Source organism: Passer domesticus, chromosome 2, assembly GCF_036417665.1.
Source record: "Passer domesticus isolate bPasDom1 chromosome 2, bPasDom1.hap1, whole genome shotgun sequence".
In the NCBI taxonomy this organism is placed as follows: domain Eukaryota; kingdom Metazoa; phylum Chordata; class Aves; order Passeriformes; family Passeridae; genus Passer; species Passer domesticus.
In genome coordinates this window covers 2637829-2748279 of record NC_087475.1, presented here as the reverse complement: position 1 = coordinate 2748279, position 110451 = coordinate 2637829, and the positions used below count along the sequence as shown (strand labels likewise).

The 110451-nt window shown below is 43.3% G+C and overlaps 2 protein-coding genes and 2 long non-coding RNA genes across 15 annotated transcripts; 2 read left to right on the top strand and 2 right to left on the bottom strand.

Moving 5' to 3' along the window:
• Window positions 1-3477: 3477 nt before the first annotated feature.
• LOC135291491 (uncharacterized) lies at window positions 3478-15741 on the bottom strand. 11 transcript variants are annotated; one of them, XR_010354279.1, is made up of 8 exons: window positions 14776-14807; window positions 12698-12726; window positions 11895-12610; window positions 10443-10665; window positions 9637-9730; window positions 8225-8413; window positions 6193-6260; window positions 3478-3726 (listed from the first exon to the last, which is right to left on the bottom strand). It is a non-coding gene; the product is annotated as an uncharacterized LOC135291491 (long non-coding RNA). The 11 variants fall into 11 exon arrangements; XR_010354282.1 differs by lacking the exons at window positions 12698-12726; window positions 14776-14807 and having other exon boundaries at window positions 11895-12060; window positions 12450-12684; XR_010354311.1 differs by lacking the exons at window positions 12698-12726; window positions 14776-14807 and having other exon boundaries at window positions 11895-11954; window positions 12450-12684.
• A 91-nt stretch (window positions 15742-15832) lies between these two features.
• LOC135291486 (uncharacterized) lies at window positions 15833-28870 on the top strand. Its single transcript, XM_064405733.1, has 12 exons — window positions 15833-16242; window positions 18075-18329; window positions 18776-18888; window positions 19197-19416; window positions 19591-19743; window positions 20024-20122; window positions 20868-21110; window positions 22757-22840; window positions 23612-23724; window positions 25769-25961; window positions 26479-26616; window positions 26853-28870. The coding sequence occupies exons 1-12, from the start codon at window positions 16107-16109 to the stop codon at window positions 26879-26881; spliced, it is 1776 nt and encodes a 591-aa protein (XP_064261803.1). The 5' UTR covers window positions 15833-16106; the 3' UTR covers window positions 26882-28870.
• A 15200-nt stretch (window positions 28871-44070) lies between these two features.
• LOC135291482 (uncharacterized) lies at window positions 44071-50466 on the bottom strand. The gene is made up of 2 exons (XR_010354271.1): window positions 50330-50466; window positions 44071-44883 (listed from the first exon to the last, which is right to left on the bottom strand). It is a non-coding gene; the product is annotated as an uncharacterized LOC135291482 (long non-coding RNA).
• On the top strand, window positions 49882-104278 carry ABCG1 (ATP binding cassette subfamily G member 1). Of its 2 annotated transcripts, none has more exons than XM_064405707.1 (15): window positions 49882-50021; window positions 52933-53176; window positions 83198-83315; window positions 84049-84181; window positions 85573-85623; window positions 87651-87796; window positions 88436-88559; window positions 89854-89968; window positions 90747-90895; window positions 91064-91165; window positions 92276-92444; window positions 93219-93319; window positions 94248-94406; window positions 95890-96008; window positions 97349-104278. In XM_064405707.1, the coding sequence occupies exons 1-15, from the start codon at window positions 49980-49982 to the stop codon at window positions 97575-97577; spliced, it is 2001 nt and encodes a 666-aa protein (XP_064261777.1). In that variant the 5' UTR covers window positions 49882-49979; the 3' UTR covers window positions 97578-104278. The 2 variants fall into 2 exon arrangements, with proteins under 2 accessions (XP_064261777.1, XP_064261783.1); XM_064405713.1 differs by lacking the exon at window positions 49882-50021 and adding an exon at window positions 50450-50597.
• The last annotated feature ends 6173 nt before the right edge of the window (window positions 104279-110451 follow it).

Here is a 110451-nt window from a genome sequence, read left to right as displayed (position 1 = left end):
CCTGGGTACACTCTCAGGAGATGTTCCAGCCCATCTGTCCATGATCTCTCTGGAAGGCATCCCATGGCCTAAAGAGGATTTGAGACCTGATGGATGTGGGCAATGTTTTAACTCTTCCAACTACTGCATTCACAGAGCTGGATGAGCTCACATGTTGTACACTCCCATATTTATACACAATGACAAATTATTTACAACTGATCCTCAGAGATGACGTAATTACTCTTTTTATAGTCCCGGTGTCTGTTGATAAGCATCAGGTGAAGCTGTTGACTCTCTGCTCACATTGCTGCAGGGAATTTCCCCAGGCTAGGGGAACCAGCCAAGGACAGCCAGAAGTGAGGTGTGGCATTGTTTCTGTCCTTCCCCTCCTCATTTTTTCCCCAGTTTTGACCAGCTAGAAGGTGAACAGAAACTTTCTTAATTAAAAGTGCACTATAGGTGTGCCTTTTTGAGGTATCTTGCTGTGTGACTGCATCACTCCTGAAAACTGCTTTTTCATTTCTGCTCCTTCAAAACTCCTCTGTCCTCCTCTTTCCCCCTTTCACCTGGGGTAGACAGAGTCCTTTCCCTCTGCAGCCAACAACAGTTTGGCTGGAAATACTTGGAAAAACTCTAAAACTGAATTATTCACTGAAAGGCTGGAGTGTGTCTGGTAAATTCACCACACCAGCAAGGTTAACCTACTCATGGTGTCAAGAAACCAGAGTTTGGGTGGTAAATCTCAACAAAACCAGAAACCTCCTTGGTATTATTCCTTTATACACAGAAAAGCAAAGATATTGTTTACTTGGAAAAAGGAGGGAAAGCTTTGGGGTATTAAGGGAGTTTGGAGAGCCAACTACAATGAATCAAATCTCAGGCTTCATGGGATAAGAGTGGATCCTTTCTGGAATCCTGCAAGAATATCTTTGGATGAATCACTCAGTATAAAGAAGACGAGCCTAGGATAGAAAATATGTTTTTCCAGTGAGATAATGAACCTCTCAGTGCTCCTCCCTCCACCCCCTCTATTTCTGTACTGGCAGCAATAACAATAACTATTAATTTCAAGTGGCATGAATTTGGGAAAGTGTTGCTTTCCAGTGCAATAATGCAGGAAATAAGCAAAACCACAAACCTGCCTGTGATATAGACAGATAATGAGGCTCTTTTGTGACCCCTGGAGAACTGCTGGGCTGTGTACTTCAGCCTGGAGATTGTTTTGTCCTGCTTACCAGGAGATCTGCCACTGCTGGGAGCTGCTCTGGTTCCCTGTCCCCAGGTGACCCAAAGCTGCACAAGCAGCAGTGAGGGCAGGGCTTTTACAAAACCACATTTGGGACAGGGGAAGGATGCTTGGAACTGTCTGCACATCACAGTACAAAGCAAAGTGTTTATAACATGACTGAGAGCTAAGACAGACCTTAGCACATCACCTGAACACACCAGTGGGGTGTGCTCTGTTTCTGGGATCTACCTTTTTGTGTTTGGAGGAGCTGGGCTGTGGCCAAACCATGCTTTTTTCCCAAACATCCTCTCAGGCAGTGCAGTGCTGGTCCCTCCTTCATCCCTCACATTTACCTTACCCCAGTGCACTCAGCCACAACATAATGGACAATGGGAAAAGCCCTCAACAATCCTGCTCTCAGGCTGGGCCATGAGGCACTTACAGCCAGGAACAAGGAGAAAAGAATGTGCTGAAGCAAAAGCAAACACAGAGCTGCAGTGATAAGATCAGAAATGGCAATGGAGATTTTTGTTCTTCTCAACTGAACACAGGTTCTGACCTTTGTGGGTTAATTTTAGAGACGTGACTTCAACTTTCAGGTAGTGTTGCTTGTTTGGACAGCACCTGCAGTGTAAATTGGAGTCAGATTTATGAAAATACTTTAACTCAGCCAATAAATCCCACAGTTAAATAAGAAATCTATAGGGAAATATATTTCAAGAGTACTTGAATTACTGCTTTTCTTTAAATATCCGGGGTGTGCGCTTTTCCTTTACATTTGCACATGAATCTTTCCCCATAAATTTTATTCACCTGCTGTTTGAGTAACCCGCGTTAGAAGGCAGTTTTCACCTGGCTATTAACATTGCAAAGTGATGTGTGGATTCAGGATTGCTCAATAAAGGAGGGGCTCCTTCCTTGTCTTGTTTCCCCCTTCCCTCTTACGTAGCAGAGCTGAACAGAAAGTTGTCACAGAATCAGAGAACCACTGGATGGTTTGAGTTGGAAGGGACCTTTAAAATCATCCAGTTCCAACCCCTGCCATGGTCAGGGACATCTTCCACTGTCCCAAGTGGCTCTGAGACCCTCATCCCACCTGGCCTTGGACACTTCCAGGGATGGGGCAGCCCCAGCTTCTCTGGGCACCCTGTGCCACCACCCTCAAAATAAAGAAGCTATTATTTTAAATATCTAATCTAAACCTACCCTCCTCCAACTTGAAGCCATTCCCCCTTCTCCTGCCACCTCTGCCTTCATAAATAGTCTCTCTCCATCTTTCTTGTAAGCTGAATTTTCAGCTTAGCCTTACAAGACTAATTCAGAATTTGTAGCCAGTTTTCACTTCTTGAGACTGAGTTCACAGCTCCTTTTGTGTCTTCAGCAGTAACTGGAAGACAAAGGCAGTAGAAATGCCAAGCAAGAGGGTTTAATAATTTGTGTCACACTAGAGCAGGGGGGCAGATTGGCAGTGCAGCCACTGTGCTTTGTGCTGGCATTCCCTTTCCCAAGGAGATCACAGTGAAATAAGTGACAGCGGAAGAAATAAGCTCTATGCAAAATACCCAGCCACTGAGCTAAGAAATATTTATGTTTTTTTTTTTTTTATGCCAAGCACTAACACATCTCCCATGCAGTAATATATGTCACATCACAGAAAAGGAGATTACTTACCAACAGCCTGTGTGATTTATATTTCATATGTGCATATATTGATATATTTTCTCTATCTGTAAGGACATATATGTCATGAGGACCTCAGCACTGAGGCTTTTTCATGTCAGTGACTTGTGCACCCACCTCCCCTTAGGTTCCCCACAAAGGGGCACTTACCACCCTCCACAGCCATTCTATTCTGCACACTGGTGTCCATTCACCCTCAGAAATTTATTGATCAGAGAGACACATGGTGGAGAATGAGCAAGAAATGTGCACATTTTAAATAATTAAGATATTAATAATATATATTATTAATTATGTATCATGCAGATTATTATTTATGTGTTATGTATATTATAGACATATTACGTATTATATGTATTATTAATTATACACCATTAATAATGTATAAACCCATTAAGGTTAATAATTTTAATAATGTTCAATGTACCTCAAAATACTTCACTTAGCAGTAGGTAACCATGCCTTCCTTTCTTGAGGAAATACATTTACAGTCCTAAAGCTTCTCTCTTTCTATGTCTCTTACATTGCTTTCATGAAAGTAAATAACTAAAAATAAATAAATAAATAAATAAATAAATATCCTCATGTTGTTCAATCACTTGCATTTATTCGGGGTTTAAGCTTTCTTCAGGGAAATAGAAAGTTTTCCAAGTGCTTTAGATTTCCACACAGCAGTTCTTCACCTCTTGTGGTACCAACTGATCTGTTGCACTGATTCATCTGAAATCTCCCCGTGCCAGATCTGGGCACATTTTTAGTCTTTAAGGAGTGGTATCTATAGTCTTCAGGAATCTTTGTGGAAGTACTTCAGCCAGATATGTAACCACTGAATTTCTCTGTTAATAAAACAAGGGAAATCCACCTCAGCGAAACCCTTGGGGCTGATGAAGTATGAAATGTGGCTAAATCGTGTTTCCAGAATGTTCTGCAAATCTCAAATGGCAGCTGCAGCAGAATTACAAACTTTAAGGTTGTTTCATAATCCTTAGGCACTGAAATAAATGACTGCCAACATCAATACAATCTTGGAGGACTTGAATGGATATTTTAAATTGTTTTTTAATATAGTTTTATTTCCTAATGATCACAGATCCTCTTGTTATCCTATGCACTCTGCACTTGAAATACAGAATCACAGAATATCCTGATTTGAAAGGGATCCACAAGGATCAGAGTCCAACCCCTGGTGGCACAGACACCCCAACAATCTCACCTTCTGCCTGAGAAACTCCTGGAGTTGGAAAGTTGTCCAAACTCCTGGAGCTCTGGCAGCCTTGGGGCTGTGCCCATTCTCTGGGCAGCCTCTTCAGTGCCCAACCACCCTCTGGAGGAAGAATCTTCTCCTAAAATCCAACCCAAACCTCTCCTACACCACTTCATGCCATTCCCTCAAGCCCTGGCACGGTTCACGGGGAGCAGAGATTGGTGCTGCCCCTCCACTGCTCACACACATTTCCTTTGCAGGGCTCACACAGGAATTTGAAGGATTGTTTTGTGGCGATTCATTTAAAGAACTGGTGCTTTAGAGAAGGATCCTTAGCTTAATTGCTTGCCATAAGATCCCTTTGTTTCTGAGATAAATGTGCCAGCTGCTCACGTGTTTGTTTTGAAAGCAGGGACAGATCAGGCTGGTGGAGGAGAAAGTCTCCAACGCCAGAGTCTAGCCTAGAAAATTATTGAATTAATACCCCTCAGGAGAGCCAAGCAGACCAGATTAAAGTGAGGAAAGAAAAGAGCATTCTAAGGAGCTGAGACAAAGAAATAACAGCAGAGGACAAGTCTTAGTCATTGATCTCCTGCTGGAGCCCTTGAAGGAAGACGGTAACAGGGAAACAGAGCCTTCCATTATGTTTAGTCCTGAAAAGAAACAAAACAAGATTATGGGTCCCATCCTCCTCCCATTAATGCTGGCAGGCCCCAGAAGAATAATTTGCATTCCAGCTAAGCCCTTGTTGTTTTCATATCTGACTTGCAAAGTGATTTCTCAGAAATCAGCTGGAACAGGCACGGGGAGCTGAGCCACCTGGCACTTGGATTAACCCAGAAAGGAGCTTGATGCCTTTGAGCTGCCCCAGAGCAACATCACAGGAAAATTCAACATCATCTTAGGCTGAAACATCTTTCAGAAATGTATAAGGTGGTTGCAAACAAGGCTGTTTAAACTCCTTGTACCCTGTTCACAAATGTCACCAAATTCTTGTTCCCACACCTGTGTTGTGTAGGGACATTTTTTGTGAGGCTTTGGAGCACAAAAAAGGATTGTGATACCATGCCTGGTATACTGAGCACATATTACAGGTAATTAATTCTTTTTTTTTTTCCAAAGTGCACAAAGGTTGAAGCTGTTTTTCATTGTGAGACAAAAAAGCAGCTAGAATCATTCAATAACCCACATACTCATGGAATTAACTCTGCCACTGATTGTAATAATTGGCACTGACATTCTGTTGTGGTGTTGAGGACAGGCAGAGAGTGGGAGAGTCAGGCTGGGGATTTTTAGGGATGGAAATTCCTGTAACTTTATATCCAGGCTGGATGGGGCTCTGAGCAACCTTGTACTGGGAGGTGTCCTGCCCATGGCAGGGGGCTGGAAGGAGATGATTTTTAAGGTCCCTCCCAAAACAAATCATCCTGTGACTCTGTGTTGTGCACACCTTCAGGGTGATGTGTGTTGTAATGGATACAATATTTATATTTGTATAATAGCATGACTCACCTATTAATCTCATTTTCATATTTGCTCACTGCTTTGAAGATGTTCATCATATTGTCATTTACCTGATTCATACCTTCATTTATTTACTGTTTTTAATGATAAATACCAGGGTTTAAGGTGTTTGAGGATAAATCCCAGATTTTTGCTGGGATGATTCTACAGAAGGCATACCTGTCTAGAAAAAAAAGGTTGTAACTGCCTTGCTGCTACAGAGCAAAATCTTAATTCTTTGGGAAAGAAAAATTGACCTAGTGGAAGAAAATTTGAACTAACTGTTCAATTTAATTGAACAAATCAATTGGGATTTGTCCGTGTGTTCCTCTGCAGGCTGAGCTAGAATTCCAGTGTCAGCCCCTCTGCCTGGATGTTTAGCAGGGAGCAGCTCCATTGCCCTTGTGCTATTTGTGCATAGGGATCCAACCCAGACTGGATTCCAAAGTTGTTCAAGCATTGAATATTTGGCTACTGCACACAGCTGTTTAACTCAAACATATAGAGTGAATTTTTGGAAGGAAATCACTCATTTAACACAACAACCAATTAATGAGCAGTGAAGAAAAAATCAAAAAGAGATTCCCTGACATACCCTTAGCACATTTTCTTTATGATGGTCTCATCTTCTAATTCTGGTTCTGAATATTTTAGATCTTGCACCTGCCATTGAGACAATGAAAAATGTATGGTTGGAGCCTTTCCTTGCAAAGGAAAAAAAAAAAAACCCACCAAAAAACAGAGAAAAGCTACCACAAATGCTTTCTCTGAATAAAAAGAGGTGACACATTCTCCCAGTGACATCTGTGCTTCTGAAAAAGTGTGGGCCAGGGAGAGAGCTGATGCACTGAACCTCTGTTCTCTCACAGTGCTTAACTCTTAACTCGCCACCACAGACCTGCTTTAGAGGGATGAGCTCTAAGCAGTGTCATTTTAGCCAACTTTTGGCTCTGGCCTTGGGGCCCAGGAGCAGTCCATAACTCCTACTTAGTGATATTTGTGTTGAGGGTGAGATTTTGGCACCTCCTTTTCTTTTTAACTTCCCATTTCTACAAAAAAACCCTTTTTTTTTTCTTTTTTTTTTCTTTTTTTTTTAAACCTTAACAATTTGAAAAAGGTGGTGGAAGTCTGGAATCCTGATCCTGGCTGTGGTGACATTTTTTGCATTGAGTTGGAGCAAATGTAATGATTTACTACGAAAAGGGTGGAGGTATGAAATAAGGCAGCCTAAGATGGAGCAAGGTTTTCTTGCACAGTCATTACCAAAAACATATCAATGAAAATGATCAACATAGAGGAGTCAGTGGCAAAAAAAAAGAACACCAAAAAAACTTCAGTGAAAGGTCTTTAAATATGTTTTTTTCCCCCTGAGAGAACAGACTATTGAAAAATAAAACCTGTTTATATGAAAAGAAAATCTCCCTGAGAAGTAGACTATATAATTCCAGTTTTCACTGGAATTATAATGGAAAACTTCTCACAACACTTCTTCCCAAAATACTGTCAAATAAGTTTTACTTTGCCTTTATAATTGTATATTTTGGATAACATTGCCATTTCACAGAGTTGGGAAATCAAAGTGTTTAAATTCAGATAAGAGTCAAAACCAAACTGTTCAGCCTTAATGCAACCAAAACTTTCCTTCAGACTGAAAATCCATTTTTCACAGCACCTTGCAGCTCTTTGGAGAGTGGTGACATTTTGAGTCTTGAGGTTAAGGTTCAGAGTTTTGAACCAGTACAGAGTTTCCAGTGGCTCTCACATCTACTGCTACTTTTATTAATGCTGAGCCCAAATAATTTTCAAAATTTTGTGGCTCCCTTCTGTGAATTAAAGCTGGGAAAAAGTGATTTATAAAATACCCTCCTTAAAAACGTCCTGAAACACTTGTGGCAAAAAGGTGCTCATTGGATGAATTCTTTGTTCCAATATCTGTAGGTGAAACAAAATTATTGATCACAAGGGTGGATACAGAGCATCAGAGTTGTGGTTATTGAAGTTATACTCCTACTGTTGGCAACAATCTCTGGCTCAGTGCTCTTGAATTCTACCCTGGAATTACCACAGGTAATTTCTTTATTGTCACCTGTGATCTGTGATTAATGTGGTATTTGTTCTCTGACAGTGGGGTATTTTAATGTGCTCCTGCAGCAGATGTTGTGTTGGGGATGCTGCTTCGTGGAGAGCTGGAATTTCTTCTCTGCAGTAATTTTCTCTTCATTGTCCTGCCCAGAATTATGGGGACTACACAGCTTTAGTCCCTGGTAGAGCAAACGAAAGCAAATGCACAGCCCAGAAGAAAGAAGTAAAGAAATGCAGTCACAGAAACAGCATGGTGCCATTAGCACAGATGAAGATTGTCAGAGTTTTTCTGATTCTGCCTCTGGAGCCACCTCGGCTGCTCCTGTCTGAGCTGTGTGAGGCAGCAGCAGCATCCTCTGATGGTGCTGTGCTTTTGGTTTTGCAGAACTTCCTTCCCCCCCTTCCAAACTCTTCTCCTGCACAGAAATTCTCCCTATTTTTGCAGAGCATTTTGACAAATCCATGTTTTGGAAGCTTCAGGGATTCCAAGCTAAGCTGTGACCCGTGGGCATTGATTTGTTTCAGCTGCATCTCTGATTCTTTACCTGTGCTGTTTGTCCTGGTGTTTTGAACTTGATTCCTCTTCCATTTGCTCTTTTCAGGATATTCCAATGCAAGGCTGGGAAGGAAAATGTGGGTTTCATTTAGGCAGAGCTAGTGAGAGCCCACTCATCACCTTTGTGGCTCAGCACCACGCCTTGTCAGTCCTCCACAAAAGAATTCCGCTTTGCCAACTGCAAACAGCAATAGTTTATAAAGCATTAAAAATATCTCAACATGAACTCCAAATTCTGTAAATCTAGGAGGCAAATAGATTACCTCTCACTTTTGTCTCTTGTTTCTTTCCATTTCCCTATTTCTTTTTTTCAAGAAAAAAAAAAATCATGACTTTCTTCAGCCTGGTTGGGCTGAGCTTTGGATTTTGCTTTAAGAAGGTTTTCAGTGTGGTTGATGTGGGAGAAGGGACACTATTGGAACATGTTGTGTTGTTAAATTGCCAAGGCAATTTATACTCTTTGAATACCCAGTGCCTATATAATCTAATCTCCTTATATCTGATTAAATTTTAATGCTTCTCAGAATTTTTTTTTTTTACCCTGTAACATTTAAACCCTCATCAGCTGTAAGTTTTGAGTGCACATTTAAAGCCAAACACTTTGAATGTTTTGGGGCTTTTGGGGTTTATCATATCTGTGCTGTTTGAAAGCACACCAAATTAGAAATGCAAAAATCAGTTGAAAATAAGGGAGTTGTTGGAAATAACCACCCACATTCTCTCTGGCACTGAAATTACAAAAGGTAGCTTTTCTGGAAGCAGTTTGAGACATGGGAGAATCTCGTGATTTATGATTGATGAGACAGTAAACATAAAATAAAAACCTACAATTCTGAGTTCATATGTAATAGGCTGATACAGAAACAAACCCAGTGGTTTCCTCTGAATAATGCAGCTCAGGGGGGCTGAGCCCTCTGAAATCACAATCACACACTAAGGAATTGAGGAGAAAATTCAGTGGTAGGGCACTTCTTACACAAGTGTGGTTATAAATAATGCAGAATGGCAGCTGGAAATGTCACTGCCCCACAGCTAGTATTGAAATTGTAACATCAATAATAATAATAATGATAATAATAATGAAAATTAAGAAAATTACAACAACAATAACAGTAATAATAATCTTGAGTGATTGTAGAAGGCAGGAGGGTTTGAATGTCTGAAACCCATATTGTGACCTCACTTTGTGACAGTGCAGGCACATCCTGCTTCTAAGGCTGTTTCATTCACCAGCATTTCCTTATGGGAGCAGGTTGGCTACAGAGCCCTGTTTGTGCTATTCTAACACAAATAATACATTTTTGGTTTTGTTTATAATAATAAAACACATTTTGAATTTTATCAACGACAGGTATGTGAACTTACAGACATTTTTACACAGATGGGAAGTACAGTTCTTACCTAAAACCCCCATTTTTCCTTCACTCCTAACACCCACATCCTCACTGACAGTATTGACACGTTTTTGGAAGTTCTTGGACGTGTAAGCTTGGTACTACAGAAGGAGAAAAAAAAGCTAAAACCAGTATTATCCTCTTCCTCTAAACTGTGATTTCTACAAGAAATTCCATCTCTGACTTTCAAAATGACAAGTGAGAGTCTGGAAGTGCTTGGGGATGGCTGTCAGGAGGGAAAATTAGAAAACTGAGTGCCTCAAAATGGGTTGTTTATTTTTCAGCTGTCACTAGCATTTCTCCCCAACATTTGCTGCTTCTAATTCAAATTGGCTGAGGGGCTTGGAAGCCCACAAGAATTTTGTTTTTCTCCAAATTGTATTCTTTGATTTAATAAAAGATACTGCCTTCACCAACTCAGCTGCCCTCTGTATTTCTTTTAGCTTCATCATTCTTCTTTTGTTTGTGTTGAGAAGTTAAACCCTTGGTAAACACAGGCTTTTAACGAGGTGTTTTTAAGCAGATGGAAATTAGTATCTAAAGAGAGGGTTTTTTTTTCAAAGTCCTGAGTCTTTTATCACCCCAAAGGAATGACAAGGTTTTTTGCAGGTGAACTACTTGTCATTTCATCTTGCTATTTCCTTGTGTATCTTCACCTTTCAGATGAAGCCTGAGATTCTTCAGCATTTTCAAAAATAACTGTAAGAATTAAGTGATCATTTCAATCTTGAGTTTACAGGTTGGTGAGATGAGTCACAAGGAACTTAAAATATTTGAGAAGGGTCACCAGTTTCATACTGGAAAGTCTCTTACCTGTAAGGCATGTGGCAAAACTTGTTCTGTGTTTACCAGAAAGCAACTTTTACTGTAAAGTACATGACAAGCTGAATTAAAAGTTGGTTTGGTTTGGGGGCATCGTCAAGGTGAAAGAAGAGAAACTGTGGAATTGAGGCTGCCTAACAGAGGAGCTTATCTGAATCTCAGCCCTGGTGACAGCCTCTAATGCAACATCCAGCCCCTCTGCTGTACCTATTTCCTGAAGGAAAAAAGAAAAAAAAAAGAAAAAAAAAGAGAATTCTGGTGGGTTTTTTTAAATGCAATATGTAATTTGCTGTATTTTAGTAAAAATGGGTTTATGCTGCTAAATCTGAACTTGGTTTCTTCTTTTGGTTCATAAGAGACTTCACACAAGTTAAGTGTCACTAAAAACCAGTGGTGCTTCTAAGATACTGAGGGTTTGGCTTCATAGGCTTTGCAGCCAAGTTTCCATGGATGTAATTTCAGAGAAAATCCTGGGAGTAGGGAGTGGCATTTCCCACCCTGTACTCCACAGTTTGCAAGCTCATTAAAGGTTATTTGCACTTAAGGGGGACCTGCAGAGGTCAGGGGAGGGGCTGAGGGTCAAAAACTACCCTGGTGTGTGGAATTGTACCACCACAGTCCCCATGGTGGGATAATCTTATCTCATTAGAGATAAGAATCTCTAATTCTTATACCATGAGCAAGAATTAGAGATTGGATTTGGTCTTATAGAAGTCCAAGAAAGAGAAGTCTGACAACATTGACCTCCTAAGCAGAAGGAAAATGTGATTTACAATTATTTATGCAAACAGAAATAGCTTGTATCTAATCTTTAAGAATTCCAGTTAGATCTGTAAACAAGAGATTGCTAAGAAAAGATCTGACTGAATCAGGAGTTTCTACATCAAACAAGGCACAAAGCTGAAATTGCTGCCTCACACCAGAGAACAATACCCTTGAATCCATTTCAAGGAATATTTTTGTCTTACTTCCCTGTCAGAGTAAAACCAAAATGAAACCAATTTTAGAAAACAGCTGCCAAAGCAAAATCTGGAATTTATGCAGTTATAGATGTGCCAAGTCTTGCAGGTCTATAAAAAACATGAAATAGAATTAGGTAAATAATGATCTTCCCTCTTCAGGCCTTACTCTGCCCCACTCCACCTCATCCCACCCTACTCAGGACAGCATTCCCCTCACAGAGTGTGGCTGGAAAAAAAAAAAATCACTGCAAATGATTTCATGAAGACTTTCAGCAGTATAAACCTCAGGCAGGGTAGGTTATTAAAAACATGACAAAATGTAAATATTTAAGTCATTGATGAGCCCCAGGCACGCAGAGGCAGCTTTGACATCTCTGAGTTAAAGTTGTGACCCAGATTTGGTGACCAGCAGGGACTGTCCATGGCAGCTGCCTGTAATTAGGAGGAGTTTACCTGCTCAAGAAAATGGGGATAAACTCACCTAAATGGGGATAAACTCAGTCAAAAATGACAAGCCTGGTCATCCAGTGTTTTCCACCTGCTTCAAAGGGGTGAAATAATGGAGATTTACAACACTTCACTCTCTTTGCAGTATTGCAGGAGCAATGACTGGCATCTGTCTGGTGCATTTCTAGCAATTTGTTGTTCTGATACAATAAACATGCAAGTTAGAACTGAATATTTAAACATTTCCTCCCAAATAATTAATACTACAGGAAAATAGGGGAAAAAGATGGATCTATGGATTAGGGCAAGACTTGTGGACCCAAGGTTTCTTTTCTTGGTTTAATTAAAAAGAAACATTTGTAACTGTGTTGTTTATTAACTGCTTTGTGGTTTATAGCTTTACTAGGATATTTTTGCTTATTACTTGCTTAAAGCATCTTTTTTACTCCTATTAAGTGTTGTGTTGGCATTAAGTCATGTATTGCCCAGACCCAAGGCTGTTAAAATATTTTACTTATCGAATACCCTGAACTAAAGGGTCTTCAAATGTGTTGCACTGCTCACTAAATTCCTCCTGTCTTTGCCTCACCTTTGGATCACACTCAGACCTTGCTTCATTAAGGAAAAGCAAGCATGCCTGAGCAGAAAACGCTGGGATTTATTGCAGGACAGGTCAGGTGTGAGATTTTCGTTGCATTGGCTGCGGTCCCGACGTGCAGAGGCTGGGAGGTGACACCTGCAGCCTCGCCCCTGTTTAAATTCCCAAAGTGTTCCATTCAAAATGCCACTCTCAGCACTGCAAGGAGGGGGACACTCAGCATGGGCACTCAGAGTTACCTCTGGCATTTCGTCCTCTCTGTTCTCCTCTGTAAGTAAAAATTACTGGGATTATTTATTGTCGCTGTGCATTTAGAGGAGGTCGTTGAGAAACATTCAAAATGATAATCAGGGAAGGGGGGGCTGCTAAAAATAGATATAAATCAAATAACATGCAATATTTACAGGGTTGTGGTTTGTTGGTTTTTTTTGTTTGGTGGTGTTTTTTTTGTTTGTTTTTTTTTTTAGATTGAATGCATTAGATTTCAGCAGATATTTTAGTAGGGGTATAAAGCTCTAAGCAGGTAAAAGAATGAGAGCAAACTATTCAGAAAACTCACCTAAAAGATCAAACATGCAGTGTCTGACCAGATTTTTTTACTTTTTTTATCCCTAAGCTTAGTTATGAATGATGCATTTTGCCAATTTTTCTCCTCTGAAAGACTTTTTAGGAAAAAAACACATCAAAAAAGCATGGATTAGGTTGTATTAACTGTGCTGTGTTCCCACTGCACTGCAAGAGATTTTTTTTTTAAAAAAGATATAAGTCTGTAGGAAGAATTTTGAAAAATATGAATTGTAAAATTACAAGCTTCTATACAGACATTAAAACTATATGAAAATACCACCTTGATTTTACAGGTGAAGAGAGTCAAAAGCAGTTAATTAATGTGGTCCTTAAAAATTTGATAGAGCTGCTCCAGTACACCCTATCTGAGAATCCTCTAAATTTCATTCAGCCAAACCCAAAGATCCAGGATAATAATTAAGTGTTGCTAAGGAGTAAAATTGCAATAAGGCAGAATATGTCTGGGTTTTTAACAGGAACAAAGCCACTCTTCAAAATCAAAGCTGAATTACCAGATTAAGTAAATTAAATAAACCCAAATTAGCCTGACTATTTAATCACAATGGGAAAAGGGTTGCATTTTCCTTTCAAAGAAACTTTGAGAGTGTTAGAAATGTTGTCACCTTCACACTTGGGAATTACAGGATTTACAATTTATTTGTAATTAGAAATAGAGGTAAACACAGGAAGGCAATGAATTTTCACCCAGGTTTAATATGATTTAGAACATCAACAGAAAGATATCCTCAGAAAAATTGTTCTCTCCTGCCTGAGAGAAAGTAATTAGGAAAGAAATAAATACCTTGCAAAGTAAAGAAATTGAAGCAATAAAATATGCACAAACAGGTAAGGAGAAAATTGTGCTGAAAAACTCATTCTGCTAATTTTTAATTTTCCTGTTAATTGTCTAAGAATTTTATTTAGAGCAATCATAGGATCATAGAATCATTTAGGATGGAAAAGACCTTTAGGATTGAGTCCAACCTTAAAACTAAAACTGATGAGTCCACCACTAAACCCCTTCCTTACTGTAAATAAAATAATATTTATGAGAAGAAAAGTGCATAGAAAATTGGAAAAAAAAAGTAGACTAGGAATAGAAACATAATATAAATCTCTACATTCATACAGGAAAAAAAAAGGAAATTGGTAAGATCTCAAATTTATGCAAATGGAAAAAGGAAGTAACAGAGATTTCATGGTAGCTGAGTAATAGCAAAGCATATGAAAGTAGAAATGAGGAAGGAAAGGAATAACAATGAAGATGAGAACATTGAGTGAATTTTTCACACAAGAACACAGTTACACTTGGTAACTATTAAAGCACTTCACAGAATTACAGGGCAGCAATCCATAATCCACATTTCTGAAATTCTAGCAGGTACCCTAATGGCATTAGAGGGAAGAGACACGACGACTGCCACCACTGAGAGACACCTGAACATCTCGAGGAGCACAAGCAACAGCAGCAGAAGTGGCCCAGCTGCAGACAGCTCAAATGGCTTCGTGGCAGAGCCCCACACTCCAGCCCCTTCCCTGCTGGGCACAACCTCGCTGTCCCCCTCCACCATGAGTTTAATGGGAGCAGAAGGGAAGATGAACACCACACCCACAGCGATAACGCAGGAAGGGGGCTCGTCGGGGATGTCTGCCCAGAGCAGCGCGGCGAGCTCAGCATTCCCAACAGCAGGAACTGTCACCACCACTGCCCCCAGCACGGGCACAGAGACCAGCGCTGCTTCCTCCCCACCTCTCAGCTCAGCCACAAGGAGCCACTCCTCCTCTTCCTCCTCCTCCTCCTCCTCCTCCTCCTCCTCCTCCTCCTCCTCCTCTCCTGGGGGCTCCCCAGCTGTGCCTCCCAGCCCACAGCGGAGCAGCACCACCCAGATGCTCTCGGCCACCACATCCCAGCCACCCACAGCCCCGGTGTCCTCCTCATCCTCCGCTGCTGGCACTGCTCAGCCCCCGGCTGGCTCAGAGACACAGGGCCCGGCTTCCCCCAGGCCTGTGCCTTCCACCTCTCCTGCCTCAGGCACCGTGGAGGCCCGGCCTTCACCCACAGAGACACGGACACCTCAGCTCGGCCCCACAGCCCTCCCTCAGGGACAGACCCCGATGGCCACTTCACCTCCCACAGGGAGCCCCTCGCCCTCCACGGCCACTGCAGGCAGCAGTGCCACGACTTCTCCTGGAGAAGAGGGTTCCACCATGTTCCAGGGGGACACAACAACAACTGAGACCTCCCGTTCCTTCCCAGCCACGTCCCTGGTGTCCATGATGACGACGGTGGGTGGAGAAGAGAGGACAGACACTGCGCCCACAACAATATTGTCAGAAGGGGGCTCACTGGGGACGTCTCCTGGGAATGGTGCAGTGTCCACAGCATTCCCAACAACAGGAACTGGCACCACCACTGCCCCAGAGAGTGGCACGGCTTCCTCCCTGGCCTTCAGCTCAGCAGTGACGAGCCACTCCTCCTCCTCCTCTCCCGAGGGCTCCTCAGCTGTGCCTCCCAACCCACAGCAAAGCAGCACCACTGAAGCGCCCTTGGCCACCACATCCCACCCGTCCACAGCCCCGGTGTTCTCCTCTCCATTTTCCACTGTTGGCACTACGGGCAACGAGTCAGAGCCCATCATGAACCCAGTGACTTCCACCTCTGGCACCTCTCCCGAGGGCTCCTCAGCTGTGCCTCCCAGCCCACAGCAAAACAGCACCACTGAAGCACCCTTGGCCACCACATCCCACCCGTCCACAGCCCCGGTGTTCTCCACTGCTGGTGTTACAGACGTGGGGTCAGACACTGTGACAGCAGAGCAGGCGACAGCCAGCCCAGCTCCCAGCACGGCCAGCACCAACCCAGTGGCTTCTGCCTCAGAAACCACTGCACCCAGCCGTTCATCCACACCAGGCAGCAGCACGGGGACACCAGCACCTCAGCACTCCTCCACAGCCCAGGGACAGTCCCCAGGGGAGGTGACAGTCACTTCACCTCCCACGGGGAGCCCCTCGCCCTCCGCAGCCACAGCCTCTGCAGGCAGCAGTGCCACGACTCCTCCTGGAGAATGGCAGAGTTCCACCATGTACCAGGGGGACACAACAACTGAGCCCACTGCCAACACCTCCCATTCCCTCCCTTCCACATCCTTGGCAACCCCATCCACGACCAACCTCAGTATATCAACATCTGTTCATCCTTCTTTTACTAAGACTTGCTGTGAGTATTTTAACACATGATACTAAATTTATTTTGCTCTATTTTCGGAAGAATTGAGTATAATTTTCTTTCATTACTGTTATTTTTGGTTGGAATTTGAGCTTTTTACAATGTTTTTTTTAAATATGGGAATTTAATCCAGGAATATGAATCCCTGCATCCATCTGTTTTCTGAAAAGCTGCAGTTCCTGTCTGGAGTTGCTTTTGAAATGACACACCTTGTGTTAGGCAGTGCCACAGGGGTAAAATGCTTTGTAGTTATGCTGCATAGGCCAAGTTATGTCAATAGGAATTTTTATTGGTTTCTATTGGTTTTTATTGGTTTTTATTGGTTTTGTTGATTTTGGTCTTGAAATTTCCTTTTACAGAATGCTAGAGGCAGTTCCTTCATTGGGAGAATCCAGCTGAATTTTTTTTGCTAATTTGATTCTCACTTGTTTCAGTACTAATTCTTCTCTACTGTATCTTTAATTTTTTGTCAAAGAGCTATCTGCCCATATTCAAAGAATACACAGTAATGAACCTTTCATCATTTTTCTATGGATAAAAAAGTAAAGCAAAGATGGAAAAGAGGAGAATGTAGCCTTTTTGTACTCTGCACCCAAAAAAACCCAAAGGCGGCATGACTTCCATTTTTAGAGCATACAAGAATTCTTCAAGATCTGTTAGTCCAAGGGGTTGATCCATCCCTGGTCTGGAGTCATGGTGTTCATGGAGTGCAGCAGGAGATGTGCACACACACAATAAGAGCAGCTTGGTCTTTGACAATGGCTCCATGGCCAAGGACAGCCCAATGTCAAGTGGCTGCTCAGGGGTCACTCCTGGGCCTGGGGCTGTTCAATGTCTTTGTGGGTGATGCTGACAGAGGGATTGAGGGCACCCTCAGCAAATTCCCTGGTGCCACCACACTGTGAGGTGCAGTTGACACAGTGGAGGGAAGGGATGGCATCCAGAGGGACCAGGACGGGTTTCAGAGGTGCCCCCCTGGGCACAAACACAGGCTGGGCATGAACGGACTGAGAGCAGCTCTGAGGAGAAGGACTTGGGGGTGCTGGTGGAGGAAAAGCTTGGCATGGCTTAGCCACGTGCCCCCACAGCCTAAAAAGCCAAAGGTGCCCTGGGCTGCATCCAAAGCACTGCGAGCATCAGGGGAGGGGAGGATTCTTCCCTCTGCCCTGCTCAGGTGAGACCTCACCTGCAGAGCTGCCTCCAGCCCCAGAGTTCTCAACATGGAAAGATGTGGAGCTGCTGGAGGACGTCCAGAAGAGGTCACAAAGATGCTCAGAGGGCTGGGGCACCTCTGCAATGGAGACAGGCTGAAAGAGTTGGTGTTGTTCACCCTCGAGAAGGCTCTGGGGAGACCTTAGAACCTTCCAGTGCCTAGAGGGGACCTACAAGAGGGACTTTGTGCAGGGGCACACACGTAGTGACAGGACAAACAGCTTTTAACTGAAATAGGGTAGGGCTAGAGTAAATAATAGGAAGAAATTCTTCCCTGTGAGGGTGGGGAGGCCTTGGCACAGGCTGGCCAGAGAAGTTGTGGATGCCCCATCCCTGGAGGTATTCAAAGCCAGGCTGGACAGGGCTTGGAGCAACGTGGGACAGTGGAAGGTGTCCCTGCCCATGGCAGGGGGTGGAATGAGATGATTTTTAAGGTCCCTTCCAATCCATTCTGTGATTTTGTGATATAATTCTATGTTTCATATCTTTATAAAAACATTGCAGAGATTTCAATATTTCCCTAGGCTGTCAGTTTCCCATTAACACTGTTCCTTGAAGACACACAGACTGTAAGGGCGTGTTTCACACCAATTTCCTTTTTTGCTTTTCAGCTCCCATCACTTTGTCCATCCAGCTGCAGAAGGTGACCAGCAGAACGATCCAGTTCAGCTGGAGGCCTCAAGGTGGCACAGCAGACAGTCCTTACAGAGTGCGGCTGCTGGGAAAACCAGGAGGAGTGGATGAGAGGATCCTAAATGAAACGAGCACTGCGTTTGAAAATCTGCTTTCTGCTCATCAGTACCAAATATCCGTGGGTGTTTCAGCTTGCTCTAAGAATGTCAACGCCTCCCTGACGGTTCAGACAGGTATTTCCTCTGGAATTGTTTCTTTTTCTGTTTGCAAGCTAACACATTCATGGCCTGAACATGAAGCCCTTTTACACCGAGCATCTACCTCGACATGAACAAGCTACATATTGAAATGAATAGGCAAAAGGAGGCCAAACTTTCAGAAATTTAAAGTCAGACTACTATTTTTTTAATGGGGAAAAAGTGATCCAGAGACTCACTCTCCTGCCAAATCCAAGACTTTACTGAGCTAGAACCACACTGGTTCAATGTTCTAGCCCCTCCCAGCTCCATGCACTTTAATTCTCAAGCCTTACTTAGCTGGGAAACCATTTTTAAACAATAACTTCATTTTTTTTTTCTGGTTATTCTTTCATGTGTTCACAGCTGCTGGAGTCTACAGTGGAAACCATTTTTAAACAATAAATTCATTTTTTCATGGTTATTCTTTCATATGTTCACAGCTGCTGAAGTCTACAATGGAACCACTAGGATTATCAGTGAAAATTTCAAGGCTGGATATGAGAACAAATCCAGTACAGAATTTAAGGAGTTTGAAAAGAAGTTCATTATGGAGGTATTTTGCTTAGAAGTTCTAAACTAAAATTTTATTTTTCGCTGAGTTTTTCCTAATGTAAATAATCATGAGGATCTGGGTATGAATATCTTAAATGTGGGTGGAAAAGATTATGTGATGGTTAGCAATGAAGCAGAAGTCATTTTTCATTTATATTTTCCTCCAAGGCCCTGATTTAAATGAAATTCTGTCTGGAAGTTATAGATATTCTCCTACCATGAGAGCTGCTTTTAATTGAATTATGGCTAGCATATTGCTATATGTTCAAGAAGAAAAATAGACACTAACTTAAACCTTTTACCTTGCAGACAACCCAACATCTGCCACAGAAGATACAAGAATTAAAAAATGGAACAAAAATACGTATTGTAATTAATAGCATCAAGAATGGCAGTGTGATTGTGATCTTTAAGATCGTGTTGGATGTTGGACAAAATATAACAAAATCAGAGATTTCAGATGCTTTTACAGAGGCCCTTAACAGGAGCACAGTATTTAAAGTTGATCTTAAAAAGACTTTTATAGAAGGTATGAATTTGTTCATCACTGTGAATTTAAGCAGTGGTGTGTGTTTTTCACTGATGGCAACATCTGGTGAAAGGGCATTTGGGTGGGGAAAGGCAAATGGTACTTGGTTTATCTCTTTTTCCAATACTGACTTAAACCTTTGTTCTTCTTCTGTTTTGTTTAACTCCACTATAGCAAGAAACAGCTGTCAGCCAGGTTTAAATGACTGTGACAAAAATGCTGCCTGCACTGCTGAAGGAGCAACTTATTCCTGCCAGTGCAACAAAGGATTCACTGACACAAGTCCTCAAGTTCCAGGGAGAGTTTGTCACCAGGATCTACCTTCACGTAACTGCTTTATATAAATTTAAAAACCCAACCCAAACCTTAAAATAATTGCTTATACTGTGTTTTCTGACCCTGACCCTCCTTATATCTTACTATAATTATGTACACTAGCCTTGGAGGGATTGGATTTTGTGTGGTACCATGCTTAAATATTTAGGCAAGCAAAAGAAGAATGTTTTCTGGGCTTGTTTTTGGAAAGTTGTTTATGAAAATAAGAAGCACAAACTTCGTCAACTTCTAGATAAATTGTACTCACTGCCTCCAAATTTCTATTTCACAGAACACACAACTTCAGTCCCTCCAAAAACCAATACAACTGGATTTACAGGAACTACATCTAATTCCGTTTTCACTACCACATTTGCGTCAGCACCTTGCAGTAAGTAAATATTTGATACCGAATAGTAGAATGAAAATTATCCAATTAGACACAATATTCTTGTTCATTGGTCATATGAGCTGTGAGGTAAAATCCCTGGATATAATTTCAGAAAGGGAAGTCTGATAAAATCACTAAAAATGCATAATTATGCAAATATAAATCAAGGCAGTTTCTACATCTTGGTAAAGCTCTCCTGGACCCAGTAAATATTCACTGCTTGCAGGCATAAACCACTGTGATAGGTGAGTTTTCTTAATCCTATTATGAAGCACATTTAATAAATGCCTCTCTACTGCCCTGGACTTGGGTTTTCCTGGTGGTATTTTAAAAATCCATCTGCCTGAGGATATCAGGATGAGTCTAATATCAGTCCACTTCAGAATGCTCATGTTTTTCTCAATCAGCCTCATCAATTCTCTATTATCTAAAAGCAACATTGTACAATTCTGACCATTTACCACACTTTGCCTGCAGTTACAAAGGCAAGGAGCAAGCAGAATGTCTCCCATTTGTGTTTTGGAGCCATCAAACAAAGTACATGAATGTATGGTTTCTGACTGTAGAGCAAATAGTTCACTTCTGCTCTTTTGGGAGAATGAGGTGGAAAACTGAAATCAGCTCCAAAAAACACACAAGAGTTTATACTGGTTTCATTAGTATTTTTTTCTTCAATAATAAATGCGTAGAATTGCAGAAGTGAAATGAGCTGCTCTCAGCTGTATTAAACTTTCCCACTTTGCAGTGACAGTGTCCATCAAAGTTCAGAATGTGACTGAAGAAGAAATACAGCTCAGCTGGAGCAGCAGCAGCAGCAAAGGCAGCCTCTACAACATCTCTGTCAAGGATGGAAAGGAGATTCATACAATGACTACAAACGAGACAAAAGCTGTGTTTAAAAACCTGCTTCCTGGCCATGTGTACACCATTTCTGTGGCCCTGTCATCCTGTGCTGAGAACAATCCTGCTTCAGTCACTGTCCGAACAGGTATCCCCTCCATCACCCTGGCACCTCTTCTTAATTAATATAAACTCACAGTATCTTGTTGCCATGTGATCTGGATTTGATCTCATATACTCTTATTCCTGCAAGGTTTTTTTTTATTTATTTGACTCATCCCCTTACTTGGACGGCAGTGCTTGAATCAAACAGGAATTTGCAAGAGTAAGAGCTTGCTCTGTAAAATTTCTGATCATGTCGGATTATTGAGCCAGATAATTCTGTACAGAAGTCAGGATGTTTTGGTTGTAAATTTACCAGAAAATATTGTGGTAGTGTGAAGTTTAGGTTCTACATGCTTTTGTGAATACAGGCAGTCCTTAATTGTCATTGTTACCTTTTAAATTTAATCCTAGGTTATAGACATTAAGGCAAACAGTTTAATTGTGTCTCTGTACTAAAACTGATTCTGAAGGAACATGACCCATAATATCCCTCCAAATCAAGGTTTCTCCTTTTAAAACTCCCCATTGGCATCTCCCCCTTAGCCAATTCCTTTAGAAAAACTTTTTCCACTAAACAAATTACCACTTGGCACTGTGTACTGCTGCTTCTCCATCACTGGGAGAGATCTAAAAGTCAGCCTGTCAAAGGAAGCCACTGGGTTATTTTGGCATGATCCACGTTTGATAAAACTGTGCTGCACTTTATCATTCTTTCCCAGTGGCTGAGAAAGTGCTCACAATTTCTTTTTATATCACTTGAAAGATGTAACTTGACTTTTGGCAGTCGTTAGTTTCTTCCAGCATTTCTTGACCTCTAAAACATGAATGTCCTTGTTGCAATCCTTTTTTGAGTTCTCTAATGGATTGTCTGATTATTCTCAAAACCTTTCTAGGGCAATTATTTTGGCAGTGGTCTGTGGGGTTCCTTCTGATGGACTTACCCTCTCTCTCAGTCTTTAGGACCACAAAGCCAAGGAATTCTTATCATTATTTCCATTGAAACCTTTCAATTCTTCAGTCCACTGGCTTTCATTTATTATTTTCACTATTCAAGAAAAATAAAAAATTGTTTCCTTTTGCAACCTGGAGCCATTTGCCCTACCAGAAAATTGTTTGTAAGCTAATTAAAAAGAGCAATAAAACCAAGTGATCCATATTTCATGTGAACTTAGAGATTATGTTCAATTCTATGAGAACTGGAGATATAATCCAATGAGCTAACCACATAAAACCTGCTATACCAGCCTTTAATGGGTTTTGACCCCTCATAAATAATTCAGATTAGCAAATCCAGACAAACATACTGAGGTTTTGAGACTCCGTGATGCATATCTTTTTCCAAAATAAATTGCAGGTGACTTTTACTTCGTAAAACTCCATCTAGCTTACCTGAGTTGTACAAGCACGTAATAGCACAACCTATATCTTTAGCTCTCATAAGAAATCAGAGTTCTCAATGCTATTTCAGTGAGTTCTCAAATACCACCTACCCACCCACCACCTGCCTCTCTTTTGATATGCTCCAATTTTATAATTTCCAATTCTAAGTTCTCACTGGGCCAAAGGAACTGCTGCTTAGGTGACTCCTTGGCCACAATGAAAGACTTTCACCTATTCCATAATTTTCTTATTAGCATTACTAATGCATGCACAGAAGTGATTATCTTGATTTTCACATTTATTTTTCAGATTCTGGTTCCTGTTTCAGAAGACCTGAGTTTTGTTTAGCACAAAGTACTGGCTGTTCTGACTTAAAAGATATTGTGTGCTCAAGTAAGTTTATAGAACCTTAACATTTGTTTATCCATAACTACAGGGTATTATTTCACAATATAGTATCTCCCAGGAGTATTTTGCCATCTGCTTTATTTTGTCAGTTCACACAGCATCTGAAGTTCACACTTCTTTAGTGAAGAAGCTGCCTCCATCAAACTTCAGTGTCAGCTTCCAGCTCTATTTTAGTCTGGACTTTTCTATGTAAAGCTTTCTTCTTTTGGCTCGGGGCTCATCCACCTACTCAGGAGGATTTAAACTCAGAGCCTTGCAGAGTCTAACAGACTGGTGTTACTTCTGCTGGAATCAATGGGAGAGTGGCTGGTGAATTAGGGAGTGGGATGCACCCTAAATAATACAGGAATAATACAGTTCGTGAGGATTGTGATGGCTGACAGACTTGGAGAGATTCAGCTCTGAAGGTTCCAAAGCCACTGCATTAGACACACATGATACACTTTAAAAATTATTATTATTATCATCATCATTATTATGATTGTTATTATCACTATAATAATAAATAATATTAATATTAACATTAATATTAATGTTAATACAAATATCAATATTAATAGTAATGGTAATAGTAATATTAATATCAATAACAATAACAGCAACAACAATAAAAATAATAACAATAATAATAATAATATTTTCTGGTTTTATCAATTCATATTATAAATACATGTGATAATAAAGTCCAAAGACCAATTGTGGAGGTAATCCTGGCATTCGCCTAATTGTTTCTTCTTTTTTTTATTTTTTTTCCAGATAACCAAGCGTTTGCCTGCAGTGTTAGGTTAAAAAACGAGACATTTAGTAATACACTTTATAACTCTGAGAGTGATGACTACATAAAAAGGTCTGAAAGTTTCAAAGCAAAGGTAAGTTGATGCAATCTTCTTTGTCAATGAATGAACTGCAGAAAGGCTTGTGATTAGCAGCCTTAGTCTCCTACATTCATTGTTAAATCAGGACTCTGACAGGTGAAAAAGAAAAAGCAGTACAGGAAGCACAAAAATCTGCCAAGGACAGAGAGCTTGTCCAGTGAGGAGGGCTATATTCCCTAAGCCATCCTCAAATTGAAGTTATTTAGTGAAAGGCACTTTAAAATTCTATTTTTGTGAGGAACATCCCGTTCTGTTTATTTTCTCCCACTTCACTAAACTGGTGCCTGTGGAGCCAAAAAAAAAAGGGAGTTACTCAAAACCAGCATTTCAGCACAGATTTGGAAACATGAAAACTTTGCAAGTGTGTCCTGTAATTGGCAATACATGGATTATTGGCAAGTCACCTCATGGAAGTGGTTGCAGGATTGGGCAAAGTATCAGGGGGAAAATGAGGAGAGAAAGTGGAAGCTTTGAGCTAGTAATGGTGACAGGCAGAAGCATCAGTCTGCCACTCAACTGTCTTTAGCAGCATGTTAAAAAAAAAAAACCCTAATAATTTCAACACCTCTCAGGAATCCTGATGTATATAAACCTGCTGGAAAGGTAAATCTACTGTCAGATTGGGGTAGACTGCTTTAAATAACTAGCACAGCTAATTTTAGTGTGATGATCATACCCTTCTGCTGAGAAACTCTACAGATTTCAAAAGCAGTAATTAATTTGTTCTCACCACGCCAACTCGGAGGTAACCTTGTCTTATGACTGCTAACATCTCCACTTCATGGATAGAAAATTTATTTTAGTGGATGTAAAAGGTTTCCTCCAACCTGACTGAACGCAGCAGGAATTCCTTTACTGGCTTTTAATAAGCTTTTACCTCATGCAAAGTGTCAGCTTTTCTTCAAAAAAATGGCAAAATCAAAGAGAGGCTGTACTAACATGGCTGAAAATATAGACAATTTCTCTATTGGATTTTTTTTCCCCAATTTGAATGTTGAACTATTTCTTTTATATTCCACAGTACTTCCACTCTGTAGTTGTAGCTTTGAAATGTTACACTTTTGCCTGCGTAAGTCAGGTTTCCTATCTAGACTGCTCATCAAGGCGAGGAAAAGAAAATAATTTTTGGAGCCTCTGGCCAAAGAACTTAAAGGGATGTAAAGTTTGGGGTGGGGGGTTTATTCCATAATAAAGATGGAGGCAGAAAACTGAGCAGTGACTCAGAGCAAGGCTTGTTATCATCTTCGAAAAATAGTAATCTTTCAGACTTTTCAGGTAAAATACCATATTTATCCACAGGGAGAAGATAGCTTCTCTTAGTGGGTTGAATCAAATACCTAATTTTCTGAAAAGATCAGTCCTGACAAAAACATTTCAACCAGTCTTACTTTAAAAAGGAGACTGCTTGTTCTTGCTTTGTATCCATATGAAAGCACTAAGCAAGACTACTTTTGGAGATATCAGTGTAATTAATTTGATTTTGATTGATGTCACAGGAATACACTTGGTTTATGCCAGAATGATTGAGAGGCAAATCACACCCTTGTCTCTCTTTGCAAAGGTATTCTGTAATGTCATGACTTTGAAAATCTGGTGACAAAAATAAATTTTAAAACTCTCACATGAAGTTCTGTGCTGGTAGTGTGTGCAGGACCACGCTTGAAGTTTAGTGGCACATGTTAAAAAAAGTCAGGGGACACTGAACATCACTTTGGAAATATTGGGTGCTCTTTGTAGATCCCAAATTTTGTACAGTCGGGGTCCCATATGGGTTTGTGGAGGAGGAGAACTTGTTTTAATGCATTATTCATTGACAACTAGCTAAACAGATTGGAGCTTTGGAAGTCAAACTCAGATTTCACATTTTCAATCACAGACAATGTGAATCCTCTTCCATTGAGTTTTTTTTATTTGTTATCCCAAAGCAATTACCTTGAAAGAGTAGTAAGTGAGGGAAATTGAATACCCTGATGTGTGTGCTCCTGCTCTGCCTCAGCTGACTGACAAGTGGAATAAATATCAATTTCACCTTGCACAGGTTGTTAAAGCAATGCACGCTGAACTGGGCAATGACCACTCTGACATTTTTGTGCTGGACTTCAGACCTGGCAGTGTGATTGCTGATTTTCTCTTTCTGCTGCCAAAAGAAGAAGCCACGGATGTGGGTGATATACAGACCCGCCTCAGTAATGTGTTAAGGAGGGAGTTTGGGAGCCAAGTTGAAGTGCAAAGTAAGTGATGCTGAAAGAGCTTCTCTGAAATGGTGTGGGGATTAAAGGGTCAGATCTACTGCTGTTTAATTAAGATGATAAATTAACTTCTCTCTTTTAAGAGATTCAAATAGTTAGTTTGTTTAAATGTTTGTTAGAATGTTTAAACATTCACTGAACATATAGTGATTTAATACAGATTATGGACCTATTTTAAAGAGTCATTACACATACCCAGTTCCAGACTCAAAGGTTCTCTTCACACTAAAGGATCCAAAGACTCTCAAGTTGCACCATTCCATCCAGCAAATCCTCAGAGCAGCTGTTTATGGGTGTCACCAAGAGATCACAAGGGCCCTCATAAAAGATTTCTAGTTAACAAATCTTCACCACATACAAACACATTTTCAATATTATTCAAAAGTTTCAAAGCTGCCAAGCAGCAAAACACAGCTGTCACTTAGGGCTCCAGGATTTCTTACACCCACTTTTTTACTGTTTCTAGCTAACATTCTTAAAATGTGCTTTAAATTTCCAGCTCTGGCTGTTCAGTCATCAACTGACAACAGCTCCTCCTGGAGAGTAGCAGTGATTGTCCTTGGAGTTTTACTTGGAGTGGCATTAGTGCTGATTCTGCTGGCAATACTGTTTTACATCTGTGTGAGGAGAAGATCAGGTAAATACTTGGTTGAACCCTCAGGACTCATCGGAATGTGTGTCTACAAGCACTTATAAGATAAACCATCTGTTTCGCTTAAATATTTTGGCCAAGGCAGAAAATTAATATATTTATCTTATATTTCAATGTTAATTGTGTATAATAATTTAGGATAATGCCACCCTTTCCTTCCCAATGTCCATTGCCAAACTCCTGAGCTTCTAACAACACCTAATGAATCTTCCTTTAAACAGGTATGGAATTTTCCCCATTGTACACGTGATAGAGTGAGGAACAAAGAAACTTCTCTTCAGCCTATCCCCTGTAGGTACTGCAATGACTCTTAACACTGGCAATCTAGAGAGACAAGACCCAAACCACTCAATACTGTATTTAGGTGACACTGAAAAGAGGGTGCCTGAGCCTGGTAGCTGTGGCAGGTCACCTGAATGCTCAGCTGAGCCCAGAGTCATCCTGTTGAGTTTTGTGCACTTGCCCAAGGGTGATTCACCTCTCCTGAGACTTTTATAATTGTATAAAATTATATACATATATATATATGCCTTTTTCTCTCCTGTGACTGCAGAATGAGCCCAGGGTAATTAGCGTTCCAGCATATGCAGCTTGATTAGGAATTTGGAGCAAAATGGGATACATCTCAGTTATATGCACTTGCTGTAGAAGTCTGGTGAAACAGAAACTTGATTTGGAGGCTTCTGAGTTCAAGGTTTCTTTAATTGCTGGGCTATGAAGAAATAACTGCTTATATGTGTCAAATGTACAGCATGCTAAATACAGCTGTGCTTTCACAGCATAGTCTCAGAGGTGGGGAAGGCAAACATTAGGTTAATTTGAGCCAAAAGTATTTTACTCACCTATTTTTGCCTGTCAAAAATGGTTGGCTGAGCAAGGATGCCATATAGTGCAATTTTGTCCTGCTCTTTATAATCCCAAAGTAGAGTCCAGCCCAACAGAAGCAGCTCCTGTGGCATTGGAGCAGACCTTGCTTCAGATTTCTTCTATTTGCTTTAGAGCAATTAGAAGAAATGACTTTTACCATTTCCCACCACTCTTCACTGCAGTCCTGGTGAAGTTCTGTTTCTGCTGTGGTGCAGTTTTTCCTGCTTGGAATGTGCTGAGCAGATGACAGAGGGGCAGTTTACTGCTGCACACATTTCCAGCAGGATTTATGAGTTTTACTTCAAACCAGCTCTCCCTGTATCTGTATATTTTGCCAGTCTGCCTACGTTTGGAATTCCTGTTGAGGCACTGAGTATTAACCCATGATGCTGAGGCCCTGGCTCACAGCCCCTGAACACCCCTGGTTTTTGGGGATTAGGTTATTTGGCACAGATCAGAGTACATTGGTGCCAGAACTGCAGCACAAGCAGAGTGGAGGTGCACAAGCAGCTCTGCTCTGCTCCCTGTGCAGCCACATTCATTCTTCTCATCCCTCCTTCCCTGTGCTGTAACACAGCTCCTGGGACAGCCCTGCTGAGGACCCTGTCTGGAATATTATTTTTAGTAGCAGGGACCTATGAAACAGGGTCTTGCATGCCTTGCTCTCCCTTTCCTTCCATGTAGGGTCAACTTGTCTGTCCTGATTAAGATTTGGGGTGTGGAGTCACAGACACCTCACTGATGGGGAGAGAGTGATTAGTATTTGTTAAACTTATATTTTGTGGCTTTTAAATATAGCTACTGGTGTTCTGCTCACTGAGCAGTCACTCAACAATGTATTCTGTCAGTAAATAAAAGTTCTCCAGGGAGCTCTGTTGAAAATACAAGTGAATGTTCTCAGTTATGTTAATACTCTTTTATTTCTGTTTTGAGGGATCTACTTTGAATAGCAAATCCTCATTGTCAGTAAACCTTTCTGATGTCCTTGTAAATAGTGGTAAATAGTGTTAATGTACAGCAGGCTTGAACAATCCTGGGACTGTTCATGCAAAATGTATTTAATGTCTTTGGGGAAAAAAAAAAAGTGGTATATTAAACAATTTTCTCAAATATGCTTAACAAATAAAATCTTTATTTTTACAATGGTGCATTCCGAAGGAATCTGCTGTTCTTGTTTTGTCATGCAATTTGGAGCCACTTCTACCTGCAGGAGGGGAGAGGGTGGCCAGTGTAGTCAACAACAGAGCTGACCTTGGTATGATTACATAGAAGGATGATCTCTTGGAGCTAAATCAAACAAGAGAGAAGATCTAGTGAATCTATCCTTTTTTTACCTTCTACTTCAATAAAACCCCCTACTATCACAGTGTGTAGTCTAGGCTCTGAGGACTCTATGAAAATTAGAGCAGAACAAGCCAGACCTCCCCTTTCCACAGAGGAACATTTGGGAATGCTCCCAGACAGCATTCAGAGGGCTCCTCATGCATATTCCCTTCTCAGAGAAATAAATGGCTGAGCATAAGACACTCCATTTATTGAGGCAGCTGCCTCCTGTTGGAATCAGTGGGATTTAAGCAATTCCTCCATTTTTGTGTGTCAGGATGTCTGTGAGTGAGAAAGGCATTTTGCCTGTTTCAGACTTGCTTTTTCTCTCCTGGAACTGACTGACTGACACTATGATCCAGAAAAACCTGAGCTACCAATCCCTCCCTGCATGCTGTGATTTTACCAAGGCCTTAGGAAGTGCTGTGTTCTCTTCCTATTGCAACTGATGAGCTGAGACTCAAGTCTCCAGCTGACTTTTTTCAGCAATTTCACTTCTCCACAATTTATTATTCCAGCTGCTGTCAGTAACCAAAACCTTTTTCTTCATGAGCATGAAAAAATCATGGTGCTCTGGAACCAGGACCATGACCAGATTTGCACTGCATTCCAAAGGGCACAGGCAGTTTGGGACTGGAAAAAGCCAAGCTCGGGAAGAGCAGCTTGTGCACTTGCCATCTTCTATCTAATTGAGATTGTTTAGGCTGGGGAGTTGCCATCTTCTATCTAATTGAGATTATTTGGGCTGGGGAATTGCCGTGTTCTATCTAATTGAGATTATTTAGGCTAGGGAGTTGCCATTTTCTATCTAATTGAGATTATTTGGGCTGGGGAATTGCCATGTTCTATCTAATTTAGATTATTTAGGCTGTGCTAGGAATTTCCCTTAGTGCCTCTGTCATTGTAGACTCATGATGGACTAACACCTTGAAAGGGAGGAGAAGGCAACAGGACAAGCTCTCAGACTTAACCAAGCTGGCCTGGGGAACACTGGGAATGCCACGTCTGCCCTGCTGTCCCCCAGCCTGTGACAAGCCAGGTGCCACAGGAACAGAAGGAACTGGGGATCAACAGAGGGAGGCCACAGGGACAGAAGTTCCCTCTGCAGGGTGTTGGATCTGCCACGTGCTGGAAGAAAGACTGGAGTGAGACACTAAAGGGTCTGAAGACACTCAAGTGACACAAGTCAGCAACAAGAGGGGTCAGAGTCACAGAAAGCATAGCAATGTGTCTTCCCCAAATGCAGCTGCTTGTTTTCCTCTCCTCAAACAGCAAGAAAGGGCTGTAGCACTTCAGGACATCCCAAGAACACACTGACCTACAGCCTAAGGAGTGCTTGTGTGCCCTCAGCACAGCCTGGGAAAAGGAGCTGGGGGATTTGGGTCTGGCAGCTGGGGCCAGGGAACAGGCAGGACCTGCTGAGGCATCAGCCAGCCCCCTCCCCAGGCCCACATTCCCTGCCCTGGACACTGCAGGGCTTCACCACTGCCTGTGGCTGCTCCTCATGATTGACTCTGCAATAAAAAACCTGCTGGCATCAGCTTCCAAGTGTAGTAGTAGGGAAAAAAAATTTCCAGGAACAGAAATATTACTGTTGGTAATCCAAGCAGACCTGGGTCATTTTAGTCACTTTTATGGGAGCTGGGCTGTCCAAGGACATTGCATTCTGGGGACCTAAATCAATAACATCCCTGTTTAGCTACCACTGAATGGATCAAGCTGGTTTATCTGCCTGCTGGAAACCCAGTTTTCCCTTTCTGAGCAGATCCAAACTGTGCTGCTGCTGAAAAGGAGTTGGATTTAAACTTTTTTTTTGGTGTATAAACACACCCATCTGCCAATTGTTTCCAGTGTTAACTGGCTCTTTTAAGGACTCAGTTTCTAAACAGTCCAAAAATTTAGGGCTGTGCTCAACTTCTGGTTAGAAAGCTTGCAGTGGAAAACTGGGATTTATCCAGCTCACATCCACTTTGCTGTTCCATGGCCCCACTTAAAATTTGTCCTGAGAAACTGAAGGTCTTTTGAGCTGTAGCTTAAACCTGTCTCCATTTCTCTTGCTGTGGGGGACAAATTTATTTTTCTTGAATAGAGAAATTAATAAATGAAATAACGAATACTTGTGAATTTGGATCAAAAACTATAGCAATAATTGATGTTTTAATTTAGAGATATTTAAGCTGTTGTTGATGGTGTTGAACATGCCCTGTTCCAATCTCACCATGATCCTGTGCTGGCAGCAGCACAACACAGGTTAGGCAGGATTAGAAACAACTCAAAATGATTTTAGGGTGGCTTGGTCCTGTCAGTGGTTGAGGCATTTCCCACACCAACGCTGGACTCACAGAAGACAAGTTCAGCTTCGTTTTCTGCACTTCTGTGCCCTCCCAGTTTGGCTGAGTTGCTGCAGTGAGTCAGTGCAGCTGTGGGATCCCACAGCAGATGTGCACAGCCAACCAAAAAATATTTAATGGATTAATTAGAAAAGGGGATATGTATGAGTGGGCTGACTTCAAAGCTATCTCTCTGCCAGTTATTCTTTCTTCTCAACTTCCAGCTTCATAAAGAAACATTTTTTTTTTAAAGATGAGGCTGAAGGAATATAACACCACATCTAAGCCTCCATAAATCCTGTCAACACCTTGATTACACATGGAAAACTCTCCATCCAGGAAGGTGTGGGACCAGAAAGAGCTGCACTGTGCAGCAGGAGCCAGCAGATAGCGCTCCCTGTGCCGCCATCAGCTGCTCCAAGACCTGTTTGCACCAAAATCTTCGCTAATTCACCCATTTCCAGCTCAGCACAGGGCAGCCTGGGAACTTCCTTCCTTCCAATGGCTTAAGTGTACTTCAGTCCTCTCTTTGAGCCGTGCCTTTTTCCCCAGCACATGAGATGCCCTGAGAGTTGGGGAATTAATGAGTTTAATTGCTCTGGAGAGGTTGGCACACCAAGAGAGCTGCACATCCTGCAGGTGACCCTGGGCACACCAGAGTAATAGGAGCCTCTTTGAGCCAGGTCTCATAAGCTCTTGGAGGTCTGTTACTCACCCAAGATAGCTCAGCTACCTTTGGAGGCATAAAATCAGCAGGATGGCTTCTGTTGCAGTGTTGGAAACAAAAAAGCTTAATAAAAGGCAAAATAACAGAGAAAAACCAAGCCAGGTGCAAGAGGTTCTTGCCCCTGGTAAAACACCTCACAAAAGTGATTAGTTCCTTTGTTCAGTTCTTTTCCTAGTAAATTGCCTAGGTAAGACTTTTTGGCTTCTGTCCAGTTAGCTCTCCTTAGTTTGAGGTGAAGTTTCTAAGGTATTATGAAATGCCTCTTCAACTAATGGAGGAGAGAAACTTTTGAGCTTCAGGGGCACATTCCTACACACCAGGGGAGCTGCACATCCTGCAGGTGACCCTGGACACACCTTTGGAGCTGCACATCTCTTGGGTTCCCTCTGGTTGAGATGATCCTGAGGTGTGTTAAAAGTCTTTTTCCCCATCCCAGCTGTCTGAGAAGAAATCAGGAGTCTTCGGCTGTCGTTCTCAAGGTTGTTGATTATTTCTTATCTAAAACATTTTCTGTCTGGCCTGCCAAGGTCTGTTCTGCAGGTTGGTCTGAGGCACGCTTCCCGCCCACGGGGCTGGTGTTGTCTTTTATACAATAACATATGTATTTGATATTTACAGTTATGTCCCAATACCCATCACCTCTGTTAGACAGTGCCTTTCTACTCTACACCAATCCCAAAGTGCCACCATCACCAAGAACATGGAGGCTAGGAAGCAGAAGGAAGAAGGACAGAACACCTAGATTCCTCCATCTTGTCTCCCTAGATCCTCATAGTAAAATTATTTAAAATTCCACCTTTCACCCTGTGACAACTACTGTTATGCTACTTCAGCCTTTGTGACTTGTAATTCTTCATACAAAGTTAGTAATTTGCTCCATGGGTTAAGATCGAATTCCCAGGTGTCTTTGGCCTCCTGCCAGGGTCTCTGAGCCCCTGCCAGGGCTTTGAGCCATCCAGGGCATCCACAGAGATGTCCTGGGTTCCAACACAGATCCTGCAAGTGACCCTGGGCACACCAGGGGAGCTGCACATCCTGCAGGTGACCCTGGCTGTGCCCTGGCAGCAGCTCTGTGGCCGTGGTGGCACAGGCACAAGGAGCCATGCAGCTCTCTGGTCACACATGCACTTAAGCTCCAGGGGGAATTACAACCAAAAAAGGAAGGGATAAAGGTGTCTGTGGGAATCTCAGCATGATCCTACCTGTCTCTCTGAGCACCTAAATACCAGCTTAAAGCACAGCCCTGAACCCTCAAAAAATGCTTGAAGGAAAAGGGGTTTTTTGCTCCACAAAATCCTCTTCCACTTGTTTTTTTTTTGGGGTTTTTTTGTTTTTGTTTTTTGTTGTTTTTTTTTTTTTTTTTTTTTTTTTTTGTTTGTTTGGGTTTTTTTTGGTGAGTTTTTTTGGTTTTTTTTTTGGTTTTTTTTTACATTCTGGGTTGATGCAAGGTGAAATGAGGACATCACAGCTCAAGGAGCTGTCAGTCACCTGCCTCCCCCTGAGGCACTGCTGTGGTTGTTGGACACTACCAAAGCCACCTCATTGTCACTGTGGTCAGATATTGTTAACAGCTCCTAAACTTTTATTTGTCTCATAGGTAGAATAAACTATTCAACTCATTAAAAGGTTAATTGTCTATGAAATTTGAAATCTTTATTTGATTTATCATAATCAGAAACCTTAAGCAGCCTATGGGCTCTTTATTTTTTCAGTTGTTCCTTGTGGAGATTTTCCCATTGGAGTCAGAGAGCCAGCAATTTAAGTAAATTAACATTAAAATATATATATATATATATAATTTCATGACCATGGCCAAATTATCTGTGAAGAAAACACCCCATGAATCAAAAATGTAATTAAATATTAGCTTTTGGTAATTAAAAAATGAAATATTCCAACTGTCACTTTTCCTCATTGTCAGTAAGGTCATTTCCCATGTCTCATCATTCCCCTTGTCTAAGGACAGGGATAGCTGCAGAGAGCAGCTATCAGTGAGTATCACATACAAGAGCCTGAATATTGTGCCATTCGTTATTAAATCCTAATTAGTGTTTAAGGAAAAGATCAGTTTTTCTTCTCTTCTGCTGGACAGTGCCTAAAGCTGTGCCTGGTACTCACGAAATTCATTTCACAGGGAAATAAGAGCATGCATTGGCAACAGATGCCAACAGGAGGCCACCAGGTGGGTCCCTGCTGTGGTGCTCAGCTGCAGGACACGTTGTCTTAGGTTTTAAGATGTGGCTGGGGGTGTGAGTTCTGTTCCCATCTGTCAGAGCTGGGCAGTTCTCTGCTGTTCATGGGGCAGTTTTTCCTTTCTCTCTCCCACAGCCAATCCTCCCTCCAGCAGATCTCTGCTGTCCATGGCCACTGAGTGTCCCTGCAGGGCTGATCCAATTCCAGCATCCCATGGGGAGATGCTCCGCCCAGGGCAGGAGCCAAGCATTCCTACCTGGATACAATCTGAGCCTGGAACAGCACAGCAGCCTCTGCCCACTGCATTCCCAGAGGAGCAGCTTTCTCCTGCCCTGCATTCCCAGAGGAAGAGCAGGCCCATCTCCAGCAGCCCTGGAGCTGCAGAGGAAAACTGCAGCCTTGTGCAGGATCCCTGCTCCAGCAGAGCCACAGCTGGCACTGCAGGAGGGCTGAGCCCCCATGGGATGGGACTGTGCCACCACCCTGACCCACAGGGGACAGGGCATGCTCTGACTCTGGATATGGTTTTTTTGTACTATTCCATTTGTATTTTTTAATTTTCCCATTAAAGAACTGTTATTCCTATTCCCATATCTTTGCCTGAGAGCCTTGTAATTTCAAAACTATAATGATTTGGAAGGAAGGAGTTTACATTTTCCATTTCAAGGGAGGCTCCTGCCTTCCTTAGCAGACACCTGTCTTTTCAAACCAAGACACAGGTGATGTGCCATAATCCTGCAGCCACAGGCTAGTGAACAGCCCCAAAGTGCCAAAGGGACAATCTCTTGTCTCTCCTTTCTGTCTTTCCAGAAGAAATGGACTTGGGAAGAGCAGCTCAACCTTGGCCTGGGGGCTGCCACCCAGCAGGGTTGCCCAGGAGGAAGGAGACCTTGCAGGAATCACAGCTTTGTGTCCTCACAGGAACGCAGCTGTGTTTGCTCTGGGTGTGTGCTGTGCCAGGGATGAGGCACTTGTCTCGCCTCGGGCTGGCTTCTGCTGTCAACAGAGAAAAATGAGCACCTGCAGGACATGATTCACGTGCCCTGTGTTGTGTGTCTACTTCAGATGAGGTGAAATCTCCCAGAAATCGCTGCTTCTCTCCCATGTATCTGAAGGGAGCATACAGCAACACATTATAACACAGCTGCAGGGGCTCAGAAAAATGATTCCCAACTTCCATGACTTGGAAGAAGGTACCAGCTTTGTCTGTCATGCCAACACCTGGTGAGGTGGGTCAGCAGATCTGTGGCATTATAGGCATAGGCAGAACACTGTTTTGGGTCATGAAGAAAGAGCAGAAGTTTTTGCAAGCATGGGGAGTTCACCAGCAGCAGCAATCAGGGAGGCTGTGGCTCTGCAGGCACACAGCTGGCACTAGAATTTTTCTCTGTATTACAGGATTTTACCAAAAGGGTCTATTTGCCCCATCTCCTTTCATGACTGGTGTTTTTCCTCCCCTCTTTGCTTTGAGTATCACAGAATAACAGAATAATTTAGATTGGAAAATACCTCTAAAGTCGTTGAGTCCTGCCTGTGCCCAATCCCACCTTGTCAACAAGCCCAGAGCACTGACTGCCACATCCAGCTTTCCTTGAACACCTCCAGTAACTCTATCACCTCCCTGGGCAGCCCTTTCAAATGCTGAACAGTCCTTTCCATGAAGAAATTCCTCCTGGTGAGCAGCCTGAACTTTCCTGGTGCAGTTTGAGGCCCCTTCCTCTAGTTCTAAATAACTGCATAAATGGGATGGGATGCATAAATCTTCTCCCTAGTTCTAAATAACTGCAAGTGACTAAAATGACATAAATAACTGCATTTTGGTCCTGTGTGGGATAGGATATAGATCCTTTCCATCCCATATCCCTCTCAGCATGCCTGTTGAATGCATCTTGAGCTCAACACATGCACATTACAGAAAATGCACTATTGCACACGCCCTTGTCCTCCCTGCATGCAGAGCTGCAGCCTGGTCTTGTGTTTTGGCAAAGACTGGGCAACCCAGGAAGAGAGGAGTAGACAGAAAAAAAAATATTAAAGCAAAGATGAGCTGAAAAATTCTTTAATGCCAAATTAGTGCATGCTGGTTTAACTAAGAAAATTAAGGAGGGCTGTGACTGCTTCCCTCTTCATGGCAGGTCAGTGCCCAGGCTCCTGCATGGAGCCTGGGAGCAGCAAGAAATCAGGGATGTGTTGTGACTGTGAGAGCCTGACAGGAGACACCTGCTCTGATCCTCAGTGCCAGCAACCTGCCTGCCTCAGACAAGCAGCTGGCAGCAGGGTGGCTCAGCTGATACTGAGATGGAAACCAGATAAACCCCTTCTCCTCCTTTTTGAAAAATATATTTTGTCTAGGCACAAAGGTTTGTGGTTGGCCTGTTGCTAACAGTGAGTGTCCTTATGCTGCTCTGAGAAAAATGTCCTAATTTATAGCAAAAAGTGCTGAAAAACCTAGTTAGAAAAGAGAATGGATCTGCAGTTTTATGCCAGGCTTGAAAAAGCCCTTTCCTTTGAGTGGTTCAGTCTCATGCCAGGAGCTTGTTCCTGCTTTGCTGTAACAGCTCCATACTCGAGGTGTCCTTAAAGCCTTTTGCAACACGAGGGTGCAAAGGCATGTCAGGTATTTACAGTTCTCTCACAGGAAAATATGCTCTAGGCTGTCACTGCCAAAAAAACCCCCAAAAAACAAAACCAAAAACCCTAGCAAAGGAAGCTCTTGGGTCATTGTAAAGAGGAATGTGATTTTGTTCAGCGTGTGCAATGCTAGAAGTGGCTGATATCCTAAATATGAGGAAACAGATTTCTGCTTTGTCCTGCAGCTTGTGTTGCAATTGTGTCTGTCTTGTCCTCTTTTATTAAATGATCTCTCCAAGGGTAGCCAGAAACAGTTGCCCTTTTCATTCTCTGCGTTGCACAATACAGCCTGCAATTATTTCATTATGACTTTAATTAGTTTTTCTTATGTTAAGGATACAATCATCACATATAATTATTTATTTATTAATTTATTTATTTAAGTGACTACTCAGCTCTTAAAAGAGCTGAGGGGCTTAAAAGGGAGTGAAATGGCTATTCAGTTTTGGAATTACCTCTGACACAGACTTGAGAATACAAAACTAGATGTCATTTTTTTCCAGGCCAAAACCATTGCATTGGAAAGCTGCCAAATTCAAATGGCTCTGTAGGATCCTGCTTGATTTCCTGTCAGCTCAGACTGGCCAGGGAGGCTGCAGGTGCCAGCCTTCAATCTGCCTGAAACAGGATGGTGGGGGAGCTCAATAGTGGAAACTTCCCTGAGGGCTCCTTCCTTCCCTAACCATCTTCTCCTCCTCCCCTCACTTTCCCAAATAAAGGCTCTACAAAAGTGGAAGAGTATCTTGAATAAAATTATGCTGGAGATGTTTCCATCAGACTGGGGGTGTGTCATAATAATCCGGCCTGTCCTCTTCTACTGAAAAAAAGCTTTCTGAGCAAAGTCTGAGGAACTGCTGTGGTAATTTGGGATGCCCAGCGAGTGCTCCTGCCCTTAACAACACACCCCACTGCCATGGGACGTTTGTCACACCATGAGCACGTACATGCCTGGCTGCAAGGAGCTCCTCACCACAGCTGCTACATCTGGAAACTCCAGATGTCCACAGGGCGTGCACAGGTGAGGTGGAAAGTCGATCTGAATGGTTCAAAACAGGAAAAGGAAACAGAGAGATGCTTGCTGTCCATGTGCTGTGCAGAGTGCACCTCAGTGGAAATGAAAGTAGAAAGATTTTAGCTCTATTCTGCAGCTGTCAGTGCTGAACCAAGCCTGGAATCTTTAAAAAGTATTGATTTGGTAACTTTTAAAGACGTTGTGCTCAACATAGGGTAGCTGTGTATTTTCTCACTGGATCAGAAGCCAGTGGCTGCAGAGGCACCATTGATGCCAGCTCTGTTCAGAGAATAGAACAGAATTCTATTTATATTCTATTTATTTTGCATTTCTCTTCAGAATGGAATAGAATAGAATAGAATAGAATAGAATAGAATAGAATAGAATAGAATAGAATAGAATAGAATAGAATAGAATAGAATAGAAAAGTTTGGGTTGAAAGGGACCTTACAGATCATCCAGTTCCAACCCCCTGCCATGGCCAGGGACACTTTCCTCTAGACCAGCTTGCTCAGGTCCCCATCCAACCCAGCCCTGAACACTTTGAGGGATGGGGCATGCACACCTTGACATGTGATTCAGCTACATTCTTGTGAGGTTGGAATTAGTATCCTGTCCTAATCTGTCCCACACTGCACAGTATCATAAAATAACATAAATAGTTTAGCAACAGGTAAAATAACATCCCTCAAGGCATTTGTCACTGGGAAAGCTTCTAATGGGCATGTTTTGATTAAGATTGCACTGGAGGCACTGTTAGGCCTGAAGAGATTAAATATTTGAATCAGTGATTTGGAAGTAAATATAACTCCTCTGCTGATTAAGGTGTGTGACTTATGCAGAATGGTAAACAAAGAGGCAAGAACGGCTGCAATGCAAAGATCTTGACTTCTTGATAAGCTTGACTCACTTAAGTGAAAAGTATTTAAGCAGCTGAGTGCCCAAATGCACTTTTAGGAATCAGGAATGAAGGCCACGTCTCCATCCAGAACAGGAGGTTGTATCTCCCAGCAGGAATGGATTCAGCAAAGGATTTGGCAGTGGAAGGATCAGCGGGTCAGCCTGAGCTCCCCCACAGTTACACCGTGGCCAAAAAAAGGTTAATGGGATGCTTGGATTAACAGTGCAGGAGCAGGGCGATGTTAACTCTGAACATGGCAATAGTGGGATCAACACAAAAATGCTACATCAGGTTTTGGCATTAACTGCCCGAAAGAAAGGCTGGGAAGGTACTAAAAAGGAGCCACCAGTGATTGGATGGCAGGAGAAACTGCCACAACAGGAACCCTAAAGGGTTCAGTGCATTTAGTTTATACAAAAAAAAAAAAAAAAAGATTTGACACAACTTCATTATGTCTTTGCTGTCATTATTAGGTATTTGCCTTCTTGGGAGCAGGAGAGGGAAAAGAAACAACCTGCAAAGGGCTTTCAAACCTGGTTAAACACACATGTAAACAAATAGTAGAAAATTGGGGTGGGTATGTAAATACTCTACAAACTATTTTACAGCATATGAAAACTGGTGGCGCAGGGGGTGGGCAGTGTGTGAGAGCAGGCAGGGCATGGCAGGGCATGGCAGGGCTGTCCATGGGGAGCACGGGAGCGGCGTGGGAAGGGTGGGAGAGGCAGGAGAGTGGGGAAGCTGGCATGCAGGAGAGAGCGGGGAAGGTGGGGGTAAAGTGAGAATGGCAGGAGAGTGGGGGAGCTGGCATGCAGGCAGGGAGGCAGAGCTCGGCGCCCCGTCGGGAATGACAGCCCGGCGGCAGGAATGAGGAGCCCGGCGCCGGGAGGCGGAGCAGACGGAAGGCTCGGCTCAGAGAGTTCGACCGCTGCTTTGGGAGGTCGGCGGTCGGCAGCTGTGAGGACCACGGGTTCGAGTTCCGCCCCTAAGCGGCTGAGTTTCTCGGGTGTCTCATGGGGCGACTGGGTGGCGCTCTAGCCATGGCAGAGAGGGACTTAGGATTCGAGTGAAGAAGGAAGACATGGAAGAGTTTCCTGCAAGGGCAGGACGTCCACTTCAGTGGTGGTGAGCACCACCAATCATCTCAGCAACGCCAGACTGCAAAGCATCTCAGTGCTCTGTCCAAGCAGGAGCAAAGAGCCCGAACTTACTGAGCTCCTGCAGAGGATGGATGCTTCCAATCACACATCAAGGGAGATAAATATCATCTCCCTTTTGTTTACAAGTCATTCTTTTCCACTAACCTACTCATTTCACCTCCCCTTGCTTTCCTTTCCTCTTCTCCCATTTGCTCCACCGCGCATCAACACCTACCTCATGCCACAAACACACTCTCAAGCAAACTACGTTTCTTTTTCCTCAACACCTTCTTCAAACCTCTGTCCTTTCCACTTTTATTTCCCTCTAATAACAACTGACAAAGCCTGCTGGGCAGAAAAAACAGCAAACATACACCACAAGCCATCCAAAACACTTGGTGGTTTCAAATGACACAATGATCCGCTGGCCACAACAAACTCTTCTTCTTGCAGTTTTGTTCCAGCAAATCATTGCATGAGATTTTCACAGTTGGCACTTCCTTTTTCCTCTCAGCTTGACTCTTTAGGAAGATTTCTCTTGAAATATTTTCCACAAATTTCCCTCAACTCTGCCCGCAGCAGCTTACATTAACACCAAGTTGCAAATTGGGCAGGCTGAGGTATACTTGTAGTGAAAATTCCATCTCAAAGATTTTGCCTTTTACAGTTCTTTCTTTTTCCCATCTGCCTCCTCCACACACTCACTGGACTTTTCCCACGTGTTGTATCTCAGCACTGAAGTCCACAGTGCCTTTGCACTTCCCGAGGCTGCAGCACTTCTACACATGAACCAGTTCTTGCAGAGACACCCGAGCTAGCATTAAATGCACTTCAACTAAAGCCAGCACAGGGAAGAGAGCTGAACATTGCTGACTCCCACAGGGAGTACGTGCATGCTGAAGGACTGCTGGGATTCTAGGCACCAGAGTAGCAGCTATGACCAGCTAGGACTTTTTAGTGACATGTGCCAGTCCGTCAGTGGCCAAATGTGCAGGAATTAGGAGCAGCTCATTGTGAAAGGCTTTCATATCGGGCCTGTGCACTGATCTAGGAAGTCAGGCACTGACTGAATTCCGGCTGTGACGTTTGTGACAGTGCCAAAGAATTTGCAGGACTCCAAGCTCACCGCTCTCCAGCTTTTCTGAGCTGTGCCAGGGACTCCGAGGAGCTCATCTCTCCAAACTGACAGACTGTCACTCCAGTAACCAGGACAAATCTGAGTGTGGTGCAGGGCCTGCACTTCGGCTTCCTGCTGGGCAATGACAGCTCTGCCTCCTTGGGAACCTCCCTGCTGAGCAGGCACCTTGTGCAGAGGGAATCACCCTGGAAAATCCCAAATCTTCTGTGCTTCTGCTGCCACTTATGTCCAAAAACACCTCAGGCAGACATGCGGGGAAAAGGACTCCTTTTCATCCAGATGTGGATCGTCAGAGTGCCCATGTGCCAGGCACAGCCACTGCTCCAGCCAGCCTGCAGCAGTTGGGGTCATTCACAGTCTCCTGCCCTTTGTAGAGGAGCTGCACATTCTGAGGTGAAACTGTGGATTTCATGAAGCTGTTCCACTTCACAAAGGAAGGAAGAGGACGGTGGTATTCACATCCTTTCCCCAGCTGGCGTTTAGTTGCGTTTTCAAAGAAAAAAACAAACAGCTGTGACTCAGGCCTTGTCCTGTCCCATCAGGCATGTTCCTGCAACAGAGCAGTGACTAAATTTGAAATATTTTTTCATCTCCAGTGTGAGTGCTCAGGGGCAGGGAGGTCTGGGAGTGTTGCTGCTTGTAGCTTTCAGTGGAAAAACATGAGTTTGGGTCATGGCTGAGAATTGCCTTTGGAAACAGCTTTCGGGTCCTAAGTCCATGTCAAATCTTCCAGGCATCAATCTTTCCCTTTCAGGCATTTCCTTCTGCCTGACCTTTCCTGGTGATGTTCGTGTGTCCCCCTTTGCCAGGTGCTTGACTCCATCGCTTGGCAATGCAGAGGGAGGCTGAGCTGAAGGATTTCAGGAGATTGGTGCCATGGCTGATTTCCACGTTGCAAATTGAGACTGCAGCCTTTTCATCACACTGCGAGAATATTTCCTTCCCCTAATCTGCTCCCAACAGGTTTGCTGGAGCTTTCCCCTTGGCTGTCACTGCATGAGTGCTCTCCCTTGCTCCCTGCGCCCAGGCCCTGAGGCTGCAGTCTGGGAAGGTGCAGTCCAGGGAGATGGGATGCCTGAAACCCAGCTGTGATTTCCAGGCATTAGTGTGGGCCACGTGTGCACATTTCTGCTGATAACCAGCAGATTTGAGGGGGACTGCACTGGAGGAGTGCAGAAAGATGTCCAAAATAGCCTCTGTGCTGGGGGCCTTTTCCCTAGAGCCCTTGTCTTCTTCCAGCATGAAGCAAAATCTGCTGGTTCTTCCTTCATGATAACTGAGGGAAGGTAAATTTGCTGCAAGCATGCTCTCTTTACATCAATTGAAAGCAGTCAGTTCATAGAAATTATGCCCTATTTCTGACAAAATAACTCTATTTGTTCAAGCAGGAAGCCTGGCAGTGTGTTTACTTGCTCTCTCCTAGCACATCTTGGGATCAGCTGGCAACTGAGGGCTACTCAGATACAGACTAATGAACCACCAGCTCTTGCAGAGCTCAGCTAAGCCCCTATGGGTTCTTCTTCCCAGTGCTGACCCCATTCAGTTTCCTTGATCCAAAAAAAACCCCAAACCCCCAAAAAGTCCAGGAAAACCAAACCCTTGCATGATAGGCAAGGCTGTATCCCTGCTGACTGCCAGGAGCACCACAAGCAGCAGGCACAGAAATGAACTGCAGCTGAACTGGTCACACACAGGTTGCTGTTCTGCCCTTGGATTTCTTGCCTGTGCATCTCTGCTGGAGGGGGATGCTCCAGTAGCCAGATGTAAAAAAATGCAGATAAAATCTGGTGTGAAACGAGCATGGGAAACCTCTTGTGTTATTCCTGGAAGTGTCAGCTGAAGACAAATGTGGTGGCAGACACGGCTCAGGTGGCATCCCTGTCTGTAGCACTGGCCATGGCTGCTCCACGTCAGGTGTCTGGAGCCCTCCCCTGGTGAAGCTCAGATGGATCCAGAATCCACCCCAAATCAAGGTCAATATTGAAGAAGGAAAGCCTGAATTTTCTTTTGGGGATGCCCATTTCATTCCATTGTCTCTGAGATCCTCACTCTTTTGATAGAGAATCCTAGCTCAGATAGCAATTTTCCAAAAGGCAGCTGAAATTAGAGATGGATCCCACCGATGACACAGAGTATACCTAACCTGAAAGGAATGACTGATGATGTTCTTCAGTATTAAATAGATCTGAAACAGATCTGTTTAAAGTGACTGATCACATTCTTCTCCAGCAGCATTATGGGAATAAGTCCAGTATGGATAGGGAAGCATTCATGTCATGTACACAAAGACATGACCAAATTAATTTTTATTGGAGCGTTGTTCCAATTCACAGGGAAGGGGAACAACAGGAAAGGCCACAGCTGTGACATCAAGTCTTCAGGGGAGGGTAACTTCAAAGTCAGAACCAAAGCATACTGAGGGTATTCAGTATCTTTTAACTATTACAAGGCTTTATTAAAAGTATGAGAAATTACAAATTCCGCTCCCTTTATTTTTTATGTCCTAAAAATTGTAATTTGGTTTAAAATGCCCTAGGTTTAGCAAGAGCCACAAGAGCCATATCCCAAATTACAGCACAGACAGTTACTCAAATGATGGGTATGAAATATGGGGGGAAAAAAAAATCTATGCCTCTCCTTATATTTTGGTCTTCAATATGATTTTGCCCTGTTTGCAGATTCTTTCTCCACAAAACCCAAAGTAATCTCAGGTGTAGTGGCTGAAATCAAACAGGATGCAGGGGATTCTGATGAGATCCAGCACAGACCCTGCTCTTCCTGGAGTCACCTGCTGCGATGACCCTGTCTGGATGCCAGGCACCCACCAAAGCCACCCTGTCACTGTCCCCTCTCGGGGGAGAGAAGAGAGAGGACACAGTCACAAGCTACATCAGGGAAGGTATAGGTTGGATATTAGGAAAAAATTTTGTCACTGAAAAAACAATAAAGTACTGGAATGCTCTTCCCAGGGAGGTGGTAGAATCACCATCTCTCGATGTGTTTAAAAAAAGGCTGGACATGGCACTTGGTGCTATAGTCTAGATTCTGAGTTGAGGTGTTAGGGCATAGGTTGGACTCGATGATCTTAGAGGACTCTTCCAACGTCATTATTCTTAGATTCTGTGATACAATGTCCGTGAGCGAAGGGCAGAGAGAGATCACTCACTAAACACAATCATAGGTATCACTTGGGGATATTAATTGACTTTATTGCCAAGCAAATCAGAGCAGGATAAGGAATAAAAGCAGAGGTGAAAAAGCCCTGCCATCCTTGGCAGCTGTGCCTCCTCCCCTCCGCAGTGCGGCTGGGCCGGGAGCGGGGCTGTGCTCAGCGCATCAGCCGCTGCTCCTGCCCTGCTCCAGCGGGGCCGTGCCAGGGGCCCTGGCTGTGCATGGAGTTGTGCCAGGGGAGGCTTGTGCAGGAATTGGGGCAGGGGGTGGGCAGCGGCAGCAGGAAAGGCGGTGCGGGTGCGGTGTGAGGCGTGCGGGGCCGTGAGGGCGGGCAGGGGCATGGCAGGGCTGGGGAAGCAGAGGCCGGCGTGAGGGCTGTGGTGGGCGGAGAGGCGGCGGGGCAGCGGGGAGCACGGGAGCGGCGTGGGACTGGAGAGAGAGGCAGGAGAGTGGGGAAGATGGGAGCGCAGTGGGACTGGAGAGAGAAGCAGGAGAGCGGGGAAGGCGCCATGAGGGCAGGCCGCGGGCTGAGGCGGCCCGTTGGGAATGAGGAGGTCGGCGGCGGGAGGCGGAGCGGACGGAGTGCTTGGCTCAGGGTGTTCGGCTGCTGCTGCGGAAGCTCCGAGGCCACCGGTTCCAATCTGCCTACGGGGAGAGTCGCCCTCTTGGATGTGGATGCGGTCTTCGCGGCGGGGCTGATACGCGCCCTGTCAGTGCCAGAGCCTCGTCATCGCTTGGGGCGCGGCAGGGTGGATGGGCTAGCATCATCGTCAGGCCACGGCAGAGCCTCCACCTCCCCTGCGGGTCGGGGCAGTGTCCGCTGGGTGGGAAGAGCAAGTACTGAAACTCCTTCGCTTAAATCCACCGCGCCGCCGGCAATCTCAGCAACGCAAGACTGCAAAGCACTTACAGTTACACCTCGTGGGAGACTAAATCTCCCTTTTCCTTTCAAGTCATTCTTCTCTTCCACTAACCTACTCACTTTCCCTTAGTTTCCTTTCTTCTTCTCTCTTTTGCTCCACTGCACATCAACATCTACCCCATGCCACAAACACACACGCTCTCAAACAAACCATCTTTTTTTTCTCAACACCCTCCCCAAACCTCTGTCCTTTCCACTTCAATTTCCTTCCAGTAACAATTTGCAACAGCCACAACACTTTTTGACGGTGATTACTTCCCCCCACCACCACCTCTTTTTTACTTTTACTTCCCTAGACGATAAATAAACCCGAAGCAGAGGCAGGGCGGTGAGAGCTGTGTTGGGCGGAGAGGCGGCGGGGAGCACGGGAGCGGCGTGGGAATGGGGAGAGAGGCAGGAGAGCGGGGAGGATGGGAGCGCAGTGGGAATGGCAGGAGAGTGGGGAAGATGGGAGCGCAGTGGGAATGGCAGGAGAGCGGGGAGGATGGCACGCAGGCAGGGACACAGGCTAAAGCGGCGCGGCAGGAACGAGCAGCCCCTGCCGGCAGGAATGAGCAGCCCGGCGCTGACAGCAGCAGGGAACGGGACGTGTGGCTCAGCACCCTGGAGCGCTCTCCGCGAAATTCCCAGGTCGCACGTTCAAATCCGTCTGCCGCCAGTACACAGCGCGGTAGGAGCGGCTGTCCCTGTTCAGCGGCGGGCACCCGGATCTTGGAGCCGGCCACGAAACGCCCCGCGGGCGCAGGCTATGCGCGGCGCAAAGAGAAGAGGCCCCGGTGCAGGAGGAGGCGATGCGGGCATGGAAGGAGGCAGGTTGACGTGGAAATGCCTGAGCCTTTGAAACAGGGGCAGACAATCTCGGCAACGCAAGACTGCAAAGGATCTCAGTGCTCTGTCCAAGTAGGAGCTGAACATAAACTCAATTCACTTGGCTCCTGCAATGGATGGGTACTCCAAAAGCTGCATCAGGGGAGGCAAAAACTCCCTTTTCCTTAAATCTTTGGTTTTTACTTGCACTAATCTACTCTTTTCTCCCTCCCACCCCGTTCTTTCCCCTTCTTCTCTTTTTCACCACTGCGCACTCACACCTATCACTTGCCACAAACTCGGGGGCTTAGAATCAAACCATCACTTTTTGCCTTATCCTCATCTTTCTGCTATTCAGACCTGTGTTCCTTCCTTAAAATTTGTTCTTCTCTTGCACTAATCTGCTCTTTTCTCCCCCACCTACCCAGTTCTTTCCTCTTCTTTTTCACCACTGTGCACTCACACCTATCACTTGCCACAAACTCGGGGCTTAGAATCAAACCATCACTTTTTGCCTTATCCTCATCTTTCTGCTATTCAGATCTGTGTTCCTTCCACTTTTATTTCCCTATAATAAGAATTGACAAGAGCTAGAGAATTTTTGATGGTTCCCCCCCCCCCCCCACACACTTTCATTTCCCTAGATGACAAATAAATTTACAGAAATAAAGGTCACAGGGCATAAGAAGACAGCAAACATACTCCACAAGACATCCAAAACACTGTGTTTTCAAATGACAAAATGATCCTCTGGCCACGACAAACTCTTCTTCTTGTAGTTTCATTCCAGCAAATCACTGCATGAGAATTTCACAGTGGGCACTTAGTTTTTGCTCTCAGCTTGACTCTCTAAGAAGATTTTTCCTGAAATATTTTCCAGAAAACTCCTTCAACTCTGCCCGCAGCAGCTTACATTAACACCAAGCTGCAAATTGGGCAGGCTGAGGTACACTTGTAGTGAAAATTCCATCTCAAATATTTTGGTTTTACAAGTTCTAACTTTCTTTTTCCCATCTGCCTCCTCCACACACTCACTGGACTTTTCCCACGTGTTGTATCCCAGCACTGAAGTCCACAGTGGCTTTTGCATTTCCTGAGGCTGCAGCACTTCTACACATGAACCAGTTCTTGCAGAGACACCTGAGCTAGCAGTGCTGCACTAAAACGCCTCCTGTGGCTCTGCTGAACATCTGCCTTCTCTTGCCATCGGTGCATTTCCACTTTTCCCTGCCCTTCCCAGTGCATTTCTGCTTGCAAAGTTCTTTTTCTTTCCTGTGGGCTACACCAGAATAATGTCTGTAATGCTTATCCTGCTGTAAGCTACTACTGTTTCCTCATCTATTTTAGGAGTCAGGGTTTTGTCCCTGCCTGCCTGTCCTCACCTTCATTTGTAACTTCCCTTTTTTTTTTTTTTTTGTCCTGGATTTTTTTTTAACACAGTTTTAACTCTCTCCTTTTTTTTCCTTTTTTTTTTTTCCTTCCTTTCCCCCCCCGCTTCACACAGAGTTGCATTCTTGTTATTTTTTGTCTGCAGGGACCAGGGGATCACCTATAAAGTTAATGCAAGAGTTAATGAGGGAGTGTAGGAATGCAGGAAAATGCTATTTTTAGCATGCTTCATCTTATGTAATAATTTTTTTTTTCCCTGAGTGGTATCAAAATAGATACCAAAATACCAAATAGAACTTGGTTTCTGATAAACCTGTTTTATGTCTCAGTGTTTTACAAGAAACCCCTGTAGATACTGATACTGCAGCCACCATGATAAAAATAAATCCCAGGGATCTGGTCACTTGCACTTGCCCAGAAAAAACTCTTGTGGAAGACAGCACCTTGGTACCACAAACTTCTCATGGACAGAGCTGAAACTTGGTTTGTGCAGCAGATTTCAGGACTGTACCCTACACATTTCAGTTCTGCTAAAGCTTTTATGTTCCTTTCCTTGCTTCTCTCTCAGCCTTTAGGAATTAAAACAGGACAGCAAACATCCTGCTGGGTCTGCATCACACATTCACTAGGATCAGGGTATGGCTTCCTCTGTCTCTAGTTCCACTTCAAAGTTAAAATAATGGTATTTTTAAGGTTTTGTTTGTTTGTTTGTTTGTTTGTTCTAACCCTGTAGGTGCCTTAAACACAGACATCAGTATTTTCATAGCCCTTTTCAGCTCCTGTATGGAGGTAACGCAGCTTTTGCAATGTTCTAAGGGAAACTAAAGAAACAAGCTTGAATAGATTTTGTGTGCTACAAACACATGCTCCAAATCAAGTTAACTGAAACCCTGGGATCCTCAGTGGAAGAATGCATCATAAATTCTCTTTATTCCTAAAATTAGGTCATAATTGTCTTTAAAATGTCTACTCAAGCACAGTTTAAGCCCTCAGTGAGGACTTCTGGATGGGTCCATCCATGTTTGAGTGGTATTCCACAGCAGGTAGATATTTCTTCCCCAATAGATGAGTTATAAGTAAATAACTTTCTGCAGCATCTAAGGACTGAATCCAAGGCTGAGCTTAGTCTCCACACTATTCCTTGCCAAGAGTTGCAGTGGCTGGTGAATTTTGCACGTTTCCAAGGGGGAGTCTTCCATTATGGAAGAGATTCCCACTGAGGGTTATTAGCCCATTCTGGAGAGACAATCACATCAGGAAATCCTTGAGCCAAGAACAGCTGTGGGCTGGGAGAGAATCAGGGAGACATTTGACAGAAGCCAACCCTGAAGTGCTTTTTTTTGTGCATCCATCTCGCAGCCACTGTCAGGAGGGAGGACACTGCAGGGCAGGGACCACATCTGACCTGGCACAGATGTTCTGGGCAGCAGCTCCCTCCCTGCAGCGCCGTGCTGCCTGTGGTAAACACAGGAATAAAATACTTACCTGCCTCCCAGGGGCTTTGTGAGGCTAATCCCGTGTCTGTGCAATGCTACATGACTTCCAGCCACTCTGTGAAGCTCCCTGATTAGAAGATTCCTCTCAGATTATCAACTCCTGTATGTCGTGTTTGGTAGCTGCTCTGAAGCCAGTTCTCAGGCCGCTGCTGTATTTTATCCCCACTTTCTGCTGCTTCCAGAGGAATTGAGAGGGAACCTCAGCACACACCTAAAACAGTTCCAGCAGGAATGGGAACACTCAGATGGCTGGTGGGTTTTTCAGCATCTGGCTGCTTGGGGCAGAGCTTTTTGTCCCCAGGTAGCACAGCCAATGAATCCACCTCCAAGCCTGGCCACAGATCCAGAGCCAAGGCAGCAGAGCCAGCACAGCCCTAATGCCATGTGAACACCACACACTGCCCCTCATGTGCAGGAGCTCAGTGTCCAAGGGGAGCTGTCAGAGGATGAACCACGCTCTGCTCCGTGGTGCCCAGCAGTGGGACAAGAGGAATGGGCAGAAGCCAATGCCCAGGAAGCTCCCTCTGGACATGAGGAAGAACTTTTCTCAGCAGTGACTGAGCACTGGGCAGATTGTCCAGACAGGGTGTGGAGTCTCCCTCTTTAGAGACATTCCAGAACCATCTGGACACAATCCTGTGCTGTGTGCTCTGGGATGACCCTGCTGGAGCAGGGAGGTTGGACTGGTGACCCACTGTGGTCCCTTCCAGCCTGGCCATTGTGTGATTTAGTGATTGTGTGACCTGGCTGAAATGCAGGCCTTTGGTGTGACGAGTAAATGAATGGAGAATGTAACTCAGTGACAACTTTCCTTCCTCTCCATTCCTGAACTACAATGGCTTGCTCACAAATCAGTGGGTAGGAGTCCCAGGGCCAGAAGAGCTGCCTCGTCCTCATGAAGATGAGATGCACAAGGCGATATTGGATGGTGCTTCCACTCCCCATTTCCTCAGGGAAAGCCTCAGGGAGCTCTTTAGGAACCCGTCCCTGCCTGGAGCGCGGGGACAATGCTGTCTGCCCTCCTCATTTTGTCCCGGCGAGCGACCTTCGGTGCCCCAGCCCTCGGGACTGCCGCGTGTTTGGGCACAGCGACAGCCACGGCCACCAGCGCCCTGGGGACACGCTGCCCACCTTTCCCAGTGCCCGGGGGTGCCCCGACCCCGCTGCTCTCCCCATCCGCGGTGGGGGCGGGCCGGGGCGGCTCCAGCTCCATCCCGGCCCGCCCGCCTCCCGCAGCCAGTCGGGGCGGAGAGGCGGCACTGGAGGGCTCCTCCGCCAGCAGCCGGGCGGGCAGCGGTGCACATGGCATGTCTGATGGCGGCTTTCTCCCTGGGCAGCGCTTTGGTAAGGCGAGCCCTGCCTTCCCTCCGCGGGGCCGCGGCGAGCGCCGGGCGGGGGGCGAGGTGCGCGGCTGGGAGATGGAGGGGGCTCCGCGGGGAGCTCCCGAGACGCTTCCCGAGGGAAAAGCAGGGTCGGAGGGGTGCAGGGTGGAGGCTGAGGGATGCGAGATGCGGGGTGCAGGGTGACGGATGCGGGATGAAGGGTGCGGGATGAAGGGTGCGGGATGAAGGGTGCGGGATGAAGGATGCGAGATGAAGGATGCGAGTGTGCGAGCGGCCGGCGGCGCACGGCGGGACTTGACCGCTGGTTACCTCTGTCTGTAGCTAAGGCGGGGGGGATTATCGCCGAGCATGCTCGCTGCGCCGCTGCGCCCCGCCGGCTTCCCAGCGGATTTGCGAGGGACCGTAACCTTTGCATAACAGCCGGGGCCGGCGGGGGACGGGGCGGGCAGAGCCCGCGGGACCGTCCTGCCGCCGCCACCGGCCGGGCGCTGCCGTCCCCGCCGGGCACCGGGAGCTCCTCAGCGGCTCCGTAAACTACATGGGAAATAGCCCAAAGTGTGCAAAAAGCAGCTGAGAGGTGAGCGCGGTCCTGCTGCGAGCGCCGGGCTCGGGATGCGGGGCTGGGGCATCACTGCGGGGTGGCAGCGGAGAGGGGAGCGCGCTGCAGGTGTTGGGGCGTGCAGAGGGGGCTCAGGTGTGTCTGTGCCTTACACACGGCTTGGCTGAGCCTGTGCCTGTCCTAGCCACGGGGTTGCCCAGCTTTTTCCAAGCCAAGGTGATCCCGATAGCGGGATCACCCCGGCTCGGGGGGTTCCTCACCCAAGCGAGTGGTCCCTGGAGGAGGCAGAGTGTGTGGACAGGCAGTTTCGTCCACAGAGTGCCTGACATTGTTTAATGTCCCAGTAAGAAAAACCTTTGGCTTCATACTCTCAGATGATTGAGTAGTCAGAGGCGAGGGTCTTGTCCAAGGTTCTTGTCTGGTTTCTTTTTGAATCGATGTAAACTGGAGAAGCTCTGACTGTCACCTAGATAATCAAGGTGACCTGCTCATTCAGAGTTCCTTTTTGGATATTCCCTGTGATTCTGTGAAGGTGCCCAGTGGTTCCTCAGAACAAAAGAGGTTATGAGTGCCAAAGTCAGCCTTGAAAACATTCAGGGAAGAATATTGTTAACTCACCTTCTCTTAGCTTTTAGGGAAGTTCCCCTGCTTTAATTCTTGAGCTCTAAGATGTTTCACATTACTCTTGTTATGTTCAAATTACATACCATGGCAGTGAACTATTTAAGAATTTGACAGTAAGTGTTACTGGATACCTGACCTCTAAGTAAGTTGAGAGCACGATTAAAATCTCTTTCTTGAGAAAATGTGGTGAGCAGAGCTGATTATTTTCATCCAGAACTTGCGGCTTGTGTGTGGAGAATGTGAAGATGGCAACTATGGAGTGGTTAAGCAGGAGTACTTTTTTTTCCATCAGTGATTATGTGGCACTGGAGGTTTTTTAAATGTTTTTGTCAGCATTCATGACAAGTGACTGATCTGAGCTGGGCTGCTCTCACAGCAAAGATGGGAAGACCAGGAACAACGAGAGGGAAATGGAAGTGGCACAGGCAAGAGGAGGCAGTGTCACTTCTTAGCTGAACTAGACAAATAGAGGGAAACAGTGGCAAGATCTGCAGCTCTGTCTGAGTTCATGCATTGAAAAGTAGTGCAGCACAGCTGCTTTCCAAGAGATAACTTTGTATTATGTGTCAGCATGGAAAGCCTGGCACATCAGCCATCTAGAGAAGTCCTTTCCAATACAAATCTGCATCAAAAATACTAAATTTCCTAATAGACAACTGTGCAGATGTTTGGCTCTGCTTATGACATCCACCAAACAACAGATGACAGCAAACAGCCTTTAAACAGAACTGTTCAAAATTCTGATTAGCTGAAGAAAATTCATGACTGTTTTTCTTTTGAGCTTACACACATCCTGCTCGTATTGGTGCAAGGCACCTGTGCTGGTCTTTATGGGAAAAAAAAAATCCAAACTTTGTATGCATAATAAAAAAAAAGAAGAGAAAGTGGGCGGAAGGCTGTTGTCATGGCCAGGAGGGGAGGGCAAGGAGGTTTACTCCAAAAAGTGCCAAGTGGAATTGCACAGAGTGCTGTGATAGGCAAAGTGTAGCAAGAGGGATGGCTGTGAGCACAGGACATGGACCTTACAGTGTCAGTGGTGCAAGAACTGGAGCAGGGTTTGTGTGTTTATGTAGCTGATAAGATTTCCATTAGTTATCACTATCAAGCATGGGAAGCACTCAAGGATTTTGGGTGCAAAGCATTGTGCTTTCCTAAAAGACCTCCAGAAAAGAACTTGTACTGTTGTCCCAGGTTGCAAAGTTTCCAGAAGTATCAGTGCAGGAGAAAATAAGGCATGAAATAGTACATTTGAAAATTCTCAGAAATATAATTTCACCATTACAGAAGCATAGGCTGATCCAGAGGAGCAAGAGCTCTTAGACATTTTGAGTGGCTGTCTTTGGAAAGGTCTGTACAAATAATTGCTCAGCCAGATCCCTTCCCCCTTCAGCTCTGTCCCAAGCTCTGGAATCAGAGTAACTAGAACCAAATGCCTTGAGTGCATGAGAAACCAAATACAATGGGGACTGAACTTATAAATGTATTAATCTGGTGCAAGATCTGAAAGAAAAACTAGTGCTAAAGGAACTGTATGTGCTGCGAGAGCTCTTTTACCTCTTCTGTCCAGGCTCAGGCAAAAGAACAAACAAAAGATTGCTTTATTTTACTCCTCTTTCACCTTTCAGCGCATTACAGCGCTGGATTTTTGTGCCATTTAAAGAATGGTGCAGAAGGGTTTGAAACGTGTTCCTAAACAAAAGTCTGTGAACTTTCTCCACTTTCCCTGCAGGGTGGCAGCAGCTCTGCTTGCACCATGGCCGAGCCAAAGTCTGTGTGTGTTTCTGTGGACGAGGTGGTCTCCAATGGCACGGACACCCAGGACATCCGGCTCTTCAATGGACACTTAAAAAAAGTGGACAATGCTCTGACAGAAGCTCACAGGTTCTCCTACCTGCCCCGCAGGCCAGCTGTGAACATTGAGTTTAAAGAACTGTCCTACTCTATCCAGGAAGGGCCGTGGTGGAGAAAGAAAGGTGAGGAAAACAAGGTTTCACCCACGAGAGGCTGTGGATGCAGCAGTTCATACAACCGCTTATTTCTGCCTCCCAATTCTTAAGTATCTGAAGTAAATATAGTATTGCTGTGCTGCCAAATATCTGTCCTGTGATCTTGCCTGTCTACAGTTTATTGTTGAGGGTGGGTAGAGCATGCAGGAGTTTAAAGATGGGGGTGGGGGAAGTGAGGAGGCTTTGTTTTTTTACTCCTGCAATTGGCTGTTTTGTGAAATGGTTGTTTTCTCAGTACTCTTCCAGAACAGAGAGTATCTCAGAATTTCAGAAGGCATTAGACACCAGGAAAAAAAGCTATTTTCTTTAAAGGTTGTGTTTGGAAAGAAATGGTGTGAGCTATAGGTTTCTCTACAGCTTAGATGGGTCTCTCAAAACTTATAATTTCTGTGATGAAATCACTGGCTCGTGCTGGGACTGAATCCTGAGGTTCAGTCAAGGACCAGGATGCTTTTTGGGTAGCTCCTTTGCTGATACACACTGCAAAGAGCTCACAGCCTGCAACACAGGGCACCAAAATGATAGATATGATAGATAGAAAGAAGGGAAGTTTGGAGTAAGAAGAGATTATTCACTTCTCTTCTCTATAGGTTCTTGGTTGATTCCAGTTCTAAAAGGTGATTCTGTCCTTTCTCCTCTGCTTGACATCAATTCCTTTCATGCCTTTATTTATTTTGTGTAACCGTGTGTTTCCTAGAGAGTTTTTGGTTTTTTGGGGGTTTTTTTGGTGTGTGTGACTGGTCCTCTCTGAAGGGAAAACTAGGTCATGAAGTAAATTCCTGCCAGCGAAAAGAAGTATGCCCAAGAGAAAAACATTGAAATCTTCAGGAGAATTTTGTGTACTAAATGGCATAATTGCCCTTCCTCGAGGAACTCTCTCCCAGTAATGTAAATTGGTATGGTTGTGTGCTTCAGTTCTTTTTAGAGATAAGGCCCTGCCAGTGCAGCCCTCACCTGAGCCATGCTTGATACCTGCACTGGCCCTGAAACTATAAATCCACTGGCTTGGAGGTTCCACTTGAAATTGTTTCACAAAGTACTTGGCTGCCGTCTGTAAATTGTATCATTATCACAACACCAAGGCTTCAATAGTCTAAAAATGTGTGGTATGAAAAGCTCTGGAGCTGTTGCCATGAAAGTGCTACTGTATGCGGACAGGCTGTGCATACAATTATTCATTTGTTGAAAGATCTGCAGATTTCATGCTTTAATGGGTTTTTCAACATCAAAACTGTATGTAGACCCACTGGCCTTCTTTTAATTACTTGCTAAAATTGCATGGAGCCACATTGTCCATAGGAGAACAGCTTGGTTTGGCAGCAACTTCGCTACATTCAAAATTATTCTTTATCTTATCAGAATGAACACAAAACACTGAAGGTTTTTTGTCCTCCAAGAAATGGAGCTATGCCAAAATGTCTCATTTAAGATTTAAAAGCTTGAGATTTCTAACTGAATCTCTTTCTCACTGGCCAGAATTGATTGAGGGATCCTGTACCCAAAACCTCTGTTCAAATTTTCTGACATGCCTGGGTGACTTGGCTTGAACAAAACAATGTCCTGGCAAAATGTCCTGCTGCTGAAAATAACCTGTGGAGGTATTTAGCTCTGGGGTATGGTTCTGACTGTGTCACCACATTTGGGTTTGAAAGAGGAGGTTGAACCTTCCTGGCTGGCTGTGTGGAGGGGTTCAGATCCTCCTCAGCTGGTCTCACACCTCGTGTCACTGCTGGGACCACCAAGGACAGGCTCAGAGGGGCTGAGCTGCTGTCTGCCCCCAGGGCTTGGCTCTCCTCTGCCTGCCAAGGAGCTGACACAGACCTGGGAGGTCTGCACCCAGTGCCAAGTGGTGTGAGCCAAAGAGTGCTCTCACAGCCAGGAAGGTGAATCACACCGTGTGGCTGAGGCCATTCCCAGCTGGAGGCAAGCCCTTACCCTTCTCCTCCCTCATCACTGAGAGCACAGCTGGAATATTCTATCAGTCTGGGTGCTTCTTATCAACAGAGACATGAAGCTGGAAAGGGTCTCTCAAAGGGGTTAAAAAATGGCTCAGGGGATCTACAAAGAGCAGCTGAGGAGTCTGGGCTGCTCCTGCCAGTAGTGCCAGATGATAAATCACACGAGCCCATGGCCACACGTTGCAGTTTGGGTGGTTCAGGGTGGACACCAGGAAATAACTTCCTGTTCCCCAGCTGCAGCACTGGGATGTGTCACCCCGGGACAGTGGGGGACACGTGGCTGAGCTGCTGATCTGATCTGGAGCTGGTGGTTGTCTTGCTTTGAGTGGAAGGCTGGGCCAGGTGACCTCCAAAGGTCTCTTCCTCCAGTGTTTCAGTGATTTGCTGATCAGAACAAAGAAACCTTCTAGAACCAAACTTTCCTCCCAGCCTTGTTCCCTCCTCCAGGGACTGGCTCAATGTGTTGGTTTTAAGAGAAAAGATTTTCCATTAGAGAAATAGAAAACCAAATTGCCTAAATAGTCCCCAGTGAAGGTAGGAACCAAACAGTTCAGAGTCTCTGAATTGTTTTAGTGGTTCTGCCAGTAGAAGATTTTTTTGTGTGTAATTTGGGATATCTCTGTTCAAACCTGGTGGATTTGTAGCTGAGTTCATTGCATATAAAACTATTCTGAATACCTTACACTGGTTCCTGTTCCAGTGGGAAACTGGGACTTTGCAGTGCCCAAGGGAAGGGCAATATTGTACCTCCAATACTGGTGGTTGCTGCAGTTCAGCACTCCTTGTGGATTCTCTGTGCTAAAAGTCTCTGTCCCTGCTGGAATGTGAAATATTTCACTTTTTAGAGAAGACTAGCAGAAAACATGCTGGGAAAAAAAAAAAAGAAAGGAGATGTCTCTTAGTTCACATTGTTCTTGGGTGCTGGTTGTGGTAGGAAGAGATAAGGAATGCTGTTTCAAAAAAGTCTTTTAATTAATGGTGTTTCTATTCTGAAATGGAGCTTAAAAAAGAATATCTACTATTTCTACATCATTCTCTGTGATTGTAATGAATTAGTTAAAACCTTTCAGGAGTGTTGGATCACAAAGGCAGAAGTACAGTTTCCTTGCAAAGACAATTTGTGCCAGCATGTTGGACAGGAATTCAACTGAAGAGCAATTCCCAGCAATTCCCTTCAGTAAAAATGGCATTGCAAAGTAATGTTAAGGTTAGGCTCTAAATTAGCAGAAGGAGGAATAATTAGTAGTGCTGCCATTGTGTTCTGTGCTTAGCTTGATTGTTCAGACAATGCAACTCATGATATGTCATGTCTTTTATTTTTCATTAAAAGCCCAAAGAAAGGTGAATCTGCATTTCTTGTCAACAACAAAGAAGCTAAATAAGCCACAGTAGACTTCAAATTGGAATTTTCCATTGATTTTTGTCTCAGCCTTAAATTGATTAATTAAACAAATACAATTTTCTCTTTAAGTATAAGGAGGGGCTTTTTGATTCTGAGATTTATATGATAAATGCTGCTCTCCTTATGAGGTTTTATCAGACTCATAGCAGAGATTGGTGTGACTCTGGAGCTGATTAATTCCTGCTGCAATTTCCCCTGAGGTCAGTGGGATTAACAGGGAAGGAATATGGCAGGTCAGTCCTTGCTCAAAGCTGCTGTGTCTGACCCACTCCATTCACTAGGAGCTGTTGCCAATTTGGGAGAAGGTTAAAGAGATAAAAGGGAATTTGGGAGAGGTTAAAGAGGTAAAAGTTTCAGAAGGTATCAGCTAACTTTGGCATTTTCCCCGTAAAGCTTTTAGGGAATTGGTCAACAGGTAGAAACAACTGTTCCTTCAGGTTTGAAGGAAAGGGATTTTTGAGTGACTTGTGAGGTTAAGGATCTTCCAAAACTTGAGATGTGTCTCAGTCTTTGAATCCAGGCCATGTTCAAGCATGTCCTGGGGGTTTTCTGTGGCTCAGTGAGATTCATGATTTCAGAAAGCCCCAGGGCTCCTGGAGGAACTGCTGTTCCTCATCTTAACTGTGATGTTAAGATAGACTGGCAAAGCCAGAAAAAGGGAACTTCAGCATGTTTAGTAGAAATAATAGGGCTGCTTAGTCCCTGGATACCTCTGCTTACTTTTAGAATTAGGGACCCAGCTGGCTTGGAGGGGAAAAGAAAGAGTCCTGTATTAGATCCAGTGTGGATCCTTAAATGCGAAAAGCAAGATCTGCAGAGCTTTGGAACAAAACATGGCCAAAGTTTCACTGTCTTGTCACAAAGCCATTTGTCTAAGGGTTGAGAAAGAGATAGAAGTGGGTCTTGGCTTCTGGGCTGTATGTTTATACTGCAGTTTGAAATGTAAATCACGGGAACACAGAGATTGGTTTTACCAGTTCATAGAAAAATTACAGATGCATTGGTTTTCATAGTAGGACTGCCTGAGAACTGTTTGAAGAGGATTTGGTAGAAAAGTCAGTGCCTCGGGTTTCTGTCATTTTTGTTAAAAGCACCATGAAATAATCTGAATTGTGGTTTGGGGATGAATTATGTATAGTCCCCTATACAAAGGGGGCATGAAAAGTACTTTGGAGCTTTCTGTCTGGGTCAAAGTCATTTAGCTTTACTTGAAAAAGATACATACATTCTGTATGGTCATGAAAGGGCATTTGTTCTGTTGTTTCTAGGTGGGTTTGCTGTAATATAGGATGGAGATGGAAGTATTCTGCCTATATAATTGAGTGCATCCAGTAAGAAAATAGTAATAAATCTGCTTGCAAAACACCACAACAATTCAGGGATTGCTTTTTTTCTTTTTTTTTCTTCCCTCCCCTCTCACACTTCTCAGTATTCACGGTTAATTAGGCAACGTTTTAGTTGGAAATTTCTCCGTTGTTATTTTTAGGGCTGTAATGAGTCACTTGTGCTGCGTTCGAGTGCGAGTTCTGGTAGGATTTGGTCTGGAGTAACCTCTGAGTGAACGGGCTCTGTCCAGGCACAGTGCAGCCGGGGATTTTCAGTGCAGAAATCCATGCTCAGCAGAAAACGCGACATTTCTTGTTATTTTGGGTTCGTTCTGATGGCTCAAACCCCGTGGAAGCGAAGCGGAGAGGTGCTGCCTGCTTGGCTGTCAAGGTTGCCGCTCCGCAGCTTGGAGCGGCAGGAGGGCAGCGAAGGACCGGGCTCCGAGGTGTCCGGAGGGGGAACACGGAGCCCTTGGCAGGTTGTTTGGTATTCATGGAAGGCCCAAAGTGGCCGTCACAGCCCGAGATAGTGTCATCAGAACAGCGCGATCCCTGCCTGCCGGCTCCGAGCGCTGCGGGCTATGTTAATACCGCTCCCCGCATAAGATGGAAACTTCGCTGTCAAACCATCAGCAGAGATTTAAACAGCCTGGGCTTTGCTGATTTGCTTCGGTGCTGTCTTAGGAATTACCTCTGTCGCACACACTCGGACAGACAGATCCCTTTCTTTTTTATTTAGCTGGGCGCTTCCTTTATTTATTTATTTTGCAGCATCTTCACTGGAAAGATCTCCCATCCCATCCCCTCCAGGGACACCCAAACCAAACACAGCAGAGGAAGGGGGGCCGGGAGGGGAGGATTTGGCCTGAATGATGTGCTAATCCGTGCAGGGGGAGTGGGAAGAGGCCGGCGCTGCTGGGGCAGGTGCAGTGCGGTGGAGGTGCCGCATGCCCGCCCGGGCGCGCCCGGCGCGGTTACTGCCGGGCGATGCACTGCAGTAACCCAGGGATGCGCGCCTGCCTGGTTGGCTGCTCCAGCCTCTGTTGCTAAGATGGGAAGGAGGGAGGGAGAGATGCAGAACAGGAACGAGCAAAAACCCACTTTCCGAGACAGATTTTTCTTTTTTTTTTTTTTCCTTCCTTTTTCTTTTTCTTTTTTTCTCTTTTCTTTTTCTTTTTCTTTTTCTTTTTCTTTTTCTTTTTCTTTTTCTTTTTCTTTTTCTTTTTCTTTTTCTTTTTCTTTTTCTTTTTCTCTTTTTCTTTTTCTTTTTCCTTTTCCTTTTCCTTTTCCTTTTCCTTTTCCTTTTCCTTTTCCTTTTCCTTTTCCTTTTCCTTTTTCCTTTTCCTTTTTCCTTTTTTTCTTTTTCTTTTTCTTTTTCTTTTTCTTTTTCTTTTTCTTTTTCTTTTTCTTTTTCTTTTTCTTTTTCTTTTTCTTTTTCTTTTTCTTTTTCTTTTTCTTTTTCTTTTTCTTTTTCTTTTTCTTTTTCTTTTTCTTTTTCTTTTCCTTTTTTTCCCCCTCTCTGCCAGATGGGTTGCATTGTTCTCCACCATTTTCTTTTTTTTTTTTTGCCTTGCTTTGTCTGAGATTGTGTTTTCATCCCTCCTGCAAATTAAGATCCATATGTTAGGAAGAGTAAACAAGTTAGGCCGGTTGAAACCAACTGCAACACTGGTGAAAGGCTCTTTCTAGGCAAGTGTTGTGTAGATTCCTTTTCAGTGGCTGAAAGTGTTGGCAAAATTAATAAAAATTAAGCATGTTTTTTTTTTTAGCAGGGGGTTTCTAAGCACGTGTTTTAACCTTGATAAAATCCGTTTAGTTTTTCTTCTGACACTTAAGCTGTGTCAAGATGGTAAAAATATATTGAGTTACTGAAATAGTTCACAGTGTTTTATTAAGCGATAAATAACTCTTCCTGGAGTCCTCTTGCATGTGTTCTGTAAAATAGAGGTTATTGGGAACAAATCTTGGTCAGCCCCTTTGTCTGATGCTTCTACTGTTTCCCAGCTGAGTATGCCCTTACTTCAGCATTACTTGTTTTCCTTCAAGCAGAATCCATTGTTATTGTGGGTTTGTTTTTGTTGGGGTTTGGGATTTTTTTGCTTGTTTGGAGTTTTTTCAGACCTGGAGCTTTTATAGAAATGTGCCTTGAGTTTGACTCAGTGAGTTTTGGTCACCGAGTCTTCAAGAACATCTTTCTCTTTGCTGTATTGTTTGTTAAACCTAAACATTACAGTGACCTCACTATTTTTCATTCTAGCTAATGTTTTGATACAATAAATTTTATTAACTGCTGCTGTGAAAACTTGTGGCTGAGGAAGGAGGTTTTAGAGAGTTACCAGTTAAAGCATTCTGGAGTTTATATGCCAGGAAGTGGTCACAGTGAGCAGTTGGGAGTCTGAGCTCTGGTCTTTGCTGTTTCCATATCTCAGAAAAAGTGTTGGGGGCTGGCTGTAACTCACCCTGACACCCTTCCACTACAACTTGCCCTATGCTGAGTGGGGCTTGATGATATGATTTATCCTCTGCCCATAGGTGGCCATGCCCTGCTCCAGGTGTTGAGGAGGTAGAGACAACATGCATCAGCATCTGGGTGTACTTTTGTCACATTTCAAAGTAGACTTTGGTTTCTGTAGTCTGGAGATCCATCTGAAGGCTGAGGAAAGATGAAGCAAGAGGCATTTTGCAATTGGAGACTTCAGACATCACATGGTTGTTCAGGGTTTTCCACAACCCCACTAAAAGGAAAGAGCAATCACGAGAGCAGAAAAAAGCAGAAGCTAATTGGAGTAAAAATGCTGTTAAAGTTCATTTTTTGTTGTGCATTTTCATGCCAATTTGTCTGGAAGTCCTTGGGGTCTGAGCTCACCAGATCTTTAGGGCAGATTTTTGTTCTGTGGGTATTTAATATCTCAGAGTTCAGCTCTGTATCCTCTGAGAAATTATTTGCTTCTCACACTTCCCTGTAGCATTTTTCTTGTAGGTAAACTGTGGTGACAGTCAGATCATGACACTACTCTGAATGTGGCAGGCCCTCACTCAACTCAGCTGCCTTATAATTCACATCTGCACCCTTTAAACTTTGGATGGATAATTTTGTCTTCCATTAAAAAACAGTGTTTAGTCTTATTATTAAAATCACAAGTCAAGACTTACAAGAAACAACATGCAAGGAGATCCCCAGCAAAATTTACATGGTTAGCACGTGGGAATGAACTGATTTGGATGTATAATTAAAGCGTTGCAAACTGAAAGGTGGGTGTTCATTCTCAAAATGAAAGTCCTTGAGGCAAAACCTAAATCAGCCAGTGATGCTTTAACCCCAGAACCTCAGTGGCTTGCATCTGGAGAGGTGCAGAAGGACATGTATCTTACATAAGACTGAGTTTTTGTCAAAAATAAATTGGGAGTTTGGGTCATCATGCCCAGTCTGTTCCTTTGCTGCAGGCATCTGAAAGAACTGGCCACCTACCTTATTGTGGGATTCATTTATTTAATGCCTTTAATAAAATACCTTGTTGAAGCATGACATTCATGTCAGATGACAAAATTCCCCTTTTTTTAAAGGTATTCCTTCTAATGGATATCACATGCAATTAATATTGCCAAATCTTGTATCAGAAAGTTCTGCACAAAGCCTTTTATCAAAAGCCTTGGGACAGGAAGAAGCTGAGGTGTTGGTGGTTCAGATTGCCTGCCCACTGTGCTAGCTTTGAACCAGCAGCCAGCAATTTTTGGTTAGCACCACTGGTACAGAAGGACAACAAATCCACAAGCTCTTACTTACTATATGGAAAATTTAGTTTTCTTCTGTGAAAGTAATTTACATTCAGAACTTTAGTCCCTGGGACTGGCAGAGTGTTCCTTATCAAGCCCAGGACCAAGCTTAAAGAGACACCTTCCTCTTGATATCAAAGTCTACTAGGAAGTGGAAAAACTGAGGGTCCCCAGATTGTCCAAATGTACTCACCTTTTCACCAACTTCATGAGAAGAATACATAATACACTATGCATGGAAGAATTACTGCCCCTTTCAACCAATTCTTTAGGTTGTTCATCCCCAAGTGTGATGGAGAAATGTAATAACACAGACAGAGGAGGCCAGACAGTTTTGGTTGTTTTCAGTAACTCTGAAGCTCAGTAACTTCCTACAAATAACTGGAAGGAGGCCTGCTGCAATATCCCATTAATGATTATTTTGAAAGCTGCTCCCTTGTGAATTCCGTGCTTTGGTGCAGATGTTTGAGTTTAATTTGGCTTTGGACACTTTGTCATTTAGAAAATAAGATTTCTGAGAGAATATCTGATCTGAATATGAGTGGTGGCATAAAACACAGCAGGACCAGTCCTGTGTGAGTGTCTCTGGAAGGAGGACAAAGCAGTTCTGTCTAGGAAATGGTGTGGCTGGGGACGTGTGCTGCAATGTGGCTCCAGTCACTGCAGGTCCTCACTGGACCTTCTTGTCACTGCTGGGCTTCTGTTCCCATTTACAGCTCATTTAGGCTCTGCTGATTTGTGGGGGAAACAGATGCACTCTGCAGACTTAATTTTCTTCAGAAGGTACAGGGATAAAGCCATGCAGATTCTTAGCAGGCAGAACTACATGGAATTACATAATAGCCGAAGAGATAACCGCTTGTTTGTACAGGTTTTTTTTGGTTATGTATCTGTTCCAAATAAAAATAAATGGCAGAGACCTTGGCTTTACAAGCTCATTTACCATCTGCCTCTCATCTAGTATGTACAGCCTGCATCTTTTGTGTAAGAATCATATTTCTTCTGGCTTCACATGTTTAGAGTAATGACAAATGTTGTTTATAATTGCAGAGCATCTGCTACAAAAGAGAGGAGAGGATTGAATATGCAGTGGTCATGTTCCTGGGTAAATGAGAATGGACCTGTACTCTGTCTCCTGCTGAGCTTTAGAGGGTAGGCTTTTATGCCAGACAGAAGAAAGAAGTTTTAAATGAAGCGATGCACCTGGTTAATATGAAATTTAAAGGAAAAAAACACCACAAACTGAAGCTTTTAATACTCTTGTTAAGCAATGGAGTTAAATTCTGCCCTGTTGCATCTGTTTTGTGCTTTTGAAGCAGTCAAGTGGATGGGGCTGCACCAGCAGAGCCTGGCCAGTATAATTCTTTTTTAGTCATGATGCAGTTATTACCTCAAGTGCTTTGAAAATTAAGCACTCTAATAACACCAGCATGGCAGGGCTGGAATGGGTAAATGAGTACCCAATTAAAAGAAAGGGGATTGGAGCTAAATATTTGCTATTAGAGGAAGAGCATTTTCTTTTTCTGGGTCAAAAAAGCCACAAACTGCAGCCAGCTTATTGCATATGAATATCAAAGCCTGATGTCTAAAATGCTGTTTATTTGAGGCTCATAAAGCTGAAGCCAGTCTGGGATGGAGTTCCATTCCCTTCTCCACTTGGAGAGGTGAAGCTCTTATGCTGCCACCAGAGAAACGTGAGCCAGAAAGCCAAGGGCAGTGCAGAGGGGCACATCTGTGCACAGCTGGCAGTGAAAAGTTACTCCCCTGGGTTTTAATTTGACCCTGAGTCTTGCAGAATTTCTTGAAGAAGAATTTTCCCCAGAGGAACAAACTGACAGTACATAAACACAAAGATGACTGATGGGAGGCCTTTTGGAAAGCGAGTTGGGTCAGTCAGAACTGCTGAGTTCTTCACAAGGAGTGTCCAATGATAATGGCAGTAATTAGTAGTAAAAATTAGACTGTTGGGAGCAGCTGGAGCTGGTGGGGCTTTGAGACATGAGGGGATCCCTCCTGCCCTGGTGTGTGGCAGCCTTGGTTCTGGAATTCCAAGTCCAGCTGGTGGTGAGGCAGCTGTATGGAGCAGCAGGGGGACAGAGGGCTTCTCCAGCACCCTCCTAAACAGAGATAGCACCTGGGCAAACCTGAGCAGCCCCAGTGCCCCCCTGGCATTCCTCCTCTCTGGCTGCTTGTGGGTTGCACACACAAACACACACAGAAGATCTCTCCACCAGTGGGTTTTGGACACGCTGTCCATCCCATCAGTCCCTCAGACTTTGGTCTCCTTCAGTTGTTGGCACCTGGACCTACAGTAAACCCACAGATTTGCAACCTCATGCTCTGGTAGATGATGTGGAGCAACTTCAGCTGCTGACCACTGGGTGCATGGTGGTGTCTCCTGCACGTGGGCTCACAGAGGTGAGGCCATTCCCACGTGAGAAATCTGGGAGCAGTGTTTAGCAGGAGTGCAGGCTGCGCTGCAGGGATGAGGAGCTCTGTCAGACAGGTGTAGCTGCCTCCTGACATGCCTCTGCCTCCTTTAATCCCCATTTCCAGCTACTTTCTCAGGCCTGTTCCTCCTCAGTACTTGATCCATCCCTTTCCATCCCCTAAATGTCCTGTGATAGATGTTTGTCACTCTGTAATTCCCATGGCCACCCCATGGCTGGTTTTACACCATCCCAAAATCCTGTTCCCCCGGCATGGCATGGTAAATTTTAGCATTCCACTGAGACAATTTCCCTGGGGACACATCTTGGTGGGTTTTCCTCCAGGAACAGCAGCCCTGTCCTTTCCATTTTAGCATCTTGAGTGCCCAATTCAGTGGGTTGTGTCTTGTGAGCCTTAACTCAGTCTCTGTGCTCACTCTGCCTGCCCTTGTGTCACATAGCTGAGCAAAGACCATTTTTAGACCTTCTCGGCTGATTTGATTTTTCTCAGCTTTGGATTTAAAAAGAAATGAAATAATAGGTCTGGCCAGTTGTTTGTTTAAGCCCATGGAAAGTTTCCCTGTGGTGTAAATCATCACTGAAGTGGAACTCACATTAGGCACATTTTTACCCTCTCCTGTGAAAGTTTCAGGGAAGTTGTGAGTGACTGCAAATAGGGAATGGAGCTGCTGCACTTGTGATTATAATAAATCAGCTTCTGCTGTCTTACAGGCTGAGTTATGACAATATGTGTGAGCTGCTATATCACACACAGTCAGAGGAGCTTGACAGACAGCCCTGAAGGAGGATTTGATACTTGATTTCTTGCCTGGGAGAACGATGATGTAAACCTGAAGGAGAAATACATTAAACCTGAAGGAGAAATATATAACCTGAAGGAGAAATACATTAAACCTGAAGGAGAAATACATAACCTGAAGTATTCACCAGTCCATGAACTCTGGGGTCGCTGTCAGACTTGGTGTTCATGGAGGATGGCTGTGCCTTGTGCAGCAGTCTGACATCTGGGGACACCAAAAGAAAGATGAAATTTCTGAATATACATGATAATACTAAAGAGATTTACTCTTTAGTCTCCAAGCAGAAATATGGACATCAGTCTCCTGAATCCCACGCCTTCTTTTTTCATTATAAAATCTACCAAACAAATAAAAATAAAGCAGGCCTTCCCATATAGGGCATGGCTGGGACATTTTAGCACTCATCTTTTGATTCTTATTGACAGGCAGTAAAAATAAGCTCCTCCAGCTAAGTGAATTGGGACAAAGGGTGGCACACGTTTTGCAGTAAATAAAAATAACTTCAAAGCCAACCTACAATTCTTTTTGGATGCTCAGACTGTGCTGCTCTAAAAGCACAGGCCCAAAGGAATGTTGGAAACACTGCAATGACACAATGGACAGAGTTTAGCCAAGGAACAGGTATCAGCATTCTGCCAGGGCTCTTGTCTTATGATAGAATATTTTGGACCAAATTAACATAAATTAATAAAGTTTGATGAAGGAAGGGTATGGCCTAATACCCAGAAGGAACTTTTCCACTTATTTCTATGTTTGACTGCTAAAACTACATTCTAAAGATTACAGAAGCCAAGTAAATTAATTTTAAATGTCAGTGCTGGATGTCACCAACATTCAAGGCATATTTACATGGTGGTGGAATGTGTCAGCAGACACCATCCTGTATAGACGTGTCTGAAAGCATCAGAGGATCTCCTTTCAGAGCACTAAAATAATATTTACAGGTATATTGTATGTGCATTGTCCCTCTAGATATAAATATGTTCAATATATGTAGATTTAATTTACCTATATGAGTATTTACCTGTAAATATGAGTATATATAGAAACACAGGCCACATCTATCTATATATATCTATCTTTATATATCTATATCTATCTATCTATATCTATATCTATATCTAATCTATATCTATATCTATATCTATATATCTCTATATCTATATCTATATCTATATCTATCATCTATATCTATATCTAATCTATATCTATATCTATATCTATATCTATATCTATATCTATATCTATATCTATATCTATATCTATCTATATATTTATCTATATCTCTATATATCTGTATATATATGTAGGTTATAGATAGACATTTATAGGTTATCTCTGTTTCCATATTTAGATGTATGTATGCACATACACTCAGGTATATTTATTTATGGACTAAAACTGGCTGCATATCACTGCAACAAATGCTTTGAAGATAACATTTTAATCGAGGTGTATATTCCTCCTCCTCCTTTGTAGTGACAAGATGATGTAATTATGGGAAAGCATCAGCAGCAACCTGATTATTTTTTTTTTTAAATGAAAAGCAAGAGAGTAGCAATTGCTTAGAAGTGGTTCAGGTCTGTTGCTACTGGATTAACAGCATAACAGGCTAAAAGAGCAGGAAAAGTGGATGTAAAATGGAAGCTGTTTTATCTGAGTGTCAGTGGTGAAAAGAATGGCATGAAGAAATGGCAGCATTTTGCAGATGCTTTTCAATAGGGACTTATTACATTACATAAGTTGAGTAATTTTCTGGTCCCAGTCATTTCTCTGGTAATCAGATTGTTTGTGCTTTGTTCTTGCTTCCTTTAGAAGTTGTAGGAATTGGTTGGAGCTCTCATGTGTAGCAGTGGTGGGTCCAATTCAGACCTGTTTGGGTTATTTTGCCTGCTTGTAGCTGCCAACATCATTGTCTGAATTTTCCTCATTAGCTGAGCATCTTTGGAGCTTGCTTTCCTGCTGGGTGTAGAGGAGAGTATGTTTATGTGCCAGATAAATGGCTGCTACTTCTGCTTGTTTCAACAGTGGTTTGCTGGTGAAAACTGGGGGGAGTTGTGTATCTTGGATTTCAGAGGGAAAATACTGAGGTTTTAAGTAGAATAATGTGTTCTGATTTGCAAGAGCCACCAAGAGAGTGATGCAGAGAACAGGAAAATGGTGGAGATGTTCTTCTGGCTGATTTTCCTGGGGACTGGAAACATTCCTTAACTGCACCAGGAAGGCAAATAGCAGCACTGCAGATGCACAGCTGCAGGGCACTTCCCTCTCTGCACATGGAGGGTGTCCACGTTCCCTGTGGCTGCTTTTGCCTTTTCTGAGTGCTTCTGATGTAGGAAAAGGAATGGGCTAGGCAGGGAATTGTGTGCTTGTGGTCGGCCTGGAGAGGATCCCCACTGTGTCCCCCCGACACATCTCAGAGCTGTGAGCAGGAGTGCTCTGTGGTCACTTCATCACCGCGGTCAGGAGAGTGGGACAGGGATGACAAGAGCTGTAATGGCATTTTTGCTGGCCATGTGGCACTCCCACACCTCGGGATTGGTGTGAATTGCCCATTTGGAGGATGGTCCCACCTGCTCCCCCATCCACAGCAGCAGCCATTCCGTGCAAGCGCTGTCGCTAAAACCACAGAGGAAGAGGTGGCTCCAAATGCTTCCATGGTGTTTACAACTGTACACAAGGAAAGGGGATTGGGGATATAGTCAAGATTAACCTCTCCTTTTGTATTGCAGTATCATTATCTAATGAGATCAGAAGCAAAGCCCAGCAGCTTAGTCAGTATTAGAGCGTAGGCACCCATTTCAGGAGGGAGCCTTTGAGAAGAGCAATCCTGAGACGTCCTCCTACACCATTAGCTTTGCAGCTCTGCAAGATGGAAAAAGTGACAGCTGTAAACCTCCCCAAAGGCACTTGCATGTTCTCCTCATGTGCATTGCCTGCAGACACTTCTGCTCCCCTGCACCATCAGGGGTGATCTCCAAAGGTGACCCCACCTGGGACAGAAACAGAGCAGCTCTGTTGGAATTCATGGGGATGAGGTCTGGTTTTGAGCCATCCGTGCTACTTCCACCAGACCAGGTCCCATTTTTGGGGTTTATATACTTTGGGACTCCTGCCCTGTTCTCTGCCCTTGATTCTGCATCAGTTCTGAAAGCACTTTCTGGTTTAAGTTAACAAACACCCCTCCACAAGAGCATGCCTTGTGCAGTTTCCCCAAGCATTATTTTAACATAACAGGTGATGGATTTTTATGGGCAAAGCTAAATTTTAATTTTTATTCTGTTTTGAATAAACCACTCTGTGTGACCTTCACCTTACTGACATATGAGGGTCTGAAGAGCAGTGCTGTGGGAACTGCAGCAAACCCTTCAGCTGTGCAAGGACAATTTATCATCAACAAATAAACGGAGAGTGTGGGAGACGGGAATTGAGTAGGTAAGATCCTGTCCCTGCTCCAAGATCTTGAGCTTAATATTTGATGTCAGTAGACTAAGAATGTGGCACCAGGGCTTGTGGAGGCTGCTGTGCTAACAGTAACACCAGCTGTAAATGCACAAGAGCTGTTACAGATATTACAAGTACAGAAGTAGAAGCTCATCTGTTGGGGGCAGATAGCAGAGCTTAAAAGCAGCGTGTTGGGTTCCACTCAGGTCTTCACTGGAAGTGGAGCAGTGACTCAGTTTTAACACATACACACAGGAATTTAAAAACATGGCAATATTTTGAAAATGTTGTGATCTGGTAACAGAGCAATGTTCTGTACTTGTGCCATTACCCAGATTGCTGCAGCCCCTGTCAGAATAAGGTAATCTCACCTGTTGGTACAAGGACAAAAAAAGGACACAGGTGGTGCATTCATCACTTGCACACAATGATCAAAAGCATTTAGCCAGCACTGAAATGAAAACTAACAATATTAGAGGTGCTTATTTTTCCATTTGCACGCAGACTACAGCTGTTATTACTGTGCTTTGTTCTGTCACATACACTTAGGAAAAAATTGCTTCAAAACTCTGAACTTGTGCATTGCCCATATGGCACTGAACATGCTGCCCTGAGAATTGTCTGTGGCCTGGCAGACCACAACTGTTCTATCACTGTGTGTAATTCCTGTGACATTGAGATTTGAAATTATTTGAAGGTATTATTTATTTTAAAAGTATTTTTAAAAGCATGGATTGCATGAGCTGTTGTATCTATAGGTAGTGGAGTAAATTTTTCCTCAGGTGTCTCACAGCAGCAAGAAACAGGGCTGGACACATTCTTGGAATCACAGAATGGTTTGGGTTGGAAGGGAGCTGAGAGATCATTCTTGTTCCAATCCCCTGCCATGGCAGGGACACCTTCCACTGCTCCATGCCCCAGTGTCCAACCTGGCCTTGGAAAGGGGCAGCCACAGCTTCTCTGGGCACCCTGTGCCAGTGCCTCCCCACCCTCACAGGGCAGAATTTCACTAATATCTGATCTCAATCTACTCTGTTTTAATTTGAAGCCAATTTCCCCCTTGCCCTGTCACTCCATCCCTTTTAAACAGACCCTTTCCATCTTTTTTGTTGGCTCCCTTCAGGCACTGGAAAGCCACAATTAGGTGGCCAAAAGCTTCTCCTTTCCAGGCTGAATCAGCCCAGTTCTCCACACCTTTTCTCACAGCAGAGGTGCCACTCCTTTGAATCCGTGCAGGTTCCTGCTGGGTGAGAGCACGTGGACAAATTATACAGCAACCTGCAAATTATACATCACCTTTTATTGGTAAAAAAAATTCATTGATGGTCAGCAGACTGTAATTACTATGAATTTCATCCAAAAGATGCCAGACAAGTGAGTCTCCACATTTCCTAGGGGAAATAGCTGTGGTGGGGTGGCCCTGGCCCGTGGCTGAGCATCCTCTCAGCCCCTCCCTCAGTGTCTCCTCCCTGCCCCCAGAACAGGGCAGAGCAAAAGCTGAAAATTGTGAAGATGAAGATCAGGGCAGTTTAATTAGTGAAGCCAAGCTGCCTGTGTCTTCTCCCAGCTTCTGGCACACCCCAGGCCACTCTGAAAAAAAGAAAACCTTGACTTTTTGCAAGCCCTGCCCAGCAATAGCCAAAACTCAGCCTGGGACCAATGCTGACTGCTCCAGAATTTCTCCTTGGGGGCTGCTCTGCAGGAAATTCACCCTGTCCCATCCAGACCCAGCAGAACAGCTCACATTTCACATCACAGGTCTTTGCAGCTGGTTAAAATAAACCCCACATTGGTATTCTGAGTTCTTCATACATCAGTGTTACCACATGCAAGGTTTCCATCTTCCACTCTTTTGAGTGGTGCAATATTGCCTTTTCTCTAGGTTGCCATGAGTCCCTGCTTTTGATCCCTGAGCCTGTGGCAGCCTCTGAACCAGCACAGCTCTGTGCCACTGTATTGATTTTGGTGGTGCTGTGGTGTTTGGCAGGAGCTGGGTGAGAAGAGTGCCTGTGATTTTTGGGATCAAAGCATGTTTTGAGGTGACACGGATATTCTTCTGGCTGTGTCTTTTCATTATTTTGTTTAAAAAGACAGTATTTGTGGGGAAAACTGTGTAAACACCCTGGAATCTTTATCTCCTCTTTATTTCCTGTGCATACTGATGTGCTAATAGGTAGCAGAGAAAAATTACTTACAGAAGGAGTAAAGTATAGGTGGGCAAGTGATATAAAGTTATAATAAGGGAATAAAGAAATCTCAAGTTTCTTTATTCAAGAGTAAAGATTGACAAGTGACAAGTCAAGTTGAATTTTCTGGTAATGCATCCAACCAACACTTTTCTGAAATGTCCTTGTCAGTTTAGTTGGTGGTCAGGAAAAAAAATGGAAACACGTTGCCTTGACTTTGGCAGAGAAGATGTGCACTGGAATATGGTTTACAGAGACATCTAATTAGAAGGATTTGAGAAGACCAGCACTTTTAAAGTGTGTCTCTCTTACTAATGATACACATGAGTCTTCAGGCCATTAAGACAGCTCATTTCTTTTGATGGACTTCCAGTTTGTGGAGGAAGCAGCTGCTTTTACTACCAAATTTCTCCTGTCTAATTAGACCGGTTGAGTCAGCCAGCTTAAATCAGCCCATAGCTTACCCTTTGCCTCTTCACTGAAGAGCTGAATAACCTAATTGTAAAGAAGGACAGAAAATGTCAAAAGAAGTTACAGTTGTTACTGGGAAATGAACCAGTGCAGAGTAAAAAATACAAGGGAAAAAAAGGCTGTTAACATAGAGGGCCTCCTGATGAGCCTATAATGCAAATGCCTCTGGAAATTCTCAATATCCTCTCTTTGTTGGAAAATGACAGTGCATCAGAGTAGGAACTTGTTGTTTGTTCACTGAATTTTCCTCTGGCTACATTTTCGTGCAGGAGGTTTGCTAGGTGGAGGATTTTTATAGTTAGGGAGAGTGAAAGCCCAGCTGAGTGGTGACCAGGGCACTTGAAACTCTGCGAGACCCAAAAGTTCTTGATCCAACTCAAGGACTTAGGCTTGGATCATCCTCACCTCAGTGAGTTTCGAATAAAGTGGAAAACCTGTAGTGGAAGTCATGCTTTTGTGATATGAGTTACTGCTTCCCATCTTGCTTCAATATTAATTCTGTAGGTAATTCCAAAAAGACAGGATTCCCAAAATGCTGAATTACTCTGATGCCTTATTTTTAGTATATTATATTTCAGTATGTCCTGAAAATGTGAATCCAAGTTAATTTTTTTTAAACTTCATATCATTTTAATGCGTACATTTGATTTTTTTTTAGTCTGTAAAATCAAAATTAATCAAATTGATGGTATTTATACTACAATTAAAGTGCATATATAAAATTATTTTTTCTGTTTTGTGTGTGAAAAGTTTTTTCTCTTAAAAACTCTTGATTTTTCCATGGGACATATTATTGATGAAACATTTAATTGCTTAGGATATGTGGTTAGCAGCAAGGCTCCTGCTTTGCTCATGCTACTCTATAAGCTTCAACTAATCCATAACATAAAATGTAGGTCAGCTGGAGCTTTTAAAAACAGATGGAAATTCAAGAGTTTATGGTAGTGCAATGGATGTATGTCCCTGTGAGGCTGGCAACTTCTCCAAATGCAAAATAAAAGCAGAAATCAGAGTGCTGAAAGGTGCTCATTCTACCTCATTCCCATCCCAGAACCAGCAATGCCCTGTGCAGTGGCTTTTGTTTGTAACATATTCAGCCCTGACATGCTACAGAAGATGATAATTACTTCTGAGGTGTTTAAAGGTTATTATGTTTACTTTATTGACAACGAAAAGTATTTTAATTTGGGCAGCTTCATTGTGTAAATATTCTAGAAGAGAGAGGTAAAACACAGTTGTTCTAAGTAAAATGTGAGAAGTGGAAGTAATCCAGGTTTATTTCTGCACACACTTCAGGTTTTCCTTTGTTTTTACATTCAGGATCATAGGTTGTATCTTTTTACCAGATTAGTGAGGAAATAAAATAAATACATTACCCTGTGTTTCTGCTTCAATAAAGTCTTGAGTGTTTGGAGGAGAAGTGATGAGAAGCAGTGTGGCTATTTCTGAAAATAGAAGCCTGCCAGGACACGTGCTGCAGCTGTCCATATGGCAGGGAGCAGGGATGTCCTGCTGCCCTCCCAGACACCACTCCTGCTCCCTCTGACTGAGCTTTTCCACGTTGGAAACCCCTCAGGAAGTTCCTGTCCATGTCTCTGCTCCTGGGTGTGTATTGTAGGGCTAAAGACTCGGTGCCAGACCTTAAAATTTACTTTTTGAAACAGGTCTGATGTTTGCCCACGAGTGTGTTTTAAAGGGTTCTCCTGGCTCTGAGTGCTCCTCACCTTCCTGTGGGAGAGAACGGGGCAGGAGCAGTGGGAATGGGAGGGGATGGAAGTGCAGAATTGGTTTGGGAGGGTGGGAGAGGCAGGGCAGGGATGTGCAGGGGCTGTTCAGAGGCAGAGATCACCTGTTCTTCACAGAAAGCTCCTGTCATCACTAGTGCAGCTGAGCTGGGCTGATGTGAAAAAATGGAATTTGTTTGGAGTCTAATGTAACATTTTGAGTTTCCAAAGCTGACTAATGATCCGTGATTTTTTCCTGATCTCAGACTCTCTGGCAGCTTTTAAATTGCAGTGACTACGGCTGAAAACATTTTTCAAAATCCAAGAAATGTCTCTCCTCATGTCTGAAAGCTGGGGACAAAGCTTGTGAGTCTTGTGAGGGTATGAACCATGGCAGAAGTCTGTTTTAGACAAAACTCTGTTTCTGATAGTCTGAGAAAAGGGTTTTTTCCCCTCTGCAGTTTACAGGAGACATCTCATCACATTCCAGTTTAACCTGAAATTTGTGATGCAGATCACAGAAGGCTTTCCTTTGTGCACTGAGCTCTTTGGACCAGATATTGCCATGAGTGTGCCAGTGCCAGTGTGGAGGAAAGAGATGCTAAATAACTTCAGCTGCTTCTGCTGTAACTCCAGAAAGCCCCAGGGCTCCCCTCTAACCCTTACACAGCTGGACAGGAGGAAAGAACCAAACTTTTACTTTTTCCCCTTCCCTCCTTCTTGCTCTGGGTACACATGAGTGAGGAAGGGAGAGGTTCAGAGTGAAAGGGGACTCTGAGCAGCAGCACAGGAGAGGCAGAGCAGTGTTCTCTGAGGGAGGAAGGCTTTCTGTCTGCAGGGTGGCCCAGCTGCATCCAGCTTGGCAGGGAAGGCAGATGGGGCAGTTCTGTCCAGAGCAGCTGCTGGGACAGTTCAGAATATCTCCCACTTGAAGATTTTTTTTTTTTAATTTCCAAAAGAAGGGGATGTTGTGAAGGATTCTGGTTTTATTTGTTTGTGAGACTCTGAATAACACTATTTGTACCTTGCTGTGTGAAGGTACTGCAATTATGAGAAATTGCTTTCTGCCTGATTGTCACACGTAAACAGCTTTCATCTCACAGTGCATCAGGCTCGTGACTCCAGTTTGTCATTCCAGGGAATGTGTCAGCCTTTCATTTCAAACTGCCTTGGCTTTTCTTTTGTCAGGAAGGACCTTTCCTGTGCGCTGAAGTAATAGAAACAAAGGCAATTAAAAAAAAAAAAAAGGCATAAAAAGCAATTATCAAACAAAGATTAGGCTGTGGGTATTGCTTGGAAAAGACAATTCTACTAGATTCAGAAGAAAGATGAAGCTGTGCGTCATTCATACTTTTTTTTTTTTCCTTTCATATTTCCTAAGGGTTGAAGATAAATTAGGGTAGCTATTTTCTGTACAGGCAAAGTACAAGCTATGCCCCAGATCTCCAAAATGCTTCAACATGTAAATACTGCTTCTGGAGCCATCAGGTCCTGCTGCAAGTAGAGATTTATTTGCATTCATGTTGGAAGGTTACTTTCGTTCATTGACCTATTTAATTGTCATTCTCTATCCCTGGCTGCAGGCATATGGCTCCATGTGCCTGTGGAGGGAAGAGGAGCAGCTTTAACTCTCTCAGGCAGAAACATTCCACAGGGAAAAAACCCAAGAACTGAATCTTAACATGGATGTAGCGTGGTAGTAATAACAATAACAACAATAATAACAATAATAGCAATATATGAATAAGAATAAGAATAAGAATAAGAATAAGAATAAGAATAAGAATAAGAATAAGAATAAGAATAAGATTAAGAATGAGAATGAGAATGAGAATGAGAATAAGAATGAGAATAAGAATTATACCCTTGGATTCACGTGTAATGGTAATCATCTGTAAACCTTACTAGAAGGCTGCAGAACCAAATAAAAAGGAGGCAGAAAAGGTGAATGCAAGGAGACACAGGTTCCTTAGATGCTTCTGCTCTGGTCATAACTATTAAAAACATGGAATTAAAGGGTGCTGGCACAAACCCATCCATCTCCCTGCACAGTGGGGAGGTATAACCAGTAGTAGCAGGGGCAAGGAGGTTTGCCACAATATTGGTGACACTTCCTTCCTCTCTTCTCTTGGTGGAACATTTGTCAAGAAAACCAGAATTCTGTGTGCACCTCTGTTTTTTGTCCCTTGGATGTGTGGGTCCTCCACATAAGGGGAGAGTGGTGGTATAGTCTATTAATCCTTCAAACTCAAAATTCGGGGGCTGCAGAGCTTGCAAGCCCAACAGAGTGTCATATCTAATTAGTTATTCTGAGGAAGAGCAGCATTCAGATCCTAAAATAATGTGATGAGCAGCCAGGATAACAGAGAAAGAGCACGGTGCTCATGACTCTTATTTCAGAGTTTCAAAGCAGTGGAATCTTTACTTAGTCAGGGCTTTTTTTGTTTGACTGCACAATGTGAACTGTCACATCCACTGTCTTGCATAAGTTTAATATCTAGTCCATGGATCTGAGAGAACAATGAAATTAAAGGACTTTGCAGATTCTTTATAATCTACAGCTTGGTTTAAGATTCTCCCTGTGCTGGAACTTGGTTTCTTGCCTGATTGGCCATCTTCTCATCATTCTCTTTTATTCTACAACGTGACCTACAGTTACTGAGGATTTTGTGTCATAAATCTTGGCTTGGGGGCTCACAATCACTTTTTAGGCTCCAATTTATTGTGTGTTTTTCTGACTTGCCACAGAAGGAAGTTACTGTTCAGCACAGAGGAAGTGGTGTCAAGCATTAGGCATTCACACAAACAAAACCCAAAACCTGCTTTTAAAGTCCTGAAATGTTTAGCTTTTGACTAACATCTTCCAAAGCCCATTTGGGTTTTTTCAGGCTCTGAGATGTTCTGGTGAAGTTTATACCCAGTGCTACCAGCAAAGGGCTGTGTGCTGGAGCAAGGGGATAGCTTGAAGAAAAAAATGTGTGAACTGTCCCCAGTTATCAGAGAGAAAACAGCATCTGATACCTTTGTACATCCTGAACATGACCAGGCTGCTCTTCTTGAAGAGTGCCCAGGGAGCATCTGAAGGTGTCCCAATCCAGCCTGAAGGTTGGGGTGTGCAATTGCTGTGCTCAAGTGCTTTGATTGTGCAAGCAAATGAGGGACCACGACCAGACTGGCATTTCAACCCACAAAAAAGGTACTAAAGTCAGCCATCATTTTCCTGGCAGTGCATGGGATTTCTCACAGCATCAAGAGGCTCACCTAAGCTAATTGTCCTAAACTCCCACTGTAGTGAAGAGAGAGGCACTTCCACAGGGTTATTTATCCCTTCCCAGAGCAGTAATGCAAAATAAGTAGAATTAATCACCAGTTCGCTGTGCCCATTCCTATGCACTGATAATTTATGGGCCCTAGAAATGAATTTGGGTTGAGCATCAAACATTTTGGTGTGTCAAATTAGGTAGATTGAGCACCCCAAGCCTCGCTGTGAGCAGGGGCTAAGCCCTGCATCTGAGTTGGGACTAATCCACCTCATGACCACTAAGTGGGAAATCGGCTGTGGATCAAGAGCAATATGTTTGACAAGGCCTGGCTGTGGGCTATATTAAGAAATGCAGTTTAGTCCACTACAAAGAAAGAGCTTTGCTGCCCACGGGGGGGATTTCTTTTCTTTTTTTAAAGCTTGAAAGACTTATTCGTTTAGGTTGCGAGGAATAAATTCCTCATTTCTGAGCTGGCAGGAGCTGTGAGGCAGAGGAACTTGATTGGGTTACTTCAAGCACTCTCTTGGCTTCTCTGCCCTTTCTGTCCTGATGTTTTGGTGCCTGGCTTGCTGTTTTATAGACATTTACATAACGAAGGTCGTTTCTCTGAGGCAAGGTACAAGTATACATTACAATTGCAAATTCCCTTAATTGTCCTGAAGCAGGGCTCAGAGCTTAGACAATGGAGAATCCTATTGTTCAGTGTCCCTGTGAACAGAACAGAAACGTGTGGATGTGTTGATTCTGAAACTAGTGAGAAAATGATTGGTGGAAAAGGTTTGCTCACTTTTGATACACAATGGATGGCAGAAATTATGAACCAATGACATGTGAGTTCACAGATAGGTTTTATTTGGTAGGCTTAAACATGTTTATGATTTCTAGTGTGAGTTTGCCCCTCCAGGCATTGTAAAGTATAAAATTAGGAAGGTGCCTGTCATTAAAGCAATATATTTTTTCCACTCTTTTTATCAGGAAAGCTGTTTCTGTCCCCCAGATTTTCTGGGAATTAAAAGATGCTTTTTTTTCTTCCCAAGTATCTGTACCTGTAATTCACTTTAACTTAAGCTTGTTTGAACTCAGTGTGGAGCTTGGGAAAGGAACCTCCATTTAAATAATCCCCATCAAGAGGGTTTTTGAAATCCAAATTATTTAAATAATCATCAGCTGATACAGATAATCCCTTTCAACTGAGAATTTACAAACTGAAACATCTACAAACCCTGTTGATAGCAGGGAGAGGAAAGTGCTCTGTACTCAAGCAGTGGGTGGGGAACACGGTGCCCTGGCTGGTTAAAACAGAATTAGAAATATATGGCAAACACCTCCCTGACTGTATTCCAGCTCAGGGAAACACCCTGCCTTTGATCTAATGTTGGTTTAGGTGAAAAGTCACTGGATGAAGCAGATTGGTGTGGTCCCTTCCAGTAAACACAAAGATGTTTCCTGTGAGGGTGGCTTCTCAGGAGTGAGGAAAGGGCTGAGATGCAGAAAGTGAGAAATAGATTGAGAAGGAGAAGGCAGGACAATTTCTTTCTGGCATATTCACGCTTGGAAAAGGATGATGTAAAAATGATAAGGAAAAACATTTCCTAGCTAATGTTTCATTACACCTCCAAATGTAAATCTGGCCTTGAGCTGTTATCTCTGTGTTTCTCATCTTGTGCTTCTCCATTGAGTTTCTGCCAGTATTTCCCAGCTGTTCAGTTTTCTGATAGAAATCTGAAGAGTCTACAAATGAAATGCCTGCCAGGTCACCTGAGGATGTTTCCAGAGTCTGGGAGGACTTCTGCATGTCCTTCTCTCAGCCCTAAGTCACTAACTCCACCTTCAGTGTGACATGGGACCAAGTTATCCTGCTTCTCCCTTACTTGTGCAGTTCATAATCCAGGGAATGGCCTTTGGCCATGGAAGTGGGACTCTGGTGGATCTCAGGGGCAGCAGCAAAGTCATGAATTTTCTAGGAGTGTTTTTTCTTAATAGGAGGATTCCATGCTTCTGCCTCAAGGGGAAAGATGTGACAGCTTGGTTCCAGGTCCCCTTATTTCAGTTTTGTGCTGGAGAATTCCCTGGACTTCTGCATAAGTTTGGGGATTTTTTAATTGATGTAAGAGGAGGTGGGGGCTGAGCCTATAAACTTTAGAATAGGAAAATACAATGGGGATTCTTTAATGGGTCAATATACAGTGCCAAGAAATTGCTGTGGTTTCTTGTCATGATTTAAGAATTAATTTGGCTCATAGTACAGTAAGGGAACAAATTTGTGGATTGAAATTTAAACTGCTGTTAAAAAAGCGTGTTTCTTGTTGAAAGCATTAAAGGAAGGCAGGTAACTAATACAGTAGTTGCCAGAGATGTCTTCTGTATTTCCAGCTGGATATTTCTCAGCAGGAATACATCCTGTCTAAAAAAAAAAAGGCACCACAAAAAGGTGCATAAATATAGTCCTTGTACAATTATTTAATTTTTAATAAAAGAATGCTTCATTTCTGCCTGGCAGGGAGTGTGGAAAGGGCAGGTTATGATGTCTCTGGTTTTGATTTTTAAGTGCCAAATGCTGGTTTCTTTGTGGCTCAGTTTCCAGTTGTTTGTGGCTTTGCCAAACTCGCGCTGCTTGAGTTGAAATTTCCCCTGTCATTACTTCAGTCAACGCTCTGAGAAACCTTTGAGCAGTTTCAGGCCAGTGGCACTTGCAGGGCACCAGCAGTGATTTCCTGCCTCCAGAAGAGCTTGTGATGAAAGGGAAGCAGTTCAAATACTTTGGGAAGGGCAAATCCTGCTCTAATTGCAGTGAGCAGGGAAAGCCTGCTGTGCTCACCCGGGACCTGAGACTGGTCTGGGTGCCCACTGATGGAGGCAGAAATAGGTTAGAGCACCTAGAAACTTCCACCAGTCTGTGTGACATTTCTCTGAGTGACAAATGAGCATTACTGACAATGAAATGCAAATGAATGTAGCATTTCAGTCAAAAACCGAGAGGTGGTGTTTACCTGAGGAAATTCACTGTGAGGTAGGAGTGGGTTTTGGTTATGTTTTAATTGGTGCTGATTCAGACACATCCTGAAGCATTATTCCTGCCCTGAGGATGAGGAGGGGATGGCTTGCTTCTTTCCAGATTAATCATAATTTCTGTGGGAATGGTAAAACCGGATCTCCCTATAAATCTCTGTAAAATCCATGAGGAAGCAGGTAAAACCATCAACATGTTTCTCCCTTGCTGATTCCAGTAGTAAAAAAATTTTGTTGACTTGAGCAAGGAGAGCTGCCTTGGTGGCTTGATCAGAGACACGAGGTCACCTCTGTCCATTAATTGAAAAGGAGGTTTTGTGGGCTCTGTGCTGCTGCCAGGCAGGGAGGGAATCCCACCTCTGCAAGGGAGGTCTGGTCAGGCCAGGCAGGTGGTTCAGCTGTGAATCTGGGCAAAGACCACGGTGCCTCACGTTTGATTTCATGGGAAATCCTAACGTGGGAAAACAAAACACATTCTGCTTCTCAGGAGAAGCATTTGGACTCCAGAATGTAATGTGAGGTGAAATTAAGGCCAAAAAAAGTTTTGTGTCACTAGAATTTTCTGGTTTAGTTTTGACTTGTTTCTGGTGTGTTCTCTTTTTGGGGGGTTGGGCTGAGAAATTTGCTGAGGGGCTGTTCTGGTTCGTGATGGTGTGTTAATGTCAAATCCGTATTTTAAGTAGCTCTTGAAAACTGATATTAAAATTCCCACGGGTATCACCCCTAAATATATATATTCTAAAGGTTGTGTCACAGTAACTTCAGGAGGGGACAGAGGAAAACTGGAAGATCCAGGCTAATTTCCATTGGAAATTGAAACGATTTTAGGAGAAGTGAAAAAGGAGAAAGTCACAATTCTACACTTGCTCTTGGTGTGAGTTGAGTCCAGAGGGAGAGAGCTGGAACAGAACTGCCCAAGGTGTGCACCCACCCTGGACTGAGCTGGCTTTGAGGCCAGGTTAAACTCTCATTAAACTCTGCCATGGCCAAGCTCCTTGCTGCAGGGACTGAGGAAAACGAGGTGGGCTGGGGTGGAAGGCAGAGAGAAATTCCTGATGTATGGCAGATGGACGTGGAACAGGCCCTCACAGTGAGAGCACAATCCCCTCCAAAGGCATAATCTGCTTCTCGTGAAGGACACGTGGCCCCGTATAGAAGTTTTAGGTCGACTGATTCAGTTGAAGATTAGCCTCGATATTCTGAAAGGGGAGGCTGTGGCTGCTCAGGGGACTTTAATTCCTCATAAAGGATTATACTGGGGCACCACACTACTGCCACAGTGTCAAATCTTTTTGTGGGTTTGCTAAATTAACCTTTGTAATGGAAAAGCTTATTATGCACTACCAGCCAAAGGAGGAGAGGAGTTTGAGTTTGTAGCAACTTAAAATGCCAGTGATCAGGATCCTAATCTAATATTCATGGTTCTGGGGCTTTTTAAAAATTTCTTCTTAAAGCATATTTCTCTATGTATTGCAAATGACTTGCTGAGAATTTCAGGAAGAATTTCTCCATGGAAAGGGTGGTCAGGCATGGGAAGGGGTTGCTCAGGGAGCAAGCCCTGGAGGTGTTCAAGGAATGACTGGATGTGGCCCTCAGTGCTCTGTGCTAGTTGGCAGGGTGGTGATCAGTCAAAGCTTGGACTTGATGATCTTGGAGCTCTTTTTCAAGCTGATTCTGTGTCTCAGTGATGAGTCCTGCTCTGATTTAACATTGTGTACAAGATACTTAAAATGGAAAACTCTGTCAGAAGGACAGGAACATGTGAAGGTCATGAGGGGGAAGATAGTGCAGTTAAAGATAAACCCATCATCACTTGTGAAACTGGAAAAGTGACTTTAATGTGTGTAATGTTAAATCCCACAGTCATATGTAGGGAGAGGAAAGGTTTCAGTTTTAGGCAGTGATATCTATGCTACACATGTTTGCATCTGCTGAGCCTGTATTTTAGGTTGCATGTCCCTCGTTGATGGCAGTGCACATTTTTTATCCTCCCTTAAGAGTTTGTGCAATATTTACTGCCTGGTGCATAATGCAAATGTTTGGTGGTACATTCTAATATTTAAGTCTCTTACAGGTTTAACAGGGTTGGGAGGGAGCAGGTTCTCATTACACCGAAGAGGGAGAATGAAGGACATTGTTCCTGCAGATCCAGTTTATTAAATATTGCCATGTCTGAAAGGCCTGATTGTTCCCTGCCCTTTGCCTTCAGATGCTGCTGTGCATGGGGGCCTTGGTGTGAAGGACAAGCTGCTCAACCTTGTGGGGGTGCCATGGATTTCTCTCTTCAGAGTCACTGTTCCTTTTGAGAGATTGTCCTTGATTTCCTTTTCAGGACTGGTGCCATAAACAGGCTGTGTGGGCACTCTGCTATTTTTGTACCCGTGTTACCTCCTGGCCTCCAAACAAGTTGTTTCCTCTAGGTCCAGGGCAAGATTTATAGTGAAAAATTACTGGCCTGTTTAAAAAAGAAAAAGGCACTCAAGAAAATTTTTGTTTTCATCCATTTGGTCAGTTACATTTTCTAGGACATCTGCCATGAAAACTGTAGGATCAGATATTTCTGGAGAGGTTTTGTGGCTGCTGCATTGCCCCTGGGCTGGGTGTGCTGGGGAAGAAGATTTGCTGTGGATTTGGGAGACCCCACAGCAGCATGACAATGTTTTTGGTGCAAAGTTTGCTCTCTTGTGGCACAGGAGGAGTGTGAATAGAGAATGGTGACAAGAAGAAAATTTAAAGAGAATAAGTGAAGATGAAAACAAAAAATTGAAGTTAGGAAGAAAGAAAAATCAGAAGATAACCCACAATTCTTTTTTTTCCAGGGGCTTGTAGGCAATGTGTTTTTTTTTTTTTTACAGTATTTCCATGTTCCAGCTACAGCCTGTGCTGATCAGCTGATCATCAGAGCTCTGGGATAGGTTACCTGTGGAATGTACATCCTGCCTGCATATCCACCAAGCTGGCAAAATGGATTGCCAAGCCCTGACTCTGCATTTAAATGGATTTTCCACCCTTCTGTTTTAGTTGTAATTGAACCACATAAACATTGCCAACATATGAGATTGGCTTTTAACACCTTACTTAGCATTTTTTTTAATTATTAAAAGCTCTAGCTAGAAGCACTGGTAATTAAAATAAAGTAAGCAAGCAAGCAAAAAAAAAAAAAGACAATAGGGAAAGAGATCCTGAAAAATTTAAATGCTGGTCAGGGCTCTCTCCACCTTCCTTACACAGATTTTATGCCTTTACATGGAAATCCTGCAGGGCAAAGTGGATGCAATTGATCCAGATCTGGAATTCTCATTGGAGCACAGCTTGCACTTGGGATAACATGGAGTGAAGGCTTTTAATAAAGGTGGTTTTCTGTCAAAGATAGTTAACTCAAAATCAGTTGAAATGCTTGAAGGAGGTGGTGTTGTCACTCTAGAACATCCTTGCCTGAGGATGTAATTATACTGGCATGAAGTTTTGGAATGGATTAATCTAAATGAGAAAAACACCCTGCATGTTCTTAACTAAAAATTTTCCCTAGAAATTGTTTTTACAGTTATGTGGTCAGTCTCCCAGTCTAGAAAAGCCTTTAGAATTCCTCTGGTTAAGAGAGTTCTCATGGCAAGAGAATGAAGAAGTTTGTGTGTCTCCTCCTGCTGAGTTTCTTGTCATACAAGACATTTTTTCCATTTCTTTTATGGAAAAAGGCAAATGTCTTTGAGATCTTGGCTTTTGCTCTCTCTAAGAAGTTGCTGTTTTGGTGACAGGACAGAATTTTGGCACTGAAGCTGCAGTGATTGGAGGGCAGCCTGCTCCCAGAGTGTTAGCTGTGGAGTGTTGGATGTTTTAAATACTCTGAGAGGACTCAGAGTATTTATAGTATTACAGCATTTTAGTATTTTATATTGCTGCCACTTAGAGAATGGCAGCAAGGCTTCATAGCCCTGTTTAAAAAATCATCCTGCAGTGAGGCAGGAGTGTGAGACCCTGTAATCCCATTTGTGCCATGGCAGGAACTGCTGCTCCCAGTCACAATTTGGCTTTTCATAGTTATTTTTGATATTGCAGCGTGCTGGTGTTGGCATCAGGAGGTGCCTGTTAATGCCTGTTTGTCATCAATATCCAGTGGAAATGAACTTTCATTTCTCCCCAGATGTGATTAAGGGTTCAGTGAACTTTTCTTTCTTCTTCCAGGTTATAAGACCCTTTTGAAAGGAATTTCAGGGAAGTTCAGCAGTGGAGAACTTGTTGCAATTATGGGACCTTCAGGAGCTGGGAAGTCAACGCTTATGAATATTCTGGCAGGATACAGGTCAGTATCAATGAAAATTCCAAGTTAAGATAAAAATCACTGAGGCTGAGGGCTCCTTGGAGACAACAGACAAGGAAATTTTGGCCCAGAGTTTGTCAAAAACAGGCACTTCAAAGATTTTGAATTAGATTCTTTTTGCTTATCTTTTTTCCTCTGTGTCCTGTTTTGGTCACTTGGGATTTATCTCTTAACAGGTCTGATCCAAAAATAAGAAGCAATTTAAAATCAAAAAAACACACATGTAAAGAAAATCTCATTTTTTTGGCTGTGTAACAAATCTGACTCAGTGTCTTATGTTTGTGATGTTTTTTTAAAATCACATAAACACTTGAAAAATCGACTCTTTTTAGTCACCACTTCATAATGTTGATGTCTTCCTCACCAAAATGCAGTCACTCTGTTTCATTTTTCTCCATCCCCTCTTGTATGGCCATACAAGGTGTCTCTGTCTTGTCATTTGGGGCATAAGGAATGGGATGGAGAAACCTAAATAAACACCGATTTAAATTTCTTGATCGTTCTTCAGATTTATATACAACAGCACACATTTTGAGTAAAATTTTCAGCTTCATGGCATGAAGCTTTATATGAAAGAAAGCGTCATCAGGAAATCATTTCATTTCTTTCCAGCCTACCAAATTTATTTCACAGTGGCAGTGACTACCTTGAGACTTCAGTGGTTTGGCAGCACGAGTGATGGTGAGATTCACCTCTGGTTGTTTTGTTGTTCCAGAGAGACGGGAATGAAAGGAGAAATCCTCATCAACGGGCAGCCCCGCGACCTGCGCTCCTTCCGCAAGGTCTCCTGCTACATCATGCAGGATGACATGCTCCTTCCTCACCTCACTGTCCAGGAGGCTATGATGGTGAGCTTTGCTCCTTGCTCTGATTTATCTCAGCAGGGGAAAATGGAGAATGGTTTGTGTTGTGCCCTTGGTCTTGCTCCTGGCAGTGCCACGAGATGTTCTCCCTGCCTGATCCCGCTCAGTGAGAGTTCTTGGAATTTGGGGATGCCTTGAATGCCATTTCAGGCTCATCCTTCTAGGGATTCTTTGGCTTTATAATTTCCACTTTGTGCCCAGCATTATGATTTGGAAGGAGATCTAAGTGTCTGCTCCTTAGATCTAGAGAATAGAACCTGAAATTCTTGACAAACGAGCCTTTGTAGGAACCATCTGTTTGCTTGGGTGCTGGATGAGTAACCTCATCTCTCTCTCTTTCTCATCATCTTTCATGATCTGACTGAAAATTGGTATTTACACTTCAGTGTGATCTCTCTGCCACTTCTACTCTTTTGTGCCTTCTTTAAAACAAAGGCATTTTATAAAATCTCTTTCATTTCTTCATGGGGAAAGAAACAGGAACAGAGTAAGTCCAAGATGTACAGGGAATGTTAATTCTTCTTATTGTTTTGCATCACGTCAGCAAGTTTATGAATTGCCAGCTTGACCAGTTAGTCTGGAAGTGTCTGTAGCTTGAGAAATGAGTCAGTTTTTCTCAGAAATTGTTATCAAAACAAGGCTCAGGTTGCTCACACTGTGCCAGCTCAATTCACAAATTTTAAGGCCAGAAGAAATCACTCCAGTTTTTGTGTGTCAAATTTTCTGCAAAGACTCTTTTCTGTGGAGAAGTTTTTTGTCTCTTTTGTTTACTTGAGTCTTTTCATCAGAATCCCACAGGACCACCTTTGCAGAATTTGGCCCAGATTATAGTTGCTGTCTAAAATTAATCAATCAAGGCTCTGACAAAAAATAATTACCTAACAGTTTAATTGCTTTTAATAAAGGTTAATCATGATGTTTCATGGAGCTGCCTTTCAGGACAGCAGATGACATCTTTCATAAGATTATTTATTTCTGTGCTCACTTGTTTGTGTGCTGAAGAATGGCAGAGTTCAGTTATCCTTACAGTGGGAATGAAGCACAAACAAACTGTGTTTCTACCATTACCTGGGAAGTTTTTGGGTGTGCAGAGTATGTCACTCTCCCTTCCTCCCGTAAAGCTCTTTGACTTGCAGAATGGCCTTTTTTCCTAACACACTTTCAGGTGCTTTCCCTAAGTCAAATTGAGTTATTTCCTGCATAGAAAAATGTGATGCTTGTGACTGGAACACTGTAGTTCAAGTTCAGATTTTCTGACTGGGTTGAAAGGAGTTGTTTAAGTGGTACCTTGGAGTTCTGTGCCTGAGACATCTGCTCCAAGTGGTGGTTGTGCTTCAGACCAGCTCAAAATCAAATTCCATTGTTTTGCATTCCAGGTATCTGCTCATCTGAAACTTCAAGAGAAAGATGAAGGGAGGAGAGAAATGGTATGTACACTGCCCATCAAACTAGAATTTGGAGGATGCCAAGAAGTGAGCTCTGTAAAGCAGACATTTTTTATCTAATACTGAACTGCACTGGACTTGTAATGGCAGAATAATTCATATTCTCTAGGCTGACGTGTCATTAGGAGGGAGTGCTCACTGCAGTCTCCATGAAAGCTGCTTTCAGTATGAGACTGGAAAATTGTAAAAGGTTTACTGGAACAAATCCACAGGTTCTGCAGGATCCCTGTTAGTGCACCTTGAGTTCTCTGCTGTGCATGTCTGAGGGCTCAGGCATCTCATGTGGGGTGAGATAAAGCTGGACCTGCACTAGGACCTGTGCTCTCTAACCCATCCATGGGGAAAAGCACAACCTTTCCTGAAATATGAAAACTGTAGCAACTTCCTAGGTAGATCAGCTGGTTTTGTGGCTGTCCTTTGCCTGTGTTTATTTCCAAATTGGAGCAATGGGCATTTCTCAAAAGAATCCTTGAAAATCAGAAAGGGAAACTTACAGGAATCAGCTTGTTGTGAAAAAAAACAAACACAGGTTGTTTTTCTGTTGGAAAATAAATTTATATAGAAACAGCTGTTAACTTAATTGTAGTTTGAAAGCCTTAGTTCATTTACACTTTAGTGAAGTTAGGCCAAGCAAGTTAATTCACTTGTTCACACTGTCACTGTAATTACAAGCAGCTCTTTGAGTGAAAAACTGTGCTGTATTTATTCAACACATGTTAGAAGAATTTTGTAGTTCGTGTTACTGGCCTGTGCAGGAGAAGATAATTAATTTTTTTTGTTGTAAATTGGAGTGTAAATGTTTATCACAGAGAAATGTTATGAATTTATACACTTGTGCTAGCAGGATTGCAGACTCTTGTTTAAAGCAGGGACAAGTGAAAATCCTTAGGTGAACCACAGTTTATGTTTCTAGTTGTCCTTGCTTGTGCTGCCTGACTCCTGTTTACCCTTCTCAGAGATAAAGGAATTGAGGTAGTTGGGCTTTTTTCTCTGAGAAACAAGGCTTAGTGGGTTTTGTTATTTTTTTACTCCCTCTTACTGGGAGAGGGAACTCCTGGAAATCAAAATCAGGACAAGCAAAGGGTCAGGCCCTGGTTGGTCTCACCAGTTTTCACCAGGTCAGGCATTCTTTCTGGAAAACTCCATCCAAGCAGTTGATACTTTGAAAAATGGTGGGCTCTGTTTTCTAAACTTCAGTGAAGTATTAAATGTCTGGGCTGCTTTCTACCTTTGAAGTGGTGGAGTTTGTTAATTGCATGAGCAATGTAGCTCATGAATTCGCTCATTTTTGTGTCCGTGCCTTTATTGAAGCCAAAGAGCTATTTCCCTTATATAGGGTGACCAGACCAGATCCACAGTCACTGAAGCATAAAAAAATCTTAGTGCCTGGGATTGTTCTCCTTTTGCTTCAAAAGCCCTGGGACGAGCTGTGCCCTTCCTGAGGCTGTGCCTTGAGGAAATCCCAAACATCTGAGAGTACCTGTGACAACTGCATTGACTCTGAGTGGAATGAAAACACTTGAAATCAATGGCTGCACTTGAAAGAGGAGACTGTGGAGAACAGATGAGATAAAGCAGGTCACTGCTCTACAGAAACCACTGGTTTTTGTTATAGATCCCTTGCAGAGACAGCCCCAGAGTTCTATTGAAAGAAGCTTCTTGGTTTCGCTGTGTAAGAGCCCCTCACTCACATGCTGCCAAGCTCTTCTGATGTCAGTGCCATACCCATAAATGCACAGCCACAGAAGAACTGATTCCCACTCCTTTTTCAGCTCTTTACTGAGTGAGGTCATGCAGGACAAACAAGCAGAATTTGGGTCAAAGCAGTAAATGGCAGACTGTTAACACTGAGTCTAATAAATGACTAATAAATACATTAGATGGGAAAAGGCTTTGAGTGTGTGGGTGATGGAACAAAGTCATGAGCTGGTTTGCAACCCCGTGAAAATCAGTGAAGGGGCTGAGGGATTTTTATGTTCCAACAACCTGGAATGTTCTGCTCCCTCCAGGTGAAGGAAATCCTGACAGCCCTTGGTTTGCTGACGTGTGCCAACACCAGGACTGGGAGTCTCTCTGGAGGCCAGAGGAAACGCCTTGCCATTGCTTTGGAGCTGGTGAACAACCCCCCTGTCATGTTCTTCGATGAACCAACCAGGTACTTCAAGGCCAAAAATCAAACGTAGACAAAGATGGTTTTGCACAGCAGAACAGAGCTACAGAAAAGCCATTCACCTCTAAATCCTTGGAAAAGGCTCCTCTTGTGTTGCCTGGAAGCACTGAATCAGGCCAAGAAATAATTTGATTTGGGTTCTTGCTGCCTTGGGTCACTGCTGGAACTGCTGGATTGTGGGGCTGTAAATAACATTTAAAGCAGACACAAACTGCAGGAGGAAGGAAGAGAGAGGAAAATATTGTGGCATGGATTTTCTTTTTCGAGCAAAGACTGCTTGAATATAAACATTTTAAAATGTGACTTTTGGTAATGAATGTGATCAGTCTGGGAGGAGGCTGGCAAAGCTATGGATATGTATCTATTCATTAAAGCTGGGAGCATTTAAATCTGCAGCCCTAAAATGTAGAAGCCCCTTAAGGCAGCTTCAAGAATACTCTTTTTCATTCTCAGGCATGCTTCCAACTTAATTAAAAGCCTCATGGAGAAGTACAAGCATAAGGTTGGCATATGATAAAATGAAACTGCTACAGAGAAAATTTGTAAGAGGATAATAATGGAATAGCATGTAGCAAATGCATGTGCTGGTTTTGTGGATAACAAACTTGTCTGTTTCTTTTCCAGTGGCTTGGATAGTGCATCGTGTTTTCAGGTGGTCTCTCTGATGAAGGCTTTGGCCCAGGGGGGCAGATCCATCATCTGCACAATTCACCAGCCCAGTGCAAAACTGTTTGAGCTCTTTGACCAGGTATTGCTCTCAGAATTTCTTTTCATGAGTACTTCAGGGTGGGCAGCTAGGATTTCAGTAGTTATGCTTTCAAGGCCACATTCTTTAATCAAAAAACAGGAATAATTCTAGTTGATGGCTACAAATCATATAAAGAAATTAAATAACACCAAAATATACCTTTTGATTCTGGGTTTGTTTTTTTTTCCCTTCTTCTCTTCCTGTTTCCTTTATTTACGTGTAATGGTTGTGAAGAATCTTGCTCTTAGGTTTGTGAAATCAAGATTATTGCACTGGTGATTATCATGCCTTCACCCATCAGTGTGCACAGGGCTGTCACTGAAGTAAATTAAATTAGAGCAATATAAAAGCAGGAGAGCTGCAGTGTCAATGTCTGCAATATATCTGTGTATCCCAGATACACAGGTGCAGATTGAGAAGAGTTAATTCACTTGAAAATAATAATAATCAAATTTAGTATTGAAAATTAATAGGAATTGAGTCAGTTGGAGAACTTCTCTCCAAGCCAACAATGGCATGTGGACCATGTGTGTTTAGATTAGATAAAAAAATGTATTTTAGTCTTGTTAGAGGATTTAGATGAGTCCTGTGAGAGCTGAGAGAAAACCTCCACCACCACAGGTGAACAAACTCTTGCAGATTGCCAGTCTGGCAGGGAGGTTTATTTAAAGTCCAAATCGTGGCTAAAAGTGAGAGTGATGGAGCTGTTTGCTGTTTCTGTGCTGGCCCAGCTCTCCTTCCACTCCTGCATTTCCCCAGCCTCGTCTCCCAGCCCAAAATATCCATAATGTGTGGAAATTAGATGGCTTGGCTCTCCAGCTCCTTGCCTATTTTCAGCATGTGCCAAAGGCTGGGATGAGTGTGTTTCTGTGTTAATGTGTTTGAAGTCCTGCAGGCAATGTGTGCAGAATTCCAGCTCCCTGCTTTAAATTTTCCATTAGTTTTGATTCCATGCGAAGTTAATTTCAGGTGGTGACAGATCTTCCCAAGGTGTTCTTCCCACAGGGATAAGAGATGCTATCAGCAACAGGTTCAAATATTTTGATGCTATTTCACATTTTTTCTTATTTCTTTTTCCTCTATTTTCTTTTCTTTTTCTTCTTTTTTCTTTTCACTGTTGAGACTATGGACCAGTCTACTCAGATGATCTGAACCACCCTTAAAGAGGATTTTTCAATTAAAAGTGCTGTCAAAACTTAAAAAACTTGGTTATTCTTGATTGAGACTATTTCATGTTTTTTTCTTATTTTTCTTCTATTTTCTTTTTTTCCTCCCTTTTCTTCTTGTTTTCCAGCTCTATGTTCTAAGTCAAGGTCAGTGCATTTACCGTGGGAAGGTAACAAACCTTGTCCCTTACTTGAGAGATTTGGGGCTGAATTGTCCAACCTACCACAACCCAGCAGATTTTGGTAAGGACAGCTTGAATGGTTTCCTTAATTTCTTTTTTTATTTTATAATTTTGTATTTTATCATTTTATCACCTTCAGGGTAAGGGGAACCATGGTGTGATTTGTACTTCTGCACATATATTTTTACGTGCTTTGTCCATATAAGAACTAAAATTCAAAATAAAAGTAATCAGATTTTTTTTTCTTCCAAAGTAATTTGAATGCCATCTAGTGGTGCAATTTAGTGAATATTTCTCTCTGTTAGAAGTCCAGGTTCAGGAAGTGAAAGATAAAAGTGTATTCTTTAGTCTTTCATAGTAACTAATATTAGTAGCTTTTTTAAGTGGCTCCAGTGTTTTTCTTGTTTTCTTTTTATCTTGAGCAGTACCACTGTGGTATTGTACAGCTTAGAGCATTGAGGGTTTTTTCAGTGTTGTTTCTTAATTAAAAAAAAAACAAAAAACAAAACAACAAACCAAAACAAAAATGGAAAGTGCTACAAAAATAGACTTTTGTCTATTTTCTGTATTCACTGCCTTTCCTCTGAACTGGTCCATTTAACTTCCAGGATGAAGAGATCTCTCTGAAGATTTATGGAAGGATGCGTTTGAATGTGATGTGGATTTGCACGTGGCATTTTAAAGCCTGTGCTTAAAAAAAAAAAAAAAATATTAAATTTTTTTTTTAAAAAAATCGGGTTTTGTCAGTGCTGCAGCATCAAGGGGATTTAACAACAAGGCTTGTACCTGCTCAGCAGTAACTTCAGCCTTTGCAAAGCAGTAACTTTCTGTTCTTGCAGTGATGGAGGTGGCCTCGGGCGAGTACGGGGACCAGAGCAGCCGCCTGGTCAGGGCTGTCAGGGAGAGGATTTGTGACACAGACTACAAGAGAGACGTGCCTGGGGAGAATGAGCTGAACCCCTTCCTCTGGCACCGGCCCTCTGAAGAGGTATTTTGGGCATCCCAGCCCAGAGGGCTGCAGGGAGGGAGGGAAGTTAAACCCTCCCGCAGTGGAGGAGTCTCTGGGCGCACTCAGCTGATGTGAGTGGGCTTTTGTCAATGAAAACCAAAGCAGATGCTGCAGAGGAAGGGGTTTGTTCTGTGTGTGTTCCTGCAGGACTCCTCCTCCACAGAAGGGTGCCACAGCTTCTCTGCCAGCTGCCTAACCCAGTTCTGCATCCTCTTCAAAAGAACATTCCTCACCATCATGAGGGACTCGGTAAGAACGGCTTGGTGATAACTTCTGTGGCCAAAAGGTCTGTCCAGCTGGGTGTGAGGCACTGCAAGACACCTCAGAGGTCCTGTCCAGCAGCCCATCTGTGAATTGCCACAGAATTCCAAAGGGAGGAGGCTGATCTCTCAGTCTTGCTGTTAACTCTGCCATCTTCATTGTCAATGACAGCACTCAGAAGCACCTGGGCTAAAAACCCAAAGTTTAAATCTCCTCTGTTCTGGCAGTTCTCTTATACATTTATTAATCCTATTGAAAAGTGAGGGGGAAGTTGTAGTGCTGTGTCACAAAATTAGGTTTTTCAGAAAGTTCAGGATGGCAGAGATAATAACTTCAGTGTGATGTAAAGTTCCTACTTAAAGTCTTCATTTTTGGAAATAGAAAATTGGTAGATAAAAAGTTTGCTTCTTTGCCATAACTTGTTCTCCCTTCCTGATTTTTATAAGTGCATTTGTCAACAAGGATTAATTAAGTTAAGGAATTAAGATCAGGAGAAACTGTAACTGATTTGCTGATGCATAGATTGAAGGACGATGTTGTTTTTAATATATTTTTTTCTGCTTGACTCTAAAGGCTTGCAGTTGTTCCCAATGTTATTATTTCTTTTGTTCTTCCAAGACTCTTGTGGGAATACTGTGTTGCAGAGAAGGCACAGAAAGCTAATTTATTCCTGATGAAGTTACTTTGGTCTACACAAGCCTAAAATACCTTTTCTGCTTCTCTTCTGCTCTGGGGAAATTTATCTTGTAGTCAGAAAGTCTCTTTCCCCTGATGAATAAGAGCCAGTGGCTCCATGATATTGTCAGACAGTGAGATTTCAGGTTGCAGCATTTGCATTTCCTGTCTGTATTACCTGGAAGAAATTTTCATGGGAAGCTCATAATTTTTCTTACCCAGCAGGAAATTAACATTTCTCATGTCAGGGCGTTGGAACTAGGTGATCTTTAAGGCCCCTCTCAACCCAAACCATTCAGTGGTTTCTGTATAAGATTTTCTGGACATAAGTGCTCCTTTCCTGCAATCTGTGTGGTTTCAGCCACACTGTCACTGCTTTTGAGCCCAGGCTTCCTGATAAAAGCCACTCATTGCTCACCACAGGTCCTGACACACCTGAGGATCACCTCACACATTGGCATCGGGCTGCTCATCGGACTGCTCTACCTGGGCATTGGCAATGAGGCCAAGAAAGTGCTCAGCAACTCGGGGTTCCTCTTTTTCTCCATGCTGTTCCTCATGTTCGCCGCGCTCATGCCGACCGTGCTCACCTGTGAGTACAGGGGCTGTGTCACAGCACAGGGGAGGGCGTGCTGGACTGCTGGAACGTGTCTGGCTTTGTGTAGGACAGCATCTGACTTGGGATTCTGCCTCTAAGGCAGGTGGGGGGATAAATCTGGCACCCACAGAAGCACTGCTGTGCCAGCAGAAGCAGGCTTGGCCAGTGGCTCTTCTCCCTCCCCAGGTTTTTCCAGTGTTTTTCTGCACAGACAGTTCAGTGTTACAGTCCTGGGCTGGAATTTTTCCTTATCCCAGTCCATCTCAGCCGTGCCCTGAGCTCGTGGCTGGACTTAGGTAGGATGGAAAAATTTCTCTGGGGCTTCCAAGTTATGACTCCTGCATAAAATCAGGAGTATCAGAAGCAAACTCCTGCAGGCTGGACTGTTTCATACTTGCTCTGGGAGTGCTGTTACTTTGGATTCCTTGTTGGACCACAAAGAATAACCAAGCTCTTTAAGTTTTGACACCCCTTTTAATTGAAAAATCCTCTTTAAGAGAGGTTCAGATTATCTGAGTAGACTGGTCCATAGTCTCAACAGTGAGCAGCTCTAGGCGCTGACCTTTTATACTCCATTACAAATCACTGAAACTTTTGCTGCTCTGTCAAAGACCTGAGAGTTCCAGTCCCACCCTGGGACTGCAGCAGTGCAGGATTAGGCATGGGTGAGTCTTGTTTTTATGTGTTTAACAACAACATTCATGTTGTTTTAATGTGAAGCAGTATTGCACTCTGCCAATCTGACTGAATATTCTGTTTTCTCTGCAGTTCCCCTTGAGATGGGAGTATTTCTCAGAGAGCATCTGAACTACTGGTACAGCCTGAAAGCCTATTACCTCGCCAAGACCATGGCTGATGTTCCTTTTCAGGTACATGCTCTACTCTTCAACAAAATAGAATCATTTTGGTTCATGAATGACAAGCCCACCTGCTAGGAAGATTAGTGCTGGGATTTCATCCATTGGAATAGTGGGGAAAATGTCCATATGTGTCTGGTGATGGAGATGGTTCGTGGGTCCCAGGACAAGGGAAGAGATTAATCTGACTCCATATTTCTTAAAAGGCTGATATATTATATTATATTATATTATATTATATTATATTATATTATATTATATTATATTATATTATATTATATTATATTATATTATATTATATTATATTATATTATATTATATTATATTATATTATATTATATTATATTATATTATATTATATTATATATTAAAAATGCTATACTAAAGCTATACTAAAAGAATAAAGGGCTTCATCAGAAGGCTAGGAAAAGAATGAATAATAAAAACTCATGACAAACAGTCTGACACAGCTGGCTGTGATTGGTCATTAAGTAAAAACAACTCACATAAGACCAATCAAAGATGCACCTGTTGGTAAACGATCTCCAGACCACATTCCAAAGCAATCAGGTGATTGTTTACATTTCTTTTCTGAGGCTTCTCAGCAGATTTTCATAAAAAAATCACGGTGACATGGTGAAGCTTCAGGGATGAATCAGAAGCACCCTCAGAGTGCAGGACTTCACAAAATCTGAGACCTGACCCAACATTCTTTTATTAAACACATGACCAGCTTTGCTTATTTGCAGGGGGGGAATTGTGAAGGGTTGGGAGTGGAATCTGTTTTTAAATGCCCAAGCAGAAAGACAGGTATCCTCCACCTGTCATGTAATGGAAAAGCTGAGAGCTGTGGATTAATGGGAACCCCCCACGTTTTTGTCTCAGAGCAGCAGTGAATGTCTGGCTGTCAGGGGCTCACTCCCAGTGCTTGTCCTTGCAGATCATGTTCCCTGTGGCTTACTGCAGCATTGTGTACTGGATGACCTCCCAGCCCTCCGACGCGCTCCGCTTCGTCCTCTTCGCAGCCCTGGGCACCATGACATCCCTGGTGGCTCAGTCACTGGGCCTGCTCATTGGTGCAGCCTCCACATCCCTCCAGGTACTTGTCTTGGTTTGAACAGACAGGTGTCTGCTAAGGAAGGCAGGAACCTCCCCTGAAATGGAAAATGTAAACCCTCTCCCTGCAAATTATTGTAATTTTAAAATTAAGGGGCTCTCAGGCAAAGATATGGGAATAGGAATAACAGTTCTTTACTAGGGAAAAAATAAAAATACAAATTGAATAATACAAACAAACAAAAAAAACCAAAACCCCACTGCCAGAGGCAGAATCTGACCTGTCCCCCTGTGTGTCAGGGTGGTGGCACAGTCCCATCCCATGGGGGCTCAGCCCTCCTGCAGTGCCAGCTGTGCTTCTGCTGGAGCAGGATCCTGCACAAGGCTGCAGTTTTCCTCTGCAGCTCCAGGGCTGCTGGAGATGGGCCTGCTCTTCCTCTGGGAATGCAGGGCAGGAGAAAGCTGCTCCTCTGGGAATGCAGGGGGCAAAGGCTGCTGTGCTGTTCCAGGCTCAGATTGTATCCAGGTAGGAATGCTTGGCTCCTGCCCTGGGCGGAGCATCTCCCCATGGGATGCTGGAATTTGATCAGCCCTGCAGGGACACTCGGTGGCCATGGACAGCAGAGATCTCCTGGAGGGAGGATTGGCTGTGGGAGAGAGAAAGAAAAAACTGCCCCATGAACAGAGAGAACTGCCCCAGCTCTGACAGATGGGGATAGAACACACATCCCAGCCACATCTTATAACCTAAAACAGTACTGATGGTGTTTCATGGTCTCATGTGTTCCCTGTCACAGCTGCTGTGTCCCCAGGATGTTTGTTGAGAGGTAACAGGCAGAAAGTTTCTTGCTGTAGCAGAGTTCTTGGTGCTCCCCACTCACCCAGAGCACAGACGTGCCCTGGATGTGAGGCTCTGAAGTTCCTGCCCCACCTGAAGGGGCTGTGCCTGCCCCTGCTTGGGTGGATTGTCATTGCTGTTCATCCCAGACTGAGCAGGTCCTGGGAACTGCAGGACTGATGTGTTCCTGCATCCCCACAAGCTGGAAATTTTCCACAGTAGCTCAGGAGAAGGTTCTTCCATGCATGTCCAGAAAAGCTGTAGAAAGAAAGGTAGGAAAAGGCTTGCCCAAACCCCACATTTCTGGAAAGGCAGGGAGAGTGGCAGCTGTTGGCATGACTGGAAGCTGGCCATGTAACTCCTGGCAGGAGTTGTGCTGAGGTGACCATTCCACAGCAGAACAGATGATTCTGACCTCAATATGCATTGATGCTGTCAAGATTTCTGCAGCAGAACACTTGATTCCCTCTCTGTACCATCATGTAGAGAACAGTATAGCCTTACTGCATGATCCCTGTGCTTCTGCTTCTCCCCTCACAGGAAAAAAAAAATCCTCAGTTTTCTAGTATTTCAAACTGTGATAATTTGGGGGCAGTAGAATTATTCCTAGGAGTCATAGAAGGGCAAGTTAATGTTTACTTCTTCTCTGTCTTTCTGACAAGAGGCACTCTGTTCCTTCTCTTCACAGGTGGCAACTTTTGTGGGCCCAGTTACTGCCATCCCAGTCCTGCTGTTCTCTGGGTTTTTTGTCAGCTTTGACACCATCCCAACATACCTCCAGTGGATGTCCTACATTTCCTATGTCAGGTACTGCTGGGGAGGCCTTCACCCTCCCATCTGGACATGCTGTTTGTTTGCCTTTGCTTGCTTGCTTGGTTATTTTGGGTGCCAGAGAGACTGTTCACAGCATGTTCTTTCAGAGTATAAACATACTCATACATGTGACGTAAACCACATTATCTCTCCGCATTTTAAGTTGTTTATCTTGTGAAATAAATAGGAACAGGTTACTGGCTACAAGTCCGTGTCAGTCCCTTTGAATTCAGTGGGATTGCACAGCATGGAAACCTTCCTGGATTTTGCAATAGTGGATGTATGAAATAATAGGGACGTCACCAACTGGGAGATTGATGCCAGCACCTCATTTTGGAAGAAAATGTATAATTCACTGCTGTATCCTAGATAGGTTTGTTGGATAAAGGGCTGTTTTTAATTTTTGCAGCAGCACTGCCACAAGAGGCACAGGATTTGTGTCACCTCTAATTTAAACTGCTGCTTTATGATCCATAGGCACCTTATAGTGCCTGTGTCTGTGTCTGACTCAGCTGTCTTAGGATGGGGCAATTCCCACCAGGAAACCTCTGGAGGGATAGTTTGGACTAGAGACTGAAATGTTTTTAGCTGAAATTAGAAGGGAAATTTCCCATTCCCCATTTCTCCACCCTGCCCAAGCTGCACTGTTACTGAGAAATCCCAGGCAAAAAAAAAATCCTCTTTGTTGCCAAGTGAGGTCCTACACAGATTCCTATCAAAGATAATGAGACTGCACCCCCTGAATTAATGCTTAGAATTCAAGGTGAGGCCTTAAATCATTGCCTGGCTCATGTGGAGTCTCCTGAGGCCAGAGGGAGCTTTTGTATCCATGAGATCCATGATGGTTTGTCTCCTTGCAAAAGCAAATACTGGGAACATTATCAGTGAAACTGTAAATGTACAGAGGGAAGGAGAAGGGACATTGTAGATTGATGCTGGTTTTAACTTATTTCTGACCTCAAGCCATAATTGTATCCCTGTTGCTTGTTAAAAAAAAAAAAAGGCAAAATAATGATGTCACTTTTAAATGGGGAATTTCTGAATATGAGCTGAAGTTATGCTGCTTTCTGATTTAACATTTTTCTTTTGGAGAAACTGGTCTGTGCACTAACTGGAAGCATTAAAGGCAAAACTCCTGCCCTTGTTCCCTCTTATGTAAAATGCCCGTGACATGTCATGCGCCTGATTGCAGCAGGGATAGAACTTGCCCCAAGACAGATGTGTCAGAGCAATATTGAACCCCTCAGCGTTTCAGCTGAGCTCTCACAGGGATTGTGTTGCACTTCTGACCGGATCCCAGGATTTTCCTTGTAATCCCTCCTTCTTCTCTCCAGATACGGCTTCGAAGGAGTCATCCTCTCCATCTACGGGCTGGATCGAGAAGATCTGCATTGTGACAAAGATGACACCTGCCACTTCCAAAAATCAGAGGCCATCCTGAAAGAACTGGATGTAGAAAATGCCAAACTTTACCTGGACTTCATTGTTCTTGGGATTTTCTTCTTCTCCCTGCGCCTGATTGCCTATTTTGTGCTCAGATACAAAATCCGGGCGGAGAGGTAAAGGAAAAGCAGCTGAACCGAGGCAGTAGGAGAACTTTAGACATGCAATAGAGGGCACTTGACATTGTCTCACTGTGGCAGGCTGGTCCCCAGTGGCCAGCCAGATGCTGTCCTGACCGAGCCCATGGAGAGCCACAATGGGATAGTGGACATACAGTGTTAAGCCAATCAGTCCAGTTGGGTTGGGTCATGTTTTCATTACACTTTCTAGCTTTAACTAGGAAGAAGAACTAGAAGGGAATTTTAAACCACAGAATATCAATACCGAGGCAGTGTAACTGTAACAAGGAACCTGGCTGCAGGAGCTTTCCTTATCAAAACCAATTTTGGGATAAGGTCACCAGGATCTCATCCTGGTGGCCGGAATAGTGTAATGTCATCTCTAGTTGACAAGCTAGTGAAATGCAAAAATGAGGAATGCAAAGAAAATAGGATTCTCTCATCTTTTTAAATTTCATCTTTGCAGTTTTCTATGTATTATTTTGCAATTCTTTTCCACAGAATTATCCCTTCTGGCTAAAAGTCTGTAAATGTATTAATAAGGTAAAGATATCTTTTTAATATGGATACTTTTTTAAAAGAAACCTAAAGTGATTCAAGTAATTATTTTTGTTTCTGTCTGAATTTAGAATTCTGGTGCTTTACTTGTCGAGCTGGTCTCATATCTGAAAACTGTAATGATAGGAGGAAAAGGCAGATTCTGAATCTGCACTAAACCTGTGGTCCCATTTGGAAGCAGCACTGGATAGCACATGCAGTTAGACATGGTCAAGCTGTCACTGAATGGTTGAAAAAAATATTCTTTTGCAGTGTCATTAAATCCTTAGTGTTTGTGATATTTTGAGATACTGGCTCTGTTCATTATCTGTTTGATCTACCTCCTGCAACTGAAAAAAATCAAAGCACTCCAAGGCTTATTTTTAATTAAATTGTGAAAGCAGGATCTGTCCCTAAAGTGATTGTTAAAGGAGTGCAAGAGCTGTCCACAGATCAAAGCTTGGGCTGCTGTGTTAAAACACCTGTGACTGCCTCACCCAGAGGTGTTCATTGTATCTGCAACACACTCTGTGTGGGACTCTCCCAAAAACACACAAATGACCTTGTGACACTGCAGCTCTAATTGTGCCAGGCAGTTTTGTTCTCATCCCTAAGTCTGTATGCACAACATGAGAATCAGTCGGTCTGAACACCAATGAAACTGTTATTTTGGGTATCTCACCTCTGTAAATTTGGCAGGGGGAATTCTGGTTCTAAGCTGATGTGAATTTTCTCACCGATTTTCATGGGTTTGGATTTTCAACCCAAAATGAACCCACCATCCTCACGCTGGACACCTTGGTGAGCTTTGCTGCAAATTGCAGGGCCTTCTGCCTTGACTGTGAATTTATCTGGGTGTCCCAGCCCCCTAAGTGAGGCCTGCACATTCTGTAAATGCATTATTCCCATCAGGATGCTGACCTCTTGCAGGTAGCTCAATGTCAGCAAACCCTTGAGGAGCCCAGCAGCTCATGGCAGCAGGGTAGATAAGAGGGACCTGATGCATCTTCTGCCCCCCAGCAGTCAAAAATTCACAAACTTTTCCAAGACTCCGTGGCTGTGTCTATCCTAGTGAAATAAATAGTGCCAGGTCCAGCTCTGTTAGTCCTCAAACAGCTGGGGCTAACAGGAATGGCCCCTGAACTGACTTTTACACAGCCCAAACACTGTCTGCAAAAGCTCTGGCCGTGCTGGGCTGCAGCTCTGCCATTTAGCAGGGAAGAAAATTGTTTCCCAGTTTCCCTGGCCCGTGCCCAGGCTCTGTTTAATTTACCAATACAGACACAGACTGCATGCATCTGTTAAACTCAGGACATCTGAACTAAGCCTGGGGTCTGGAAGGCTTTAAATCAAGTCACATGTTTTAGGAAGGCTAGTTGAACTTTCCCTGAAAATAAGGTTTGCCTGTGAAAGCAAAATCAATCTTTACTGTAGAAGAAAAACCAAATTCCTTGCACAGCCTCTTTGCATAATTTTTGTTGCTGTTTTTTCTCAGAAAGCTTTTGTGCAGCTTTGCAGCTTTTCCAGGCATAATCACGAGCAGGTACAAACCTATATGGCTGTCAGATTTGAGAAATTAAAAATTTGAGCTATTCTAAATAATACTCATAACTGTGAGCAGTTTTTAAACAAGGCACAAGCTGAAATCCCTTTAGCACAACGTGCCTTGATTATTTCAAGACTCTCAACGTATTTGTGACTATTACAGGCAGTTCAAACACTTTTTGCAAGCAGACAAAGGACTCCATTTGCCAAATTCCTCTTGGGTTGCAGACTTCTGGTCCAAGCTGAGGTCAAAGAGTGTGACATCCCTGGCTCTGAGTACCTTCAGGGTTCATGGTTTGTGTTTACCAGCACCATTTACCAAACACCACCCTGGCAATCCCCTGCAGTGTTCCAGATGAGGTAACTTTGCTGGCATTGCCACACTGGTACTTTACAGGATGCTGTTCTCTCCCTTCTAGACCAGTTTAGCTGTATGAATTCCTTGGATACTCTCTTGTTATCTGTGCCTGTTCCTCTGGTTTTAGACTGTCTCATTTTATGTTTTTAGCCTCCAGCATGTCCTCCTGTGCTGTAACTTTGTATTGTGTTATGGTAGCCAAAAATCTGGTCCTCCATGGGCGTTCCTGAGAAAATATCCTGGAATATTTTTTTTGTCACTCCTTTTTTTGTTAGATATGCTTTTTCCAGTCTTCTGCTGGCAGCATTTAGCTGCAAGTTGCTATTCTTAGGAATGCTTTCAGGCTGTAGTATCCCAGTAAAGAAGTAATTCTCTGGAGACTCAGTGATACACATAGATGTGATAATAATTTTTTCTCTCCCTAGCTCATAAATTAACTGATGATCTCTCTTTTGTCACTGCTTTGGGACAGAAGCATTTAAAATCCATCCCAATTATGTCTTCATCTACTGCAGAGATTTTTAATGTAGTCTCAGGTTGGCTTTTTTTCTCTTTAAATGGAGATAAATTCTAACAGGCTGGTACAAAACACATTCCCAGGTTAATGGGCTGAGCATGCAGCTGCTGTTGTGTTGAGCAGCACTTTGTGAAGCTCTGGAGGCTTCACTTGGAGGAATAATAAGGCCAGCAAGATTCTGAAGGCTTCAAATGCTCAATTTTCAAATCCTCATTTTTATAGCCATATATAAAGAGCCATAAACTCTTTGAAGTCAATGCCACTATTGCCACTTGAACCAGTCACAGCCTGGCTAAAAGTTGTGTAAGAGGCTCAAGGTTTCTAAAAGTCACTTGAAAACTGAATGTATGATTTTGGTTGGGATTGCAGGAAGACTTTAGTGTCCTGTTGGCCTCCTTGTTCTGTTTTCACTTGTTTTGAGATGTTGCTTTGGTTACAGTGTGCATTAGTTAAGACTTTAGCTCCTTCACACTTCTTTTGTTGTTTTTCTTCATGGAAACTTGCATATGATCTGAAAAACCCTGAAGGTTTTTAAAAATAACTTGAAGCATTATTATTTACAAATAAATAAAAGATTTGTAAAGCAGATTCTACGCTTAAGAAATTGAGAAGGTTCCATTGTTACAGGTCAAAGGGAGTGGAAGGAGGCTGATGCTGAAATCCTCTTCAGCTCTTAGAATTTAGAGCACAAAGTACCTATTTTAATTAAAAGAGAGGAATATGTGCACATGTAACAGGGTGAGCTGGTTATGTAAGTGGGAGATAATGAACTGGAGTCCAAGAACTGGATGTCTCAGGTGATTGACAGCTCTATCCACACTTCTGTGTCAAACTCTGTGTTCTCAGCAGAAAGGAATGTTTTATTAAACACTTGTTCCTGTAAGGAAGTGTGGCACATCCTGACCTGTGCCACCTCAGTGATCCTCACAGAGGGCATCCTGCCTGACCTGGTTACACAGTGCTGGGTGGATTTTGGGGTTCTAAGAACTGGAGAAGGCCAGCAAAGCAGAAATCCTGGTGGGAGTCTGTTACAGACCTCCCATCCAGGATGAGGAGGCAGGTGAAATGTTCCATGGGAAGTCTTGTCACCAATGCCCCTTTTCCTGTGGGAGACTTTAACTTGCCAAATGTCTGCTTGAAATACAGCAGAGCAGAGAGGAAACAGTCCAGGAGGTTCCTGGGCTGTGTGGGAGGTAATTCCTGACACAGCTGGTGAGGGAACCAGGCAGTGGTGATGCCCCTCTGGACCTGTTGGTGAGCAGAGAAGGGCTGCTGGGGTTTGGGGTAGCTGGAGATCCTCTTGGGCACTGTGAACATGAAGTGAGAGGGTTTGGTTCTTGGGGAGATGAGGGGTGGCAGCAGAATTGCCCCCTTGGACTTCTGGAGGGCAGACTGTGCCTGAGAGCTGGGCTGGCAGAGTCCCTTGGCTGGGGATCCTGGAGAAGGAAACCCTAAAGGCACAGCAGGAGCAGGCCATCCATCCCCATGTGCCCAAGGAGGAGCCAGAGGAGGAGAAGGACTGGCCTGGCTGAGCAGAGAGCTTTGGCTGGAACTCAGGGAACAAAACAGGGTGTGTGACCTTTGGGAGATAGGGCAGGCAGCCCAGCAGGACTGCAGGGACACTGTGAGGTTATTCAAGGAGAAATCAGAAGGGCCAAAGCCCAACTAGAACTTAATCTGGCTACTGCTGCAAAAGACAATAAAACATTTCTGCAGATACAGCACTGAGGAGAGTCTCCATCCTTCCTTGGATGCCATCCTTTATTTCCTACCAGAACAGCCCCATAGGGTGCAGTGCTCAGGAATTTCTGTGTGCACATCCATTTATGATGTACGATCATGTGAAAAGCTGTTGGGAACTTGAAGTAGGCAGAAAATGACACCGTGTCATGTCCTCTGTGACAGCCTGTGACAGGCTGATCACTGCAGTGCCACCCAGCACTGGTGAGTGCATTAATTAAGTGCTGAGTGCCACTGGAGTTAATCAGGAGCTCTGCCATTTGTGAGCAGGGGCAGTGGCATTTTCAGGGATCGGCCCCTGCTGCCCTCCTCTTAAATTCCTGCTCCCAAAATACACAAAGGGGTTGTTGTGGTGTATCCCACTGAGTGATTTTTGTCAGCCCACGTATCACTCTTCATATTACATGTCTAAAAGTTTCAGGTTTGAGCCTGCAAACGCAGCAAGTTTCATTTTAATTCTGTTTAATGCTTTATTTCTGTTTCTGTACATATTTCACGTAGAGTTTCTGAAGGAGTAATTGTACTGTAGAGCACAAAATTTAGCTTCAGTCTTTTTGTTATTTTGAAATCTTACGACAAATGATAATTTTATGCAGTTGTCAGCCGTAGAACCTTTCTTTAAGAGATTTAGGTTTCTGTGGAGACCTGTAAAACAAAGGGTGACCAGCCAGGATGTGTCTCTTGTGGCACAAAACGTGGCTCAGCCTGCATTCTCTGCACTGGTTGTGCCTTCAGGACACATCCAGCTTTTGCTGGTTCTTTTTTGGGTTTTTTTTTTGTTTTTTTCTTTTTTTTTTTCTTTCTTTTTTTTTCCTGGAGGCTCCCATGCAGCTCAGCCCATGCCTATCAATTGTTTGTGTCCCTTTATTCTGGATATTCATGTCTCCTGTCCATGTGGGGTGTGGGAATGAGCTGCCTGGGAAGAGTGCAGGATGGAGGGATGGCTTTGAGGCTACTTTGAGCTACCAAAACCCCAATGTGCTGGATCTCTGGGTGTGCTTTACTCAAAAAAAATTCAAAAATGTCTTTTTCAGCAGATTGCAAGGCAACATGGAAGCTTCTGCTTTTAAAGGTTGATGTGTTTTTCTACTTCAGTGGCATCTGTGATGTCTCTTTTTCTGACCCTGTTGTAGCTTATTTTAGTGGCCCATTTAGGGTAATCATTATACAAACTCCTTTCTGTTACTTCCAGAAACAAACTTTCCTGGCCTCAGTGATAATAATTATACCAACCTTTCCAAATGTGAATTAGTTGTTGAGCTATTTTTAAAAAAAATATGGAAAAAATCCTCTTAAATTATGGCAAAAGCAAATTAAATTTGAGACAATTACACTGATATATCTTAAAAGAAAAAGATAACAAGTCCTACAGTGGGGCCAAGCCTTTACCTGTGTCAGTAAAGATTTATCAAATACCTTTTCTGAGTCAGTTGACCTTATTGTGAGATCCTGCCCTTGAACCTGTTACTGAATTATTTAACATTTGGTTCTTTTGTTTTTCAAAGCAAGAGTCAATGCAAGGTATGATTTTAAATCAGCGTGCTGAAGTGTGCATATTCTGAATATCTAATATGTCATTGTTGTCTCTTGTTTCTGTAATGCATTTGCATTACTATGAATCAATTTTATTCTGCTTCTCTAGAGACTATTGCTGCCTGCACGCTGTGATATATTTGCACTGTTGTAGATATATATATACAAATAATGTAATTATATTATACAAACCATGTCTTTTTCAGGTTGCTTGTTACCTTTGTAGTTTATGCTTCCTGGTACAGTGGACCTGAGTAAAAATGTGGGATGTGGGGCATTCTGATGATATATTACAGTAATAGAGAAATCTTTGTATATTTCTGTATACTTAATACCTGTAAGAAGAGATTTGTATGTGCATTATTTTCCAAACTTAGGGCTTTGTTTTCTGAGACTAGAGAACATTTATGATAATGTAACACACACAGACACACACACAAAAAAAAAATCAAATAAAGTGTTATTATTTTCAGACAGATGCCTTTGTCGCTGTTCTCACTGTGAGGGAAGTGGAAGATGTGTTGGCAGTGATACATTTTCACTGCCTGCTCCTTGGTCCTGGCAGCCAGCAAGGACATGGAATTGCCTGTTTCCAATTGTGGTTGTTTCAGGTAACCCCAATACAGGTGGGTTACAGAAATATCCAGTAAAAATCCCTGAAAGCATGAACTGTACTCACACTGGGAGGTGGAACTAGAGCACATTTAAGGTTCCTTCCAACCCAAGCAAGGCTTTTGACAGCCCCAGATCAGGGTGTGCTTCTCTGAGAACCCTACACAACTGAAGGACTTCCTGAACCAGTGGAATTAATTACCTTTGTATTTTCACCCAATTTTGATGAATTTTTCTTCCACGAATTTATCTGTTCATCTTGCCCTTGCTACCTTCCCTGTTTGCCTTCTGCTTGGCACTCTGGAGTGGGTGGGTTTTTCCTCCCTTCTTCCCAGATGAACAAAAACTCTGTTTTATCCTGCCGGTCCCACCCGTCCATTTCCCATTTCAGCAAACACCCTCCTCCCTCATGCTGCCACAGCACCTGTGTGATGTTCTGCAGCCCTCAGGGCATTTCTGGCACCAGGAAAGTCTTCAGCTGGCTTAGAAAGTCAGTATTTTCATTTTTTTTTTTGTGTTTTTCCTAAGATCCACGTTGGCCAAGAAGTGACATGCTGACTCTTTCTGCTGCTTCCTCCTGCACTGGCAGGGAAACCCTTGGGCAGAAATCCTGACCTTGCAGGGCCCCAGGAGCAGCCCCAGTGCCAGGAGCAGGGGTCAGTGCTGGTGTCCTGTGCTTCGGCAAGTACTCACTTTGCCTGGGTGGTTTTTCATGCATTTTTAAGGCTGATTCATGGTGTTTGTGTCTTGTATTTTCTGAGATTCCTGACGAAGGGGAGGAAATGAGAATTGGACTCCATGTTCTTACAAGGCTAATTTATTATTACATTATATTACATAATATAATATAATGTAATATAATATAATGTAATATAATATAATGTAATATAATATAATATAATATATAATTATTATATATTATGTAATATATACATATATTATATTATATTATATTATATTATATTATATTATATTATATTATATTATATTATATTATATTATATTATATTATATTATTTATATATATAAATAATATATATGTAATATATATATTACATATATATTAATATATATATTAATTATACATTATATATTATATATTATATATATAATATATAATATATATTATATATTATATATTGATATATATTTATATATTAATATATATTAATATATATATTATTTCTATATATTATATAGATATAAAATATATGTAATATATATATTAATATATATATTACATATATATTAATATATATTATGTAATATATATACATATCTAATATATTATATTATTTATATTATATTATATTATATTATATTATATTATATTATATTATATTATATTATATTATATTATTATATTTGTTATGCTATACTAACACTATACTAAAGAATACAGAAAGGATACAGACAGAAAGCTAGAAAGAACACTAATGAAAAACTCGTGACTCCTTCCAGAGTCTCGACACAGCTTGGCTGTGATTGGCCAATAAAAAACAATTCACATGAAACAATCACCTGTTGGGTGATCAATCTCCAAACCACATTCCAAAGCAGCAGAACACAGGAGAAGCAAATGAGATAATTATTGTTTTCCTTTTTCTCTGAGGCTTTTCAGCTTCCCAGGAGAAAAATCCTGGAAAAGGGACTTTTCCAGAAAATATGATGGTGACATTTGTGTGTTGGGCTTGAGTACAAGCCTAAACAACATCAGTGTCTTTGTGCCACCCATCCAGACCACCACAGCAACCAAATCACCTGCCTTGCTCACCACAGCTCAAAGAAAACTGCCCTAACATTTACATATAGCCACTCACAAATAACAGGAGCAGTGATGCTTAAAGCAAGGATTGCCCTAAGGGTGCAATAGGATCACATTTTCAAGACAGTTTTCTCATGATGACAGAGATCATACTTTATGTAATGTTTTATAGCCCTGGAAATAATACTAAATTGAAGGAATTATATTCCCAAAAACTTGATGCCTCCCAGTGCCAATTTTTGTCCACAGATCAGGAAGGGAAGAGGAGGAACAGGAGTCCTTCACAGCCTGAGTGGCAACATAAATTACTTTAAGCATTTTATATAGCAGTTAATGCTATTAAATAACCCAACCATAAACTTCTCATTAGCAGCACTGCAAAAATTAATATACCTATGTGCAATTCCCATCCACTGTGCTCTCCAAATGCATTCATAAAAGAAAGAGCATTTGCAACCAAAGGTAACTTTATTTTCTAACAGCTATCCATTTAAATCCTGCTTGGGAATACAGGCTGAAAGGCTTGGGAAGCTGAGGGGGTGGAGCTTGGCAGGGCTCTGCCCAGGTGAGCAGGGAGCAAGTGGTGTGGCAGCCCATGGGACAGCCTTAAGGGCTTGGTGGGAAGTGTTGCCAGCTTCATTTAGGGGCAGAAAAAATGTTTGAGGCTGGACTAGTCAAACTGGCACCAATTGCATTCATTTCTGTTGTTTAGTGCATTTTAAATGTCATAGCCTCCTTTGGTTCTGTGTCTTTTTTGGTTTTTTTTCTGTGCCTTGTAGATTTTTTCCAGTATCTCTTTTTCTCTCTTTAACTCTGTGTGATGGCTTTTCTGGATTCCTGAGGTTCCTGTTCTAGCCTGTGCCTGCACACATGGGAAGGCAGAGAAAAAATTCAGTGTTCTCTCTTCCACAGACAGAAAATATTACCAAGACATGAAGCCAATCCATTGTCAGCTTCTGGCAGCTAAAACACCGCTCAGAGTTTGCATTCTTTCCCCCAAATCTTTTTAGCAGAGTCACTCTCTTGTCCCACTGGCTGTTTTGCTCTGCTGGACAGACAGAATAAAGCTCCACCTGTTCCTAGGACCTTTATTCTTATCCCCATGGCAGCTGTAGAATCAAATATGAAGCAGATTTTGTGGCTTCATCAAGAGTCTTGCAGGTGCTTTTTGTCTTTCTCCTGTGAAAGAATCAGACAATAACCTCAAAGTACTTAAAGAAGAAACAAAAGTGACAATAAACCTTGTGATTTTGCTCCTTCTGTTCATTGAAACATATTCTGTGTCTTGGTGAAGCATTTCTTGGATGGGTCATGATGCCAAGTCTCAAAAAGGGTAAGAAGCAGGGAAAAAAATTCATTTTGTGGCAGGAAGGAGCTGGGTTTTACTTCCCAAATTTACTTCTCATGAAGCTTTCTGAAAACACCACGGACTGGAGTGTCAGTCCACACTGGTGGCAAGTCAGACCCCTTGGGAATTGCCCAGAATTTCTGCAACAGCTACTGCAGAAATATCTTTCTGCAATTAAGACACTTGGCTCAGCTGCAGTGAAATATTTTAATCCGGGCCTTCCAGATTCTCATTTCAATTGTGGTGTTCTAGTACTGAATCCCTCGAGATTGCTGTTTGCCAAAACAACCCTCTGAGACAGAAGCACACGTTGGAGGAAGCCTGAGGACCCTACAAGGACCCTGCCAGGGCCTGCCTTTGTCTGGTGGCTTCTCCAAGGGGGATTTCTGGGTGCCACAGCGGGTGTGCAAAGGGAGATCACAGAGCACAAGGAATTATCACAGCTAGGTGAATAGAAACACTGCTCTCCAGCAGAAAAGCACTTTTGTTTTCTTACCCTGCCCTCCTCTGGTACATGGAAATTTTATGAAACGAAGTTTTATGAAGTGAAAAAGGGGGAAATTTACCATTCACTGGCAGGGGAAGGAGCACCCAAGGATGGCAAACACTGGAAAAAAAGGAGCATCCTCTTCTACAGCACTTGAGTGCTACCCAGCTGCTTCTGGAGCCTGAGTGCATTCTGTGTTGCAGCATGAATATTTTACAGCAAAGTCTGTTTGTCTGGCTGGTTTTTTTTTTCCTAGTACTGAGGACACATTTTTAGTCCCATTGTGTTCCAGGTGAAGTGGGCTGGGACAGGGACCATCCATGGATGGGAGTTGGGCAGCTCACATTCATATACCAGCACTGGAATTTGATTAATTTATATATTTCAAATGCTTCAGAAGAAGGCTCAGATGAGGGAAAAAAGCCTGCAGAGAAATAATGGACTCTTCTGCCCAGAGAGGATTGTTGTTTCTGGCAGAGAGATGCTTGGAAAAATCAGCTGGGAGCTTCTGAAACTCTCACCTGAAGTTTCTTCCTAAGGAAGGTTTAGCAGCCATCACCCCAGAGTAGTGAATTTTCATTTTTAGGCTCAGTCTGGCAGTGAAGGCAACCTCTTGGAAACTGAATCTGGGTCTGGAGATCATCATTCTGCCTGGGTTTTTAACACAGGGAGCCAGGCTTGGTCCTTGTGTTTTATTTTCTCTTCTCCAAGCTGGCATCGTGGTCGAGATTTCAAGCTTTAGCAAAGCCAGGAACTCACACAGAGACCTGTGGCATCACCGTGTGACTTAGCTGCTCTCAACAGAGGAACATTTCCATTCCCATATTCTTTTCCACTTCAATTTAGCACCTTGTCTGAAATCTTTCTTTTGAGCACGAGATTTGCCAGAGGAGGTGTGTGACCCTGTAGCAGGATCCATGCCCTGGAGTCATTTGGGAATGGCACCTGAAGGAAGTGGTACATTAAAAAACCCTTTTTTTTGGAGGTGTTTGCAGTTAACAAACATGGCTCATGTTTGTTAACTGCAAATCCCATGTTCACATGGCTACAGGTTTGTCCTTTGTTGCTAGCACCCCTCTGCTCTGAGCTCCTTGTCTGTCCTAGTTTTCTCCCCTGTTAGTTCTCCCTGGCAGCCAAACACAGCTTTCCTGATTACTTCAAAACCGATTTCCCAGCCCTTTCCCTTGGTGACAATTGCTTTAAAAGCCAGCAGAACATCTTCACTCACTGAAGCACCATTGCAATCAATCTGCAATGTCAAACATGCTCTGTTCAGCCCTTATTAGAAGCTGGAGCTTTGGTGGCACTCAGCTGCCATGGTTGCAGTTTAGGACTGTTGGGTATTTGGGATTTTCAACGTCATTCACTGCGTAATGGCCCCATCATCACAGAGCCTTCATGCCACAAATTGACACAAATGGGTTCCTGCAGCACCTTTGCTGACGAAAATCACAACCCTGACCTACTTTTTGCCCCTTCAGAAAAATATTCAGAAGTTTGTTTAGTTATTTAGCACTGGCCATGTGGCCGTGCAGAGCTGCAGGTGCAAAGGGTGAGTCTCCATTCAAGGCTTTTTCTCTCTGAGGCTGCAAATGAGGCTCATGGACACTGACTCAGGTGAGGGGAGCCCTCAGGAGAGGAAGGTCCCTCCTTTTGTAGCCACGTCTCTGCAGGTCCTGCACACTTCTCTTTGGTGGGCACTCCTGCTTTGGGATCTCACTTTGCTCTGCCTTGGCTCTGCCTGTCATCTTCAAACCCTCAGCAGCTGCAGCTTCCACTCTGTTTCTGCCAGCTTTATTTTCTCACCGAAACTGTTAGCTTTTAGAATTCTAGGCAGTTTTTTTTTCAGGTTCGTTTGTGTGGGTGTTGATAACAGTCTACCTAGCGAGACCTCGAGCTCCTCCTGAACGTAAATTCCCAGAACTGACATCATCCCTTTGGACTCAGTGATGATGCCATGTCCTTAGGCAATAGTTATTAGTGCTGTGAGCAACTAACTCTGATTTATAACCCCACCCCAGGGGTGGCTTGGCTCTTGGGAGTTCTGGTTCATGGTTCGTGAACGTGGTTCATGGTTTTTGCAGGTGACATCATGCCCAGGGATGATGCTGAGGGCACTTTGTTTGTCCAGCCTGGAGAAGAGGAGGGTGAGGGGAGACCTCACTGCAGTTACAGCTTCTTGTGAGGGGCAGAGGAGGGGCAGGCACTGATCTCTGCTCTGTGGGGACAGTGACAGAGCCCAAGGGAATGGCCTGAAGCTGTGTCAGGGCAGCTTTAGGAAAAGGTTTTTCCCCCAGAGGATGGTTGGGCACTGAACAGGCTCCCCAGGTTATGGTCACTGCAGCAAGACAGAGCTCAAGGAATGTTTGAACAACACTCTCAGGCACAGGGATTCTTGGGGCTGTGCTGGGCCAGGAGCTGGATTTGGTTTTT

Coding starts and splice junctions, on each gene's coding strand:
- ABCG1 (XM_064405707.1), top strand. CDS start 49,980: ATGGCATGTCTGATGGCGGCTTTCTCCCTGGGCAGCGCTTTG. Junction 91,166..92,275: donor TCACCATCATGAGGGACTCG/GTAAGAACGGCT, acceptor TGCTCACCACAG/GTCCTGACACACCTGAGGAT. Junction 92,445..93,218: donor CATGCCGACCGTGCTCACCT/GTGAGTACAGGG, acceptor TTTTCTCTGCAG/TTCCCCTTGAGATGGGAGTA.
- LOC135291486 (XM_064405733.1), top strand. CDS start 16,107: ATGTACCAGGGGGACACAACAACTGAGCCCACTGCCAACACCTCCCAT. Junction 19,744..20,023: donor TCACCAGGATCTACCTTCAC/GTAACTGCTTTA, acceptor TCTATTTCACAG/AACACACAACTTCAGTCCCT. Junction 21,111..22,756: donor TTCAGTCACTGTCCGAACAG/GTATCCCCTCCA, acceptor TTTATTTTTCAG/ATTCTGGTTCCTGTTTCAGA.